Source organism: Enoplosus armatus, chromosome 16, assembly GCF_043641665.1.
Source record: "Enoplosus armatus isolate fEnoArm2 chromosome 16, fEnoArm2.hap1, whole genome shotgun sequence".
NCBI classification, from domain to species: domain Eukaryota; kingdom Metazoa; phylum Chordata; class Actinopteri; order Centrarchiformes; family Enoplosidae; genus Enoplosus; species Enoplosus armatus.
The window spans coordinates 14248679-14374881 of NC_092195.1; the positions used below are offsets into that span (position 1 = coordinate 14248679).

The 126203-nt window shown below is 42.4% G+C and overlaps 1 protein-coding gene across 1 annotated transcript; it reads left to right on the plus strand.

The window, feature by feature from the left end:
- Window positions 1-34300: 34300 nt before the first annotated feature.
- Window positions 34301-88249, plus strand: efna3a (ephrin-A3a). The gene is made up of 5 exons (XM_070921966.1): window positions 34301-34410; window positions 80265-80566; window positions 80820-80885; window positions 82536-82613; window positions 88131-88249. Exons 1-5 carry the CDS (start codon window positions 34301-34303, stop codon window positions 88247-88249), a joined length of 675 nt encoding a protein of 224 aa, XP_070778067.1.
- Window positions 88250-126203: the final 37954 nt, after the last annotated feature.

The following is a 126203-nucleotide window of genomic DNA, read 5'->3' on the forward strand; positions in this document are numbered from 1 at the left end:
TGTTTGTGTGCGAAAGGGAGAGACCGAGGCCATGAGGGAGACATGGAGAAAAAAATGGAAGTTTATTGGAAAGAATTTAAAGAGGAGAGGAAGATATGCAAAAATAAGCAGATTCAGAGAATGTTTTGAGAAAATAACAGTGACAGAAAGGAAAAAGAAAGTGACTCCGACCCGGGTCCAGAAACAAATGAGACCAGCTCAGCACGTTCTTCTTCATCCACCCCATTTAAGATGGTGGCATTATTCTAACCATAGCCCTGATCAATACTGGTGACTGCATATTGGTGATCAATCAAAGTGCCAGGACAGAATTGATCATGCTCAGTCAAATGTGACATAAACAAGGCCCCACGATCAATATGATGTTAGTGTATTCAGTCCAAGACAAACACTCTGTATCTCAATTAACTGCTCATTTTGCCTCCGTATACTTTGATAAAGAGTCATTTATGCACAACTAAAAAACAGCAGAGTGAAAGACAATGTGTTGGAGCAACTACGGCTGAAAAAGATTTAAGCAGTAAGTTGTATCTTTATTGTAAACATCGTTGAATTATATATATACCTTTATCCCTTTACCATACCCTTATTCAGATAAGAAAAAATGCTTATTGAGCTTTCCTTTTTATACGCTTTGTTTCTTCTTGTCATATGCACAGGGGGAAAAAGAAACAAGCATATTAAAGAATTACAAAACATATACACCAGAAGCATTTAAGTTAAAGCAAGTACCTTACTGAAGAGACAATCAGCAGAGAAACAGGAGCTGGGGAGTTTTTTTCCCCTGCAAAGTTAATAACACACCACAGCAAAACAATCAGATAGTGAAGAGCCACAAGAGGTGCCTTAATTATAGGTAGGAGCTAATTATGCTAGATTGGAGTTATGCTTGCCGCACAGATGTCACCATATAATGAGACAAAGTGGAGCGAGGGTCATGACGAAGGTGCATAAGGCAATGGACCGCACATCTTGATGCGGAGGTCGCACCAGATCAAGACGCAGATTTAAAATCTTCATTAAAGCTCTGATAATTGTGCAGCCTATTGGATGTAAATGAGGCTTGAAGATCGATACCCCAACGTTTGGTTCAGTCTAATGGAGAAGAGAGTGACGATGATACATGGTTATAACCACGCTGCTTCGCATTACGGATAACCCTTGCTAACCCTGTGTACCCGCTACACCTGCAATTAAACGATAATGCCTATGGGAGAGAGAGAGAGCGAGAGGCCCCTGCTGCTCAAAGCACAGATGCTTCTATCACAGCTAAATGATACTCTGTCTGACCTCGGGTGTAGCTAGCCATGGCGCATTGGGAGCTTGCGGAGCTGTAATGCACCATTATGATATCGAACGGCCGATAGCTTCCCCCTCCCCTTTCTCCAATCACCTCCAACACCAACTTCCACACAAACACACTGCTCCTCCTCTTCCAACCCATTCAATGCAGAGGCATCGAATGGGAGAGCGTTAGCGTGATTTCCAGGGGTTGAAAACCCTGAGGGGAAAACTGAATGGCTAAATTGACCAGATTACTGAGACTAATTGGTTCAATCCTGAAGAACTGGCTCATTAAGGTGTGTGAGGAGATAACAAAGCATGCTACTGGCTGCAGGAGAAATGTGTAACACACATGCAAACACCACGCAAAGTACACAGGCAGATAAACACACACACACTTGCACTACCTGTTTTCTGATAATTGAGATTGCTATTTACAGTATGGCATAGCATGTATTAATGAGGTCTTTGTTAAAGGGTCAGTTCACCCAAATTACAAAAATATATTTTCTCATTAACTCCTTGTAGTAGCTAGCCATGCAGACAATTTTGTTTGTCCAGGTTCTGAGATATCCGCCTCTGAGGTTTCTGCCGCCACCTGAATTTCTATGATTGTTTTCTATCAAAGCAATAATCCCTATGCAACCCTGTCTCCTGGAAAATATGTTTATATACAACTCATTTGCAACAGCAAAAATGTTTTGTCAGCAACGTAATGCCACCTTTTATCAACATAATTAGGAAATGTTATCCTACAATGTCCACTCCTAAAACACAATGTCCTCTCCCTGCAACTAAAGCATGATAAAACATTGTTTATGCTTATGTTTAGGAACTCACAGCACTTGGTTAAGGTTAGGGAAAGATTGTGGTTAAATATTGAAAAAGTCAACAGAGACTTGAGCCATGAGACACGATGTGTTTACCTTATTAACATTCAACTGAATGACAATCTTTTCCAAACTATAACCAAAGTTCTTTTATTGTCTAAACCTAACCAGCTTTGTACACCCTTCATCCACCCGGGCCACCTACCTGAGCCTCTGTCTTGTCTCGTGTAAGAATATAGCACTTTGTTCCCACCAAACTGGCAAGAATTACATTTCCCTCACTAGTAGTAATCATTTCTAGAAGACAGAGTAGCCCTATGATAACTGTTCACAGCAATTCCTGTGGATTATTGTTTCTGGTAAGTGTTTTCAGTGCTGTGACCATCACAACTTAAATTCCATTCACCTCCATAGAAGCAGAAATCTCAGAGACTCATATATCAAAACATGGACAAATAAAACCAAAACTATCTCTGTGGCTAGATACCACTAAAGGTAAGAGAGTTTATATTTGGGTGAACTGACCCTTTAATGTAACACAAAGTCAGCTGAGATGTTCTGAAGGTTGACATACACACAATAAATAATTAATCAGAAAGATGTTTAGGGGCAGCAGAAGATGGCAATAGAGGGAGGGGAGTGTGTGTTTCCACGTGCTGAAGGCCTCCATCGCTTCATCGCCCCTTCACTTGACAAGCCATCCCTCCATCACAGAGTGAGAGAGGGGAACGGACAGCGTTGCCTGGAGCCAACAGAGCAGTAGAGCGAGCAGCAGAGAGAGAGTAAGAGAGCGAAAGTGAGAAACACAAAACAAAGGCAGTTGGGGTATAGAGGAAGTGCAGAGACAGGTGTGGATGGGAGCAACACAGAAAGACTGAGCAAGAGAGCATGAGAGAGGCACAAGTGCTACCCGGAGAAGTTGTCCTCTCCTCTGGTTATCCTCCATCACCCTGCGTGTGTTTTCTCCATCCCTGTGACTCCCTTCATGGCCCTTTGGCTCCGTGACCCCTGTGTAGGCTGCCATTTCTCAGCCCGGCCCTGTCACTCTGGTCCCGGCTCACATGCAGCCCACACTGGAGGGTCGAGTGTCGTCAGCGGAGCTTGAACCTCACACCATTGTTGTAAGACAGAGCAGATCCTGTGACGGACTAAATGTGACAGTTGAGCTTCTGACCTTTGGTCCGGAGACGACAGACAGAACGCCCATGCACACATGGGTTCTCCATATATACAGAAACACAACCAAAGAAACACAAACACACACACACACACACACACACACACACACACACACACACACACACACACACTCTCAGTTGTAGCCTTGTTGATGTATGAATATGTGTACAATTCCCTTAAAATGTAGCATATGCTTTTGTAATAGATGGGTGATGGTGAGTGCACAAGGTATAACAATGCAGCGTGAAATGAATGTGTGTAGGAGCATACGATGTACTTGAATAATATTTCAAATTAAGACAATGTTAAAAACCTCCTCCCTTTGTTCTTCTAATTAGTGTTATAAAAGCAATAACGCCGCTGTGACTAAGCCAGTTTTAATTGTGCAGTGGTTCAAAACAGCTCAGGCTTTTGTGAGCAGAAAAGGAAATACACATAAAAATATATCACATAAATATCCGAGGCCCTTCTCAGTGAGGAAATTAGTACATGATTAAGAGCTATGAGAATAATCACAACGAAGTCCTGCACAAACTATGCATCTTAACAAGTCAAGTTTTTGAGTGTGGAAGCTTATTACTGCCACTGTGACCAAAAAAAAACACTTATCTGTATTAGTTCTGCATTCTACTATATGCTATTGTTCTGCTATTATTCTTTTTTTTTATTACTTTTCATCTAATGAGCTTTACTGAGCAGTAAAGTTGATATTTTGTTATAACAAAAAGGTTTCTTGTTAAAGTGAAATAAGAAAAAAAATCTGCATACAGTGAAAGTATCTCACGAGGGAGTTTTGTAATTGTAATGAGGAAATGAGCAGAGTTTTCTTCTTCTCATGGCGCCTGTAATACTTTCACAACAAGGATAACGCATAAGGTGTTTCTCTACTGACAAGTGAGCAAAAGCAATCTATTATCTGGCCTCATTGGCAGAACTTTAAAGGAACAGTTCAACATTTTGGGAAATGTATTAATTTGTTTTCTTGCCGAAAATCAGATGAGAAGATGTCTCATTTGTCTGCAAGTGTGGAGCTAGAGCCAGGAGGAGATTATCTTATTATAGCATAAAGACTGGAAGCAGGGCGAAACAGCTTGCCTGGCTCTGTCTGAAAGTTGAGAAATCTAAAGCTCAGTAATAAGCACGTTGTATCTTGTTTGTTTTATCTGTACAAAAACCAAAGTTGTGGTTTTATGGGTAGTTATTTGTCCGGGCTACATCTTGGCCAGATAACAGTGGAGACTCCAGGAAGTCATTGGTATCAATCTTCTCATCTAACTCTGCAAGAAAGCCAATAAGAATATTTCCCAATATGTTGAACTATTCCTTTAAATTGCCATACAATTACTTATAACACTCCGTAAATCCACACTTGTTGCCATTTTCTATTGCTACTTGAATGCATGAATGTTGGTAGCTAGCTAGCTAGCAATGAAGGAAGATGATGACCTTGTTCTTAATCCTGCCCACTAAACTCTGATTGGTCAATTGTTTCCCTAATTTAGAGGTCTGGAAAAAGGCCATAGTAATAAAAGCTGTTTTGGGATTTGGAAAAGTAAGCCGAACACATGCTTTATTTTCAAGACTTTTAGCATCATTTGAAATGTACATAAACTAGATTAATTGACGTACTTCATATGTTTTGAATTAACAATGAACCCATGTACACACAGAATACAATGTACATTAATAAACCATGTGCTGTGTATGAAACAAAGCAGTTCTTTATTTTATTAAATACATGCATTGTCTGTATCTGGGAGTGTTGAAGCCCAGAAAGCTGCACAGATAACACTTGCACAAAGAGACTCACGACATTAGAAAGAGATGTAAGCTCATACCTTAACTACAGCACTCTGCTAAACTACCATTTGTTTTTGTAAATGTCAGTTAGTTTAAATAGGTTGTATAATCCCTGTAGTCATGACACTGGCTGCTCACGTAACAGACCGTGCCAACACTGGCTGAAGTGAATATGGAAATTACAGGGATTGGAGGTAAAAGGTTTTTCTGTCACAGCAGTGTTATGTGAGTTAAGGCTGAAGCGGTCCCTGAGGCATTTTTTCCCCCTCCGGCAGTCATCGTTTCTGTTTCCACCGATTCACTCTCCTCAGTCACTTACTTTTTTCCCCTCTGTTTTGCCACCTTTTATACCATCCACATTTCACCTTCATTGCCTCCATTTTTTAAAATGCTCCACATCCGAGTCCCATTCTACGGGCTGGTTCCTAATCTGGCTCGTCATCTCTCATTTTTTGGTGATGCGCACCATCTACCTCACTTTCTTTACTCCTGTGTCTATCTCCTTAATGCCTGCCTCTCTTCTTCTTGCTTACTTAAAAAATTGCATCCACGCTCTTTGCTTTCTTCTTTTGCTTTCTTTCTCCCTTGGAGGGGTCTGGTCGCTGACTTTCTCCCCCTCCCTCCACCCCTCCTGCTCTCTTGCAGTGTTTATTTAAGCAGTTTCACAGTCACTGCACCCTGCTCTGACTGTGTCGGGTCCACCCTCCCTCTCCCCATCTCTCATGGACACACTTTGTATTTGTGTCTCTGTATCTCTGTATCTCTGTACTCCTCTCTCAATCCCTTTTTATTCTTGTACACTTCTCCTCTACTTTATCCCTCTCTCCCTTCACTCTTTCTCCTGGTGCTCCCTGCTTCTTTAGACATTCTGAGATTCAGAGTTGCTTTAAAGACTTCACAGCCCCCCTCTGTCGTTGGAGCTTTTTAGATCTGAGAGGAGCAGGCAGCCGAAAACTGGGCCAGATAGAAGTAGGCACAGGCAGGAGAAAATATATCTTTACACTTAGACTATCTCAGAGACATGTAATTGTTAAATAAAAGGAAGCTCTTTCCAGGCAGCTTGTAATTATCAGAGGAGATGGATGCCCTCAATGGGCAATTTAATAACCTGGAGAGGGCAGGGACTGTCGGATCTAGCTAATGTTTGAAAAGAGCAGCGTTAAGACGCTAATCCCATTCATCTCAAGTTCTATAGTCATTTTTCTTGTGTTAATAATAGCTGCACAAGGACACGCGAGTGCTTCAGTAGCCCCAATCTCTTTCATCTTTTTAGTTTTAAAATGAGTTTGTAATGAAATCATAGATATCATATCTCAAATACCTGCTGAGAGTATTAACAGTTAAAAGAAAATTCTACTAGAAAGTGTCGGCTGCAGCAAGACACTTTCATCAGCAGTTAACATGAAGGTGGACTCACAGGCAGTTTAACAATATACTGTATTATCCCACCATGTAAATTTAAACTACTCCCGGTCATATTAACACTAATGTGACACTCAAAGTCCGAGTGCAGTTTTAAAGGGGAGCTGTTCACAGGTGTAGCTTAGCTTAGCACAAAGAAGAGAAACAGGGGGAAACAGCTAGCATAGATCTGTCCCAGGATGACAAATGCTCACTAATTAACATGTTACATCTTGTTTGTTTAAAGAGTAAAAAGATGGTGTAAAAATTACACATTGTGGTTTTATGGGGTGTTATGCGCTGTCTTGTCTAGTAGCAGTAACTTCCCTTGTCTTGTCTTGTCAAGTTTGCCAAGCAACCAGCAGAGACCTCAGGAAGTTATTGCTCCTGACCAAGATGCAGTCTGGCACATACAGTGCATCCGGAAAGTATTCACAGCGCTTCACTTTTTCCACATTTTGTTATGTTGCAGCCTTTTACCAAAATGGATTAAATTAATTTTTTTCCCTCAAAATTCTACACACAACACCCCATAATGACAACGTGAAAAAAGTTTTTTTGAGATTTTTGCAAATTTATTAAAAATAAAAAACCTGAGAAATCACATGTACATAAGTATTCACAGCCTTTGCTCAATACTTTGTTGATGCACCTTTGGCAGCAATTACAGCCTCAAGTCTTTTTGAATATGATGCCACAAGCTTGGCACACCTATCTTTGGGCAGTTTCACCCATTCCTCTTTGCAGCACCTCTCAAGCTCCATCAGGTTGGATGGGAAGCGTCGGTGCACAGCCATTTTCAGATCTCTCCAGAGATGTTCAATCGGATTCAAGTCTGGGCTCTGGCTGGGCCACTCAAGGACATTCACAGAGTTGTCCTGAAGCCACTCCTTTGATATCTTGGCTGTGTGCTTAGGGTCGTTGTCCTGCTGAAAGATAAACCGTCGCCCCAGTCTGAGGTCAAGAGCGCTCTGGAGCAGGTTTTCATCCAGGATGTCTCTGTACTTTGCTGCATTCATCTTTCCCTCTATCCTGACTAGTCTCCCAGTTCCTGCCGCTGAAAAACATCCCCACAGCATGATGCTGCCACCACCATGCTTCACTGTAGGGATGGTATTGGCCTGGTGATGAGCGGTGCCTGGTTTCCTCCAAACGTGACGCCTGGCATTCACACCAAAGAGTTCAATCTTTGTCTCATCAGACCAGAGAATTTTGTTTCTCATGGTCTGAGAGTCCTTCAGGTGCCTTTTGGCAAACTCCAGGCGGGCTGCTATGTGCCTTTTACTAAGGAGTGGCTTCCGTCTGGCCACTCTACCATACAGGCCTGATTGGTGGATTGCTGCAGAGATGGTTGTCCTTCTGGAAGGTTCTCCTCTCTCCACAGAGGAACTCTGGAGCTCTGACAGAGTGACCATCGGGTTCTTGGTCACCTCCCTGACTAAGGCCCTTCTCCCCCGATTACTCAGTTTAGATGGCCGGCCAGCTCTAGGAAGAGTCCTGGTGGTTCCGAACTTCTTCCACTTACGGATGATGGAGGCCACTGTGCTCATTGGGACCTTCAAAGCAGCAGAAATTTTTCTGTAACCTTCCCCAGATTTGTGCCTCGAGACAATCCTGTCTCGGAGGTCTACAGACAATTCCTTTGACTTCATGCTTGGTTTGTGCTCTGACATGCACTGTCAACTGTGGGACCTTATATAGACAGGTGTGTGCCTTTCCAAATCATGTCCAATCAACTGAATTTACCACAGGTGGACTCCAATTAAGCTGCAGAAACATCTCAAGGATGATCAGTGGAAACAGGATGCACCTGAGCTCAATTTTGAGCTTCATGGCAAAGGCTGTGAATACTTATGTACATGTGATTTCTTAGTTTTTTATTTTTAATAAATTTGCAAAAATTTCAAAAAAACTTTTTTCACATTGTCATTATGGGGTGTTGTGTGTAGGATTTTGAGGAAAAAAATTAATTTAATCCATTTTGGAATAAGGGTGTAACATAACAAAATGTGGAAAAAGTGAAGCGCCGTGAATACTTTCCGGATGCACTGTAACCACCCTGTAAAACCACTATTTGTCATTTTTAAACTTATTCTTTTACAGATTAAACAAAAACATTTTCCAGCCTTTGTGCTAAACTAAGCTAACTGCGGCTGCAGACTCCCTTACACAGTACCCTGTAGTACCCTTATATTTAACGGACAGATATGATAGTGGTATTGATCTGCTTATCAAACTCAAGAAAGGGAATCCCAAAATGTCTAACTATTGCTTTAAGCTTTAGAAAAGCCCCATCGGAGCTTGTACAGATTCAAAGTTTTGCTCAAGGACTCTCCTCATGCTGTAGAAATGAAGCAGACACTCTTCAATGAAAGCTATTCAAATATTCAACCATTCATTCATCAATGACATCACACTTGTTACTGTAATTCAGTACTACGAGCCTCTACAGTATGTGGCTCTGCTGCACCACTACACACACCCACACACACCCACACACCCACACACACACATATACATGCTTACATCCCCTAAGCCCATCCCCTACATCATTCACAGCCCCATTGACAGCTAGAACACTTTGTAGTTCTATACAATCGGTTGTGTTCTGCGTTCTCCTCACTCTCAAGACTACTTTCTAGCCCTGTGAGTCTGGGGAACTGTGCCGTCGATGACAGTAATGTATTCTGGCCCTCCCCGCAGGCCTCCATGGACCTGGCTCCCTTCCTCTTCCTTTCCTCCTGGGACTTCCTTGATGTTGTGGGAGCTGAAGCCTGTTGACTACCCCCCCACCCATCCTTTTATAATGTGTTTCCTCCCCTGTTGATACTGTCTTCCTGCCTTTATTATGGGTTAATGTCTTCTCTCCTAGACCCGGAAAACGGGGATCGGAGAAACTGTAAGAGAGAAACCATGAGAAAGAGAGAGAGAGAGAGGATATAGTGCAATATAGTCTCATAACTGAAATGCAGATTATGTGCTGTGGATCCGAATAATGCCAAGATTACATTCCTGCTCCAAAAAATTGGATTATGTGACAATAACATGATTTGGATTATGAAAAAGTGGCACAAATTGGATGAGCCTTTTTTCATCAGTGTGTCACATAAAAAGCTGGATAAATGTTAAGTTTAAGCAAGAAAAACAACATTGATTAAGGTTAGTCGCAAGTTTAGGGAACTAAAATATGATTGGCCTCAGAAAACTACATAGAGAGAAATGAAAAACTCACTCTGTATAAAATCTTTGAAATTTCAGGAGACCAGGCGCTTTACAGTATGTAAATAATAGACTACAGTAGCTAAATACAGTTGTCACTCCTCAGGGTTGTACTAAATCCAGTTCACACATAGTTTGGACTACGAAAAGAGTGACAACTCCATTGTACCTGAAATGTTCAGGTAGTTACTGTCAAATCTGAGTGTCAACTTGGTTGTTATCTGCAGTGCGTATTAGATTTGTGCCAGACAGCCAGAAGTTGCAGATGCTGCTAACTTGGAGATCGAGATAAGAGAGATGTGACATTCTCACATTTTATACCTCTTCATTGTGGTTCCACCATATTTGTTGACTCACACACTTTACCTGGACACTTTACTTTATTCTGGTCACTGCACTGTTGTTATTTATCTTATCTTATTTTTATTTTTATTCTTATTCTTATTTTAGCTTTTATATTCTACTTATTTGTTATCAAAACAATAGCACCTTCAGACCACAGCAAATTCCTTGTAATGTATGTTACTTGGCAATAAACAGTTTCTGATTCTGATTCTGAAAATGACAAATTCATTGGACGAAAAAGTTCACACATAACACGTAACACATTTGTCACATAACCCGATGGTTGTTTGGCCGCTCAGGTGAGCTATAAATACTGTAGCTGCTGAAGTCACCATCTTTTGTTTGTACTAAACGTTGCTATGGTTACATACCTTAATCACAGCAAAGTCATTATTCATTGTTTAAGGGAGCTAACTGAGTTTACCTGTTCACACGCATAGTTCTCATTTCATGCTGCTCTGCTGTGCAGCACAAATTGAAATTCACTCTCGTTAGCGAATAGCTTGTCAATCTCAAAACACTGATGGCATGAATGTCGCCACAAACGCACAGCAGGGTGGGCCTGGGAGGAAAAACAAAACAGAAAACAAACATTGTAGAATGGTAGAGACTACAGAAAATCTATTTCATATTTTTGTCAGCCTGTCATAATGTTAGGCATGTCTGCTGAGACATGATCAGCTATCACTGCCAACAGTTTGTAATACTAGCATGCACAAGAGAGACCAGTGGCGTTCCTAGCTGCTCGCTGTAACACGCAAGCACCCAGATGGCCTGTGTGTACCTATGTTAAACAAAGAATAAATGTTTGCAGGGAAGAAGAGGCATCAGAAGAGTAATGGCGGTGTCTTTTTCTCTTCCTTTATTTCCTTCATATCTCTGTTTGTGCTGTCTGCTGTGTCCCCGTGTTTGTCCTCTAAATTGAATGATCACATTGACGCACAGATAAGTAACTGTACCTCCGATGCGAACGCACATACAGTACATACACACGCACACAGGCTGCACAGACACATGGGCATGCACACACTCATACTGTGTATTAATGAACTCATGACATGCACACTCATACACACTTACAGGGAAACTTTACTCAGCTCTCTGTATCTTGGGTAAACCTGGCAGAAGTTGAATTTGGCAGAGCAGTCCCTCCACTGCGAAATAACTCTGAAACTAATGAGTTCATCTCTTCCACTCCTCTTTTCTCTCCGTCTCCTTCTTGCTCCACATTTGCACTCTTGTTCTCTCTCTTTCTCTCCTCAGTCTTGCCCTCTGTCTCGATCTGTCTCTCTCATGCACACTCATCCTCTTCATTTCTACGCTAATCTTACTGTTTCTCTTTCTCTCCACTCCTCTGTCACCCCTCTTGGTCATCCTCTCTTTACCTGCACAGATGGTTTCCGTGACTCCTCAGAGTCTTAATTATTCCGTCAATTACTGTGGGAAAATGTGCAATTAAAGTGGACAGTTATTGTGCGCCGCGTGGCTCCATATTTATTAGGGTTACACCTGATTTCAGGGGCTCAGGAGTTTTTCGGTGCTCTGTGCCATCTTTTCTGTCGCCTCTGGGTATGTGTGAGGGACTTCTTGGGGGAATTAGCACATTTTATTTCCTAATCTTTTTCTCTGTAGGGATTCCCACTAATGGATGAAATAGTATTGTGAGCATATGGCCTATAAACAATTAGATGACACGCCACAGAATATCATATATCTTTCCGGATTGCTTTGCAGCCTAGTTCAGAGTTGAAATAAGAAACCATATCAACATGTGCACGTTCAGCTTTTCTTCTTTGTAATGGCATTGATCTGTTTTCTTGATGTGCCAATCTCACTCAGGCTCACAGTGCTCATTGCTGGCTTCGCAGCAACCCACAGAGAGTATTTCCCTGGGAATGAGTTTGTCGAATCACGAACTGTGGTGCAACCAAACACTTATGTGCTGCGTTAATCCATTGGAGTACTGTTCTAACCCAACCTTTGGGTCCGTGGCTCTCCCTCTGCTCTTCATTATGAGGCCTTAATCCTGACAGTGACACTCCACACACAGGGCAGCGAGGAGTCGGACAAACAACAGGAGACCTGCTTATTCGCCGCAAGCCCACAGCAAACATTGCAGCTGCTACGGGTGGGTGATGCTGACAACTAGATCAGTGTGTGGGGGCTAGAGAGAGTGATGTGATATATGTAGACCTATACACAAGTATGACAAGCAGTAGGGCAATCTAGATTAGTATCCAGTTTAATGACACCCACAGAGAGAGAGAGATACAGATACAGAAGAGAAAAGGGAAGATGTGAAGAGGATGTTTGGCTGACGAGAAGGGGGAAGAAGAGCGAGGAGAAAAGACTCAGAAGAAGAAGCTGAAGAGAACAGTGAGTAAAAAAAGAGAGAGAGAAGTGAGAGGAAGGGGAAGAAAGAGAAGGAATAAGAGTGAAAGATTGATAGGGAGAAGACAGAGATGGAGGATGGTGGTGGAGGAGAGTGAAGGGCCCGTGGCGCCACTCTAAGTCATCCTAACCAATGAGGACCTGGATGCTGAGAGGGCTCGTTCACAGCAGGCAGCTGCTAGCACATCATTTTGAAACCTCTCACACATCCCTCTTCCCCCCCCGTCTCTGCTCTTCTGCTTCCTTTTGCTTAGATTGCACTTATTATGAATTGTTTATTTTATTTATTTTAGTGTTGGTTTGTTAGTGGCTCAATATGAAGCTGCTGTCTTGGCGTGTAATTGAGATCCTAGATCATAGGGGGGAGTAACTTGGATAAAAAAAGGTTAATTAAAATAAAAAATAGCATGAAAAAAATCTCTCCTCCTCTTCTTTTTCTCTCCGTCTGCAGACTGGCAGTATACATACAGGGTGTAACTGGAAGCCTCCTCCTCCTCCTGCTCATTAATGAAAAGATGTGAGGGAAGCTGAGAATAACACAACATGACTTGTGAATACATTTCTCTGTATCTTGAGGGAATATCAAGTTTTAAGCCTTTAAAAGTTAATGTTAAGGAACATTAAGCTGCTGATGGAAAGCAAAATGGGCCTATCTGCATAGCGTGGCTGGTGCGTGTATTTACCATCTAACAGACATATTCTCAAGCCTTGGTGGTGCCAGCTTCAGTCACATCACATTGATTGACAGCTTGACGGGGGCCACATTGTGTCACTTCACTGCAGTGTCAAACATTAAGTCCATATTATCACTCCATTGAAGTTCAATAGTGAAGTACAGAGGGAAAAATGCATCACACACTGATAACTCACAGTTAATGGGAAGCAAGACGAACAACAGGGAACCTTATCAGCTGCGTGATGTAATGTTTACCGGCTTTTTAATTAATTATGAAAATTAGCCGAAGCGGTAGGCACACTGAGAAGTGAAATCAGATCTTTACGCTTATCGCAGCCTCGCAGCACTCACAGAGCGCTATTTGAATGACATCTCGCGCAGAACGCACAGTCCCACACACTGTCCCTCACAAGCCCACACACATACACTCACAAACATACCTTTGCACACAGAGACACGTTTAAAAGGCATCTACAAATACACACACACTTGCACATGGAAGCTTATAAAGTTCACAGATTGACATTAATGTAAGCAAACATTAAAAAACACACAACACCTCGGGAAAACAAAATGCTATTGATTGGATTTACAGTTTTCAAGGTCTGAATAAAACTTTGCCCTTTTTGCCCTCCTTAAATGATGACAGAGTGCTCTTCATTAAATTCATCTGTCCAAATGGACTACAAATGTGAGCTTGACTCATCTACATTTGTATGCATTGATCTGGAAAACAAAAATAGGTGAACCCACCTATGCTCAGAGTAACACAAACAAGCAATTACTCCAGTGGCTGACATTTCTGTTGTGTTAGTTTATTCAGAAAACATATTTTTCTCTGTGTCTCCAATCAGCAATCAGTTGCCTCAACGTTTTGTCTTCAGGGAGAGTCTTTCTTTTTTGTGCAGTGCAGAAAAACGTTCACAGACTGTTGAGAATATGTGGGCTGTACATGACAGTGTAGTAGTATCACTGCCGTAGTGTCATTGTTTCAGTTTGTAGTGTTTATCATTAACTGCGCAGTGCTGTAGCTGAGAATCTCCTCTCTGTTAGGCCTTGATTACTCATCACACAAAGTTGGTCCCTGCAGGATGGAGATGGGCAACAGGCAGTATCCAATATTCTTCCTTGAAAGACAACCTGCTCTGTTCCCCTCATCTGCAGCCGGATTAGGGAACAGGATATATTTGGAAATGAGAGAGAGAGGGAAGCTGCACTGCCAAATTTCCTCCTCCTCCTCCTCCGACTGGACTTGTGTGTGAAGAAGTACAAAAGACAAACGTGGACAAGACAGGAGGCTTTCTTTTCTCCTGCAACTTCAGATCAAAGGAGGGCAGCCAAGAGACACGAGGTGTCTGCGGGGATAGGCAGGATTAGCTGGATTAGCCCAAACGCACCAGTGATAGGACTGGGCTCTTCTGGACAGATAGGCCAACGCTGGCGGCTGGGCCTGTGTGCAGGGGGGGGCCAGATGAACGGGGGCCCAGCATTGTCTCAGCAAAACATTACTCAGGACCGGGTTCAGCACAGAGAAGCCTGCATCCACTATTTCCCTCCCTCCCTGTGTTTGTTTATCAATGATAAAATGGACAAGCTTTTGCTGTCAGGTGCAATGAATTCTAGTTTGGGTCCACAAGTAGGTCTTTCACCTCCTCTTCTTTAGAGAAATTCCTGTTTTCAGCTTCAGTGCTTTACAGGCTCTCGCTGATAAAGTGTTATGAATTTGCATTGCATAATCTGATTCTCAACTGGCGGTCCAGATATCGAGAAGAAACACTGCTATTAATCACTAAATTATTAGAAAGTTATGCAAGGATAAATAATAAATGAATAAATAAAGTAGGTGGCCTGAACATACACCAGTAATTTATTTGGTTGATTGGCCTTGTGAGACTGCATTAATGATACACTGTCATTGCACCCCATGCTCCTCTGATTTAACACAATGTTTCCTTCTTAGGACATTCAATTTCTCTCTTTTTTCTCTGTGCATTATGTATATTTCTTACACTGGCATTTGCAGTGCAGATGCTTTGTTGCAGGCATAATCCCCATAAGTCCTCTATGGCAGCATGTGTGCAGCACACTGTTCAACTTAAGTACTGCATATCTATATGCATCTTGTGTGATATGGCCCTGGTATTCATTTCTCTGCATGTTGCCTCAAGGGTTCCCCTGTGGAATACATTTCCTGTACTGTGTCTATGACAGAAATCACAGAAGAGGGAGAAAAAGAAAGAATAAAACAGAAAGCAGCGAGGAGGAAGCAAGAGAGCAAAAAGAGAAAGAGAGCAGTGAAAAGATTGGGAGGAGAGCAATTAAACGAGTGCAGCAGAGAGCCAAAGTGTGAATGTGAGAGATGTGGAGCTGTAAAGAAGGAGGGGGAATTGCATGTTATTAGCCATGTTGGTTTCACATTACAGCACAGCGGAGTTTGTAAAGTGGCGAGATAACTCTCACCTGAGGCCGTATGCCGCTGCCTTCACTCACAAGGACGGTCATGCAGCGAGACTAATGCTGCTGTGCCCTCTGTTACCATGCATGCATGTGTTTGTGTAGCTGTGCACATTGTGTGTTGCTGTGTGTGTATTCTTCTCTGTCTGAGTTGTTGACAATATGTGCACGTGAATGAATGTAGTGCATGTTGAGGAACAGAGCTACAAAGGAGCTGCTCCTGCAAGCAGGCCTCAGCTGGTCTGCAGGACTCGAGGAGCGACTGCTCCGCTCGTGATTAATTCTCCAGTCTACATGGTGTCCAAGGAGTCAAGCATGCACTGTTATTTATCTGCTCCCTGGTTAGTCCCCGGGAGGACTCCCCCCTGGTCTCTGGTGACACCCTGGGCTGCACGAGACGGCGGTCTTATTGTTGCTCACTGCTGTCTTATCTGCAGTCTTGTCAGGAAAGAGAGAGAGAGAGCTGGGGAAGAGAGGGAGGAGGTAGAGGGAGGGAAGGGGCAGTGAGGGGCAGAGCTTTACACGGATTGTCTTTACACCAGCTTTGCTATGAGAGATTGAAAGTAAAAGGATACTGCCTCATCCCCTCGGCTCAGATACTCCTGGTCAATGGGAGCTGTCATAAATTTGAATGTAGATTAAAAATTTCCTCTCGCCGTCTGAGTGTCTTGGATGACAACTCGATGAAACAGTATATCACACACTCCAGATGTAACAGCCTGCTGTACATGTGTCAGGGGTGGCGTATGTAGATTTCACACAGACACATTATTGAGATTTACTAGTGGAAGTGGGTGTTAATGCTGATCGTGCATACAATCCCACCCATGCCTTAAAGGTGTATTACATGATCTGTGTCTCATGTGTGCAGTATTTATGCATGTGTCTGTGTGTGTGTGTGTGTGTGTGTGTGTGTGTGTGTGTGTTTGAGGGAGACAAAGACAGAGTCACGGGGGAGGAGAAAAGAGACATACAGTACTAGAGAACGGCTGTTTGTTACAGTACATTAGAAAACATTATGGCTCGGGTAGCAGAGCCTCAATGATGAAAGAACAACAACAGCAAAAGACATGCACACATGCACACACGCACACACACACACACACACACACACACACACACACACACACTTAGTAATCACTATGTGCAATCACACAGCTAAAGGGTAATTGCACATAGTGGGAAAGTGCTGCAGCTCTCTACAGTATGTGGAGCACGTACTGATACAGGAAAAATGACCTCTACGTTTCATGTTCAGTCTCACCTTTTTTTGTCTTTACTCTGCCAACATTATCACCTACCTTTACTGTAGTAAAGGTGGGCTGTAACTGCTTGTGATTTTACACAGCGAGGCTCAGAGCACCCTGGAAGCTGCTGACAGTAAAAGGAAAGGATGGAATCACTCCCCCAGCAGGGTAAAACTACAGACCAATCACAGAATTACAGAGCCCTAGGGAGCGCGACCTGTTTTCTGCTTGCGTTTAAAGAAAAGCGATGAGTGGGAGCGTCCCTCGGTTTTCTTTCTCCATCTGCAAGTCTAAGATGTTCCACTTCTTCTTTTTTTTTTATTCCAAAGAAACCTCTGAGTCAGTTTTACTCTTTAAATTATAATGCCCAGCCTTTCCCAGTGTTCTCCTTCTCTGTGTCTCTTTACTGTAATAACCAACCTGATTCCAGTGATGCTGGTAAATGGTGGCCCAGTTTGTCCCCCCCTCCTCCTCCCTCAAGCTCCCGCTAGTGAAATTACCAGTTGGTTACTATAGAGACGTGTTTATAAATGCAGTTTATGACTCCCTTTCTGCCCTTTCTCTCACTGCATTTACCTCCTCGTTTTCTACACCTATCTTCCCTCTTCTGTAATAACATCCGTCTTTTTTCTTTCTTTCTTTTTCCTGTCTGTCTGTCTGTCTGTCTGTCTGTCTGTCTCACTGCTTTCTCCTTCATCTGTCCCTTCCATCAGGTTCTTTTGCCCTTTCTCTCCTTTCTCTTTGTCGAAAACTCATTATTTTGTTAATTTCGTCGCCAGCCGCTGTCAACGTGACAAGTCTCATTGCACAGAATTAATACCTAATTTGCCCCAATACTCAAATGGACTCCATTCAAACAGCTTCCCAATCTAGGTGTTTACAATACCACGGGGCTTCCATCTTTGTCTGTCTCGGGCCTCTAAACTCCTTTTCTCCCATGATAAGTAACTATCGGGCTCTTCTTTATGATAACACATTTGTGTAGGTATGTGCCATATATCATTGTTTGCTAAGTACCATTCTACCTTTGTGACCAGAGAGGTAACATAAAGGAAATGAAAGCTGTGGGTTGTCTTTCTGCTCCCTCATGAAAGTCTAATGGAGAGCTGATTCATGCTTGTATCTATCCAAGAAGACAATGGACGTATAGGCGTATTTATACCACTCAAAGCAAAGTGCTGCTGAGGCTACAGTTTTACTCCTACTGAGTTCAGGTGTGGAGGGGAGCTAATGCACAACAAAGGGTTAGGCTTTCTGTAATTATGTAATGACCAACCTGCCTCCGCCAGCTTCAAGTGAAACACTTACCTCCAGCTTGAGTTTTCCACAAATTCTTCTGTCTTGTTGTGTGTCAGCTATAGTGAAAGTCATAATGTGGATTTTCCAAAAACTGTATAAAATTCACCAAAAAAGGAAATTTGCCTAACTAAACTGAGAGGATAACCTTTCCATTTAGGGTGGACCCTCGATTATCTATAACCGTGTATGTTTCTGTGATTGACAGATTTTCCTGAGCGATATGGGCTATGATTTGGTCATTTCAGTAAAATGTCACTCTCCTCTGCAGCTTGGGGGGTTTGCAACAGAGACGATTTGGATGCCTCCTTCTGTTGCCTGTCTGTCCCACTGTAATACCACTTTCATTCTGGTAATATTACAGCATGCCAATCTGGGTCGACTGAAGGTAAAGCAAACTGAGCCTTGAGGATTTAGACTGTCACCTAATAACATCATCAAAAGAGGAAGAAGAAATGTGTGAAAAAATAAGTTCTTGAGTATTTACTTATATGGTAATGAAGGTTTTGATTTTTAATATGGTTCAAGAATTGTCTTTTGATGAAACATTGTAAATTACCTTAATGGGATATCTGCTTTCCTCCCACAAGCCTTCCTTCACGTCTGATTTATTTGATTGTATTTTTCTGTTTCTCAGTGAACTTGCCTGCATTTAGTGGCACATTTACCCTGAATCTTCTCCTCATGCTGTCTGTTTTAGAGGTATGTGTAGCCGGGGAAACCACTTGTGAAAAGTGAAACATGGTAACAGGAAAAGGGTGAATTCTTCCTCTCTGAAAAAGTCTCTCAATCAAACAGAACATTTTGTGTGACATTGTTATTCTGGTTTATTTATTATGGAAAAACTGTACTGTATTGTACTGTTTTTCTACACTGGATTTTCCCTGCATATCTGACAAAACATCACAATGGTGAATGTGTGAAAAAGTACCTTGCTGTCTGATTCTACAGAGCTGTCATCAAAACCTAATGAAGTTTGCCAAGTTTAAGTGAAATTTAAAACATTTCTGGCATGACAAACTTTATTGTAGCAGCACTGCAAATGATCTCAATGTGATTTTATACCAATTATGTCTGTAAATATAAGAAAAATATACCAACAAACTACATCATGAGCCTGGAATTTCTGGGAACCCATTCAACAGAGGCCCATAATTCAGTTTGAGATGGATATAACTGTATGTGTGTGGGTGGATATAAAGTGTATGTCTGATTATGTCTGTCTGTTTGTGCATCTGCCTGCATCATGTCCCTGATTTTGTCTGTCTTGTCATCGCACCTCCATTCCAACAAGCCGTGCTGGCATGGCAGAAAAAGCCTGTCTAACACCCGGGATGGTTAGATTATACCGTACAAGACAGCGGGACGCGATGCCATGACATCGATGACACGACGTGTGTCACCCCTCCGCTGTCTCTCTGCCATTTAGCGATGTGGCACTCTGTGTGGGGCCCTCACTGCATTTCTTGCCTTCTCTCCTTCTGGGGATGTGATGAGGAGCAGTAATATATAAGAAATGACTTGGTGGCAACTCATCTAATATGATTTGTGTAGGAGCTCATAAAACCTCGCCAAGCGTAACTTTAAAAGAATGGAATGGAAGGGCCGTGTTGATTCGGCTCCCTCTGTCGCATTGCAGGGATCATAAATGCGTTTTGGATCAGAATGTGGGATGAGGATTTTCCTTGAATTTCTATCAGTAATAATGACAACCATATCATTTGGTCATAAAATGTAGAAGTGCACAATGTGTGCCATCCAGCAGCCACTTTGATTACAAAGACCTCTACCTGGGTGACTCTCCTTCAGTCTGTGTCGTCCTGTAAGAAAGCAGTGAGGCGTCTGATTCCTCCCTGCAACGCCCCTGGAAATAAATAATAAACATATTTAATTAAAATGAAAATGCGCTGCATTTCTGCGTTAATCCTAATTTATTCGCCTTAATAGAGCTTCCATTTGCTTTGCCAGTGGTTGGCAGAAGTGTTAATAAATAAGCCATTGTCTAAATGCCATGAAGCATTTAGCTGAGCAAATCCTAATATACTGTAGCACTTCACCTGCCTAATCAGCAGGAAGAAAACTCCACAATGTCATAAACTTCAATGTGCAGCATCACCCACAAACACACGTGCTCATGCATACCTAACATATGCACATACACACACACCCCCTGCAATTTTTCTGCAATAATTACATCCTTTTCATATTGGAGACCCACCCCAACATTAATTATAACAGTATAATGCAATCATAGCAAACTGTGTGTTGTATAATGTGCTGTGATAATATTTCCTCACTCATTTATCTTTTTCCTCGCCCCAACATTCGGTCGGTGGTTGGACAATCGATCTATTTGTCCCTGTGTTTCTCAGCTCTCTGTGTTGCTTATTAGTGTCATTTGGTAAGAGGATATCTCTCTGATGGCAGCCGTTACTCCCATCTTTGCTCCTCATCTTTCCCACCTCGTCTCCCCACTTTGCTGTTTTTTTCCCCCTCCTCTAAATGAAAGCTAGCTTTCTTTCTCTCAGGGCTAGAATAATAATTTTTCCAAAGCAAGGATTTAATTGCAAGTTAAAAGTCCTCTTCTGAGTCTTTCACTGTTCTTGAACTATGCTCCTTTGTCTGTCACCAAACCAGCATGGAGGTAAACTCTCTCTCTCTCTCTCCTTCAGTGTCTCTCTTTCTCATTAGTGAAGTTTTCCCTTCATTACCCTAATGTCACAATTTTGTCTCTTTCTTCTTCTTTTCAGAAAATGTAATTGGGCCTTTGCGTGTTGGTGATTGTCTCTGTTTTTGCTGCATGTAAAATCACCAAGAGTGAAATTTCACCCTGGGCATATTTTCACCGTCTCTTAACCTCCCTCTTGGCTTCCTTGGACTCCTGTTGAGAGATGATGAATAATTTTGGGTGAGTGGTGAATTCAGAGAGCATGAAAGAAAAGGTTGAATATGAGCAAATTTCTATCACTCCCTTTCTCTGCCCCCTTCGCTGCCCCTCCAAATGTTTCTCAGTGTGATGCAGGCCAGCAAAATATTACACTTCATGCATTCAAAACAGTGTTTATTCAGAGCATCTTATTAGAGTCCATGTGTTTTTCTTGGGGCGTAGCAGATATCTGGTGTATATATATCAAGTGGCATGGTCCTGTTCCATGTGGCTCCAGGCGAAGCATCTGCACACATCTGCAGAGTGCAGAGTATCCCCTGTTGCCTCGTTATCTTCTCCAGAGCTGCTTAGTGATTTATTTACCTGCTCACCACATGCCGCTCAGGCAAAAAGGATGAGGGGAATAAAGGGAGAGAAAATGGTGAGAAAGAGGAAGAGGGGGAGGAGGGAGAGGGACTGGGTGAGGACAGGTGAAGAGAGACAGAGGAGAGGGGAGAGAAAGGAGGCAATGAGCGAGAAAGAGTGCTCAGGCGATGATAACATGCTGATGATGAGAGGAGCAGGTGGAAAGACACATTCAGTCGTCGTTTACAGACTGACAGAGCCAATGAAGGGCTGGGGCGAGAGAAGGGAGGAGAAAATGAAAACAACATGACTGAGATTCAGTAAACTCATTGTGCCGCGTGCGCAGCTCTCAATTCTAATCAGGAGATTTGGTTTGAAGGAAATAAAAATCCGTGCAAACCCCCAAGTATGCCACTTCACATTAGTCTGGACCCTGTCGCCCATAAGAAGACACCACTGAACAGCTGAGTGACACCAGGTGGTTGGAGAGGAAAAGTATTAGTCAATAAAAAGTGGCTGGTTTGTGTGAAGGATCTGAGCAATATTGAACATACACTGCAGTATTGTACACATAATTACATTTTACAGACAGTTCCCAGTATGAGTGGTTATTTAGAAAGAAATAACCATGGAAAGGTACAATCTGGGATCCAAATGTAAACATCACACCAAACATCCAAAGCTCAAGCAGTTTCAAATTGATTGACAGGTATTTTAATACAATAACACAATCTAAATTATGGCTGTTAAAGGTTCGTTTACATCAGTAGTGTTCGGAATGATTGGCGTTAAATTGTCCTACGTTTACAATGAGGATTTTTTTTCTCATCATTTAGAAAAACTCTTTCGTTATGCATCTGAAATTAGTTCAAATGCAAATGACAGAAAGAAAGAACTGAAGAACTGAGCCTTAAGAATTAAAGTTTATTGTTCAGGAGCAGTAAATACATGGTTGGTACTTAGAGCTCTGGGTGGGCAATCTTCAGTATTTCTCTATACCACGAAATACTCACGACTTAATAAGAAACAATCACAGTTAAAGTTAAGAAAAAAACATCTTTAGTTAACATTTATGAAGAGTTAAACACTCAAAAATTCAGCTAATCTCCTCCATCAGGACTGTGTGGGTGTAGTTTGACCAGACTTTATTGACAGTGACCAAACAACCCACCAACTGTCATCAGATTCTATTTCAGATGTTGCTGAATCCTGATTGGTGCATAGAATAATGCGATATCACCAACGTTTCCAACGGAGCCCCGCTCGCTACCAGACAAAACAAAAAGGTACATACAGCAAAGTGTTTAAAATATCACAGTTACATCGTTATACTTATAATTGGTTATTTTTCATGCTTTGCATATCATATTTACGTCCGCACATACACTACATTGCTTTATTGTTCATTCTGTACATGTCATTGATCAAGTCCCTTCAGCCACGCACATAATAAGAGGTACATAGAAAATTGAGCAGTGAATGCAATGTCAAAATGTCACTATTAAATCAGTATTGGTTTCCCTGTGTGCTGTGAGAATATCATTTTGATTTTGATCTATGAATTTGTTTGTGTCAGTCTGGTGCATACAACATTTTAAACAGATTGTCTAATGACAAACATGTAATAAGGTACCTCACTTACCACCCTAACCATTACATCTCTATAACAAGCAGATGGGTTGGCAGCGAGTGCAGGCTTGCCAAGGTCAACCCCGGGGTACTCAGAGATATCGGCGCCTGCGAGGCAGCACTTTTATCCACAGCCAAGACTCACGCTGCTCCCTGGAGCTCTGCCTCTCCTCCCCATGCCACCCTCTCTGTCCCCTCTGGATCTGCAGGCTTAGCTAACTCAACCGTGTAAGCACATCTCCCCCACCGCTGGAACCAGTCTCCGTGGGGGCCCTTGCTTGCTTTGCCACACAGCACGCACCAGGCACGCACCGCCAGTTTCACTGGAAGCCAGACAGACGTTCATGGAGAAATCCCCCCGCAACCACCCTCCTGTGCTCTCAGCCCTTTCCCAACTCAGCATGCTGGTTTTACCCCAGAGGTTCAGTGCCAGTCATGTCACAGCCAAGCCCTAAATCGTCTGGGGGTCTGAGATCTTGCTACCACATTCCACTGATTTCTGTCTGCTGCAGTTCGGGGGGAAAGGCCTTGTTCAGACCAATCAGGGTTTTCGGAGCTGGAGTGCTAAATGACCCTCTTAATGTCACTGGGGAGAAAAATGGGCAATCTCTCAATTTGGCATGAGCCGGTCCGTGGCAGCAAGGCAAGAACTTGATAGAGTGTGGAGGTTTTAAGCGGCAGGAAACCTGGTGACCTTTCCCTGTTTTCTGACGCGCTGACTCGATTGCCCTTTTGAAAATGCTAATACCAAATGGTTCTCTACAAAACAGGTCCTCCGAGAAGGCCCTTGGCGTGTCGAATAAAAGGGTGGAAGAAGACCACAAGCAGTGTGTGTTCAGAGGGCACTGTGTCAAGTTTTGAGGTTAAAGCCCTGTGTAATGTGAAACTAGCTGCATTCATTATAGACTGTGTTTGTTTTTTTTATTACAGAGCAACTTTTCGGCAGCATCTAAGTAAATTCAAACACCCAATTAAGTTCATGCACAAAACAAAACTGAATTGCTCTCTCGAAATTTCAACATCTGAAGGGCCAATTTTGAGTTTTTTGGAACTGTTATGAAATCACCATAAGCCTGCAGTTTATGATAAAGTCAGTCTTGTTTCTCCACTGAGAAAGTATTTTACTTCTCTCCTTGTAACACCTGCTCAACCTTGCACATGGCACATAGCTGCTTAGTTTCTTGAGCTCTGCAAAAAACACGCAAAGAGCAACTTAATTATTTGCGATTTTATTCATTCAATGGGCCACAGAGGTGTGCAAAAGGCAATGGAAAGCATAATTATCTTAATGGAAGACTGAGATGCATGCCCTTTGTAACACAAGCACCTCTTAACAGCCAAATCAATAGCGCACTACGGCTGTGCCCTCAGCCCTGGAGTGGATCACCTCCATCTCCACTATCGAGCACTGATGATCATAATAAGCTGCTTTGATGCGATTCACATCACCACAAATAATGAGGCATCTTCAATCGAGAGAGCGCTATTACCTTTTCCATCTCTCTCTCCCTCTCTAGCTCTCTCTCTCTCCGCAAAGTTCATCATTAATGTAGCTAAACAAGTTTCTCTTCCAACCTCTCCAGGGTTTTAAATCCCACTCAATCATTTACTTTCTGCCTTTCTCTTTCCTTCTCTTGAAGTTTGAGTGGCATTTTTCAAAAGATTAATTAACATTTGGAAAAAAAATACATCATGTCATGAGAAACTCGGCGTGGCAGCGTGATAAAGATGAAAATAGAACAATAGAATCTGATGGCCGTCTCCGCACAAGTGTCGGCCCTTGTTGATTATCGGCTCATCAGAGTGCACAGAAAAAGAAACAAGGAGGACATTTTCATCCAAGATGGCCGCCATACAAAATATACAAATATAAACAGATGTAGCTTCACTCAAAGTCCCTTATGAGGCTTGTGTGACTCCATATGCAGCCACGTCAGCTGTGTGTCACTGTGCAACTAACAAGTAACACTGATTGCTTGGCTCATTACTCCTCCTCACTGGACTACTGACTAACAATACTCCTCTGAGACATTGCACTTGGCCTTTTTACAAGTGCTTACAGCAGAGCGGTCTGCATGGCTTGCTGAAATAGCTCTCTGAGCATCAGCTGATCCCCCTGTGGCTCATACTGAAGAAAAGAAGGAGCCAGGGTGCTAGGGGACAAGCCAGAACAAGGGGATTTAAACAGAGGCAGATATTACATCGTGACTCTCAATTGGGAATGCTGTCAATAGGGCGGTCTGGGAGAGCTATCTTGACATGTGATCATCAGAACAAAAGGCGAGACCTCCTAACTTGGGGACGATGTGCGTGCTGTTGGTTGACCCAGCGGCTGATCTATGTGTTGTGCTCTCACAAGCGCCGCCGCCGTGACTGGTGTGGCATAGTTGAACTGAACATGTTTGTGGAAGCAGAGATGTTTGGGTTGTTCACGGTTGGCAATTGCCCCCTCCGACAGATTACGGTAGTCTGTGTGAATGTGAAAGTTACTCTGAAATGGGATATGATACAGACTTTGGGGAAAAAAAGCATTAATATACCGCTTCTGTCCAACCTCCACAGTGTGGCTAATTAAACCCAGCAGGGATTACTTGCTAGTTTATGATTCAAATCAAACTCTGTGATTTCTTGAATTGTAATCTTAAAGAAAGGCAACATTTAATACATATTGAAAACACGTCTTTTTAACAAAAAGGAGAATATCGGCTCACCATTAGCCCCAGGTTTGCTCAGTCTCGGGCAGTCGGCCCGGCAGTGGTTGGCTCAGAGTGTAAGTGAAACACAAGGATTGAATGGAGATTTATCAAAGTTGTCAGTGCATTGTTGGAGCAGCTGATAAATGTACAGAAGAGAAAAGACATCTAACCGTCTGTTAAAATGGTGCAACATTTTGATATAAAGTTGAAATTTTGTAGATTATAACCTTTATTTTAATGGCATTTGATGACTACAATTTCAACACGCAACAGGTTCTACAAGATCTCTTGGACAGAGTTCCTGGCAAAAGAGCTTAAAAAGTGAAATCCTTTACAGGTACATACATTACAGTGTTACACGTGGGTTAACAGCTGAGGTGTGACCGCAGTGATGGCAGCTTGTCTACTTTTGCCTACAACCTGGATTTGTCAACAGCAATGAATGAAAGGCACCGAAAATGTTTCATTTTAATCCAGCCACTGACCATCTGTTCTCACCGTCACTCTGTTACATAGACACTAGCATTAAAACACACACACACACACACATACACACACTAAGATACATCCAAATCAGCCACATGCCAGACAGTTCGGCAATTATTCAAACAGCTAATTAGGTCAGTCAGCTCCTTCGGCCCTGCAGGCGGACGGTTGTGCAAGATGGTCAGCCCTGACATACTGACCTCGGGACGGCTTGCCTGGGCATCACTTGCTGGGATTGGTCTAGAGCCAACGGGATGAGTGACCCCAGTGTCAGTTGGACTCATGATTGAAATCCTGAGCATCAAGTGAAGGCCTTCTGGGCATCCTGCCATGTGTCGCTGTGATACTGTACGGATATAAGACGACCGGGAGTAAAGTCCTTTTGAACAGTTGGACAGGGTTCATTTTTCATCCAGTACACAAACCCTTGAATCAACAATTGATCTGATTTTTGGGAGATAAACATAGACCATTCACATGCATCTGTGCAGGAAAAAGACTTGGTTAAATTGTAATTGCCAATATTTCCTAACATGCATGAAGTGCCAGATGCAGTTTGCAACATGGCACAATATGACAATGAGAGAAATAATTACAAAAAAAGGATACAGTGTGAATGTTTTCTCAGCAAAATGGAAAGTTTGAACATCTACATCTAAACGCCAGCAGAGCAAACTCCATCTGCTGATGAAGACTGTGTTGAAATGGTCAAAAGCTCAGGAACAAGAGAGTATGTGGACTTTTGGAGTTGAGATTGGTTTGTCAACAAACATTTTGTGAGGTTTAAATGTTTAAACAGGGAGGAAGTAGATCCCTATCTGCAATTAACTACAAAAGCTAATACAGAGGGGTAATTTCTGTGTTTACTTTCATTTGGACAAGTGTTTTAAATTTGCGCTCTGCTTATCCCGTTGTTTAGCTGGAGTCGCTTTTGCTGAATCTCTACGTCAAATGCGACAAGTGCAAAGTTAGCATGACCATCGTTAGTTATGAGAATAAGTCCCAGGTTGAAAAATGCTAAAATTTCTTTTTAATCTTCTCATGACACCTCAGATTTATCTTGCAATGATCTAAGATATATACAGATACAGGTTAATGAAAAAGTCTTTGGTGCAGTATTAAAGGATGCAGTTATAATAACGAGGCTGAGCTACAGTAACTTGTTGCATGCAGACCATTTGGTGAATGCAGCTGTCCACAGCACTGGCATGTTGTAATGGAGTAATAGCCTATAACAGCCTTGTATACTGCAAATGAAACTGCATTTTGTTCTCTGCCTGACAATATCTAAATAATTAGTTTGATCATCATCCTCCATAATCAGCTTGTCTTCCTCCTCATCTCATTCAAAATCTGTGTTCTCATTCCCTCATATGAAGCCATAATCCAGCGGCTGTGTTTTTTATTTTTCTTTCCAGAAAGCACACACTGGGAAAGGTTGATGTCCACGCCAGGCCTTGCTCCGGTAGTGATTGTGACATTTCTCCTTCTCCCTCAGGGCTTCGCTGCACCCCCTACTCCTCTGTACACCCTCTCATCCAAAATGCTCCAATTCCTCGGGAGCAATATCTTCTGCTCGCCGAGAAAAAGGTCACATGCTCCATTATTTCAAAGTGAACTTTCGACCTAACATTTACAGAGGAGGAAAAAAATAGCTGTCGATGTGAAGACGCAGCAGGTTTAGTATGGCTGTATATTTTTGGATGAAGGATAGATGGATAGGTAAGTGGAGGCAGCGTGGAAGGATTAGCATTGTTTGACAACACTGAGCTAAATCTCTATATAGAGACAAGGGATAACAAGGCTGAGAGGGCTAAGTGGTCACACATTGATCTGAGTGTTACAGCTGCATGTACTGTACAAGCTATCATGGCATATTGCGAGTCATTTATATGCTAATAATAACTGTGCACATTATGGAGCCTGTACACGCGGGATACAGCCAACCCCCAAGGCTGTGATGGCAATGACTAACACTGCCTTTTGACTCTGATTCACACTGCCAGTCAGCTCTCTCTGCCAGTGCAGTTCTACCTCCATAGCTTCTCATTAGAGCTGTGGGCAAGCACAGTGATGAGATGCAAAGTGAAATCTTTGCCATTTGGGGTGTGTCATTAAGCTAGCAAAAAGACGATGTGTTTACTGGTGACGCCCTCCTTCTAGCCAATTACTGATCATTAAAGGATTTCAGGGACACTACCTTTACTTACCTACAGACAGCAATGAGAACAGAAAAGAGAGGAAGAAAGAGGAAGAGAGGGTGACAAGAGAAACAATCCTTTATGAATACATTGAGATGCTTACTTAATTGCATCCTCAATCGATGCTCGTGCCTGTGGTCTGTCGAGGCTGCTGATTTGAGCCTGGTTATTGACTCAGCTGTTGTTTGCTTTGTCGTACAAAAACCAATCCTCTGAGCTTCACTAAGAACAGAAAAAAAACCTTTAAACAGATAGAAAATGTGTACAGCAAACATAACCTCCTGTCTTCCTGATTTTCCCTGCATTTTCGTTGCTGTCAGTGTGCTATCAGCTTTATCAACACTTGTTAAATGGTATTGCATGAGGCATCTGTTGGCATTTTACATGCTTGGTGTTCTATAACGATGTGCATCGCCGAATGTGAACAAAACACTTGGCAACAAGATTTTCTATCACTTGTATTGATTTGTAGGCAGACATGAAGATATCTATCTATCTATCTATCTATCTGAATTGTGCCCGTTTCTATGAATGAAAGATCAACAGTTTAATTCTCTTTTATGATCACGTGTCTTTCATTGAAGCCTCTCCTCCCACCTCTGTGTGCATAATTAGTTAATATGTTTTTGATGTTGTGAAAGCTCTATCCCATTTTTTACAGCTTCAACATTCCCGGTGCTACTACAACTTTTATTGTAAAAAGCCATTTCTTTTGGATTCTTGAGTTGCACTGAAAACACAACTGTTCTGTTTCAGCTGCCTGGAGCTTCTGTGCATTGGAAAATATCCCTCTTCCCTGTAACAGTCATGCTAATAATTTTCTCCTCTTTTTGTTTGCTCATCAGACACATGCTGCTCGGCTCTTGTTTTCGCTCTCCTCTCCTCAATATTTCATGCCATTGAAAGTGCATCTATTCTCGGCGTTCCCCATGCCCTACCACCTACTGACTGTCAAAACATAATTTTCTATCATTCGACACCCTTCCACCTTCTTAACTCTGTCGTTGCCTCTCGGTCTTCCAAGCAGAGGCCATCATGTGCACTAGGCTGACCTAAGGTGTACTAAATGAGCTTCTCTTTACCTTCTGAGACACATTTGGGTTCAATTAAGAGTTTAAGCTTGAAGCAAATCCTGTGGCCCAACACAAAACTGGACTTCTGTCAAAACAATGCAGAACATGGTGTGTTTGCTCCAGTTTCGAGTGAGCGTGCATCACTCACTCAGCATAGCAAAGGCCAAAAACTGTTTTACCTAATCTTGCCTAATTTCTGAATTTCTGTTCAGCACAGCAATTGGCCAGGTGTGTGAGGAAAGCAAGAAAGCAGGGTTTGAACGTCTCTCTCAAGCCCTCTTTTTTTATTCTTCACACTATTACTTCCGTCACTTTTTGTATCTACAGTGTATGCATGATGGCAGGCTTTTCACCCCCTCGTCATATGAACTATTTTGTACTATATACTTCCGCCTTAAACACTTAATAGAAGAAGATGTGGCAATTTTCCAACCCTTGCTTTACAGTTCCCAACCCAGCTCAAGCTCTATAAGAAAACAAGAAAAAAACCTGCTGCATTGTGGTTATTATTCTGCTTGTTTTCCAAGCCCTCGTATGATGACCATATTTTGAAGTATTGTGCCCTTAATCCATACCAATTTACTCGTAACATTATTTTGCTATTTCATTTCTATCAGTTCCCCTAAACAGATTGTCCTCACAGTTTATCTCCTTGCTCTTCCAACCCTCCGTCCTTTACGGCCATTTACCAACACATCACTCCCTTCCCCAAAGGCTCAGCCCTCATCCTAGCATCCATTTCCCCGTGCTCCCTTTTCATCACAGCCCGACGCTGAGGAACATTGTCCTTGATTGCTTGGCAGATGCCATTATCCTGGGCTTATATCTTCACAATCACATTAGCCATTTGCACAGCTGGGTACTTACTGAAGCGAGGCAGGTTAAGCACCACACTCGAGGGGACAAAACGATGGAGGCCCACCTGGAGCTCAGGCCAGGACTCTCCTCAGCACCATGCCATTACCAAAAACACTGTTGGCCTTTCTTCCATTTAGCTAATGCCTCCATGTCCCCCTCTCCACCTTCCCACTCTACACTCCTCAGCTTATACTCAAGTCTTCTTTAACCTTCTCTACGTCTCCCTTGATTCCTGCACTGTAATTTCTTCCTTCCTCCAACCTCAATCCATCCGAGCCCCCAGGCTTCCACTATTTCTTCCTCTCTTTCTCTCACACAACTTTTTTATCCCTCACTCTTTTTATCCATCCCTCACTTATACTGGAGCATACTGGAGTTAGGGGACTGCAAAATGCAGATTCATGCCAAATGAAAGAAGTAAGGAGAGGAGAATGAGGGAGGATGGCGAGGTGACTGTGTCAGCACAGTTTGCTGACACAATGCTGAGTACGGGCGGCAGGCCAGAGATACATTTTAACACACTCATACTTTCAGGCAGAGGTGTTTATTTGTCTGCATCTCCAAGTTCAAAAGACTTCTGGTGGTGTTGTTATTTTTGTCACAGTTACTTTATATTCAAAGTTTGACATTTCACTAGATTAACTCATTAATCAAATAAATCGTTGTTTACTGACACCGCCACTGGACATTAAACTCAATCAAGACAACCTCATTTTGATCCATTAACATTAAAGATGAGATTACTCCAAAATGAGACGTAGGGAGAAGAGGAACAGATGGGTGTAGGAAATTAGAGATAGCACAGTAGAAGCCAGGAGGAAGAATAAAGAAATCCCACTGAGGAAGAAAGCAGCACATTTTCTAACTGGAATATTGCTTACACCAGGAATGAAGTTGGTAGGAAATCAATATGAAGTCAACAAGGATATATGAAAGTGTTGAGGCTGATTGATGATTACAAATTATGTGAATAATCAATATGCCCATAGCTGCTGTTCATGAATTAATCACAAACAGAGTCAGAGTCAAGGTAACGAGCCATGGTTACTGTATAGACTACAGTCTGTATAGTATGATGCCTATAGCAAAATACAACCTGTGCAGCTGCAGAGGTTGCAGGGCACAATAAGCGTTCATAAACAGTGCATCACAAGTCGAAAGAGCAAATGTGTTCAATAACTTATGACACTAGGAAGCTTCACTCAGTCACATGTTCAAAGTACACACTCACACACACACAAAGCACATCATAAATATGCATCTGTGCCTCTGTTGGTTGAGACGGGTCCAGGAAACATATTAAATGTCACTCTCTACATTTCCATCTCCCTTTCACTGGTCGGTGCACGCAACAGGAAGCGAGAGATCATCAGTTTATGAAGAAATGGAGGAATATGCTCCTTATAGGCAGCACTTTCCACCTGAGTGCAAGGATGACAAAAGGATGACAAATGTTCGAGTGGATGGAGGCGAGTGATCCAGATAGGTGGTGGGACAGAGAGAGGGGGAGAGTTGGGAGGGGGAAAAAAGTGATGGTACTTGCTCTTTCATCCACCCCTTTACTCCAGTCGCCACGGCAACATGCCTGGAGGGCACTCAAGAGAGGCGTCATCACTGACAAAAACAACAGAGAGGCAGAGAGTGAGTGAGAGGAAATGAGAGCAAACTAGACAGACAGTGTGTATGAATGAGAGCTGAGAGAGGAAGTAGGCAGCCGATCTACAACTGACTCCGGCTACTTCTCCTCACTCTAAGAAGTGTGAGTTTGACCTTCAGGGACTCGGCTAAGAAGTGTAATGAACGTTCATTCATCATTGGAGGTCATTCAGATTAATGCTTGGATCGCTCAGCTAAAGTTTCACCAACAGCGTCTACGAGCACGTTTATGGGTGTGAATATCACTGATATCCCCTGCAAAAAGGACACTATTATGAGATATGAAATTGGCAGAGTTAATCAAACCGAGGCTAATGCTTAATATTTGGAATTAACTGAGCCATTAATATTGCGGGCTGCCGTTAGGCTAGATAGAGTGGTTAAACCACCACCGGCAAAATTAAACAGGTTAATTAAAGTCTCCAAATTTTCATGCACTCCCCCTCTGTCTGTCTGTGTATACACCCACATACACACACACACACACACACTTCATTACTCACACTTGTGTGTTATTACTATACTTGTGATGGCCTTCCACTGGCTGTATTAATTGTCTAATATTAATCTGAATCCTAATTGTAACCTTAGCCATTAACCCCTGTTGAATAGTGAATCCAAAATAACTCAAAAGTCCTTCCCTCTGAAGACCTAAATAATTAAACTCTTTCTTAAAAAAAAAAGCCAGTAAAGAAAAGAAATCAAACAAAAACACATACTTTTGTTTAGTACGTTACTAATATCTGGCATCCTGATTGAGCCTCTGACCAGTTTGAGCATCACATTTACAGAGGAGGCGTCAGGGGTGGGTTTATGGAGCTTAAGTCCTAAATGTTCTCAGCAAAAATCTTTTTGCATGGATTTGGTGGGCTGACTTGGTTTATGATCAAAAACTAGTGAGTTGAGTGCAACAACACATGACAAGCCAGCTAATATGACTTACTAGTCCAAGAGCAAGAAGGCCAGCTCACCGTCTTACTATTTCGCAAAGCTCTTGCCAACGACTAAAAGCCAGTCGGAGATTTACTCTTAAAAGCGTTACGCATTTCTGGCGGGAGATCGTACCCGCTTAACTCAAGTTACATGGTGCAAGAACAGGCATTCGCAGTGGGAATGAAAGAGGCACCATTCTCCCTTTCACACGTCAGAGTACCATCAAAACGATGTAGAAGCTGTTATCTTAAGGTAAAAGATAAAAACTGAACCTAACCTAAAGTCACAGATAAACACAGATCTGTGTTGTATGTTTAACATCTTTTGTGGTTTTACTGAAAGTTAATGTCCATTAACTAAACATCTACTCCTAAATCTCACCTTCACTTCAAACAAACCTTAAGTGCAATCTTTATCCAAACCTAAACCATAAAATATAATTGATCCTTTAAGAATTGTTTGCAGTCAAATAAACAAGCTATACGTTATATTAACGTACATCACCCCTGTCCCCCCTGCGTTACATTAACGCACCCACCCCCTACTGGACACTTTATCTGGACACTTTACTTTATTCTGGTCAAAACTGCACCGTTTGTTATCTGCACTGTTTGTTGTTTATCTTGTTTTATTTTTTATTTTTATTCTATTTTACTTTTTATATTCTACTTATTTGTTATCGAATCAATAGCACCTTCAGACCACAGCAAATTCCTTGTAATGTATGTTACTTGGCAATAAACAGTTTCTGATTCTGATTCTGATTCTGATTGTTTTTCTACTGTTTTAAATAAGGGGATTAAATTTCCTCATCGCAGTTACTGAAATACACGCGCACACTCACGCACACGCACGGTGCATGTTTGGAGGGGGCGGGGCGGCAGATAGATGGACATGTGAGCGCGTCTCTTCCATCAGAGGGCGGGCTTGTAGCGTTGTGTGCGCAGCGTGTGGCTGCTGCTGCTGCTGCTGGCGAGAGGAGCGGCAGGTACACAAACATTTCAACGGAGCTCCAGCGGTTCTAAAGCTGTGTAAAGACCTGCAAACACCGAGCTCAGCTGTCAGTTGTGAATGTGGTTGCCTTTCATGCCTTATCGCCACTTGTATTGTTCCTCTCTAATGAAAGCAGAATTGCCAAACAAATGAAGGAGTGACTTGAAAGTGCGCAGCGGGTACGAGAGAGAAGTCCAACATAGATCTGGCACAAGTGAAGATGTCCAAATGGGTGTCCTCGCGATGGGATTTGAGTTGAAGAACACGTAACCACTCAGAAGTCACCCTGATTCAACCCGTTGTTAAGGTAACTGGGAACTTGAAAAGGCGTTTTTTCACTGCTGGGATGTTGTGAACGACACGTCGCCTGGGACAGAAGGAAGAGAGGGGAACCAGGGCTGGACCAGCACCGGAGGGGATTATGGCTCTCGCAACGTTTGCTCTCAGCCTCATCACGCTGGCGCTCACAAACTCGCACCTGTCGGGAGCCAGCGACCGGCATGCGGTGTACTGGAACAGCTCAAACCTACTGTAAGTGGCTTTCTGCAGCCGTAACGCAGCCCTGTCCGTGTTAACAGCAAATTAACTTGTTCCTCTTTGTTGATGCGCACCTGTGCTGATAACTTGTTTACAAGACAGTGGCCATCCTCTGCAGCGACGCGTCTCTTTTGTTTACAGCATTAAGCCCTTGAAGTCCATTAAATACCAACAGGCCAATTATTTCCCCATTTTTAGGCACCAGGCTATCAACCTGATTGGCTGTTACAATCAACAACTATCTCATTAAATACTTGCTTCTTTTCATCTCTAAAATAGTTTTTACTCATTCTTTATCTTTCCCATTTAATCAGTAATGCATTTCCACAGGGAAACTGTTTCTACCATGTTCCTCCTTTCCCCCTGCATGCAGAGTGGTTGCCACATAAATATTTGATTTCTATCTCACATTTAGTCCATCTACTGCTTCACAGTAATGTCTCATTTAAGCAGTCTTCTTTTCATTTACCCTGCTTTCAGGTTTTTGTGTTGTCCATCACCCTACCTGCCCCCATGCAGCACACATACATCATCCACACACTCAAACCTCCTTAAATCTGCTTCAATATGTGGTACACTATAAATACTGTAACACACATTCATGTATTCACACATCTGAGCCTATCCTTGGACTTCCTCCTACAGCAGTAAGGTTGCTTACCTCAGGTATGCTTCCCCAGGCTCTCCTATCTCTCTCTACCTGTGAGCTATAAAGCCAGCTTGCTGTGGGGCAGAGATCGATGTGGATTCTACTGCCTTTGTCTTCTCATTAGTCAACAGTGAATCCATCTTTCTCACATTCTTTTATCTCCTCTCCTCACACAACCCCCCCCCCACTCCTCCTCCTCTTCCTCTTCATCCTCCTATCTGTGTTTCTCCTATGTCCATTTGTATTCACCTCAGACGCAGGTCTCTCCTATCGCCTCTCTCTATCTCATACTTGGTTATTTTCTTCCCTCTCTTATTTTCCTGCTGTGTCTCACCAGCCGGCTTGTCCCCCTCAATTCCCTTTTTTCTGCATCTCATTACCGCCCCCCCATCTGCTCCTGGTCCCTCATTCACCTCCCAGGCTCTCAGCCGAGAGTACACATACAGTAGATGATTAGAATTAGCAATTGTGTGAAAGCTATTTGATTGTATGTCGGTGTGGGATAATTCAAATATTTGAAGGTTTCCTCAAGTCAAACAGCGAGAAAACTGCTATGAAACCTGATGGAAACAGTCAAGGTGGTGCTGCAGCACTGCCTCTTCCTCATTAATGTTAATATATGAATGGCACAGTCACATTCAAAACTATTTTAGATTTATGACTGCAGTTAATCCCGTCAGTGTGACATGAATAGCGAAGGGGTGTATTAACTGAGACTTACTTGCATTTAAGCTCTGTAAAGGTGTCAGCTTTTTGAGTGTCATAATCAATGTTAGTCCTATCTATCAATTTTAATTAGTCCTTCGGCGTGTGCGCTGTTTAAAATGATTTTCACAGCATGGGTGAGGTGCTCAGTGTCGTCATTCGTTGCAGTGTTAGCACATTTTGTGGCTTTAAATTGTCATTTATGTGTTAAAATGACAAATATGTGCTCATATTAATGAATTCAGGATACTGTGTGTGACAGAGAGAGGCAGAGAGGTAGGGGAACAGAGAGAGAGACAAAGTGCAGGTGTGCGTCTACATGCCTGCGTGTGCAAAACCTCCACAGTGAGATACAAATCTCTAAAATAATGCAAAAATTGACCCAGTTTGCAGGTAGCAGACAAATCCTCAGAGGCTATGGCAAGAATACTGATGGCCATCAAGCTTTAAAAGGCCTTAGGCTCAGGGGCCCCTTCTCCACCACCCTGTCTACATGCATAGAGAACCAGTTGAAGGCCTCACTTATTCAATGATGCAGCTCCTTCCCTCATCCAGCTCTGGTTATAGTGGCAAGCTCAGGAGGGAGCAGTAAGAAATGAAGGCAGTGACAGACAGCCAGAAACCAGAGGCCTATGGGGCCAAACTCTGGTTGAGGCCTTAATGTTTTACCCTTGAGCGCAGCATTCAGCGCAGATGGTTACGGCACAGCTGCAAGAAATGGGATCACTTGGAAGCCAAGCTGTTTGTGCCAAACCCATGAAAATGGCTTTTTATGATAACGCTCAGCTAGAAATGTCTTGCTCTGGTGTATTGAAAGTCAAAAGGGGACTGTCACGCAGTTGATGTCCAGTAATACTGTGCTGTTTGATTCTTTTCAGCTTTTCTGAGGTAAACAACATCAGACGATTTATTATAGCTTTCTGCTCGGCCGCGGACAATTTGAAATGAGATGTCTCGATTATCATAACCCAAAGAAATAGCTCAGAGCCACTTTGATTACTGCCCAAGTCCGTCACGATCGCACTACCCCCCCATTAGAAAGTGTTGCTCTCAGCTTCCGCTCTCAGCAGTGCGCCTGGCCAACTCGTTACAGATGTCCCTGCTAATGGCTGACTGAGGCAGGAAAAAACACACACGCAGGCCATTAAATCATCTTGCATCTGAGGCCATCTGCCAATTAGAGGGGGGAGATGTGGAACATCTTGAGAGCACGCGGGAGCAGCGGTGCACTGCGGTAGCCTCGCCTACCCACAAGCAGCGTACCATGCTCCTGCCACCTCCTCCCATCAGGTGTTTGGCCTCACTGGTTAGACAGGCCGCATCACCATAATTGGGCACCCCATGTCAGCATGATCAAAACAACAGCGCAGCTTTCATTCACTCTCCCACTCCTTCCCTAAGTCACACATGTCTCTACTAATGCTTATAACTTAGCGGGACACCAGAGCAAAAAGTCTTGCCTGCACAGGCGTGGGAAGGAATAGCAGGGAATTGAGTTTGAAAATGTGCCACAGATTTCTTTGCTAAATTGTAGTTCCCTCGCGTGCTGAGCAAGATGGAAGTTTCCTTTTGCTGTTTGTGGCTGATCCTCAGTGAGTTACAGCTCTGCGTGTTTCATGCTACACATTATGACCCTGATTTGAACCTGAAATGGTGTCTGTCAGGCCCCTAGACCACATGAAGGAAAAACAACCCAGTCCCTGGCACACCATATCTGGTGCTACAAAATAAATTATCACCTTGACAAATAGCTTCCCCGATTGTGTTCGAGGTACAGAGGCCTGGTGATCAATGTTGAGGCGAGGTGCCGTCTTACTCAACAGGCTCATTAACCGCCAGGTCGGTCTGTGGGGGTGTGTGCAGACCCTGCTATAGTTGGAGGTGGTTCCCTGCAGGGCAGAGGAGAACCCTGACACCCTACAGGGAAAGGTTTGTGGATATTTAGTTGCTGTAAAGGAAATTGTAACTGAGAAACGAAGAAAAGAGAGAGTGAGTGATGGATAAGGAGAAATCAGAAAATAGATGTATGCAAAGTGTGAAGAATATTACTGTAGGGAAGAGAGGTGGGCGTAGTGGAGGGAGAACATACTGGAAAGGTGGAAAGTGGAGCAGTCTGTCAGGAGAAGAAAGCAAAGGGAAAGATTGATTGAGTTGGCCAAAAGTCAGGAAGGGTGAAAGAGAGCACGGGTTTTACCGGATATGGAAGTTAGGTTATTTGACCGAATGTGTTGTAGCTGTTGTTTTCTGAGGAGATGATACCCTCGGGAGTTGATCCGTGCTAATGTGGACACAGGCTGGGTCATTCATGTGGACCAATGCTCAGAGACAATAGCGCCCGCCATTTACTTGCCCCTCTGCCCTGCACAACACGGCGCAGGTGGAGCATACAGGAGACGAGCGGATTTGATACCTGATTACATGCACGTACGTCTGCCTGCAGCTCCGTCTCTGGGCTGTCTCGGCAATTTTGCATACAAATGCATCTTATTCACCGCATTCAGTTTATTCTTTCACATTCATCGTACCGCACAAGCGTTTCAAACAGCATTAGATAGCATGTCGTTTTTTCCCTGGTTGCAGTTGTGTTGAATGTGTGAATAAGGCTGATTGAAAAGTGACCTTTTATGCGTTTTTGAATTAAACATGTCTCTCCACCTCTAATTAAGTATTCCTCTCTCCCACTATTTAAGATGTTTGTGAACATTTGAATGCTTTATATTCTTTATCTCTCTTAGACATCCAGACGATTAGTTTGATGAATAGGGCTGTAAAATGTTGAGTTAACTTGGCATTATCACTTGGCTTGATTATGCTGTAGATCTGCAGTGGTGTCTCAAAGCTTATTGGTCTGCTAAGCGGTGTGCTGGCCATTTTTAGCTTGGTGAAATCTGCTATGAGTCACATAAATGGATGGAGAAACACTGAAAGGATGTTTAATGGTTTGTATGGATCCAAGAGTAGCTGCGCGGATCAATACATTTATATGGTATGGGAAGGTGAATGGACCCTGGCCGAAACAAAAACACAACAAGCTTGCTTTCTGAGCAGCAATCAATCTGGGTGCATCAGGTGATCAATGTCCAAATGCATTTTTAATTGGATTTCACGGTGTCAGTAAATTGCCATGAAGTATTCGGAGCTCAGCTCGGGAAGCTCAGATCAACTATTGCCTTGGAACAGCATGCTTGAGAATTGATTATTACAGGCTTGTCAGTCACTGCTCCGGGGTTCATGCTCCGTGGAGGATTAACTATGTCTACACTAAACAGGCCTTGGTATATTCGGAGAAGACAAAGGTTAAAAAAACACAAGGCTGAGCACAGATGAAAGATACGTCTGGTCTGTTAGACTTAAACATGCTGTAAGTTATTCCTCCAAGATAAAAATGAAAGGTTTAGATTCTGCCACGGATTCAAAGGTTAGGTGAGAACATCAGTATGTAGCATGTTTTTTGCGAAATGTCTCACTTCTCACCTGCTTTACACTTTAAAGCAAGCCAAGTAAAAAGAAAAAAGTGTATGCCATCACTGAAGATTTGTTGTCGATATTTGAGGTGCATTGTTATGAATTCTCCACACTTCCAGTCAAACTTGATGAAAAAATAATTGCAGAGACTAAATAAAAGAGCACAAACATATTATTGTTCATTCTGGGCTGGTTGCTCTCGGTAAACACTAATTGGACTCTACAGTGTAGTGAACGTGAGTTAAATTAAAAGGTGGGTGGGGATACAGATAAAACCTCAGGAGGAGGCACTTAATCAACCTGGAATTTAATAGATATGAACCGAAGGGAAATTGTGAAAACTTTGACTGTCACAATAAAGTCTCCCATCTCTGTCCCTTTAGAGGTCCGAGGCACCCCAAGCCTGCTCAGCTTCATTATTATGAGGAATTGGCAGGTTTGGTGGGCCATTGTAGCCTGTTCATGGGCTCTGATGGGAACATGCCATGGGACTCATTTGGAGCTACCCCAGGTGAGCAGGAGTGCTACTTTCTTAGGAGAAGCCCAAAGAAAAACATAGTTAGGCCCTCCATCAAAAGCCATTAGCATTCCTTATGCTCCAAGGTTATAAAAACTGCACTTAACTGGCAGTGGGAACCCACAGGAGATAGTTCTGATCCCAGACAGGTAGAACCAATTTCAGACTCAATGATTTGAATGCAAATGCTTTCCACAAAGAGGGCTTTCCAACTTCCGAATGGTAGCTCCACAGTACATTACACTGGGAGTCTGCACCGCAGTGCCCGTTACCCACTGGGAAATTACATTGCTGCTATGATGGAAATGGCTGCCATGTAGGAAAAAGATCAAAGCTGTTGATAGCTGGATGGCCACTGGCTGGAGTTTGATTATTTGGGAAATGGGCCTTGTTACGCTACATCGCCCGGAAAACGATATGGCAGCCACAGCAGTTGGTCAAAATAATTTGTTTTGTTATTGAAGCAGAAGGCCTCTTCTGAGGTATAGCAATTGAGGTGGTTTTTGCACCGACCAGCGCCCTCAGAGTTATCAGTGTCCCTTCATAAAAAAGGCAGCGAGTGAGGACACAGGTTTGTGCTCTGTCATATCTTGTTCTCTGTTCATTCCCTTCAGGTCTTGAGCCGTGACAGGTCTTCCCTCTAATGCTCTTGGGTGCTTAACAACAGCGGTGTACAAGAAGTGGAAACTGTCCTCACAGCTTAGTGGATGATACGGCTCTAGTTTTCCTTTCATGTGAGGGCAATTTCGAATATGGGCAGCGTAATAATTAGGTATTCTGTTATAATTGAGATTTTTCCTATTGAAGATGTAATTATATGAAGGTCTGAGACCCTTTGGCAGCCGTCATCTCTGTAATGAGAATATTTGAAGAAAATTGAAATCTCTCTCTAGTGCTCTGTGCATCCAGAATGACTAAAAGTAATTTGACCCTTCAGCAGCAGCAGCCACCACCTTCAGTGGCTTAATGTATCCCCCTTATATTGTTAGAGGGAACATTTAAATCAGTACATCTTCAAGCGAAACTGTTCTATTACAAATATGATAGCAAAGTCTTTAGAGCTTGAAAGTGTGATGTAAGTGGATTGGACGGGAAGCAACCTACTGGCAAAAAATGAAAGTTATATTCTTGTGAGGAAGCTGGAGGGCTGTGCTGCTCACATTTTACATTTGCAGATATTTAAATACTCTGCCTGGCAAGGTAGCTACGCAGAGTGGTGAAGTGAAACACTTTTTTGGAGAGAGCATGTAACTCTTGTAAACTGTACAGTATGACCTGTACACACACTAGCCGTCATCCAGTGTTTGAGCCAGGATTGTTGTCTGGATGGGGGTCAAATGGTCTATTAGTCTGGGGGGACAATAAACAATACTGTCAAACATCCGGCGAGTGCTACAAAATAACCTTAAAATTATAGTAATTATAGAGTTTTATTATGTATATTATATTGGACATATAACTAATCTCATTTTCGATTACATTAAAGAAATGAGACTTAAGTATTCCCCCCTTTTATCAGGACTTAACTGTGCCACTGACACATTTTATCAGTAATTTAAACTTCAATAGCGACATTACTGGGATACCTAAAATGACTTTTTATACTGATCATTACATTACTGGTAAGTCACGTCGATTGAAGTCAAGAGGATTAAAGCTGAAGATATCAAATATCTAAATTTATCCTGTTTCTTTGCTTTATTTGCAGTTTTCAATTTTGCAATGACTGTATATATTGAAAGGGCATACAAAACAATACAAAGAAGGTACAATACCAAGGGAAACACAAAGAGAACAAAACAGAAAGGCTGCCAGACAGTTAACAAGATTACATGAATAAATGTGTATTGAAGGTACCCATATTTTCTCAAATCTAAAATCTCCTTGAGACAATATGGACTGGTGGGCCAGGTCAAGAGAATAGGTTTCTTAGCAACCAACTGTCCTGAGGTCTCAATCGGCATGTCGTGCTGCAGCTAGAAAGTCTCTGCAGAGCATCCAAAGATGGCCAGGTCATGGTTGGGCTGAATGTCTCTGCAATAGGCTTTTGAGAGCCACTCAAAAAAAAGTTGTATAATGTAGGGCAAAACCAGAAAAGATGTGCTAGTGATCCTACAGTAGAGCCTGATGGGTTATGCATCACCTTGTATTGGATTAACCTGTAGAGTGAGTTGATAGAACAACAATGAACCCGGGACAGAGGTTTCTGAATTCAAGTCACTGGCCCAGGCTTCCCCAATAAGATCTGGAGAAACCAAAGTAGCAAAGCAATTCACACATTTTGATATAGCTGCTTGGAATCCAACAGATTCTCAAGAAAAGGAAGGTGGTGCGATGTGGGCACTTTTCCTTAGCGTAGTGCCTGATGACGTGGGAAAAAAAGTGAAAAAGTGAATTTGGAAGATTGAAGAGCAGTACTTAATTGAATAAATGATGCAAATTGGCCGTCTAGATTTAACAGCTCTCAGTCTCCCCTTATGATGCTGAGCTCGTCTTACATTAGCTAATGTTATATTTTCACAGACTGACGGAACAAGCTGCTGCTCAGCTCTGAATGTCCCGAGATCCCCATTAAGGTGATTGAAATATTAATGTGATGTATTTAAAGTATAACTGAGGGATTCTGACTATTGCTTACTATCCACTAGCATTAGCTGTCGGTCAGCGCTCGACTGCTGTGTAGCTACAACGTGCAGAGTTGGAAATTGACGTGCGCAGTTTATTGACTGACAGACTCATCACTCTGTTGGTCTTTGTGAACAGAAAAAATACACAATCCTTGCTAACATCTTAAATATCAAAACAAAACATAGTGGCATTTCACTGGCAACACTGGCTTGTGATGCATGTTTACCAGATAACACGTTTATACAGCTTATAAAATCTAAAAATGGGAAGCCTGCTAACATCTTTGATTCTGCCCTTGATTTCATGGGGGACAATTGGGCACAGGAAAGTTGTAATGATGGGACATTTTTTGTTGTAAAGGGGTCATTGTCTGTCTCAAACCCTGAACACCCCAAAGTCAGCGGATCAGAGTAAAACTCTACTCAGTGGCATCACACTCTTTACTTCTGTGTTTCCATATCTTCAACCTCATCATTTAATCAGGTCTCGTGTTGGTCTGCATCAAAAATCTATTTGGAATTCATTTGCCGCCTTGATGTGTAAATTCAGTTATGGTTTATACATGAGCTACGGCACACGCATAATCATGTCTCTCTACACACACACATGCATTTTTCTTTCCTTCCTGGTGTTCTCACCCATTGATTTATATTGACAATACGTGACTCATCTTGCACTACTGGCATCCTCCGTCAGTGTGTGTGTGTGTATGTGTGTGTGTGTGTGTATGTTTCCTTTCCTTCTCTCTCTGGTAGTGTTGGTAAGAGAAACATCTCTACAGTGCAGTCTGTTATTTGCATTTGTTACAACCGGGGGGTTATTTGAGGAGGGTTGAGAAGGGGTGGTGCCCTGCTTGTTATCACTAAATTTTGAATACCTCACTATTAATGAGCAGATTATAGAGGAATGTATAGCAGAGCCAGTAGTCTACCTGTTCACTTTACTCGCGTGTTAAAACTGTCCAAATTCTCCTCTGGCTATGAAACAATCTGCTGCAATGCTCTGTTTGTAAAGGTATTTATTTGGTTGGTTCAGCTGCTTTTCGGTAGCTTTGGGCTATGTACAGCAAGCATCTGTGTGTGGTGTTCTCATGACCGAAATAGTGTCAAAGCCACATTTCTTCCATGGCATGTACTTTGTGTGTACAGTATGTGTCGGAAAATGGCTTACATCATGTTTTTTTCTCAGGGTAGCAACCTGTGTAATTCTGCGTGGGACTGTGCCTAGACCAGCGTAGTGTGTAAAACTGGGAGACACACAGAGATGAGCCCAGATCCTCACCATGCTGTGTGTGGGTGTATGGAATATCAATGTCCTGCTGAGCTCTCTCACTCTGTGTGTGTGTGTGTGTGTGTCTGGCTGCTATTAGGTGGCATTTAAGGCGTTTTAATGTCTCATTGTCTGTCTGGGTTATTTGTGTGTGTGTGTGTGCACGCATACATGCTCGTTTGATTGATTGTCGGTGAAGGTAATGATTGTGTCTCCTTGTCTTGGCCCTCTCTGTCTCTTCTGGTCAGTCCCTCCCTCACGCCTGTGTTTCCTCTCTGTTCGTTGCAGAGCAGCAGCCCTCTCTGTCTTCCTGCCGTGTCGTTTGAAGTGTTTTTGCTCAGCCTTCTGTTCCTGCTCCGTTCTCACCTTGTGTGGAGTCAATGGGAAGTCCCCAAAGACCGCTTCGCTCAACCGCATTGCCGTGCGTGGGAGGAGAGTGGGCTCTACCGCCCATTTACCTCCCTTTAATTTATTGCTCTATTGCTATTGAGAGAGTGAATCACATATATTGTGTCATTATTTAGAAATCCTTTCGCCACCTGCATATGCATGTCTTTCTAGTTCAGTGTAAGTACACATGAGTTTTCTTTTTCTCTGCAGTCTGTGTGTTTGTGTGTGTAACTGTGTCTTTCAGTATAGCGTAAGATATACGTCCAGTAAGAGATAGATGGTTATGATAAATAGATTTGCTTTTATAGCACTTAAAGGGATTCTGTGCCACTTCCCAGGAGGAGGAGGAAGAAAAAGTGGTATAAAAGGTTACGACAAAAAATAACCAAAAGGAAGAGGAAGAAAGTAAGGTTGGCGGGGGGAAGCATGAAAAAAAAAAGGAGATGGAGGAGGGAGATATAAGGCAATGCAGAGATGTAAAGGCAGAGAGTGAAGTGGAAGTGGGGATAGGGGAGGGGGGGGGGGGGGTGTTCATATGTGGAGGAGAGGAAGACTCTGTATGGAGAATATTAATGGTGTGTCAGGAGGTGGAGTATCTTTAAAGACCTCAACCTTTTTTTTGGTGCTCATGCGTACTGTATCGGAACAAGCAGCTTGGAGGCACTGCTGTAAAACCAGGAAAAAGAGCAGAATGGGGAACTGCATCAGTGGCATAATTTTACCCACATACGTTCATTACAAGGAGTAGTCTTTGCAGGAAACAAATTGTTACAGCCGCGACAACTGGAAAGTAGATATAACTGAGAAAGCTTAACACCAACAATATCACATTTAGTGGACGCATTTATTTGGCTTAATAAAACATATTTATTAGAGGTGTTTTTCTCTCATTATCAAAATCAGTTTGCCTGGAGGTAGAGATCTGGCCCAAAACACCTGCTCCGAATTCACTCTCTTTCTCACAACCATCTAAATATCAGATGAATCTATCTACCTGTACCTCTCTTTTACTCTCTTCTCCGTCTTTCTCATTCACTCTATGCATCTTTCTTTCTGTATTATACGCACATACTCAAACACACTCACCGATTTTTGAGTTGCAGCTGTGTCAGGACTCTGAAATCCCTCCCAGCACCTGTCAACGGCGGCATCTAAAGCAAGAGGGAGAAGAGAGGAAGCTGCAGGTGTGTGTGTGTGTGTGCGTGTGTGTGTGTGCACATGCGTGAGAAGGAAAGGAATCGAAAAAGGAAGCAGAGAGAGAGGGAAGTGATGCTCATTTACCACATGATGCAAGGAAGAAACACGCTGTCTTTCATGGAAGCCTGTGTCACAGGTGACAGTCAATGACAGGGCCAAGAGCAGGCCTGTCAGAGAGGCAGCCACCAAAGAGAGGAGGAAGCACGGGAAATGAATATGGCATTGCTCATATAGCAAATGACAGGAGATGCAAAGGGAGTATAGGCATACAGTACGGTGGCAGGGAGAACAACAGCTGAGCACATTGTTAAGAGCTAAATGATGTAGTGAAGAGCATAACATATACAGCCTGAGGTCGTTGTTTATGACGGGAAAGGCAAGTGTGACACACGGCGACTGCAGAAGATGGATTCCTCATGTGGAAATTAGTCTAATACCAGGAGGTTTATTCCCTTGGAGCCCTGACTGCCGTTAAAAACATTATGTGATTGAAAAAAGAGAGAGACTGTAGATAATCAAATTCACATCTCTGGCAGTTATTTTTTTCATTTGATCTGGAGTGATGTAAATTGGAACATCAAGCTCTCTAGTTCTGGTCTCTGTCAACATAAATCCTGCCTGCTGAAAGAAAGTTTACTTGTAGAATTGTCACGATTTCCTAATTTCTCTAACAACTTCTGACTTGGCATTTGCAATTCATAAAACAGGCTGTAATCCCTAATTAGCAGGCTGTAATTTCCCTAACGGGAATGAACTTTTTGTCAAATTAGAGGTTCCATTAAGTTTTGATTCTAACCTCCAGCGCCTGCTGTATAGGGGTAAATTAGTGCCAGGGAAACCATATCTTTAGCTAATGTGCAGTGCCAGGAAGATAACAGCAGTTTCAAAAATGCCAGGGACATTAGCATTCCTGCATCGTGCTGCGTGTGCGAGGTCTCCGTTTTTAAATCTATAAAAAAAATAAATTGCTGTTCGTCAGCAAAAACCCTGCCTCCCCCACCTCCTCTGCCTCCTCTTCATTAGACAGTTCATCAGCAATCTATCATCAAATGTATTATTTATGAGCAGCTCATTCTAAACACACTGCACAGGTTTCTGTAGTTATTTAGGTTTCAGTTATATTTTCAAAGTAATGTCAGCCCTATTGTGTATACAGAGAGAGGGAGAGAGCTCTCTAAGCTTCAGGAAATTATGCTTTTCTGCTTAATGAGGACTCGTTCCCTCCCAGCGTTGCCACCTCCACCCGAGCAGAGAGCCAGGGTTTGCTGCTCTGCCAGCCCTTGCTCAGTGCCTTGTATGCAAATACCCATTTTTCAATCAACCTTGTGGTTCATTCTGAGGCATTCGATATAGTTCTGGCCTTCTGCAAGGTAATTTACCCAGAATTCCTTTGACCTCCAGGGTCACCTGGTGGAATTACACCTTTAATCACTAACCTCCACTCAGTTTTTACGGCCTCAGAAGAGACGGAGGAGGTCACTAAAAGTAAATAGGCTGTGAGTTTTGTATTTAGAGAAGCTACTGATGGTGTAATGGCACTGACTGAGTCATGTTAGCACCACTGAATGCTGGGCAATAATTAAACATTAGGAGCCAGAGTTTTGGTACTTACTGAAGAGGTAATTTTGCATTATAATAACATAAGCCCCGACCTAAAGTTGTTGTTGATTGACTCACCAGGTACCTTCTTTCCACAAGCAGGAAAAACTTACCCATGTGTCACAGAAACAATCTCAGGTCAGACAACATTTCACTGAAACTAAGTAAGAGCACACATTGTAATATACAAGATAACAACTGTCCAGATTGGCAGCAGCACTAATGAGGCAATTAAAATGAGCAGGGTTAACTTAAAGTAAATAATGCCACAATAAAAAGTAGCATTGTCAACAGAATTAAGTTTAATATTTAACAAACTCTGACATTGTAAAACTATTTTGAACAAATATAACAAATTTGGATATTTTGGGGATCCCTTTTCTGCTTTATCATTCAAAACAGTAGTTTCTGAGACAATTGGCAATTACAAATTTGTGACTCCAGAAACTCTCACATGAGATTTTTCATCCCTTTAAAAAAAAACAACCCAATGATTCTTTTGTTAAAAAAGAACAAACATAATGAATTCAAGGTAATAAAATTGGTACAGGTGCAAAAACTCTTTAAACAATAACCAACCCTATTAGTAGGACGTGTGAGTGTGTTTGACTTTTGTGCAGAAGACTAGTTTCTAGTCCTGTCACAGACCTGCAATTAATGTTCACATTTTATTAAGTGTTTTTGTAGTCTAATCCTGTCCATACCAGAACCATAGTTTGTTTGCCATAACCACAATCTGTGCCTGACCTTAATTATTACGTACTTGCCATGTGAGATATTGTAGAAAGTGAAAAAATGTTGGCATTGGAAGTGAAAAAACTTTTAACATAATTTTGGAGAATAGTCCAACACAGATGTTCTTATCTAGCGATAGAGTTGAAATTGCTGGTTGTGAGCCACTGAAAGAGACACACTTGACCCTTTTTCAACAGTCAAGGTGCCCTTGAACAAGGCAGTAAACTTTTAATTGTCCAAATAAAGCTGTTAAATGGTGGTACAGGACTGGTTTTACTGTGTGTGTAAGCCTCCTCCCTTGTGACTTTAGGCCAATGCTGTAAAGAGTGGGGTCTGTGTAAACATACCAAAGAGTTAAAAAAAATCTTGTGTTTCACCCAGCAGCCTACATGATAGGTCTGAAACTGAAGGGAGGAATTACACCTGAATACACTCCTTCTCTGAGATGCTTCCCTCACACACACTCACCCATCCAGTTACAACCACTGAGCAGTTTATATGGAGATGTAGCATCAGTCTCTGTGCAGTGAGACACCTCACACTTCAACAGACAAACCCAAACGCCAGATCTTCTGCTTTTCTTCCATAAGCCCTGCGATTTCTTCCAAGATACAGTGTAAATCCGCTTGAAGATTCTTTATATCTTCTGTGCACGAAAACAGACACGTGCGCGCACACACACACACACACACACACACACACACACACACACACACACACAGACGCACAGTATGGTTCGACTCCGCTAGATTCTTAATCGAGGAATAATTGTGAAATTGTATTGACTATTGAGAAATTATGCAAATGTTCTTGTTCCGCCCTTTTTTTCCCCAAATACATGTAGAGTAATCATGACAGATTGATTAAAGTTTTGATTGGGGGAGACTTTTTGAATGCTGTTGAGTTATCAGTGATGTGCTTTTATGAAACAGCTAATCAACCAAAGAAAGTCTTTGTACGACCTGAGTAACACAATGTCTAACTAATCAAGGAAGAAAGGGCTACACACCACTCACACACATGCACATGTACAGGCAGGAAAGCCGGTAACTCTGATTCCTCTCTGTAAAGCCCTGCAGGTGTGGTCCACTCCTCCTGCGCTGGCTATTAGCACAGCCTATCATTGGTATTCATTTCCCGCTCCTAATTCCCCCACAGTATTTTTTTCCCCTCTCACTTGACAGAGGACCGTGGGTTAAACGCCGGGGGGAGTGCTCCATCACGACTAGATCTGATCCAATTAAATACAGATTTAATCAGCCCTGCAGTCGGTGTGTGAATACGCAAGCAGGCCGGTGGTAACTGGAGGCCCGGCAGCGTGGGCGCTGGTTTCCATCCACAGGCCGGAGGATCGGCTCAGCGGGTTAGGAGACACCGCGATCCTATCTGACCTGTCAATTGAGAACATCCACGTTATCTTCAGATAAGTGTGGTTTTCACTTTTTTTAAACTGGTGGCATGTTGAGGCTCTCCCCTACTTCTCTGCAGTGTCCACAAACCCTTGCTCTGATGACCCCTTAACCCACTGATTTAGTGTTGCGAGATGCTGAGGAGGCGGCAGAGGCGACTGTGGAAGATCCGCGAGATTTACTGTTGATGCAAACACTCAATTAGTTAATGATTTAGGGACTGGATTATGTCTGTGGCAGGCGGGAACGATCTGGAGGAGGTTAATCTTTCGTTTGCTGGCAGAGAAGCAGAGCCTGTCTACCAGTGGCCGCGTAGAAAGCCGGGAGAAAACACCTCCGCCTGCCAGAGAAGGAAGATTTTCCCTCCTTCCTCCCAAATGGCTGCAGCTGCTGATTGTTGAAACCTTTTACTCTGCAGAAGAAGCAGTCCTGTGATATGAAGTACAGCTCCCCAGTGCCCCATCAAAGTCCACTGTAACTGCTGTGTCACCTTCAGAGTTCCAAGGGAGGATCGTACATGGGGAGCTGCTGCAGAGCCTACTAATGAGAAGTCTTTGGGAAATGGGTTGCTTTTTAACATAGCCCGATGTCCAGGGTCATTTCAGTTACGACCCGAGACTTAATTACAAATCCTGCTGTTTAGTGCATGGCTGTGTGTGTGTGTGTGACTAGATATTGTCGTGAAAAATACAGATTCTGGCTGTCATTCAAATGTCCAACTGTAAATAAGTAATGCCTGCCTTAGTTAGCCACATCCCACACATTGCAAACATAACACACCATGGCATTAAGTGCACTGTTTAGCGTCTGAACCAAATCCAACCTGGCAAGCAGATCGCTGTGGCTGGCGAATTTAACAAGCTGGGGGTTTGTACTTCATCCAGCATGCCAGTCATTTATGTTAATGCAAACAAGTTCCCTCGTTTTCTGTCTCTTTAATGTTTACAGTGATGAATTATGTGCTATCAGATCGTAGCCTCATATCCTGTGTGTCATTGGCATTCAAGACCTTCCTGCAACCTTTATTGAAAAACCTGAGGAGAGATGATATGAATTCTTTGCATTATTTAGGAAAGCTTATCTCTGCTTATTGTATGGAAAACCCAGCAATTACTACAAAAATTACTCTAGGAGATCTAGTGTTTCCCAGTGAAAGGTCTAAAGAGGTATAATTTGTGAAATGATTCCAATTTTTATTGTCAGCATTTCAGCCACATTGCCCCACACCATGCCCCTGGGATGGACATTGTTCTTCCTTCTTCCACCTCAGATCAGTAGTCTTTAATTGCCTCTTATGTTTGGAGGAAGACCCACCTCACTTGTTATTTCCAGGTGTAAATGAGATGAGGAGAGAAAGGTTACCCTGATCCCCACAAGACTGTGCAATCCTTCAGGGTGGTCTCAGCTCACCCCTGCCGTAGTCTGATATCTCAAACATAGCTGTGTTTGAAGTGCTCGGTTGGGTGCCTCCGCTTTCTGCACTCAGGCAAGAGTCGTGGTGCTTGTTCAACTCTGGCAGCCACTCTGTAAGTTCCTTCTTTTGTATTTGCATACCGAACAAACAGGAAATTGTGTTCATTTGTATGCAAATGTGTTTGTCCCCAAGGCTGGGATTTTGAATTAAAAGTTTTACCGTCCCATTAATTCCAAATTACACACAGGCACTGACATGGGCTCCTCCGCCCGGCAGGGGGGTATCCGACTTGCCATCCGAACGCATCTCTGTCAGTTTAGGCTGTTTAGTTTGCCATCTGCGAAACGGAGTCGGAATTTGGATTTAATCTGGTCCACTGATTTGTAGATTGATCGTCTGCGCCACGTTGCAATCTCCTCTTAATTATCTCACGAAAATATGCAAAGATTTCGGTGTGATTGATATTCGAGGATACTACGAGAGACAGACGTGAGGAGGCCTTGGAGTGGTTGACTGACAGGTTGTGAGGCACATGGTGAATGAGAGGGAGTGGTGAAGGCCGTCCACCGTGCCGATGTAGCACACCTCATCAGCCCTGCTCATTAAAATACATGTACAACCTTATGAAAAATGCATGACCCCATCAATGACGTGTGGCATGTATGGCCTGATGCTGACAGTCAAGGTAATGTGAAAAATTAGCACCTACACATCAGCTTCAGAAAAGGGATTTTTCACAATGGGCCTTGTCTTTGTCATAATGTTGCCGATCAAGCACTAACACTGTACTAATTCAGCTGTTCAAAGTATTGATTATAGCAATTGAACACCTGGTTGTAATAGTGAGTAGTAGATAGAATCCTGCCTGTATTTATTTGAAAAAATACAGTGAAAAAAGGTTACAGTTTATTTTTGCAATTTGAAACTACTCAAGGGCAGCCGAAGCAGCTAGTGGCACTGAAAGTAATGAATGAGAAAGTCTACGCTCAAGAAAATATTAATTAATCAGAGAAACCGATGGATCGATAGATGTTCTGATCTAAATTACGCCCTCTCCAGCCCTCGTGTTTTCACCAGTGCCAATCTTGAGAGTGGGAAAAAAGCCACCAATGTACCATGGTTCCAGCTTTAATATCTGGGCTTTTTATTGTTTCAGCCTGGACCTATGCAAATACCATAACAAAGGAGTGATAAAGGCATTTTATTGGAAGTATTACAGTATAACGTGACAGGCCTGCTGTTACTGTGGCGGTGTTCCTTTGTTCTTGTGTTCTTTAGTTTTACTGCCGCGGCTATTAATTATTTATCATGATTTGTCCACAAATAATTCAAGTCTTGTACTTTTAAGCTTGTACTTGTTCATCAGTTGTACTTGTACTTTGAATACATTGAAAAATATTTGCAATACAAATTCAGAAAAATACAAATCGAACCTGGTTTTCAAAAAAGGCGTTGCGGCTGCTGGATGAACATCACCATGTATGAATGTGTAAAAATGACTAATTTTTGCACACAGAGGAACAAACACATACACACAGTGCTGTTCACAAATTAATAATGCATGGAGCACATCTTGTACACATGCAGAGTTTTGGCAGGCATCTGATGTCTCTGTGTGATGAGCCAAGGGGGACACATCATTTTTGACTCTCCAGTCAGAGAGTGATGGTGGCTGAGTGCTCAGTTGCCAGGTTTTGCTAATGAAAGGGCTTCGGCTTTGGCTTTGTGTCTTTTCAAATACTTTAAAACGGGTTGTGTTCTTTGGAGGTGGTATAGTATCTAACCTGGAAGGAGCCGATGCCTGACAGGCTAAAGAAATGACTTTGACAACAAAACAGACTTACAATCAGTAATGTCAAAGGGGAATTCTCCTGTTTGCTAGAAAACATTTAGAAATAAACATTATGGCTTACACTTATGGTCATAAGAAGCCAGGGCAACTAGATATTAAATATTTTATCAGCGATATGCCTAAATCTTTCTGTTTTACTAAAAGAAAAAAACAAGTTCCCTTTTAAAATAAAATAAAGAAATGAACTGTATATTTAATGAAAAACAATAGACCTTCAGCTTTCATACTGTGTATAACCTGTATTGATTTTGAGTGCAGCTGCTAAATACTACATTTAGTTATTCTGGCAATACTTTAGCTCAATAATAAAACAATATTCAGAACATCTATTCAAAGAAATTGGTTTTGCACATTTCATGCAGTTGTTTATTATTTGTTACTGGAAAAATCAATGTGAAATGTATGAAGAACAGATGGAATCAGGATTGCTTTGCACCTGAACAAAACCATTTTTCAACACTCGGAGAAAACACCAGGCAGATTTCTGTTTTCATTAGCAGAACTGGCAACCACGCTCCCTGCTCAGCTCAGCTCCCATCACTCTGATTGCCAAAAGGATGCAAGATCCCTCATCGCTGTTTGTTGTCATGTCAGGCATCCTCCTGAAATCTGTATGTGTAAAAGATATCTCATGTAGAATTTAAATATTAACTGCACTGAGTTGCTGCTTTTTCTTTTTTTTCTGGATGAAATCGCAGATTGGATTTTGCTTTCACACATGTTCTACACAGTCAGAAATGCTCAGAAAGGTTGCAGAATAAAAGGTCTCATTATGATAAATACTGGAGTCCATGTCCTAGTTGCTGGTCATTTTTGTAACAACTGTGGGACTGGAATAGATATGCAATGGATTTGGATTCAGGTAATTGGAGCGAATATTGAATGTAGATATGATTGCTTAGTGATGTTACATGCTACACCGTCCTTTCTCACTATTTCAGAGGGCCCGCTGCCTTTGAACCATGTGTGACAGAACGAACTGCTTTCTAATGAGGGTTGTTGATATGTCTCAGCACCAGTGCCACTGAGACAAATTAGAGTCTATTTATTGTGCTTAGCGTACAAGGTGAATCTGTGAGTGTGAGAGGGAAATGTAGAGAAAATATCAGGATGAGCTGGCAGGCTATGTACCTAACATTGGAGCTACTAATTACTAAGTTATAATGCAAAACAATGATGTAGATGTGCTTTTTTGATGGAATGTAGAATAAAGGGCCTCTATTTCTAACTGATACATATTTAAGGAAATCCATGCAGGAAATAAGGAGCAGCTTTAATCAATCACAAGACAAAGCAAGTGACAGCTGATTAATATTCGTCAGAAGAAAAACCTCAACTGTGCTTCAAAATCCATTGGTAATTATTGAATACGTTGGCTGCTTGTGTGCCCCTCTGCTGTTTCAATTCCCTCACTATTGTTCTGTCCTTGAATGAACTGTCACAGAGCACAATGTAGTCAGTGGTGTACATTTCCTATGATGGAGAAGGTTGTCACAATTGCCACAAGTCATTCTCTTGTGAGTGATACAAAGAAAAGTGAACAGAGACTTGGACCAGAGGAAGCCTGCAGTCTGTGGGAGGCTGCAGGAAAATAATTGGTAAAAGAGGACGCAAGGTTAAAGGAGGTGGCAGAAGAACGTGGCACAAAATGTGCCAGCGCCATTATCACAGCCCTCAACTTGGACACCCTATCCACCTGTTATTAGCGCTGAATTGGGAGAATTGAATTTGACTGACTTGTCTTTTAAGGCTCCTAGAATCTAGCTGCCAAAGCCTTTCTGCCTTTCTGCCCGAGAGCCAGCAAGGGTCAGCGGGAGCACGTGAGTGGGCAACGACCGGCAGTCACAGCCACTCAGAGACACCCTGGAGGGGGGGGAGAGGAGAGAGCCGACCACAGCTTGGCAGCTCCACTGGAGTCTGATAAGCTTTAATGGCACCGCCACAATGATTCACACCATGTGAGACATACACACACACACACACACAGGCATGCACACACACACTTCTAGCAGGCTTGTGAGGAATGATTTCTGGACCCTGGATAAATTTGCAGTTGCAGGGAGTCTCTATTTACCAGTAATTGCATTTCTCTGCCCTCTTTCAGCCCTGCCTTCAAAAATGTTCTGTGCCTGAGGAAGTTGAAGGTGGCCGGGGAAAAGCAACAGAACATGTTGTCGGCCTGACACGGCACTCTGCCACAAGTTGACAGCTTATAGGCCAATCTGTACCATACATGAATACAAGCTGTGTGTGGTACATAACCTGTCAGACAGACATGTTGCATCATCTGCATTTCCTGAAAGCCTGCTCAACCGAAAAAAAAGTGTGTGTGCATGTGTGTGTACTCACTTTACAATGACATAATTGATCCATTTACTCACCATCACAGACGTAGCAGAACTACATTCCAGCAAATGAAGATGTTCAAACACAACTGTTGGTGAAAATTATGATAAATGATCCGGGTATTTGGTAAATTTTTAATGGTGGAAGGGGCTCAGGCTTGCCTGTTGGCATCTGGAATTAAGGGAATAAAATAAAACAGCTCAGTATCCCTAGGAATTATGCTTATATTGGATGATTCTGAAGGGCACAACTTGCGTCCAATGCCAACGTTCAGTGCCAGTGCAGGAAGGATGGATAAGAGACAGTCATGAGGGTGGATGGGTGGGCAGTACAGCTGACTTTCATACTGGAGATCTGAGTTTACATCCTGTCACAGATGTTCACAATCTTTCCCTAACCTTGAAAGGGTATTTCAGTGACGTGAGAGAAAGATTTTAAAAAGACAAAATCAAAGCTGCTGAGGCCTTCTACATTTTCTGTAATGCAACTGAACAGCATCTTCCAGTAGACCCCCTCTACCTGGTTAACATCCATGTCCTTTAAGCACTATGACAAAATTCTTTGCAATTTACAGAATTTGAATGCCGTACTTAATAAGAGAGTCTGTTATGACACTGTCATACAGCAAAGTAGTTCCTGCTAGTTTATATCCCTACACTTCCTGAGAAGTGCTGCTAAATTACTTCATGGCCACATAGTTGTAGCCATATCTGTGAGTATAGATATACCCAATATAGTACTGCAATATCATCATCATCATCTTAATCTCCTAAAACCACCAGACCCTACATTTCCCATAATGCAACATGATAGCATGTTTCATTAGACCAACCTGGTAAATGTTATAGATTTGTAGTGTCCAAGCCCAATCCGAGGTACATCTGGGAAAAATAACCCTAATGACATCGCTATGACATCATCAGGACTATTTTTCTCAGATTTTACAAACCTCCCCCAGAGCCACAGAGGACATAATACAAATGTTTTCACAGGCTAATAAAACATTAAACCAGACAAGGTGAGCAAAATGGTGCAGTGTTCCTTTAACCATCCTGTAGTTGCCACGCACACACCGCATTAGGCGGAAGACAGGGCTGGCCATTAATCATAAGGGTTGGCGGCTTGATCCCCAGCTCCTCCTGTCTATATGTTGAAGTGTCCTTGAGCAGGACACTGAACCCCAAAATTGCCTCTAATGTGTGCAAGGAAGAAAACTGTAGGTTTCTTTTGACAAAAGCATGTGAATGTAATGTAAAAAAAAAAATCAATTTAATTTATTGACAGTGAATGTAATCTGGCACTCTGCAGAGTTGTCTTATGATTAATGCTCTGTGTGGCAATAAGGATAAATAAAACATCAATACGGAGAAAATGCACCTGCCTCGACATATGTATCCTTATTGAGTGTCTCTCGACTGATCAAAGGGATTGTATGGAAACTGTTGGGTGTGTGAATGGTTTGGTATGAAGATATATACGCATGCTGAAGAGATATAAGAGTTGCAAACATGAGTGATGGAGTGGAGTACCACCACAGAGCAGTGCCTCCACTTAATCTCCACCAAGTTGGAGACACACTGGGAAACACCACATGGACAAGAAAAAAAATCAATAGTCTAAAACACTTAAATAAAAATAAAATACCCACCTCTGTCCAGCTCACTGTAGTTTTTGAAGCTTCAGCCCCCCTAGTCTCAGAAAAGATCGGCTCCTTGTTAGTGCGAAGTCACTACAATGCAATAATGTACTTAGCAGCTTTGTCTGCAGAGATTGACTGCTGTGCAGGCTGCTAGCAAGTGGAACAGATTGCAGTATTGCATATGAGTCAAAATGTCCATCTGCCCCCATTATGTGTGCAGTGTCTTTCCCCCTCTTTTTATTTTTGCTGCTTTCAGCATTATGCTCAAAGTGTGCTCACACATCTCTCTGTGCTTCTGGGAGTTCTGGGGTTTTTTTGCATGCAGGGGGACGTACTTAAACACACACACACAGACAGCCACGGTACAACAGGTAATTATTTGCAAAGAATGGAGCGAGTGCGTGGGGTGCAAATTGCATTGCGGGATGGCTCTGCGGGACAGAAAGATGTCAATTGAAGAGCCTGCCATTTCTATGTACACCTCATCCATTGTTCTCCGTGGTGAATTGCAGGGGGCAATGTCACTGTATTTACATGTACCTCTTAGGTAGTGGGTGTATTTGTTTGTCTCTGTCAGAGAGGACGATTTGCCCCTCGCTGGAGAACACTAGCTGTGCACAAACTGCCGGTAAATGGGAACATGAGTTTAGCAATAATTCTGAACCCCTCTTGAGAGCGACACCGAGGTGTGCAGAAAGCCTGTCGCCACCTGCCATAACCCTCAAAACAGCAGGTAGGGCAGGAAAAAAACCACCTGCCTGTCAAAACTCTCTAATTGTTCTACGCACATTCACAGGATTACTGGTTTAATTCTGCTTTATAATCACTGCTCATTGTTCCCACTTATTGTTTCCTTGCTCAATTTGTTTGTTTGTGTTCACACTTTGGCAACACAAATGTTCTTTTGTCATGCCAACCAAGCGATTTGTGTGCAAGGCAATTGAATTTAATTCAATTTAAGGAGAGAATAGAGGAAGAGCAGGAGAAAGGGATGGGGAAATGAAGAGGCACCTGCAGATGGTGGGGAAACACATAAAGCAAAGTAGGATATGCAAAATTAAGACTGCTTTAGTAATTATTTCAGGCTACATGGACAGTGTTTTAACCAACATACAGACAGAAAATGATGGATTATTCTTTTAAAAGGACGCAATTACCATATAAAGTAGGCCGGTTTTTAATTCATGAATCAGGCAGCTATATGCGATGCCTATTCCACTGGAGATACAATACTGTAAGAACAAAGCAGCCCTATCACTTTAGGCTGCCTGTGCTTATGCTGTAAGAGATGTGTTTGATAATCCCAGGTCGATGCTATACACTTATCTATTGAGATTAAGCTTCAGGTTCCAGTAATTCTTGATAGGATCTGCTATCCATTACAACTACTACGGCTAAGATTATGTTACAGTATTTTTCCAGTTTAAAACAGAAGATGTATTACTTATTTTGTCAGCCAAAAACATTTAATTACTTGATATATTACGGTGGAAAAAGGCAATTTGAAACTGCAGGATTACTAAAATATATAATGCCACTAACTGATAAAAGGATACGACTGCTGCTGTAGTAATACAAGAACATCACTACTATTAGAGCTGTTAGTGCTGCTAGAAGCATGTATGGCATACTGTATGATGAAAAAACAAACAGGCTAGTTTGATTTCCAACGATCCAGTTTCAACAGTACAGGTTATCGCCTGGTGTTTGTCCGGTCTAGTAGAGGTCGGTACCTGTTGTCTGAAGTGTGACGTTCTACAGACTGGAACGTGTCCAGCTCGTTCTCAGCTGTGGAGTTGGGTGGTTCAAGGCCCCCTTTGCTCAGCACGTAGTGGTACCGAGGGGCAGCGAGAGAGGAGACTGATCGAACTGGTTTTACACTGGGGTTGTCAGAGGTCTCCTAACTTCCTCACAAATCAATATGGGCCTCAAACTGCAGCCAACCGGCTGAAACTGGCTGCAATTTCCTCCCGACTCGGGCTCTGTCCACGTTGACTGAGCAGTTTGAATTGAGCCAAACGCCCTTGTGGGCCAGAGAACACTGACTCATGTTGTTCGCACACATTAATAATGCATTATAGCATGTAACACAGGATAATTAACTCTGCTGCTAAATACAAGCTCAGTGCCATTCTGCCAGGGTGCTGTTTGCCGAGAGTGAGAAAGCGTAGGGTGATGACTAAGCCATCCATCTTTGTTGTGAATGATTATAGGCTTTACACTTGGCTTTTTTTTTTGTTTGCTTTGCATTTTGTTTCATCATTATGTCAACAAGAAGTGGTACAATTAGATGGATATTAATCAGCTCAGTTTTAAGCCGGACAGAACTTTCTTTATTTGTTGTGTGTTGTCTGTGTGTACGATTACAACACCTCCTCTGCTCAAGGCTGGGTGTCATTTTAAATTTCTATCTACAGGTGCCAATATGACACCTAATGAAGTTTCAGTACTGACACTATTGGTTGATTAATCAATTGACTAATCAGTCAAAAGTAATTAGCAACTATTTTTATAATTGATTAATCCTTGAAGTCATTTTTGAAGCAAAAATTACAGATATTCTGCGGTTCTAACTCCTCAAATGCGATGCGATGTGATGATTTGATAAAAATACTCATTAGTTGCAGCCCTATGTGAAAGTTTAATCTCTGGACCTTAGAAATAGTAGTTTCATAAAGAAAATCATAACTCGACATCTACTTAATAGCTTTTACTAGAGCTTTCAACTGGATCTTACAGTCTACCCCAAAAGCCCAAGACTGTGAGATGTGCTTGAAAGCTCCAGAAAAAGCTATTAATGGGCCTTGGGTCAAGATTTTTATTTTGTCAAGATGCTCTTTTCATTGTCTTAATTTGTAGAGTGTAGAAAAAAACTCTTTCTTTGCATGTACAAATATGCCAAATTTCTCAAATGCATCAGTTTCATGTTGTTTTAACACAAGCAGCCATCCAAGAACTTTGCCTGAAATATTTTAGATCAGGAAATGTCTGATCAAACTATAAATAAGACTAAGAATGCTACCAACAATTTGGTGCTGACTTTTATGACGTGACAGCTTTTGATACTCGATGCTACAAACACATTTTGGTCAATACTTAAAAAGTATTTGATATGCAGCACCACCTCTATACCATAGTGTGGCTTAGAGTGACTCAGTTGTTTTTGTACTTCACAGCTCTTTTAGTGTCGTTTCCTTGTACTGAATGTGAAATCCTGTCTCTTTCACTTCCTCCTGCTTTTTTCTAGTTAAGACAATCCACGTTACATTGGCTGCACATTACAAATAGACTGATTCTGATTGAGATTTGCATTCTGCCCGCCCTAATCTAACCAATGTAACAATCTAATTGATCATTTAAGTGTAATTGGAAACGCTTGAAGCTTTATGCTCCAATCCGTGTTAGCCATGCTTCAATCCCCTCTTACACTGCTTTTTTTTTTTTCACCCTCCTTCCCCATCTCTTCCCTCTCGCTCGCTCTCTCTCTCTCTCTATCCCAAGTGGTTCTGGTCCACTGCTCTCCCTCCATCTCCCTTGCTCTTTATTGACTGTCGAGTGTAAGGCGGTGTTAAACTAGCATCGATGTAATAGTGGGCATTAGCCCTTTGAACTGCCCTTAATCTAACTGTAATAAACTCACATTTATTTTGGTGGCAGAAGCTTTTTTTTTTTTCACACACACATAAATATTTGTGGATAGATATCTAAAGTGTGTGAGGGAGAGAGCTGGTCCCTGCATAAATGGCCATTGTTATGGGTGTAGCACACCCAGTGCAAAGCCTGTCAAAAGCTCTTCTGCGGCGCGGTGTACTAGAGCCGTGCTTGAGACTCGCCTTTAATTGGAATGTAATTGGAGAAGCACCATTGATCATGAATCACATTCAGCTCCAGCTCCCTCCTCCCTGAACTCAGGGCTGCTCCGCTCTCCCCTGACTGACTCTCTCTCTCTCTCTCTCTCTCTCTCTCTCTCTCTCTCTCTCTCTCTTCTATCCCTCCTGCTTTATACCTCCTCCTCCTCCTTTTCCTCCCGTAAGGAGAACGTCAGTCATGTGCAGTGGAGCGACGCAGAGGAACAAGGCCCCCTACTGGGTCCAGAGCGTGTGGGTCAATGTGTGTCTGGGGCACAAACCACAAGAAACAGGGAAAAAAAAGGAGGAGAGGGGGAGAATGGAGGAGAGAGATTAAGAGGAAAAGAGGGTGGGAGCGATGAGATGGAGCGCACGAGTGGAATCATTTGTAATAGCCTGCGCGCTCTATTGCGCCATTTCATCCAGCATTTAGTTAAGCGAGATTTGTTTTGTTTTGCCTTTGTTGTTGGGAATGCTCGGAGAAGTCAATTTGTTGGCTCATTTGTCAAACGCTGGACTGCGTCAGTGGCATCTCAGCGGTGTCATGGAGCGGAGAAAAGCTCTCTCACTCAGCTGGAGTGTAGATGGGAATCAGGCTTGTGGAGATTGCCTGTGTACCATTTTAAATGTGGACTGGAAAACAATGAAAAGTAAGGGCACTGGCAGTGCACCTCTGTCCCAAATTGATTCTTAAGTGGAATGGGGCAGCATGAGCGAAGAGGTGGGAGGGAGGTAAAGAGAGAAACGAAAGATTGGAAGACACTGTAGGTAGGGAGCACAGCTGAACCATTTTTTGCCATCGAAATTGCAGTTTGAGTGTTTTTTAGATTTTTAAATTGCGAACGGCGCAATTTAAATTATAACCTCACATAAGTAAAAGTGTCTTAACAAGCTGTAGGAGGTGGAACTTTTACTTGGCAACCATTGATTTCCCAAAGTATAATGACAACTGTTGAAGGCTAATTTTCAGACATCCTTGGCTGTTGTCTGGTTATTATGCTCTGTGCATGCTGGTGTTCAAAGATGGTTTTGTCAAGGAAGAAACACCACACTGTTTAATTTCGATTTTGGGAAAAAACTGAATTGGCTGCAACTTCCTGTAGATAAACAATCTCACTGATCGCCTTGTGTCAGTTTCAGATAGGAAGCTAGCTGTGAGCTCGTTAGTTAACGAGTGTAAAGAGTTGTGGAATCTGCCATTCATATATCTTATTATTATCTATTTATAGGCCTTTTACAGAGAAGACATTGCGACACGTCACAGAAGAAAAAGCACAGGTGTAAATAATACATTTAATGTTGGCTGAATTCCATTTTACTTCTTCAGTTTCAGGGTCCTGGTATTGTGCATGTTGGCTCACTGTCACACCCCCATGGCTTACTGGAACACTTGAATACAACGCAGCCATCGTTAATGTTATTAGTAACACCTGTGCTTTTCCTGCTGTGACAAGTCAAAATGTCTGCTGTGAAAAGGCTTGTTGGAATAAATAATGTGTCCAGGACAGTCGCAAGGATAATAACAAAATATGTTTTGCATACATACCCCACATTTGGAGTAAATTAAGTTAATTTAGGAATTATTTTTGTACTTTGATTTAACATTTTTGGCACACAGTTGAAATATTTTTATTAATCTCTGGAACTTAAGAGGCATTTATTTATGCAGTATATATGGGTTTTAAAGTTTGTGCTTGATCCAAAAGGTTATTCCAGTCTCTTTCATTGTAGCAGTCTCCAGATAATTTATGTTGTATGAGAGCTTTTTTTCATAATCAAGGCAGTTATTGTTAGTGGTACAGTGAAAGCACATCATACCATCATTTTAAGATGACCCCCATTCAGACTGTGAAGCAGCTCATCCTCTCGGTCTCTGAAGCTAACATTAACTCAAGCAGCGGCAGTGCAGAGCTGTCAAGAGTACCGTTAGGAGTTGTCAGTCGGATACCAAAACATTATCAGACACAACTTAGGAGCAGCTTGGCATTATTTCCATAACTATGTAGCTATAATAAAAGATTTTGAATTTTATGATTATTTGATTATTTATTGATGTCAAGTGTACATTTTTCTTAATAAATGTGGGCTAAATTGGTCATTTTTCATAGAAAACCTACTTACTTAGAAGATTTGGAGCATGGTTAATGCTCGACCAGTATATGTAACAAAAGAAGGTCCACTTACTAGTTTTCTGAGTTTTCAACTGCATGTGACTTTGGCTCTGTTCATGTAGTGATATGTTTGTATACACTACATACAAAATGCAGTATGTTTTGTGATTCTGCTTGATACAAATGTACCCAAAATACAGGCATGGTGAGTAGCATATAGAAAATAATTAATTTACATTTCAATATGGCTGTATGCATTGCAATTAGATATTTTCTTCAAAGTATTCAGCTCTTGTAAGGAAAAGGAACAAGGAGAATAGAGAAGCTTATTGTGCTAGAAACTAGAGCAGGGTCAGGGATTCTTATTGGATATTTATGAGACATAAAGAGTGACATGAAAATGTGATCAAATGGATGAGACGGAGCGAGAGATGAATGTATTAAAAGAGCAACGATTACTGATGAAGGTCTGAGGACTGATGTCGGGTTGCAGTATTAGAGAGATCAAGAGCAAACAACAAACCAACGCTGAGCAATCCAGCAGACAAACAAAAACGGCGATGAATAAGGAGCAGCAAATGAAAATGAACGTGGAATGAGCAAATGAAGTGTGTGTGTGTGTGTGTGGGGGGGGGGGGGGTGATGTGAGGAGGCTCAGAGAGAGGCCAGGAGGGAGGTTGAGAGTCAGGGTGAAAAGAGATGGAGGGAAGGATGGAGAGGGAGAGGGAAAAGCGAGCAGGCAAAGGGGGGAGGTTGTTGTTTTAAGATCAGTACGGATGAGTGCGTTTCCCCTCTCTGGGGAGGGGGACCATCGGCTCTCTATGTCTGTCACTCCACTCATTTGTGACTCGCTCCAAGAGGGAGGTAAAGGGTGCTGAGTCGTTGGTGTGTGTGTGTGCATGTGTGTTTGAGGTGTCTCATGTGAGAATGGGGGCGATTTGGAGAATGAGTGTAATGCTCTTTTCATCACAGAATGAGTCACCCTCCACCATCCTTTTTTCTCTTCACCGTCTCGTCTCTCCTGCCTTGTTCTTCCCTGCCAAATACAGGTTCAGCTGTTCTTCCGGCTTTGCTGTCGTCTTATATTCTTAAGAATATACACTTTAATATCCTGTTGTTTGGTGACAGGTTTTGAGGTTTGAATGACCTGTGGTTTGGTTTGAGGGTGCATTATTTTAATTATCTATTAAGCTGTTGATGTTTTTTTTTCAATTGATCGATAAAAAAGGTAAGAAAATAGTGAAAAATGCCCATCACTGTTATGCAGAACCCAAAGTGAAGTCTTCAAATAGCTTTTTTGGACAAACCACAATCCAAACCCCCAAAATATTCAATTTACAATGAGACAAGAAAAGTATCAAATGTATCCTCACATTTGAGAAGCTGGAACCACTAAAACATTCACTGGTTCCAGCTTCTCATGCTTTTTGCTTGATAAACTACTTTGATTATCACAATTATTTTCAATTAATTTTCTGTCACTCCACTAATTAATTAATCAACGTTTGTTTCAGCACTAGTTTGGCTGCTGTCTTGAAAACCACAATAACTATTGATGTTGAAACACTCTCTACACAGGGAAAATAAACAGCCTATATTTAATTAAAGGATGTCAATGTCATTGCACTTTTATTATGTTAGATTTAAAAGTAGTGCATAAAGTTGAACTAATTCAGGAGTTTTGTCATTTTAATTAAATCAGTTGATAGTCGATATTTTGTGCAGATAATTACCTCTTTTATTCATTCATTCATTCATTTATTTATGTATTCATTCATGTATTCCAATGTCATGCTGTTTCAGTGATTTAGACCCTAATATGCTTCTTTAACTTAATGAAAAGAGGGGGAAAGAGTTCAAAAAGTTACACTCAAGTGAATTATTATTGGTTTTTAAAAATACAGTTGTGCAAAAAGTGACCTTGTTGCACTAATGATGGTAATTTCAATTAGTCACTTTCTACCCCTGCTGCTAACTTTAAAATCACTGACTAATGAAATTAATTTAGAATTGGCAGGACTCCACATGCTCATGCAAAGGCCTAGAAAAGTCTGGGATACATTACTGCTTTTAAATAAAGAATTAATTCACAAAAACATATTGAACAAGTAAATGAATGAATAAAAAATGAAAATTGAATAAATGTCATTGCTGGTTTTATGGTCTGTTTTTAAGTATGTTGAAGGAGGAGACCCCATTACTTTATTTTATAACACTGACTGGCTGACATCTGATATTTAATTAAAGGCCAGTATCAGTCAAATATATTAGCAGGCTGATTTATCTGTCTAACCCAAGCAATAAGTAATATCCGCCCTGTCATGAAATTAACACTAAAATTCGACTCTGTTTCAACGCGATAACGTTCATTTGGCTCGAATTACAACGTGTCAAATGCTCCATTTTTGGTGCTAATAATTGTATCAGTATTGTAACTAACTGGCAGCAGCCTCAAAAGCCCTCCCAGACAAAGTTATCATTGTTTTTGCAGGTAGGCAGACCTGCCACCCGGAGTGTGTTTAGCCCAGTTGCCATGAAGGTTATCAGGCCAGCGCACAAACTAGACTAGAGGTGGAGGGGAGGCGGGGCGGGCTCCCCACAGGTTAGGAGGCATAAGTATGCAGCACCAGTTAGGTGCTTATTTTTACTTGCGTGTGTGTTTACAGAGCTGTCCATCCATGTGTCTGTTTATCTGTCTCTTTGTGTGTTCACGTACTTGTGTGTGTGTGTGTGTGTGTGTGAGTGTGTGTGTGTGTGTGTGAGTGTGTGTGTGTGTGTGTGTCTCGCAGCAGGAGCAGCCAAAGTGCGTTCCTCTAATGTCATCCTGTGGCCGTCCTCCAGCTAAAAGCCAGCGGCTTGCTCTCCTCTACACTCCTCCCCCAATGTCACCTTTCCTCTCTCCACGTTTTACTTTCTCCTCCTCTAACGCCTCTTCTTCCTCCTCCTCCTCCTCCTCCTCCTCCTCTCCTCTATTCCCCTCACTCCCTTACTCTCTCTGTCTCTCTCTCTCTCTCTCTCTCTCTCTCTCTCTGTTTGTCATTTTTCATCATCTGTCCGTGTTTGCTAATCTCCGTCCTTTCTCTGCTCTCCGTCTCAATTCATCATCTCTACTTGGGTCTTGTGCTGAAGGTTACTGAATCGCTGATAGAGAGAAGACGAGGAATAGACGATCATAAAGACTGACAGGGAGGGAGGGAGGGGAGGGGGTTATCCTCTTATCTCTTTCTCCTTTCCCCTCTGTCTTTCTTTCTCTGTGTTCTCCATCTCTGCATCCCTTTTTCTCTCTCTCTCTCTTCTTTCTTTCTCTCACTCTCCCCCTCTCTGTTCCCCCTCTCCTGATCTCTGCCCCCTCCATCTGCTCCGTCCTGTCACTTCTACCCTGACACCGCTCACCTCTCCCTCCCTCTCCTCCTCCTGCTGATCCCGTCATACTGACAGCCGTCAATTTCAGACGGACAGACACACATCACAGAAACAGCATGTGAAGTGAGTGCAGTTGTCTGTTTGTGCTTAATATGATGTGAAGCCTGAGTTCAACACTTAACCCTGTGTTTGCTTTGCCGCTCTGAGCAGCACGTGTTTACAGTTTCATCCGTGCACGTTAAATTACGGTCAGATCACCTTCAGCGCAAATGAATGCAAAGCTACACACACACACACACACAGCTCAGTACATTAGGCTGTTAGAGTATTCTATCTTTACGCACATAAGGTCACATTCAGAGCTCCTGTATGCCTCGCTACACAGGCCAGTTGCATTAGGCCCAGGAATCATGGCAAAGCGGCCTGCCTGTCTCTATCTGAAATTCTAATCACCACTCGCAGACATTACTATTCAGTCTGTGCTCCCGCTGGCTGCCTGCACAACGGCTAAGCTTTGCACTAAAGTTTTGGTTAAACCGTGAAGGCCAAAGCCCATTTCATAACACCCACATTTGTATTACATATTGATAAACACAATCTGCCCGCCACTTTCTTCCCCCAATCTGCCGTCTCCTTCCCTCCCTCCCCCCTCGGTCGGTCTCCCTTCACCTTGGCCTCCACCGGTCCCCGCACCCAACTTCAAAACAATGTGTTTTTTACCCACATTCACAGCGCATTCAGCGGATCCATTCCCTTTGTCACAACTTATTTATGCATTACACATCTTTTCTTAATAATCTCTCCTCTCATCTTTCAATTTTCCCTCCTTTGCCGCCCTCCGTCTCTGCATCCCTTTCTTCTGCCTCGCTTAAAGCGTTTCACCTCTCCACTATCTCCATGCCTGGGCACACTTCCCCCATTCGACTCAATTCTTATCTTCCCCTTTATATTCCTTCATCTCTTCTTTTCCTATCCTTCTTCTCTATCTTTCTGCCCAGCTACCTCTCACATCCTCCCTCTCTGTGCCCTCTATCCCCACCCTCTCTGTCCTCCTGCCCCCCCCCCCCCCCCCGCAACTGAAATGAAACCCCGTTGGCGTGAGGCTGGCCCGACCACGTCTCCCACCCAGGCTCAGCTACACGGACTCAAGAAACAGACCTTGAAAAACAAGATAAAGTACATCAAAACTGCAATGGGTTCACCGCTCCATGGGCAGTGTATATTTTTGGATACCATTTCACATTTTTACACTCTCCCCGCCCTGCTCCACCCAGTCTGTCTGTGTCTCTCCCCCTCCGTCTGTTTTGCTCCGTCTCTCTTTCCCTTCCCTTCCCTCGCTCCTCAGACAGACATTGTCGCAGTCTTGACAGTGAGGCGAGTCTGCAGTGATTAACATTGATTAAAGTGGCTAACGAGTCTCCTTTTTATTCTGTTGGTGTGAGGCTGTGTGTGTGGTGAGAGTGTGTATTTAATGTATGTGTTTCTGTGAGTGTGTTTTTGTGTTCAGAGCGTGTTCATAAAGCTGTCACTCATCTGGGCTGAGTGTGTGAGAAAAGAAAAGCCCAGCTGTGAGTGCTTAGCTGTTGAGGTGTCTGTGTGTTTAATGGGATTGTACGCAGGCAAATATGTGTGTTCATTTGTGTGTATGTAGTATACCAACGCACATGACACACACTCATTCAGCTGACTCCCATCCTTTGTTTTCCTGCCACATGGAACATTTTACCCACAGATCTGCACAGCGAGAACCAAACGACCTGCAGCTTAATTCAGCCTCCAATCAAGTGACCAATCAAATCTGTCCTTTTACCTCAAGAACAAATCAAGTGTGTCATGTTTTTTCATTATTTGAAAAAGTGTGTGCACGGATGTGTTGCATGCACATTTTTAGGTTTTTTTCTTTCAAATCTCAGATAATATTTTAAATTTCTCTTAGCAACTGGCATTGATGGATTTGGAGGCCAGAATAAAGGCAGGTATTGTTAGATAAGTTGGCCAGGGTTGGGTTATATTTAAAACTGTTCTAATCAATGAATGAATGAAACTATAATGTTAAAGGGGTCTCTTGAAGTGACGAACGCACAGAGAATTATCACCTGACTCTGCAGTTCCCCTCAGATCTACGGAGGATTTTAGCATTTTAGCATATTGTTTTGGTTTGGCAACTTTTGTTCACTCTCACCAGTCTCATTGTCGCATTGTTTCCAGCAGCTTAAAGGCTCTAACAAACCTACTGTACACTACCTAACCAGCACTGAATGGAAGACAAAGTTAGCGACTAGCTGGTAAAACAGTGGAGCATTTAGCAGCTAAAGAAAGTGCAGTGAATATGAGTGAATATTGAATTCACCAGGTTGCCAGAAACACAACTTCAAATGATTGCTAATGTTGCTCTGTATCTGCTCAATAAGCCACTGTGTTAACACGCTTGTCACAACAATTTAAAAGGTGATGTCATTGCTGTGCTTACAGCTTGTTACGCTGCCCCCAAGTGACCAAAAAATTAGTTAATGATGGTTTATGGATATTTACCAATCAAATACATCATATCATATCACAATATGGCAAATGCACACAAAGTCCAAAATAATATAGTAAAACTGAGGTTTAATCGTTAAACTCTCTCATGTGTAAAATAACTTCACTAACTACTATTTTTAGTTTTTAATCACAACCTGCTCAGAATCATAATAAAACAAATTCACAAATTTGTAGAACAATAAGACTATACAATCATATAATCACAATACGATTCTACTGGAGATTGATAAATGATGATATAGAATTTTTGCCCAGCTGTATTTTTGGCTGCATAAAAGCATACCGAATAGACTTTCAAAAACGGTGGTGTAGTCTGTAGAGGTTTAAAAAAAAAAAAAAGAAAAAAAAAAAGGATTTGCGTATGTGCTGTATGACCCAGGTGTGATTGAGCGTGTTGATTTAGTGTTGTATGGTACCTGAGCACAGTAGCTCGAGCACTAACCCTCCTGGCTGAGGCGGTGTAGGCCGAGTGAGCCTTTGGTGCACAGATTCACATCCGACATGGCTGCCTGAGCCATAAGAACAACTCCATGAATTATGAAAGGGCACAGGCCCATCGCTGGGCTGCTCTGGAGATGGAGAGAGAGATAACTACACATCGTAGATAGATAGAAAGATAGTGTAGAGTGAAGTAAAGTGGAAAAAATGAGGGAGAGAAAGATGCACTGGCGCAATAAGAGAGGGAGATAAAGCGTGCATGTGTAGTGGAGTGAAGGGGTGTTTGTTTTGGAGAAAGGAAGAAAGTGTGTGTGCTCGTCTTTGTGTGAATCTTCTGTGTATGTCAGTGAGATCGACGCTGCATCGTTCTCAAATCTAACCAGCTGCGTAACTACGCCATTGGATTTAGGCTCATCACTGGGCCCACAAAGGCAACATTTTCACACAGACATAACATACTCCACACAGGCTTTGTTCCAGCCTCTTCAAACGGTTTTCACTGCGGAGGTGTGACAGCACGCCAGGCGGGGGTCTGCTGCCCACCAATTCCAAGCCCCTGCAGAAAACAGAGGAGAGACAGAGACGGGGAATGTTTTTTTGCACCAATTATCTAATGTGTGATCTTGAGGCCTGGCTGCCTGTCATGCGCAGCCTCTGGTTTATTCTGTCTTTTAATCTTTCTAGTAATCTTTTTGGCACTGCTGAGCCAGTGTCACAGCAGTGAACTCCAAGACAAGGCAATTCCATTAGGAGATGGCATGAGGCGGCATTCATTAATGGCCCCAGCCAGATGCTGCGCCGCATATTGAAGGGAGGCAGGGGGGCGTTTGAATATGATTTGATTCCTCGGGATAATGTATTGTGCCTCATCACAAAGTTGTTCCAGAAAGGGGGTTTCCATATTCAGAAAGAGGCATTGTGGCTACTGAGAGAGCAGGTGGTTTTCCTTGAGTATCACTGGCCGTGTTTCCATTCGATTGTCAAGCGAGTGTAAAAGCTTTGTTGCAGAATTGAAGAAGTTTTATCAAATTTTGCTGTTTCGAAACAGCTTTCCTACTTCAAAATCCACTGAAAGATACGTGTATGGAAACACTGCTAGTGTGTGGTGTAACAACCCCCCCTCCCACCCCTTGACAACCCTCACTCTGTTCCAGGTCTATCTCCGCGAAGCCTCACCTGAGCCTGCTCAGTATTCAGGGCTCTCAACTGTCCACTCACATCTTCTCTCAAGCCATTGGAGGTGTTTAAACAGAAAACAGCACAGACACGTAGCATCTCAGCTTCCTGCACCAAGTCCTCCCAGTTTTCCCTCTCCCTTCACTGACTGCATGCATTACCAAACAGCAGCTGTGGTGTTAGAAATTGTCCTGAAGAAGTAAACATGCTGAAAGATGCCTCGCCTCTCCAAGGATGTCTCACGTCGAATGCTTTCAGAATGCTCCCCTCTTTATCTCCTTGGTTACATAAGTGCCTATATGTACCGGCAACCTTCACAATTCACAGCCTTGGGAGACGGAGAGTGATGGAAGGCAGAGGAAAGATAGAGCAAGAGGCGAAGAAAGTATAAAAGAAAACACAAAAGACAGAGAGACGGGAAGTAGAGGTGGAAAAAAGAACAATAGGAGGAGAGGAACTGCGCAGGTGACGCAGAGGAGATAGAGAAGAACGGAGGGGAGAAAACGTGGGCTGCGGCCAGTCAATTATTCAGAAGAGAGAGGTCCGTCGTACCTTGGGAGCTGCTTTGAACATGCCTGCCTGGCATCACCTGCTAATGGGCCGCAGATTGACATGCTACCTGAGCAGACTCCCCTCACCCACACCCCCAGTAGCTCTTTCTCTCCTCCTATACGGGCTCTTATCAGTGCTCTCTGGTGGATCGTGTAAATAATTACTCCATGACCACTCTGCTGTGCGAGCTGGAGGGTTGTTTGCACAAAGAAAAGAGGGTATATTTTAAAAGGGCGATGGGTTATTTTAAGAAAATGGGTGAATTATTTATGGAGGCCTGCTAGGAAGTGTTTGTGCTTCTGTATGTTGGGTGTATTTGGGGATATCACGAGCTTGAAATGACGTAATGTGAGGGTGTTTATTTGTTAATTGCAGTATGTAAGTTGATTGTATTTAGCCTCAGTTGTCAGGGAGTGTGTTCATTTTGCTTTGTAGTTTCTTTTATAGTTTTGAAAGTGCATGAGTGTGTGTGTTTGTATGTGTTTGGTGGTCTTTAGGGGGGCTGCGTACCTACATGAAACCCTGCAGTTGCCATGGCTCAGAGATAAAAGACCAGATTATTCTACTTGGCAACCATTAGGTTGGCGCTGCCTGAATATCGTCCAGTCTAAATCTGACCCAGAACTACTTTCCTTCATCTTTCTTTCTTCTTTTCTACCTCTCCCCCCTCTCCCCCCTCTCTCCTGTCTTTGTTCTCTTTCCTCTCGTTCGTTCTCACTGAGAGAGGGATGGTGTGTGCCAGCCCAGAGTAGGGGCTTAAAGACTCAGGTTTTTGAAAGTGAACACCCTACTGTGGTTGACTTCCTGTGAGAGCAGCCGAGCCCCTCACACACTGCACTTCAAAGCATGCATACCGCACTTTATAAAGATAATAGAAGTAGCCTCATGGCCCATGAGCCTCTCTGTGGATTTACTTTCATGTATATTTCACTTATATCGTTGCATATTGTGGTTATTTTGTGTTCAGTTTTACCTGCACGCTGGTTCCGATGCTTAATTTGTCAGTTTATTCTTTCAATGTATGAATACTAAGTTGATGTGTGAACCTGTGAACCCTCTTAGTGTTTTTCTTAAGTGTGTCCTCTGCTCTGTCAGTGGCCAGACGGTTGGAGATGGGCGAGATAAGCACTTTGTTTTTGGACATGGCCACGGCGGGCTAGCAAGAGCTGCCTGGCACCCTCGCTGAGGCCGTGCACTGTGGAGAATTTGTCTTGATGAGAGCTTCTTTTGTGTGTCACAGCCCCTCTGCTATCTCGCTTTCTGCCTCCCTGCCTGTCTGTCTTACTCGCTCTCTCTAAGGCCAGCACCCTTTACATTTAAGCGGCAGTACACGACACACAAAATAGAAAATGGTTTGTTTTCACAGGTAGTATGTCAGGTGTGCCCACACCTCCAGTAGGAACTTGAATTTTCCAGCAGTGTCATTTCCACTTTGGGTAGATGGACCGGTTTGTAGCACCAAGATGAATTCCAGGTGAAAAGATATTGATTTTTAATGTTGATTGAACAGCTTCAGTGTCATTCAAGAATGTGTTGTAGCAGATTCATCTGTGTGAGACGGAGCAGGCTGTGTCCTTGATTAAGGTTGTGTAGTTTTTTGTTTTTTTTTACACATTTTAAATGTTCACCTTTTTTATTTAAAGTATGACATTATTTTATTGTCTAATTTGCACATGATTCATCATTTTCTGAATTTAGACTTAAACAGTTTCACCATATGGCCATGAGGTCCATTAGGTGAAGGTACTTAACAGATGTTTAGCCGAATAGCAAACAGAATATACGTACATAATGTATCAAACACGGCGAATTACATTTCTCTTCTGTTTTGAAAGAAATTATACTGATTAAATTATTTTTTGAAGGATCATTGCTTTGTCAAAGTGATGGATTTTGTTCTGAAAAACTGTTTTATTTAATGAAGAGCACTTATTTTGGAAGATTGCAAAAAAAGAAAAGAAGGCCAAACATTGCCTTCATGCACACGTCCAACTCATACATAGGCGACTCCTCATGTTTCATGTCTCTATCCTGTTTGATTTAGGGAACATTAGTAATTCACCATTTAAAAAGCAGCAGCAGGTCAGTTCATTTTCTTCTTCCTGTATCCTGTAAATTCATGTCACTCATAGATAGTCTTGTCTTTGTTTTAGATTTCACCCAGCGCCACAGTCAACGACCTGAGTACACATCAAATTCAATCTTGTTTGGAGTATACTGCACCCTGACCTGAACATGCATATGCGCGCGCACACACACACACACACACACACACACACACATTTTCCACGAGGGCTGGTTGCGGTCCATTATCCATTTATGAATGTGGGACCTTTTGCGGGAGAACGGTCTGCGTTGGCTGAAGGGAAGAGGGGAATGAGTGGTGCTTTTCATGATCAGACGACATCATTCGGCAAAGCGGATGAACGGTGAATGAGAGGCAGGAGTGTGAGACAGCAAATGAGAAGTGAGCTCGCGGAGAGAGCGAGAGAGCAGTTGTGGGCGATCAAGCCTTTGGTAGTGTGGTGCAATTAGAGCCTCACCTTGAGAGAGATGGACCCTTGTTATCGCGGCTTGTCGCAGGATATAATCACACCACGAACTCAGCGGGATGGATGACTTTTCAAGACTGGCCGTGACCGCGGTCTGACATCACCTCGTGATACCTCTGAAGGTTTTCTGTTTCCTGCCGTTACCTTTTTCAAGGTGTCCATCAGCCATTACAGAGACTATAGCACTGATATTCTAGCCATTCAAAATCCCCGTTTCATCAAACTAAATCAAAGTCAGTAAAATAGAGAATTTATTGTTGGATTTGAGTGCTCACTAAAGTGTAAGCCATATTCCTGCCAATCTGAGTCGCCACACCAATGCAAAGCCCAAAGCACAGGGGCCAATTATAGCCAGAAAACCATTCCCAAGTGGTCCTTGGAAACATTTCACTGTAATAAAAAGGGGAAAAAAAGACTCTATTACATTTATTTTATGCAACGAATCTAGTTGGAGGAGAGCCACAGTTTAATATTCAACTGTGTCATCCATATTTCTGTTTGATATTTAAACTTCCTCTGTGGACGTCCAGAAAGTAAAGAGCAGCTTAAGCCACATAGATTAATCAATGAAATTTATGCCCGTTCATATTTCCTCTCAACGAGCTGGCAGCAACCCACAATGCTTTGCAAGTGATTTAATCACAGCTTGGAGCTGTGGAAATGGCGTTATTATGTTGATCATGATCAGTTTTGTTTCCCTCACTGCCACAATTCAAATAAGGATGCCCCTCAAGCCAACAAGCAAACACGACATGCCCTTTGCGTTAGGCCGGTGTAACCCAACCTTTTTGATTCACGACTCCTTAAAAAAGAACTATGTCCTCCTGCGCCCCTGTTTAAAACGTTGCATATGTATACAAGTTGTGAGCCGTTCCACCAAAGGAGGGGTTTCACCTCTTATCTTGTTTTGTCTGAATGAGTTTTAAAGGCTTGAAGAGGTAAAACTATCAAGTATTTCACAAGAAAAAAGCTGAAAGACACATTTGAGCATACATAAATTACAAATATAATTGTGTGTATCACATAGTAGTGAAACAATTAGTCGATAAACTGAGAAAAAATGTTAGTTAATTGTTAAATAATTTGTTGTTAAAGGCCGTTATCAGGCACAAATGCTAAACCTTTGCTGCCTCCAGCTTCTCGAGGGAGGATTTGCTGTTTTTCTCTCGTGTCATTATAAATTGACTATATTTGGGTTTTGGACTGTTGGTCGGACAAAGCAAGCAATTTAAAGACTTTTCTTGGGCTGTGAGAAATTGTGATAGGGATTTCTCACCATTTTCTAATGTTTTATAGACAAAAGGATGCATTCATTGATTAAAAAAAAAGAATAACAGACAGAAGCCCTTGTATCAGACATTTTGAATGTTTTTCTAAATTGCTATCATGTTTATCCTCTTGTGACCTCTTTGGAGGGTCCCACACCCCCAGCTTGTGCGTATTTGTGGTCTATGTTGTTAAATCATCCACTGAGGCTGGAGTCCTGACTCATCTCCGCATCATCTCCTCCTCCAGCTTCGACCATAAATCCAATTCTGTGTTCCTTAATATGTGACACTGCATGCCCCCTCTCATAGGTGCATTTGCCTCTGTTAAGTTGGCTAATACTTTACATTTCTGAACGGGTCCCTTGAGCCGCCCCTACCCCACCCACCCACTTTATTAAAGGCACGCCTTGAGCAAGGCTGGGGGAGACGGAGACACCAAGCAACTGAACTGCAGGGTCCTTTAACTGAAAGATCCATTTCTATCGGCCCCACAAGCTGCTGGATGCTGTTCTGTAGCTGAGGCTGCACCGTGACGTCATAGATCAATAAAACATCACTTTGAAAGCAAAAATCCATAACTTTCTGCATGTTCAAGCTACAGCAGCAATTGGGCTTTTAATGTTGCGCTTATGAAGTTGTTTCACCTCATTGTTGTTGGCATGCAGTGTAAATGTCATGGCCAGGCAACATCAACATAAATGTATTAATTACTGAAGTGATTAATTCATTTGAAAGCTTTGGCATTTCTCAGTAGCAGAGAGTATCCACGCAGTGGAGAACACTGGGGATATGATATTCATTTTTTAGTTTTTAACTTTAAGGCTTTGTATGCCTCAGCCTCTGACTCATGCAGTCTGCCATACCATATAGGAAACAGTAGAAAACATGAACAAAAAGGCTGACCTGTGATTGGCTCAGACTGATAAACAGCTGTTAAGGTGATCGGCTTGAACAGGTAATTGCCGTCAAGGTGTCCTTGAGCAAGACTTGTAATTTCTTCAGCAGAACTATGTACCGTAGGTGATGATGGACACAGCAGCTTTACGGGATATCTCCGAGGTGCGGATGTCTGTAAATGTTAAAAAACGGTATTGCAAAGCTTATTGCAAAGAAATGTGCCGGAGCTTTTCGAATGAGGGAAGCAAAGGTCGAAGGCCGGGGAATAAGCCGTTGGGAGGTTTATACAGGAATGGGTAAATATGAAAAGGTAATGTTCCTCCATTTCTCTGAGGCCAGAGTGGACAGAGGTTGTGCAGGAAGCTGGTGGATGACTCCCAGTGGTCTAATAGTGATAGAAGAGAGTTGCAGCGTTTGCCTCTTCTCACCGACTGGCTCAGCACTTGTTTCTCCCCCAATCCTCCATTTTGGATCGAAACATTGTAAACCGGGCCGTTAATTGCGGCGTTAACTCAATCAGTGACGACTCACAGGAGATACTGTGTGTGTGTGTGTGTGTGTGTGTGTGTGTGTGTGTGTGTGTGTGTGTGCGCCAGCATGCATGTCTGATGGTTGTCTGTGCCTTTTGTGCGCATGTGTGCGTGCACGAGTAATGAGTTTTGGTGCTGAGGTACGGAGAAAAACAGCAGAGTCGAGCTTGTCCCTGCCAGGGGACTCGATCGGAGGAGTCTTGTCGGTGGTAAACAGGCGATTGGTGAATGGCATTTAAGTCACGCCATTTCACGCATCGGTAGTTTATCCTCCTGATGAGGCTGATGTTGATTACCCCAGAGAGAGTGCTTTTAAGGTCATCAATGACAATGCCATGCTGACCTCGTCTTTACTGAGAGAAGCGCCTACAACTCTGAAAACACGCGCAGCTAGACAGTGACACTGTGGAAGTACAATATTTTACATAATTGCTTTAATAAAAAGTTTAATGAACTAAATTTCCATGGCAGCCGTCTTGGAAAGCAATAATGACAAACAATGCAGACACCAAAAAACAACCTTGTACTGTTAATTAGACATAGACTACTTACTGTTGGTGCAGAGAGTGTGATGGTCTATGCAACGACAAGAGCATTTATGCAAAAGTCGATTCTTAAAATTGAATCATCCTGACTCCATGGTGCTATTTCTTACACAAAAAAACTCTGTTCCTAATTGCTTTGTAGATGCACAGGCAGATAAAGCAAGTTGGAGAACAAATCTTTGGATATATTTGCGGGAAAACTAAATCAGGAAGGAAAATCTGGACAAATAAAGCAAGGTTTTGAAAACTTGTAAGTATGGGAAGTAATAAAAGCACATTGCTTTAAAACAGTTATTTGGCTTTCATGTGACATTTTCATTTTCCAGTGTGCCCCTGTGCTGTTATTCCAGTTGCTGATATGTGCATTTGAAAGGATATTCTCTACAGTACCTATTAGCATTAATACCTATGAAGAGTTTAAACCCACAAGTGCTTTTTTTTTCCACAGTCAGAAACTATTACTATATTTTCTACTGCAAGGTTGGACTACGTTTGTCAAAAGCAACAACTTGTCTCTTCCAGCTGTTTTTAATGGATTTTTGAAAACAGTTGGAGCCTCTGGCAGTAATGTAGGACGAACCTGCAGCAGAACAAACAGCACTAACTTCAGACTGTGAAGAATACCTTGGTGGGTTTAGACTTTTCATATCCATTCATGTCAGTAGAAAAAAAAAAAACCCAAAACAAATACAATTGCACTGGTATTATTTTCCTTGAAAGCCAGCAGCACTCGTGCGTCTGCTCTCACTTTGATGCAATCTGGCAAAATTATTATACAGAAAACTGACAGAGGACATGGAGTTGTTTTTAGTTTGAAGTTCAGTGAAGGAAAATGAAAAAATGATTGACATCACTCATGGGGAAAGTGAGGGAATTATTTCTCCTCATTTTTGTTACTTACAAATGATTCTTTATGATGTCTGCCTGTTTTACTTTTTACTACAGGAATTATAGATTTTCTGTGGCTGTGGGAGATGCTCTGTTTCTGTCCACTGTATGTTTGTAAGTGTCTTTAGCTGTAGCGCTACCCCACCATTGTTATTTATTGATACTGGGAGTATTCTCCAAAGATTCTTTTTAGCGCAGATGTGAAAGGTGCAGTGGTGCTATCTTTGTCTCAGCCCCCCCCCCCCGCCCCTCCCCTGCTATCTGCCTCCCCTGGCAGTCTTCACCAGCTTGTGCAGCCTTTACTAACTAGCTGCGCACTCCCACTCATAGGAAAATGATGATGAGACAGCAAAACCACCACAGAGACAATGCACAGTGGAAAGAGAAGAGGAGAGTTGGAGAGGGGGAACGGGCTGCAGGAAAAGAGAGACAACGAGAGAATGAGAGCCATCAGTCTTTTTTATGCACTTTTACCACATATATGTTCATCCCCGGGGAGCACTATGTCTCTGTCTAGGCCTCTGCCTCCCTTTCTGCGCCTTTCTCTTTGTTGTCATCATTCAGTGCATTTTCCTCCCTCACCCATCCCCCTCCTCCCACTACCGTAAGTTATTAAATCTCCTCTCACCCCCTTCTTCTGTTTCTCCTCTCCTCTCCCCCCTCCACTCCTCTCTGCCCTGCAACCTTTCTGTCTTGTGCCACTAAGTGGACTGCTTATATAACAGCGTACACCTAGAGGGACTCCTCTCACCCAGCCAGCCTGTTCTTCTCACTCCACCCTTTTAGTCTCCTTCCCCCCTGTTTTTCCCTTCTGCACCACCTTACCTTCTCTTCTTCCTCCAGAGTCATTTTTCTCCTCCTCCTCTTCCTTTCTTCTCCTGATTCTTCTATTGCTGACTTTAGGTAGGTGTAGGTCCATCTAGTGAGGCTAAGTAACAACCAAAACAGTAAAGTAACAGGGTTGCATGTTCATATAGTGCTGAAACAATTAGTGAAACTAATCGTTGCAGCCCTAGATTCATCCCCCAGCATATACACTCAAGACACTTGGATGCACCAACGAAGTAATTATTGCCATTTCAGTAGCTTCTCATGTACACATATCGCTGGTGAGTTTGCTGCATTTGCTGTGCATGTCTCAGTATTACCCTGCAGCCTTTCATCCATAAATACTATTGAGCGCTCAAACACAGACACACACACTCTTCCTCCTGCTCTTGCATCCAGCTCCTCTCACACGCCGCCGTCCTCTCACCTATTTCTTAATGACTGCATCACTCTCCGACTTTTTTTACACGCTGCTCGCATCCAGGATTCTCCTCATGGCATGTTTTTCATTCAACACACCCTCTTTCTCCCACTTTCATCTTATGTCTATCTACTTGCTATTCTCTCTATCCCACACCCACTGTACCTCTTTATCTATCTCTACCCCTCTGCCCCCCCACCTCTCAAACTTCACCCCCCTTCCTCCACCACCAACCCCCTCTCTAAATATAGTCCCTTTGAAGCATAGCTGTGTTGTCTCTTCCCGCAACACTGCAAGACAAAAGTCTGTCATCTGACATCTGAGCAGCGGGGATAGAAAGCACAGATAAGATTGATGGCCCAAAAAGAAACACCGGTTAAGAGAATTGATATTCATCAGCTACAGCATGTGTGTAAACGAAGAGAAGGGGTGGAGATGAAAGGGAGGATGGGAGTGGAGGAGTGGATCCAGAAAAAAAGGAACAGTTGTAACGCCACAGCCAGAAAGATGGCGAGACAGAAGGAGAGAGAGGGAGAGAGGTGCTATGACATTTCTGAATCACATTTTGTAATTGAATAATAATCTCTCTGGAGGCCTGACCTAGTAACGTATGCACATGTTTGTGAGAGTGTGCCCACAGCTTTGTGTGTGTGTAGGCACAATGTATACACAGTGAGGGATGGTTGTGAGTGTGTGTGTGTAAGTGTGTGCTCCTTTTGTATGCGTGTAACAGAAAATGTGTAAGAAAGAGGAGACAACCAGGAGGGGAAAAAATGAGTACGGAGGAAACCTAATACAGCACAATACCTCCACCTAGTGGTGAAAATGAGTAATTACAGCTGCATTTGGTGCAGGTTACACATCAATGCAGACAAGGACAATTCCCATCTCATCAGCTCACCTGCAGGAGCCCTTCTAATGACTTCTACTTTGTCTAATTACAGATTGTGTAATTTACATAATAAGTATACTTAGTATTACAAACAGCGAAGATCACAGCGTGGCAGCTGAATGCGAAATCATATCACATCATCGTCTCAGTTCAGTGAGGAGTCTTAAATCAACTGAGGGGTTACTGTATCTTCATGTAAAACACACACACATGCTCAACCTTAGAGTGGCCGCCTTCCTTACCTTCTAACAGCCTACTCGTCCATCATCAGCGGTTGCCAGGGGAGCTTGGGCCATCATACGTAGCGTGTGCAGGCCGGTTCCCCTGCGGCCGGAGCATACATCGCCAACGACAGGATCTCCTTCCGCCTCAGTGACCCGGCCTGTAGCTGGCTCAGGGGGAGAGACAGGAGTGCAGATTATCATTCTCAGCACCGTTCTCAGCACTTGCCATAGGGCATTCAGTGATAAAATGTGTGTTTTTATATGCAGAGGGGCGAGAAAGGTGTAATACTTTCTCACTTGAACAAAATGTACGCTGAGAGAAAAATCTATAGCTCTCCGGCCTCTTTGTGTTGCTTTTATGATTACTCTAGTGCTGAAAAGGTTAGTCGATTAATCAATTAGTCAATAGGCAGAGAAGTAATTTACAATGATTTTGATATTTGATTAATAATTAGGTAATTTATTAAGTAGAAATCTTAAATATTTTTATATATATTGCTTCTAGTTTCGAGTTGTATTTTCTGCTTTTCTCTGTTTTACTTCATAGTGAATTAAATATCTTTAGTTTCTGTTTGTTCGAAGATGAACGTGTGATGGGCGGTTTTCATTATTATTAGCATAGCTTAGCATAAACACTGGAAACAGCTAGCCTGGCTCTGTCCAAAGGTAAAAATATTCCACCTTAGGCAGCTCTAAAGCTCAATAATTAACATGTTATATCTTGTTTGTTTATAAAGTGTAAAGTTTCTGTTTTATGGGGGGTTATTTCTTGGCTTGAAGAAGTCTGGTTGCCTGGCAACCTCACACTGACGACAAGGCTCCAAATGTCGAGTTATTCCTTTAACAGATAATAAAACGATGAATTATTTGCAGCGTTAGTTTCTTATCCACATTTCTGTCTTTCTTTCTTCCGCTTCTCCTTTCTCTCTCTTCCTCCTCTGGTCTGTTTTTTTAATTCAGGCTACGAAGGGAGGGATTCACGGTGCAGGTCAGCGTCAATGACTACCTGGACATCTACTGCCCGCACTATAACACCAGTCAGCGGGGGACGCTAGAGCGCACCGTGGCCGAGCAGTACATCCTCTACATGGTCAGCTACCGTGGCTACCGCACCTGCGACCCCCAGATGGGCTTCAAACGCTGGGAGTGCAACCGGCCCCATGCGCCTCACGCTCCCATCAAGTTCTCTGAGAAGTTCCAGCGGTTCAGCGCCTTCTCGCTGGGCTACGAGTTCAACGTGGGCCAGGAGTACTACTACATCTGTGAGTCAGGCCAGTAAACAGCAGCACTGGTTTATTGTGATGGATAGAAAAAGCACATCCAATGTTTTAATATCTTCCCTTCAGCTGCTGTCACCCACATGTATTGACAGCGTGTGGGTGTTGATAATAGATTCTGGAAGTTCAGCTGAGGACAGGCGGTTGCTCGGCACTGCAGTTTGCACAGCCGATTGTTGAGGGTGGTGTGGCCTGCAGAGGGCACAAGGGTGACGTGTGTGTTTGCTCTCTGTTTCAGCCACGCCCACCCACCACCACGGCCACAGCTGCCTGAGACTGAGGGTCTACGTCTGCTGCTCCACCGGTGAGACCCAGCAACTCTGTCTCTTACCACCATAGCCCTCTCCTCATTTTATACCATTTCCTCTCTTTCTGTGTCACTTAATCTCCACTTCCCTCTCTTCTCCTGTCTCTTTGTATCTCCCAAACACACAAACACACAGAGAAAGCAGAGACAAAGAGGCAGAGAGAAACCGACAGAGAGAGAGAAAAACTAAGATCTGACAGTCTTGTCTCAGAGAGAGGCTTTTCTGCCGCGCGCTGTCTTGGCGAGGTTTTGATGATGGCGTCTTTTCCCTCGAAGCAGCGCTTTGAGAGTGATGGCTTAATGTTATTCTCTGTCTCAGAGCTATTACAGTAATGCTCCATCTCTCTCTGTGAATGACATGCTCTCGTGAAGCTGTACAAAATATGTAAAAGGAAAAAAAAACTGTTGCAGCTGCGAGATCCAGCTCTCTCTCTCTGTCACTCTCCATCCCTCTCCCTCCCAGCTCTCTTGACCACCCCCTCTCCTCTTCCTCCCTCTCCCTCGCTGTCCATCTCTTCTTCTCTCTTTCTCGCTCTCTGATGCCTGCTGCTCTGTATAGTGTGTGTGTTATTTTTACCCTGGTAGCCTGCTCTCTCCCCTGCAGGCCTTTGATCAGGGAGCCCAGTGCTGAAAGCCTCCCCCTCTCCTCTAACCTTGTCAGCACTAATACATCCCACACTCAGGCCAGTGTCAGCCCCTGTGTACACATCACCTTAACACCCACCCCCCCCCGTCCCAGTGTCACGGCTAATCTATTGATGTGTCTACCACGCCTCCATTTGCCTCTGTGTGTGTTTGTGTGCATCGCTGTGTGTGTTGGAGGTGCAGGAGTTTGAGCGTGTGTGTGTGTGTGTGTGTGTGTGTGTCTGTGTCTGCGTATGGTTGTATGTCAGCCGTAAATCTTTTTAACGTGTGTGTGTGTGTGTGTGTGTGTGCATGAATGGCTATGTGTGCACTGGCGCATTTAGTCAGTTTACAATCCACAACCTTTACTCAGCAAGGTCATTTTAACAGCTTGCTATCAGAAAAGCTGTTGATTTCAGCTGCCTCCAGACCGTTTTCATTTTCTCTGCGTGTCTTCCGCCTAACTTTAAGACTTTAAGATAAGAAAGAGATGTGAATATTCATGGCATATGCTTTACATCTGCGAAGAGCTACAGATTGATTGCTACCAGCTTCTCTGTAAATGCTATTTCATCCTCCTAACTGTGCAACAGAATCACAGGCTCACACAGACACATGCACATAGATGTGTACACATGCACACCAACAAACCCACACATCATTCATTCATGGATAATTTGGCAATGCAGGCCAAATGTAATTCTGTGTCTAGACGAACAGTAAATGTGAAAATGATTTCTGTCCATGGTTCCAAATGCTTTTAATCATCAGATGGATGTCTGGATTCTCAGTCCAGGATTTCTTCATGCTTTCTCGGTGGCAGAGACACACAGGCTCCATTTTCTGCGATATGTGTATGTACTTAAGTGGTTGCTAAAATGTGTTGTCATTTTAATGGTGTGTTTTCTTTCCTCGTCTCTCCTCCCTCTCTCCATCTTTGTTTCTCTCCTCTGCTTTTGATTTCTCCCTCTTCTTTCTTCTTTCTCTTTGTCTGTGTGTGTGTATATGTGGTGTGTTTCTCAGTCTCCCAGGCAGATGATGACTCCAGTCAGACGTCTCCCGACTACACAGTCAGGCCAAACATCAAAATACACAACATTGGTGAGTGACTCTGAGTTGCTGAAAATGAACAGCAGCCAATTGCCAGATGCTGGTCAATATTTGGCTGTGGCTACAGGGCTTGATTTGTGTACCAATCATTGTGGAAAGGAACCAACCATTTGTTAGGGTTTTTATTCTATGGATGGCAAAAGAGAATCCACAGGCCATAGCTGGTTGATGAGTAAAACCTTTATTTTCTGCTCTTGAGAGTTGTGCAATATGGGAAAGACCATGACACACTGCAACGTGATTCAGCAGTAGTGACATATACAGTCTTATACATACTGTATACTGTATTTACAGGCATCTGTGTGAGAAAGCAAATATGTTTGTAGACAAATGAACCCAACATGACCCTCTATTGTGCAACATTACAGGATAATTCCAGTTTATTACAATTTGGGTCTTATTTTTGCAGTTTTGGTCATCATTTCTATTAGTTATGATAACCTAATAATCACCAAAGTATTAAAAGAGAAGCACCGAGCCCCTGACCTTATCATACACTTCATTTGTCAGTGTCATTATTAAATTCATCGTTTCCTTAGTCACAGTTTTTCTGTATTAGTATTGTAGAAAGAAATATTTTAATGAGCTGCACACATACAGATTACAAATTTGGGAAGCGCTGAAAGACACTAGCATGAGTACTGGATTGATTCGATACTCAACATAGCAGATACTATTGTTATATCTGGCAACACAGCAGTCAGACAATCAGGTAAATGAGACAACGGTTTAGCCAAACTATCGAAACGACTTTACTTGGAAGCAAAGAGCGCTCCCAAAATGTCAGTAAAAATCCCTCATTGAACAGGAAAACTGCTCACAACTATGCCGATCTGTAAACTATGATGGATGCGAGCAACGGACAGTTAATTCGTTCATTCTCTCCCAGATAAGTTTGGCTACCCTGGGGGTTTGTTTAAAACCTCTATCCAACGCCTTTGTGTTACCCTGTCAGACTTCTTTTTAGCCGTGATCTCAGCTGGGGAAAATAAGACCCAAGTAATATTAAACCACAATAATCTATATATATAAAAACATAACCTCCTACAGTGTACCACACACACACACACACAGGTAACACCGTCCTTTTTCCTCTGCACAAGATCCACAAGGTCAGTAGAGGTCTTGTAAGAAATGAAAGGTCCATGTTTACCAAAGGAGAAAGCATGTCAGCAAGTGAGTCAATTGCCCAGCTGAGTGGTTACATAAACCCTCTATTTTTCTCTCTCTTTCTCCATCCTCATCTCAAACAAAAGCCCTCTTGCCGGGAATCATTTAGTATGCTTGTTTCTGGGAGCTGTGGGCAGTCTGTGACGAGGGCTTAGTGAGTGTGACCTGCCCGAGATGGAAACTGAAACCAGCAGAGACAGAGTGAAGAGAGCTCTTGAGCCATCAGCAATGAGTACCTTCAGAGAGAGAGAGAGAGAGACAGAGAGAGAGAGAGAGAGAGAGAGAGAGAGGTTTAGAAGAGAGACACAGGGAGGCTGGGAAGAGGGAGAGACAAAGTGAGAGAGAGTGAAAGTCAGAGTGATAAAAAGACAGGAAGGAGGCAGTGAAAGAGAAATGCAGCCTGACAGAAAGGAGAACAGATAAGGCAGAGAGAGAGAAACAGGCAGAAAAAAGAGATAAAAACCAGAGTGGGGGCAGAGAAAGGGGGGGGGGGGGTACAGAGGGAAGGGGCAGAAGAAGAAAGAAAGGCTCGGTGGTGGGCGAATTGCTCAGCAGTAACTCCGGCTCGAGCTTACGTAGAATTTAATATAAAAAAACACACACTGGCAGGGAATCATAAAAAATCATAGCCTCTAGCGTTGTGATGCATTTTGCTGAATACATTTGGAGGAATAACAAAATCAGGACACACAGATTTATGCACACAAACACACACACACTTAAAACCAACCCATACCCCTGATGGCCCTGCTGACCGCTGGACACCCACTCTCTGACTCACCCTCAGGACCAGACCAGCCCACAGACTGGCTTAGCATCAACAAATCTCTGCCTCTCTCCGCATATGTTTGGACTTGCTGTCATCCTCGTTACTTTATTATTAGCTCTGCTTCTGCGTCACATTTTCCTTATTTGACATGGAGTTTTAAGGATAATTCTGGTCTATTACTACTTGGGTCTTATTTTTGTAGTTTTGGCCATCATTTATGTGGGTAATAATAAGAATGTTCTCACCAAGTTAATTGCTGAGATGTGGAAACGTGGTGACATTGCCAAAGTCACGCAGGGCCAGAAACATGAGCAGTCAAATGATCATAAAGGTTTCAAACAAATCCCCAGGTCAGCCAGACCTTTGTGAAGGCCAACAATAACAATATTAACCAATCTGTCTGCTGTAAACACTCATCAGAGGTTATCATTTGTGACAGAAGATGCTGCATTTGCAATCTGTGTGTAAGAAGTGCTTGCAAACCACCTTTGTGAAATGGGACGCTGTTGGCTACAACCTGCCTGATCATCTGACTCACTCGTCTTTCTTGCCACTTCATAACATAAACTACAAAAAAAAGACCCAAGTTGTAACTTGTAAGAGTGGATATAACTGGATTTACCTTTTTTATGATTTTTTATTTTCTACACCCCATGCGACAACCTCGGTTCTGCCTGCAGCTATTATCAACATTTATTATGAATAGCAGAGATTAGTTATGGTAGGGCATCTTATAGCAAACGGCTTTTGCCACAAATGTGCTACAAGAATTCAGCATCGGTCTTGCTGCCTACTGCTTGAATTAATCATAACTTTATGGTTTCCTGCAGCAAAGCTTAGTGCGCTTATATGTGCATTCCTCTATCTGTGACATACTTGCCCTTAAACACTTTCCTCCTATATTGAATGTCGGCAGCGGTAGTAGAGGGCTAAAGGCTGCCACATAAATTAAGTGGTGGACCAGAAAATGCAACTGTAAACGTATAATTTCAAGATGGATCGATAGACACTGGCACCCTTTGTGTTGCACCAATCAAACCAAAAGACTTCGTCTAATATGTGCAGTCTGTTCCAGAAGAATTGAAACCTCAGTTCAGAAACATGATGGACGACCTTTTGTTAGTAGCAACTTATCAACATGCAGCCTCCAGCTGATAATCAGACCGAAATGACATGTATCGTTTCACTTCATCCATTCAACGTGACATTGCGTTCATGTTTGCCATTTTCTTGTTGAGGTGGGGGGGTTATTTTGTTTTGTTCTAACCAATAGCAACAGTAGCGAGTGATGTATCTATCCCACTGACGACATTTTCAATTGACACAGAAGCTGTGATAGCGGTGCCAGGAACTATTAAGTTTAGGTTTCTCACAATAATCGAAGACATTTGCAGATTAATGACTTAATTTGGCTTGTTGTCTTACAAGAACTCACAGCTGCTTCAATCTCATTCACACTTGTTGACAATTTTCTGCCATTTTTCTGCTGCTGAACCAAGCTAGCTAGTCTCCCAGTGTTAAAGCTAGCATTGTCATTGGTTAGTTTTAAGAGCACAAAGACATCAGTACTTTTACAATTGCTTGATGAGTAGATGCCCCTTTTTGGATACATTCATTCTATTTGTTTTATTGGGAACAATATGAGTGGATGAGTGACCGAGATCATCTTATCTCAGTACCCATTCCTCGGTCATGAATGCATGAACATACTGCGACGTTAAGGTATGCTCTGGCTTTAAGGCATCAATCTACAAGTATTAATAGGCAGAGTCTAAGCCAGTTGAATGCCCTCCACACTATTACACCTCCCCCACTGACCTGTAGAGCTGTAACCATACATGATGGGTCCATCACCTCATGTTCTTTATGCATCACTGAAAGTCTACCATCGCTGTGGCGTAGTTGGCACAAGGATTTATCAGACCAGACAACCTTTTTCCACTCATCGACAGTCTAGAGCTGATGTTTCTTATCTCACTGTAAATGCCTTGGGCGGTTTACCGCGGACAGGAGAGCTACTCTGCAAGCTCGTCTGTTGTTATACCCTATACAGACAAGACTGCGCCAGATTGTGTTCTTGGAAATTGATTGCTGTATCCCACAATTGTACTGTGATGTTAGATATGGCACTGTGGACCTTTTGATAACTTGTTATGGCCTGAGGCACCCGACGTCCCCCACACTCATCTTCCAAGGGCGGCCTCCCTAAATAGATGGGGTTTTGAAGAGATGCATATTGTGCAGCTTTGTGATTGTCAAAGCTCCTGGCACCCACAAACAAGTCTGTAAGATCACACGAAATGAATCAGTTCACATGCAAAGCAACTGTGGAAATGGAGCTGTGGCTGCATGTACTTGTTTATTTAAAGGTAAGGGAGAGCTCTCTTTATCTGCAGTGACAGGGTGTCTCTTCTTCTGGTCACTGAGTGTACATTTTACTTCGGAGCCTCTCTGATGAAACCTTTTGGAGAGACAAACCGGATGGTGTGAATGCCCACGGTGACCTGTGGGCCCTACCTGAGGCAATACTGGTTTATATTCTCCCTCCTGCCTTGCTTGCCTGTTTTCTGTTTGAGTTCATCCCGCTGCACTACAGTGTGAATGTCAGTGTCATGTGTCATCGCCACAGACAGATGCCTTGTGTTCCTTAAGAACAACTCTGACGTGGGCAACTGTCACACACAACCAGGACAAACCAGAGTGGTCGGATGGTTTCTCTCTCAGAAAGGCAGCAAAAACAAAATTCCCAACATTCATCAACCATCAGTTGTCATGTGGTTGTTGTCTTTATTATCTCTTATCACCTCTCAAGGCTCCTCCATCACCCCTCCTCTTCACCTACATCTCTCTTTTATGTCTGATGTGGGCTAATGTGACTTACATCAGTAACAAATGTCAGATTACTTGATAGAAAAACAGGTTTTTCTAACATCACAAGGCTGCTAACCCAGGTCGTCCTTAAACTTGCGATGGATGTGTAAGTAACAGAGCTCTGTTTGGTTGATTTTGCTTTATTTTGGCATGTAATAACCTTCTACATATAATGGGAAACATTATGTCGAGACAGAGCATAATGACTCAGTGTAATCCACTGTTTACCGAATATTACAAAATGTGTTCTTCCAGCTCTTTCTCCATCTTTCCCCTCCAGCGAATGTTCTGTTGTGTCTAATCAATGGCAAGGCCATAGTAATTTGGTTTGATTGAAATCCCTCTAGGATAAAAACATCATTAGTGTGAAAAGAGGAATACATGAAAAAAAAAAAAAAAAAACAGATCGGAAACAAAAGTGTTTTTAATTTTCCATCCCACAGGGGAAATGGCCATATGTAGCAGTGCTGATGATAATTGGTGGTTTGTTGATAATTGCATCATGTCTCTTTCTCTGCATATGTTAAAGTACAATTAGCATGCATCACACATTGCCTTTAGATTGATGAATTAATAATGTAGTAATGGTTCGTTTCCTTCTGTCTGGCACACACACTCTCTCTCTCTCGCTCTCTCACACTCACGTTCTTCTCTTTTCTCACTTTCTTTTTTTTTTCGTTCTGTGTCTTTCTCTCCAGATGAATTTAACCCTGAAGTTCCCAAACTGGAGAAAAGCGTCAGTGGCAGCAGCCCATCACGTGACCGCCTTCTTCTCACCGTGGCGATGCTGCTTGTGTCTGCCGTCCTTTTGTCCTAGCGACTGTCCCCCGCGAGTGACACCTCATGCATAGCTGGACCACCTTGTCCAAAGGGCTTTGTATCCACCAAGTTGTTGATGTGAAAAGTTGGCAGAAACACTGAAGAGAATCAAGTAGAGGTGAAAAAGAACCACAATCAAAAGGACACAGAAAAAAAAATCTTGAACTTAACTGGACATGAAAAAAGGAGAGGCCTTTTTGCTGTCATATTTACACCAGTGTATTTTGACACTCCATGTGTTGTTGGACATTGCTGTCATATGAATACCACAGCATTTCATGCAGGTGTGTTTGCCACAACATGGAGACCACAACCAACATTCAGAATCAGACTTGCGCTGTGCTGCTGTCATGCCTGACACCCAACAGGCGAGTGAGATAGTGTACTTGTAAAGAGTTGGATGTAGACTACACACTCTTATTGTAGCATGGATATCAAATCACCTGAAGAATTTAAGCTGCACTGTCTTCAGCTGATGGAAAGGAAGGTTTTCATATCTGTAAGTTTTGAAGAAGGTGGCAAAACGTAGACTTTGCAGCGGATTTTTAGGCCTTGGACCACCAGATGACCAGGTGTGCTGATGGATAAAACTCAACTTAGATGTAGTAAAGAGCACGCTGGACTCTGGAACTGTACTGATCTTACCTGGATATTTATATAATCAGTCAGTGATGAGAACTGCTGCCATTGTCCTGGACATTGAGGAATGTTTTCACACTGGTGTGAGGGAGCTGCTGGTAATAAGAACACAAGGTGTTCCTTAAGAAAAGCGAAAGACTTTGTGAGGATATCCGCGGGCCTTTCAAGAATCCATTTTCTCCAGACATCCAAAATACCCCTGGCTTTGTGATAGGTACAGATGCAAAGCCTGCGTTTCTTAGATGATAGCGAGTGCCCTCTTAGAACTAGTCCTTTGTCTGCGTTTCCTGCCTTCACACTGTAACAACCCTAGAAAAATACAGACCCGGGACTAGTAATTTGACGGCACTTTGACTTTGTAGATGTGTGTTTTGTTCCGATGCATTTACCATCAGCACTTCGCGTAGATTTTCCGGATGTCAAACCTTTCTCCTCGCAGCAATCAGCAGAGTCATTCAGAATACCACTAATTTACAATTCTTAAAAACCTTTCTCAGCAGCAAGTTTCTTTTTTAATCCCAGACAACCCCGTCTAGTCCTTTTCCACTTCAGAGGTTCCCAGCCAATCAGTGCTGATGGCCATTACAGCAGTCACAGTCACCATGGAAACAACCCCATACAGTCGCCAGAGTGCGACAGGTGCCTGAGGAGAAATTGTGCTTTGAGTCTCAAAGTAACGCTGCCGCCATTTTGTTAAAAAACAAAACAAACAAAAAAACACGTGTGAATGTGCAAATAAAGAGAAGTTCACTTTTTTTATATTGTAATACAGGACAACGTAGGCTGGCATTAATCAAATTACAATGTTGTGCTTTTTTTATTTATTTACTTTTCAAATGTATTTATTTTAACATTAAAGTATATTATTTATCTACCTAATTTATTAGTGTGCATTTGTAGGCCTTTGCTCAATAAGCTATTGTGCCATTTTTTAATTCTTTTTTTTAAACGGTGGAATTTTTACTGCAGCATTTTGCTTGTGTAGATAAATAGTCAGATGTAATTCAGCCTGACAAACAGAGAGGGTTATTGGTTATGACTAATCAGTAGGGATGCACACTCAGTAACCCTACTCTCATGTAAGAGATACTGCTAACCAGATTATGTGGCTGAAGAGCATGTCATAAACCAACTGAATGCACAGACGGAGCGATGTTGATGGAGGGGCAGCATTCCTCAAGTGCTGCACTTGCGAAACAAAGGAGTCTGCATTGTAATGTATATTTATAATACATGCCGGTTATGGAATGTGCGTGCGTGTGCACAAACATGTATGAGTGTGTGTGTGTGTGTGGCTTTATCTGCCTGCTTTCCTGCGTGTGTGTGTGCCTCTGAGTGTGTGTGGAATGCGAGCAAGAGGAAAAAAAACATATGTGTGCACATTTGTGTGCGTATGTATGTAGAATGTGTTTGTCCGCGCTTTTCGAGTATGTGGCATTTAGAAATTTCGTACCCGTTAAGGAGTCGTTTGTAGGATCTGAATATGCAAGTGTGTATGAGAGAATGTGCTCTTCTGTAATGTTAGTTTACGTTACGGGATTTAGGGAAGCGGGCGAAAAGCATTTACTGATGTTGAAGACAACCACAAGACATGTGTTTACCTTTGACAAGAATGAATAAAAAAAAAACTGTAAATTGATTCAAGAATGATTAAAACAATGCCAATTAAAATCTTTTTGCAGATTTACTTTTGTGTGTTTATTTGTGCATGACAAACTAACTGTAATGTTCCCTTCGCCTGCCCTTTCTTTATCTTAACAGTGACTCCTTCACCTTCACTTGCCTGCACTCACTGTTTGTTTTTCTTGAGGACTACTTGAACACTCCCTCTTTCTCTCACACTCCACTTTTAGACATGTTGGTTGTGAGCAGACATGTTAACAGACAGCACTCCTGCTGCACGTACTCTTGGTGTAAAACTATCACCCTTTCTCACATGGCCCATCCTTACAGCACCTCGCTTTGGTTTCACAAACACTTCTTCTGCCATAAAACATAATGACAGCGTGGGGAGAAAGTCACGGCTCCACGTCTCCCACTCTATCCATCTCTTCTTCGCAGACAAAAAAAAAGAAAAAAGAGAAGAAAAAAAAACACCTGCAAGCCATTCATGTCTCCACAAATCTGTATCCCTCCGTCTCACCACGTCGCTCTCCTTTCCCTTTGCCCCTGTCAGCTTCTTTCTAATCTTCGTACGCAGAACAGAAAGAAGCTGACAATGGGGAGGGACACGTGTCTCAGATGCACTAATGTCCATGTCAGAAGGGACAGAGGGGGCAGATAAGATTTTGTCTTTGATGCTACATATCAGGCCTGACATCACATGAGACAGAAAGAAGTAGAGCAGATTCTGCTGTCGGCTGTCAGCTTGTGCTTCTCACTTCCAGACGTGGGTCAAAGTGTGTTTGTGTACAGTGCATCCGGAAAGTATTCACAGCGCTTCACTTTTTCCACATTTTGTTATGTTGCAGCCTTTTACCAAAATGGATTAAATTAATTTTTTTCCCTCAAAATTCTACACACAACACCCCATAATGACAACGTGAAAAAAGTTTTTTTGAGATTTTTGCAAATTTATTAAAAATAAAAAACCTGAGAAATCACATGTACATAAGTATTCACAGCCTTTGCTCAATACTTTGTTGATGCACCTTTGGCAGCAATTACAGCCTCAAGTCTTTTTGAATATGATGCCACAAGCTTGGCACACCTATCTTTGGGCAGTTTCACCCATTCCTCTTTGCAGCACCTCTCAAGCTCCATCAGGTTGGATGGGAAGCGTCGGTGCACAGCCATTTTCAGATCTCTCCAGAGATGTTCAATCGGATTCAAGTCTGGGCTCTGGCTGGGCCACTCAAGGACATTCACAGAGTTGTCCTGAAGCCACTCCTTTGATATCTTGGCTGTGTGCTTAGGGTCGTTGTCCTGCTGAAAGATAAACCGTCGCCCCAGTCTGAGGTCAAGAGCGCTCTGGAGCAGGTTTTCATCCAGGATGTCTCTGTACTTTGCTGCATTCATCTTTCCCTCTATCCTGACTAGTCTCCCAGTTCCTGCCGCTGAAAAACATCCCCACAGCATGATGCTGCCACCACCATGCTTCACTGTAGGGATGGTATTGGCCTGGTGATGAGCGGTGCCTGGTTTCCTCCAAACGTGACGCCTGGCATTCACACCAAAGAGTTCAATCTTTGTCTCATCAGACCAGAGAATTTTGTTTCTCATGGTCTGAGAGTCCTTCAGGTGCCTTTTGGCAAACTCCAGGCGGGCTGCTATGTGCCTTTTACTAAGGAGTGGCTTCCGTCTGGCCACTCTACCATACAGGCCTGATTGGTGGATTGCTGCAGAGATGGTTGTCCTTCTGGAAGGTTCTCCTCTCTCCACAGAGGAACTCTGGAGCTCTGACAGAGTGACCATCGGGTTCTTGGTCACCTCCCTGACTAAGGCCCTTCTCCCCCGATTACTCAGTTTAGATGGCCGGCCAGCTCTAGGAAGAGTCCTGGTGGTTCCGAACTTCTTCCACTTACGGATGATGGAGGCCACTGTGCTCATTGGGACCTTCAAAGCAGCAGAAATTTTTCTGTAACCTTCCCCAGATTTGTGCCTCGAGACAATCCTGTCTCGGAGGTCTACAGACAATTCCTTTGACTTCATGCTTGGTTTGTGCTCTGACATGCACTGTCAACTGTGGGACCTTATATAGACAGGTGTGTGCCTTTCCAAATCATGTCCAATCAACTGAATTTACCACAGGTGGACTCCAATTAAGCTGCAGAAACATCTCAAGGATGATCAGTGGAAACAGGATGCACCTGAGCTCAATTTTGAGCTTCATGGCAAAGGCTGTGAATACTTATGTACATGTGATTTCTTAGTTTTTTATTTTTAATAAATTTGCAAAAATTTCAAAAAAACTTTTTTCACATTGTCATTATGGGGTGTTGTGTGTAGGATTTTGAGGAAAAAAATTAATTTAATCCATTTTGGAATAAGGGTGTAACATAACAAAATGTGGAAAAAGTGAAGCGCCGTGAATACTTTCCGGATGCACTGTATGTGTGTGTATGTGTGTGTGTGTGTGTAGAGGGCCTGTGCCAAGAAATTTTCAAAGCTAATTTAATATATTTTATGTGATTGACGATTTACTTGACAAAATGTGAGTCACACTTAACTGAGCAGGTTATAATGAAGCGATCGCGTCTATTAATATCTGTTTCACAGCTGTTTGACTCTGCTGTGAGGGAGCAGCTTCTGATTCTGTTTGACATTTGTGCATTTAGCTGACAGACTGATAATTGTTGAATATTACAGTAGGTCTTGGCTTACAGTCACTTGCCTACTTATAGGTTTGGACTTGCACATAAATGTTTCAGTGTTTTGACACCGTGGGGAACAGGGGAAGGGTTTTAGCGTCTGCTCCAGGGCCTGACTTGACAACTTAAACCGTACTTTCGTAGGAAATCAGCCTGCTTCATTTTTTGGCATCGAGGCTGCCTCTAGTTTGTTATGTAAGGGAATTAACACTGTCATATTTACACCTTAAATTCATGTCTGGAAAAGCTTATGCTTTGCTGGTGTCTAAATGAAACATTAATTGATCTGCTTACTATTCAAATGCGAGGATCAGGAGTGTTGCCAGTGGATTAAAAATACCTACCTTTCCCTCAGCAGAGGAGCCCCACGTTTCCACCGTGAAACAGATATCTAACAAGTGCTCTGTCCAGACTCTAACTAAGGAAGACATTCCATTAGCAAAAGGAGATGACCTCTTCTCCGTTTGGAGGCATATTATCGTTTTCTGAATCATTTACTGTGAGATAAGCCATCTGTAGCATGGGCAGGCCCGTGCCGTTGAGAAGAATTCCCCTGACAAGCTGCACCGTCTGGCCCAAACAATGAAACAGATGCCTCCTCCTCAGAGAACTTGTTATAGCTCAGGGCCCTGTTCTTCTTCAAACATGGCTTAACTCATTCCGGCTAACTCAACATGCTGTTATCAGGTTATAATAATCCTGTTCATTCTCATCCAGCTAATTTGGTTCTTTGAAGGCAGTTTTAGGATTGATTTGTTCATTCTAGATTTAGTCATCTTGAGTAACATTGTGCACTTATTTTGAAATGAAGCCTCAATGAGTTGCACCCATGATCAGCGTTCATATGGTTGGTTGACTGCTGATCATGTGATTGCAGTTACACAAGGTAGGTGTGTTGGGGACCCTCCCAGCATGCACTGGGGCAATGGTTTCATCCATAAGTCTCATTTTACTAAATTCTCTTCTGAAAAGCAGCTTTAATTGCATTGACAATTTTAAGAAAAGTTAGTTCTGCAGTTAATCATTTAATACATTTTAGAGTTCAAATGACAATTTTTAATTTCAAATTAAATGTTCTGGCTCCAATGATCCTTTAACAGTCAGAATATTTTAGGCGAGTTTATTTCTTTTAGTTTACAGTATCTCAATCTAAATTTGGATTGGTTCTTTTTTTTAATGTACAAACTTTTATTTTGTTGTATATTTGATCATGTATCGTATAGGTGACTCTTCATTGTGAAAATGACATCAACAGATTATAATGATTTCTCAATAACCTGCATGTTGTCTTTTTAAATCATTATTATATCAAAGCTATTTCATTATAAATCTAAGAAAGTGTTTTTGAAATGTTTGGGATGTTTGGGGTTCAACCTAAAACATCTTGGTCATGGTCCTGCTAACCGTTGATAAGCCTGCACCTTTGCAGGTTTAAGGACTTGTTGCCCTGACAACAGTTCCAGATGAATTTTAAACCAGTTTTGAAGAAGCAAAACATCCAGACGCAAATCGTTAACGTGGTAATCTGGATAACTCGGTTATCCACATAAGAAGATCAGGGCCCAGGACATCGCTGAGACTAGTGCTGCCTTCAAGTGCTTCTTGGAAACTCCTGTTTCAAGGTTGGGAGTCATTCAAATGCCTCTGGCCTGATAATTATGTAATTGACAAAATCTTTTTTTTTTATACGTTTTATTTTTGGATAATCATGTAGCACAAGAAAGAGATCTGGCCGCTTTTATCCAGAATTTCCCCCACACATATATACAGTACACGCATCAAGGGTTTCTAAATTGTCAATAGCAGGAGGTGGGAATTGAACACCAACTCTTTGATTCATGACCAACCTGAGCAACCACCTGAGCTACTGCTGCCCAGAAAATGTATAATGCATGTGGGCATAATGATTTTTTTTTTGTGCCACATGTATGACACACTACACATTGAATAGAGCACATGAAAACATATATCAATGCCAGCTATTTACACAAAATGTTACTCACTTCACAGTCTACTTCCTTTGCTGTTCAGCTTGTATTTGTGATATTTATTTTAATTGAAATGATTTGCAGTAGCTGCCAAGCTTCTTTCTGTGTTCCTTATGCCATTCAGTGCCAGTATGCCTGTGGACATATTAAATATATCACATTTTTTCACTTTTCTGCATTCAATGGTTCCCCTCCTTTTTCCTTTGAGTTATCTCTGACCTGTGTGGGAAGCCTTTTTGCCAGTTTCTTGTGGATTCCTGATAGTTGTTTCTGACAGTACTTTGAGGTGGCACACGCGCAGTTTATACGCAACCACGCATTTATTTTATGTATGTATAACAAGGTTTCCGTTTCATGTGCTCTCTTTCGTCAGACGTACTCACAGGTTTTCTAGCTCCACTTTCAAGACAGAAACACGATGGCATGGAAAACATCTCTACCAGATAGACGGCAGATATCATGAGAATATTAAATCAGTGTAACCACTTAGTCTACTTTCCACCTATAGGTGTCGCCAAAGCTTTCTTTCATTGTGTGTTTCTGCTGGGGGAACTGGCAGTGAAATGAATACAGGACATCTGAAAAACATTATGCAACAGATTTACTGTAAGTATGTTTGAGATAAGATAAAAATTAAATTCATGATGACTGAGTTGGTTTATGTATTACGTGGCCTGTGTACCCTAAATAGATTTTACTTTATTCATCTAAGGAGGCCTGAATACAGGTTAAGCTGCTGAAGTTCAGTAGGACTTAAATTTAATATCTCCCCAAACTCGTTAGTGAGCTATCATTGTGGCCCATGTTTGATTCATGTTTAATGGAGCCAGCGAGGCTGCTCGAGGGCATCCAGTGTTAACAACTTGATGAATCAGGGGAGAAAGTTAAGAAAAAGAAATCAGGTTTTGTTAAGGCCATCAAAGGCTCGTAGAATATTGTTTCTTATGTAACTGTTGAAAGGATTAGCTGACCTACAGTACTAACTATTTTTCTCAACCCTTCAGGATTATATTAGTTCGGCAGTGAGTCATCACAGATTAGAACAAGAATAAACTTAGATTTCCATGTAAAACAGCTTTCCTGTATTATAATGTAAACTATTTCTGTTTTACATGGAAGTTTATTCTTGTCTTAATCTGTGCATAGTCGGGGCAGATTTGTTGATTTTTTTTGCTCTTTTAATATTGGGCATAGACAGAATATTCAGACAGTAATTCTGTCTGTACAATAAAGTACAGTACACCGGGCTGTACCTACTATTGAAGACACATTGGTCACATCCTCAGTATTCCTTCTGAAGATTTGGGGTTTTAGCAACCTGGGGGAGTTTACGTTCGACACTTAAAAAGTAACACTTGCATATTTCATAAGCTGATTCTAGTATATTTTAGACATTATATAATTTCTTTACTTTTAGGCAAACCAGTGAATACATCCATAAATACTTCAATATTTTCCCATCACATTTTCCCTCCTGGCAGTGTGGAAGAGTACCTCACTGTAAAATAAGCTGTTCGTACTTTCTTTCCAAGAGTTAGATGAGACTGATACCACTCTCATATATGTCTATATGGCATTATGAATGTTAAATATGAATATTGTTAGCTTAGCTTAGCAAAAAGACTGGAAACAGCAGGAAACTGCTAGCCTGGCTCTGTCCAATATCCACCCACTAGCACCTCTAAAGCTTACCAATTAACACTAATTAACACGTTTAAATATAAAAAGCAAGTTGCAGTTTTAAGGGCGGGGGGGTTAGACTCCAGAAAGTCACTGCATTCGGTCTGGCACATAATCACCTGTAAAACTGCAGCTTGTCATCTTAACACTTCTTTGTACAGATTAAACAAAGAAGATATAAAGTGGTAATCAGTGAGCTTTAGTGTGCTGGTAGGCAGATAATTTTACCTTTAAACAGAATGGGGGCTACCTTTTTCCCTTGTTTCCAGTGTTTATGATAAGCTAAGCTAACTGGCTGCGTAGCTACACATATAGCAAACAAACAATCTTCTCGTCTAACTCTCAGCAAGAAAGCAAACAAGTATTTCTCAAAACTCAAAACTAAATGTACTGAGTTACATTCCATCATTGCACGTTTCCCCTTAATCAAATTTCTCCAGTCCTGAATTCAAACCTGCAACAATCCAACAATGTTGATTCTCAGATTAACTGGTTTAGAGAAAGCAAAAATCCTCCTGTACTGTGACTGTCATAGCACAGAGTGAACCCTAATGATCTCGGTTCTGCAGCTGCAGTACGTATGTACCTGTTCACCTGGTTGCAGGTGGTATCTCACATGCATGTCCTCTGGTCTGAAAGAATCCTAATGGGACCTCTTCAAATCTCCCCAGGATTTTGGATTTGACTTGACACTCCTCCAGCTTCAGGTCACTGTGACTCAACTCTCTTGCTCTGCAGACAGAAACTGACCCAGGTGGCGGATTTGAGCTGAGATGAGGTGAGGAGACGTTTTGGGATCCAAAATGACATCATTTAATCCCCAGGGAAATATGATGCCAGCTCCTGCAACAAAGATACTTGGCAGGATAGGGGAGGATGACGTGACAGTGCACTGGTGACGTAAGCAAGATATCAAGGCAGGTACCAAGTGTGATATGTCAGTGTTCCCTTCATTAGGTTTCACAGCTGCAGGTCTGACACGTGCAGCACTCAGGGTGACAGGGATCTGTGGGGTCTGCACCCAATCTCATTAACAGTCCCTTTTGAGCTGATAATTGGCCCTCAACAACAAGAGTCATGTTAAAATGTAAATGTGAAATCTGAAAGCAAGAACAATGTAGCTTCCTTGAAACAGGCAAAAACTTGCATTTATTGAATAGTCATAATGGGCCTAAATTAAATCAAAACTTCAAATTTTACAATGACAGCCCACTAATTTAAGGTTTTATGAGACAGACGTTCTTCGACTTGTTAAGAGAGGCAGGAAAATGTGAATGTGCATCTTAATTAGAATTGCGTTAAGCTTCCTAGAGGGCTTTGCTTTTGCGCACATTAATTTGGGCTCTTGCCAATCCTCTCCAGATCAGTTGACTAATGTGTTGACAAGTGGAGGAAAGTTATCGCAGAATATCAAACAGACCACATTTGCCGTCTGCGGCAGCCTCTGGTACTAGCAGCAACAGCGTGTGTGTGAAAATGTTTTGAATATTAAAGAGGGCAGGATGTGACTGTAACCCTGGGCTAGAAGAAATAGAGGTAGATATCAGGCCGCAGAAGGAAGAAGATTGTATTCCCCTAGTTGAGGTCGGCAATATGTATTTACATTTATAAACATATCAGTAAAGTCAGACTCATCTTTTTTCTAATGTAAACCATTTCTATTTAAGAGGCTAAAGCTTCTTATGAATTATAGAAATCATATTTGAACTCTTCTGAAATCAGCACTGTTCCTTTGCAGAAACTCTGTTCACAAAAACATCCCGGCTGTCTCCCATGTGTGAGTATATTCATGGACGTGAGACTTAAGGCTGAGGCTTTAACGGCAGCTTCTTCTTGCCTGCATTAACGCAGCCTTCTCTGCAGATTGTGGAGAACGTTGAGGAAATCAATGAATTTGTAATCAAGTGAAAAAGACAGACTGTGCTACAGCCTCGCAAATTCCCGCCATGGGATAGTTTTTCTTTTTAACAGCAGTCTTTTTTCATCCCTCCAGCTTTCACTTGTTAAAAAAGATCTGCCTCTCATCTCTTCTTCCTTCCTGTGTTCTTTTTGCTTTCTCTCATTTTCTGGAATTTACTCTACATCCCGCCCCACGCTCTGCCTGTGGCCTCTCATCATTTGTGTCTAATCTTTCTATCATCAGGTGGCATTTCCTCTAACCCCTCTTAACCCTTGTCTTCATTTTAGTCGTACCTTCCCTCCAGTCTCCACACTGTTCCCCTAATCACCCGCACCCTCTTCCTCTTCCTCTCTCCCTCCAGATTTAGCTGTAATCCCTCATTTCTGGTCGCTACATCTGCACAGCACTCAACAGCTGGGGACCTACTCACACACACAAACAGCCATAGGCCTTGTGCAGTGTGTGTGTGTGTGTGTGTGTGTGTGTGTGTGCGCGCAGACATGTACATGTGCCCACACTTTGGGCATCTGGTCAAAACTTAAACCCAGGAATAGCTAATGCTTGTCTCCTAAAAAAGATGTGACAGAATATTTAAGTCAGGCTGAACGATTCAGGATGTTGCAGACTGACACAAATAAGTATCAAAGGAAATAGATAATACAGTTTAAAATTTACAGAAAGCTGCAAAGAGAGTGTGTCTTGTCTGGTTTGTAAACAAATCTTAAAAAGGAAACCCGATCTAAAGATGAGACTTTTGATTTGTGTCTTTAAACTGCTCTCTTTCAGAGTTCAAAACAGAAGACGTCACGTTCTTAACGCCTTCAAAAGGCTTTTGAATTTTTGAGCTTCTTCACTCACAGACAACGAGAGACCTTCTTTATAGTTTAAATGCAGGTTTCCAAATGGTTTAATGTCGATATGTTCTTAAATGTTGTCAGATTTTTACTAAACTGATGCCAGCATACTCATTCAACTCATCTGGCTTGAAAGGTAAACAAGAGTCTACAGCCATGCTAGCACGTATAAAGTTTACTTCATGTTCATCATCTATTTTAGCGTGTTAGCATGCTAACATTTGCTAATTAGCACTAAACACAAAGTACATCGGAGGCTGATGAATGTCATTAGTTTTGCAGGTATTTGGTCTTAAAAAGAGTATTGGACAAATTAAAACGTTGACCTGATGATGGTGGTAGATGACGAGTCAGGGAATCACCAGTCAAGTCAGTAGGCTTCATCCTCTGGGCTGTCTGAATGTCTGTACCAAATTTCATGGCAATCCATCCGTCAGTTCAGATATTTCAGTCTTGACCAAAGTGGTGGACCGACCAACAGACCAACATTGCCATCCATAGATTCTCGCTGCTAGCATGGCTGAAAATCAGGGGATTACTAAAGTCATCAGTATTCATCCTCTGGGCACCATGGATAGTTATTCCAGACATTTCACTAAATCACAAAAGTGTCAACATCATGGTGGCGCTACAGGAAAAGTCAGGGGATCGTCACAGTCAGTTGGCTTCATACTCTGGGGACCAGGAATGTACAAAATATCATGCTAATGATAGGTGTTGAGATAATCCCTTCTGAAACAAAGTGATGGACCAACTAACATTATCATATCTAGAGTCATGCCCCTAGCATGGTAGGAAAAAAAGTCCAGTCTGATGTCTGATACAAGCATAATGTTTTGTAATGTACACATATGAATTACATTGCATGCAATCATGTAGCGTGAATATTTTATAATCAAACCCCTGCCTTTATATCTGTGAGTTTCAGTTTGGTTGGATGACACATCAGTTTTGTCAGCACCATTTTTGGACATTTCGTCCGCTAAACTCCTCAGTCTGATGACGAATCACTGATACGAAGGGGCATTTTATTAAAAGGTAAAGCGTGTTGCACTTCATAACTATATTTTGTACCTTGTGTGAGCATGTGTCAAATCCACTTACTTCAACTGACTGCTGCGGATGTCACAAGGTATCTTGACTCACCTCCCACGGGGAACATTTTCCCAAATGTCATATTGACAACCTAATTTTGCAAATGCCTTTCAGTTTTGTTTTTTTTTTTAGTTTTTTTTTTCAGCCTTTGATGCAAACTTAGACCGACATGTTGTGTGACTTCAAAAAAACATATTCAAAAGGAAACAGAAATATGGAAACCGATTTCATGAAAACATTCATGATTTCACAAACAATCTGTGTTTATAAGTTGTCAGTGTTCTTTTCATTGACAGCTATGCATTGGCTTAAACAGAAAACTATTTCTTATTCTGGAGCATAAATAATCTTTGAGGCTGGAGCAAATACCCGTTCACAGCACATAAGACTCGTGTGAGCGCCACATTGCACCAGCAGGCTGCTGCAGTGTTAATGGCCACAATGATGGATGAGATGTTAACACAGACTGGTGAAGCATTCAAAGGAAGTGAAAAAACAGAGTGACATCTCGTTGCAAGAACTTGAAAGTGTTGGAAATGCACACATTGAAAGTTTTTTTTTATTTATCAACCATATAATCAAAAAGTAAACGCCTCTTCATAAGTAGGGATAGTTTTTTACAGTAAGTTTAACTGGCAGCATGTAGTGTTTGCAGAGTTTGCAGTGTGTTGCATGACCGTATAAATTAATGTTTTTCCCTAACGCAGCATGTTGGTTGGAAGCCAGCAGATGTCCAGCCTTTAACAAGCAGCACACCTCTGCCTAATCAAACCCCTGCTTTTATATCCGTGAGTTTCAGTAAACACTGAGGGAGGCTGGGAGTGAAATGAAGAACGACACCACATGTAAAACTGTGGCACATGTGGTATGTTTCATATGGCGCAACCCCTCCAAACTCAGCCACTGTGTACTGTACCAGGAGGTTTCATATAATACAATTAACCAATAAAATCAATGCAAACATTTAACACTCACTCACCTCGAACCAACTCCTGATATCCCACTGATTTGCACTTTTGAAAGATGGAACCACTCCAACATCTTCTTTCAGCAGGAAATTTAACAAACTAAAGGAGATAGAAAGGGTTGATGTGTTGAACAGTGAATCAATAATGACAAAGTTATTGATGGTCTGTCGAGTCGGGGTGTGTGCGGATGGGAGGGTCCTTCTGTAGGCTACTAATCCCTTCTGCAGCCATCCATCTTAAATGTAATTTCATTGTGAATGGAAGCAAAGCTACCGCTGACCAGCCTGCAGTCTGAAAGGCTGTTCAGACTAACTTTTTCCCTCAACACTAAAAGGGTCAATAATATAACATCAGAAGTGTGTGTGTGTGTGTGTGTGTGTGTGTGTGTGTGTGTGTGTGTGTGTGACACTGTGATTTTCACTGATGCATGGAAAATATAGAGACACATGAAGGTTATTAATGTCATGAGCAACATCCCAGCAGGTGACTTTATGGCCTTTAGATTTTCTGGAACGAGCTGTGAACACAATGCTGACGTATCATCTATCTTAAAATCCATGAATTTCCCCTTTACTCTGGAGTCTTATTTTTAGCTCTGTTTTTGGTCTCCACCAACACCTGAGGGAAATAAGTGGAGCTCCGTAGGGCTGAGGGGAAGTGCAGAGTTGGGTCATAATTCTCCATGGGTTAAAAGTATTGCATTAAAAGTGTTGTGATGCTTTGTTAATGTGAAAGTATTGATTATTGCCACTTCAAAGTAAATGTGCAAACTGTATATGTATCTTGCTGGCAGTTTTACCTGGGTTTTATGGTGTAGATTAATGCCACAAGTCACACTGTGCGTTCTTTGGACAGTAAGTGTTCATTAATGAACATTAAATGCTACACACACACTCACACACACAGCAGCTTATCAGTAAAATCAGCAGGAAAGCCCTGATGAGTAAAACCTGACGTTGGCTATCCCAGCCTGGCTTGCTTCTCCGCAGGTTCGGAGCATGTTTTAGTGTCATATCCATATTAATAACCACATAAATGGACTCATGGAGCATTAATACAGCTATCAGTTTTTTTGTTCTGATTGGCTATTACTTTCGTTTCTCCTTTTGCGTATCCACCTGTTAGAAATGCTGCATTGTGACTGACCTCTCAAAAGAATGTGTACATGTAACCCTAACCCTAAGTGGAGGCAGCAATTTAGAGTGATGGAATAATAGAGGAATTTACGCCATAACTCATGTGGAATAATGTTACTGAGAACCTAATTTCTTTACCTGTAAAAAGTAATTTGACATGTATTTTTTAACCCTTCAAAGGTTCAATCTTACATTCACTCAGTGGAACTTTCTACTACCTCATTCAATAACATCAACATGTCAAACCTGTGAAATTAATTGAGACGCCTTCATATAATTAGACAGATTAGATCACGGAAGAGATGATTAACAGCCTGTATATTACATAAGAGGTCAAAATTAAGGCAACACTTCCCATAAACGCCTTTGTTTCCTGTCACAAAGGATGTCGCCACTTGTGCATGTTTGTTTTCTTTCCTTTTCACTTCACGGTAGACAATTGAGATTTTGGAACATTTTTTTCTTCACTTGTTCTACCAGCAGCCATCGTGAGAAACTTTGAAGGCATTAGCAACTTTTATGCTGAAAAACTGTGATCTCAAAAGCAATTCTAAAGATTAATTGATGGTAAAATGCTGCTTCGCACTTTTGGCAATCTCTGGCTGGCAATCTCTAATGGATCCAACTTCTTTTCCTATCCTAACATCTTATTTCACTTTTATGAAGGATGATAATGATTTTCAAGTATTTCTTATCCATTACATTTCTATGCAATTTAAATAAAAGAGACTGTTAACAGAGAGCAGAGGACTTCCTAGTTCATTTCCCCTTAAATGACCCAGAACAAACCTCACTCCCACTGTGGCATCGAGGTCCCAGAATGGGCACAAGACTCAGTACTGACAGACTCTGATGACTGCAGGCACAGCCTCAGTTTAACCCCACACCGCTAATGCTGCTATCCCCAACTACACCCTATTAATAAGAGTTTGAGAGCAGTTTTTTAAAATGAAAAACCTAGATGTGAAGAGAGAGTGATTAAAAGAGCTTTATCCATAATCAACTAGCCTATATGATGGTGAAGTCCGCAGTCATGACCTCTGCCCAGACATGCATGGGGCTAAGCCCTCTTAGGCCATCACAATGTGTTATGAAATAACGTTGATTTCACTGAGTGGGATCAAATGGAGGTAAAACTTACACACACATCTGCGGCATCGTGTTGTGCTTTAAATCTATAAATGGATATTGAAAGAGCAAATGAAGTAGATGAAGGATGAGTAAAAAAGAACGACATGTGAGATGAGTCTGTGTCAGTGGGGGCTCGTTTGAGTGAGCTGAGTGCAAATTTGGATGTGCATAAGTGTGTGTGTGTGTGTGTGTGGATACATGCTCAAGGCTGTACTTATTCAACAGAATGAAAACAAGTCAGAACATGGTTACATGGTTCACCTGTCCTGGCAGAGCTGTTATACAATCCCTGCTCAGTTAAAGACACATCACAGTGAAACAGAATAAAAACGACGCAGGCTTTCTGTTGATGTTTTCTCCAAGTTATTATTCATATCATATCATTTTCACTTAATTATGGTCACCATTGGCAGTGGTAAATTTGAATTTCGTGTTATCTTTACTTAACAAATACCCATTTTTGCTATGTACTCTGTCGTAGATTAGTCTTTTTGAGGTGAATTTTTCATACTTTTGCCCCCGCCCACAGAGGGAGCAGATATGCCTTCAAGTACGGCTGTGTTTGTTGTGTTTATACGAAGACTTACCTACATTTGAACGACTCACTAACGTGGTATTCTCAATTTCCTAAGTGGATAGCTCCAAGTTTAGTAGTTGTGACATACACAAGTGTTGTTATCCACTTGTTTGTTGTTCCTAAACTTTATTATAAAAAGCAAGGAACACCAAATCATTTACATAGAAATAAAATCCCATGTCAAAAATACAATCTCAAGTTCACTTTGAAGGCAGCAAGACTACAGGTTTAGCTACAAAACAACATTCCCAACAGTTGGTAGAAGTTCAATGACCTTTATTATCATTATTACTTGAACCCAGGTGCTGTGGTTCAGTGTCCTTAGAACATTTATAACTGTTTCCCCGTTTCCAGTTTTTATGATAAGCTAAGCTAACTGGCTAACTGGATGGCGGTAGCTTTATATTCATCGTACAGATATGAGAGTGGTACGATCTTCTCATCTGACTCTCAGCAAGAAAGCGATAAAGTAAATTCCCCCAAAATGTCAAACTATTCCTTTAACTTTGGTGAACATTCACACATGATTTTGTGCTAGCTGACAACTGCAAAACTTCTCTTTACTACCGATCTTATAGCGAGAATTGAAGAGTCCAAAATGAAAGTAGCTTCCATATTAGCTGTGTCCCATGGGCCACTTTCAGGTGTTACTTGGCACTCTGCTCTCCACACGCCTTTTGCCTGCTGCTCCAGACAACAGGCTCTGCTGCAGTGAGATCGCCAATCCATTAATAGCAAATCACCAGCAATGAAGGTCTGTCAAAGCTTCATAGTACCCACTACCCCACTGGCCAAAAATGGACACAATTAATCCTTCACTAATACGATTTTTCGCTGGAACAGTGAAATTTGCCAATAGCAATGGGATGATTTAGAGCACCAGACTGGGCTGAGCCCTTCATATCTCCTGAGATGAACATAGCTTACTGTACATGCACTAATGCCTCCTTGAAGCCCATTGGTGGATATCCAAATGAGGCCACATCATCCCAGATAGCATCCATATGTATCAGCATACCAAGAGGTCCAGGAAAGGCTGCAAACAGACCATCCAGCTGTTGTGCCAGTTGTGTGGTAAACACAGCAAGGATTAGCCCCTGCTCTTAAGCTCAGAGATAATGATTCGAAATGGCCTGGGGTCAGAGGTCGATTGCATGTGTCCTGTTGTGGGCGGCATAATATGCTCCCTGTATCCTGTCTGCATTCAGAAATAGAAAGACCTCTGGTCCGGGTCGGCGCCTAAGCATCCGCCGTCACACCACAACTGCCATGGACATTTTGCAAAATACAGAAATGATAAACTAATACATATGGTGCAGTTCACATGCACAAGCAAGCAGGCACACACACTAAATTCACATATACAGTATGTACAATATACAGCACATAATCTGCACTTTTCTACCTCTTTTGATGACAGAGAAAGGCCGAGAGTGACCTTACAAGCACTCTAAACCTCTGGATAAAATGTATAATTCACATCAGGTCATAAGAGGTTTTTACTGGCATAATGGACATTAATGAATGTTCAAATGTGTGAGAACTATTAAGGTCAGCTGATGAATATGACCTTAACTCCCATTAAAGATTAAATACTATTGCACAATATCAATAGACTGGAAGGAATAATCTCTCCCTGCACAAGCAGCAGCAACTGTAGTTATTTGATATATTCATAGTCAAATTCCTCTGGTCCAGAGCTCTGAGAAATTCATACAGGGCTTTAATGTACATTTGGAGTTCAAAGCTGTGAAAAGCTGCAGCAATTGTTGATGGTTGAAAGTATAATTTTTACCCAGAATAAGACATCAGTCCTGCTTCAATGACATACCTTCTTTCATAATAGCATCTATGCACACAATGAAATCATGTTAGAGGTTTAAAAGGAGATTCACAAACCGATGCCACTGTTAAATGACCACATCTTGATAGTATAACGATAGTATCTGCAGTTCTCTGCAGTCTATCTATCTTGGCTGCCTGTCAAGACCTAACTTCATCTCATCATTCTGTGCCTTGGAATGGGCTGTCTGTTGAATTTCTGTTTTTCAGTTTATTGCAAAACTAGGCCCACATAAGCCCCACTTTAGCTCAGCAACCACCTGTGATTGTTTCTGTGAATTTATCCACCTGTAATGTTTGTTACCGGTGAGGTGCATCAATGCAGAAAGCTACTGATTCACTATGCACTCGGTTCAGCTTGAGGATTCAGTGACTCATTTGTTTATGTACTGAACACCACTAGAATGCTAAGAAGGGTCAATTGTCTCTTCCCGAAACTAAAACAATCCCAGCTCAAGGTCTACGTACTACCTTTTTCTTTTTTTATCTGTGGATGGAGTGTCCCTGGTTGTCATAGAGATGGATCTGTTGACATGCTAGCTCAGTGGTTCATTAATATCGCTTTGTCCATGTTGGCTTAAAAGTCAAATATCAAATTTAATTTTTGACCCAAATCCATGTGCAATGGTTTAAAACTCTGGAGAGAAAAAATAGTACTCATACAGCCTCAGTTTTACTTTGATTATGGTGATAATTAGCTAATGTTGACATGTTAACATGCTAAACTAAGATGGTGAACATAGTACACATTATTCCTGCTTGACATCAGCATGTTAGCATTGTTATTGTGACCATGTTAGCAAACCGACATTAGCATTTAGCTCAAAGCTCTGTTGTACATACATACGGCCTCACAGAGCCGCTAGCAATGTTTTTGACTCTTAATCTTGTTCAGTCACTTTTGTTTGTCTCTTACTGTGTTTTTACTACATTTTACATTGCTCTCTCTCTCTCTCTCTCTCTCTCTCTATCTCTCTCTCTCAGACCTTTATTCTGAGTTATGTTTAGCGACCTCAGGAGGATTAGCAGAATTTATTGTTAATCCTATATACAATTAAGGAGTTATTCACTTGTCAAATTCAGGACATGTTTGTTTCCAAAAGGTGCAAAACATATGGAGTACAACTCTTAGAAGGCGATGACAAGGAACAGATGAGCTCTTTGTCAACTCTGTCATGTCCAGTCACTTTCTACTGAAAAACCTGTTCAACAAACAGGACTTGTCTCGCACTCCTCTCACACAAACAGCTTTCCCTGCACAAACATGTTTCTTTTTAAAGAGTCTCCCATTCCCCGGAGGAGACAGTAAGTGAGCATGCATATTCATGATGGGTGCATGTATTGTCATGTCACAACGAAAGACAGGAAAGCATGTTCCCACTAACCCTTCCCTCGCTAAGGGCTTCTACACGCTAACAAACACAAATGCAAAATGTATAGTGGTGAGGATGCACAGGAGGCCATGCAGAAAGATAGATTTCGACAATAATGGATGCGTAGTGCCAGCAGCAGAATGCAGCCTGTTTAAGAATGATAGCTGAAAGCCAAGCCATTTTAGGGGGGCAGAGCCATAATGCAGAAATCCCAAGGGGCAGCACCTGCCTGCTTAATACAGGCAAGAACACACACGTTTCTTTCCCCAGCACACAAACACACACTCACACACACACACAGCATGCAAGGCCAGTAGAGGCTGTTGCTGCGGTGGTGTGAGGTGCAGAGTGGGGCCCCTCGTGGGCAGAGGGTCTTTGTTCCTCTTTCATGGGCTCTGCTTCCCTCTGATGATGGGCCCATTGTCCGTGCTTCCAGTGGACCTGCACCATTCAGGCCTGCTGATAAAGCCCCCTTTCACAAAACCGAAGCAGGGGAACAAGGAGGGAAAGAGGGAGAAAGGGGAGAGAAAGGCAGTGATGGAAGTGTGGAAAGGCAAAGGAGATGGGAAGGAGAAATGCAGGGAAGAAGCAGAGAGGGTTAAAGGCAGGAAAGAAAGGGTTGTGATGGAAGAGAGCGTTCTGGAAGGGTGAGCAAGACTGGTGAGATTTTTAGAAGCTGGACTAAAAAAACATCAGAGAAAAGAACAAAAGAATAACTGGATTGGTGGAGTATTTCAAAGTGGATGGAAATATAAAAGGTTTCAGTCGCTTCCCTCATCTGCTGATCTGAGATTAGCCATCAGGCGAACAGAAGCTCTTGTCTCTCCAGTTGTTTCCAGCCTGTTAGATCACACACTGCTCAGTCAAAACCAGCACATATCCACAGTGCATTGCATGACCCTGAATGTTTTTCCATCACTGCATTTTTTTCCTGAACTTTGAGGAGAGCTTTGTGCCACCCTTAATGAGAGCTAACATCAGCGCTTGACTCGCAATACTCTTGGCTGCAGTTCAGCAAAACACCGCTTACGTAATTATTCAGATTTATTTATTTATTGTGTGTAACCATGCGACTGAACCAAACATGCCCTTTTTTCTTTTTTCTTTTTCACTTGGAAAAGCGGGGAAGGATGAGGAAGAGGAGGAGGAAGAGAAGGCAAAAAAGTGACCGCTGTCGCTGTCATGCGGAGCCGGAGGGGTTGCTGCTGAGAATGTCACACAGCGTTCGGTCATACCAGCAGGGCTTGGCCTTGAGGCAGCCTCTCCCCTTTTCTCCTCCACAGGATTAGAGGGGTGAGTGGTGAGCACTCATCATGGTCATGCGTTTTTTCACCAAGCTCGCTACACAAGTGAACACAGGGAGAACGCACAAGCAGAAAGCAGTCAGAGCTTGTAAACAGTAGCCAAGTACCACAGGAAGACACGGATTGGGGCCACAGGCCACAGAAGGACAAGGATAGAGTGAGGCAGCTGGTCACTTCAGATGGTTAATGATCCAGTCGCCTTTCACTCTCACTAAAACGCAAGAGGCCAGAAATAACAGACTTGAGCTGAGAGAGATATTAAAGCAGATTTGCCCCTAACATTTAATAAGATCTTTCACCCATCGAATGTCTTTCTACCAAGAAGTCCATTAATCTGAAAAGTAATAATCTAAAAATAGCTGCTCTAATGATGAGAATGTGTCAAGCAGATTCTGTGTACTATTTTTGGATGAAGCCGCGTGACGTGATGCATTGCAGTGGAGGTGGTCATCATAACATAATCTGTACTGAGCCCGTCCAGACAGTTTGCATGTCAAAGTGCAATAGCTTGAACTGAGGCATCACACATTAATGCTTATGTCTGGCTATAGAAACACACTCTTTACGTAAAAATGCAAAATAGGAAAAATGGAAGAGTCGTTTGAGAGCAAGCTGGTCTGTGTCAACACATGAGATGAAGATGCCCTTCCAGATGCTGTATAAAATAAATCAAAGCTGGTGACTCAGTTTGACAACTTGAGCACTCTCATTTGGACTTTTTAAAGCTTAAATGTTAACCACATCTGTGAGAGAAAACTAACAAATTGCTTTGCACATCCTGATCAGAGGGAGCTCAAAGCAGCCTGGTACGTCATGGCATTTGAGGTCAAAATAAAAAAATGAACTTTCTGAAACGTTAAAAATATTCAGTGATGATTACAAAGCACTGCCAAAAGCCTCCGAGGGTGCATTAGTGTGCCAAAGCAATGAGCAATTTCAGAGGCGCAGTGTCCGTAGAGTTTGAATTTTCATACTGTCATTTTAATCCAGTGACTGCACCCGTTACATGTGTGATATCTGGCAGACTCAGTGTGTGTGTGCAGGGTCGTTCAGAGGGCCGGAATAGATTTAACAGGTATCAGAAATAGAGCTGAGCAATTATGTAAAGAAAGAGATCCACTAAATGAGCATTTGCATAAATCCTTACCCAAATAGACATCATCTGAAAAAATGAAAACCTCTGTCACTCATACTATAAAAATACCCATTTTGTGAATGGAGGGGGGGGGGGTTGCAGATCCATAGGTTACGATGGTAATTACAGGCGGGTAAGAGGGGGAGACAGGAAGCTCTGAAACTGAGTGGCGAGTAAAGCCACAGGGAGGATATGTTTTTAGAGGAGACGTGGATGTGTTCAGGACTTCCATCCGCACAGCAACAGGCACTGAGACAAAACAACAAGAAGAGAAAACAAGAAATGTGGAGGGAGGAGAGGAAAAAGGCAAAATAGAGTGTGAGAAAGAAAAGAGAGAAGACAGAGAGGAGCATGGAAGAAATCATGTGTCTTGTGACTTCAATGTCATCTTCACAGGCACTGTGTGCTACTTAGATTTAACTCAAATCATATTCAACAAGTAAGATCAATTCAAAGTATAGTATGTATGTAAGTATATTTTATAAGTAGAATCAAGAATGCAACGTTTAGAGACAGAAAGATTAATGTCATTTGAGCAAGGGAGGTATAGAGAGATGGGGGAAGTTAAGGAAGGAGGGAGAGGGACGGAGCAGGAGGGGTAGGTTAAGTACAAATTTGGAACCACACAAGCCAACCACACGCTGAAAGACTGTAATTTGGATTTTCCCAGAATAGCCAGTAAACGAGGGAGAGAGGAGGGACGGAATAACATAAACTCTTTAGCAGCACGCAACACGCACAACAACAACACACTCCCCAGGATAGTCATCATATCTCACACACACATACATGTCATGTATACAGAGGCATACATATAGGGAATGCACACTCCACTGCACTTAAACATACACATACAAAACACCCACATGGGTAACGATTACAAAGTCACATGAACATGTGCAGAAGCAAAACAGTGTATTAGTAGATGGGGAAACTCTCCTCTCTATGTTGAAAATATTAAAGGGATATTTTTACATTTTGAGAAATGTGTTTATTCGCTTTCTTGCAGAGAGTTAGAAGAAGATTGATACCACTCTCATGTCTGTATGGTAAATGTGAAGCTACAGCCAGAAGCCAGTTAGCTTAGCTTAGAACAAAGACCATAAACTAGGAAACAGCTAGCCTGGCTCTGTCAACAACTGAATCCGCCTACCAGCACCTCTAAAGCTCACTAATTTAAACAGAAAATGACATGTTTTACGGGGGGCTATTTATTGGCCGGTCAGTGACTTGACTCTTGGAAGTCAGCACAACACATTTTCATATTTGGATTTCTTTACAGACCAAACAGATAACATATAATGAGTTTTAGAGGTGCTGGTGGGCAGATTTTATTATGTTTGGACAGAGCATAGCTAGCTGTTTCCCCGTTTCCAGTCTTTATGCTAAGCTAAGCTAACTGGCCTCAGGGTTGGCTGTGGCTTTGTACTTAGTGTGCAGACATGAGAGTGGTCTTTTCATCTTTTCATCTAACTGTTGCCACAAAAGCAAATAAGTATATTTCCCAAAATGTGAAATGATTCCTTTAATGTAGGTGATTTTTCTTTTCTGTTTCAAACTTCAATCAGGAGTTGGATCAAACCAAACAATATACTTGATGCACAACATGTTGTTGAGATGTGGGAGGTGTATGTGTCGACCTCTGTATTACACCCTTCACTTCATAGACCCACAAAGACGTTTACGTTTATCGTCAGGGAACCATAATTCCAGCCTTAGACTTTCCAATGCTGGTTGCTCTAAAGCTAACAACACAATTCACTCTTCAATTCTTCATTTTTTTTCCTCCTGCTTTCATTGTTTTTTCTTGCTGTGGTCATTGTTGTTCTTTGCTGACATAAATGTCTCTGTAACAGATCACGCCACTTCTACAAGTAACTAATACTTCTGGTACTTCCTAAAACAGCTGAAACCAATTCTCATCAGCAGCAGCAGTAGTGTCATGGCTGATTTATGGCTTTGCGTTTAACACTTCTACACAGGCCTGCAAAGCACCGCACACAGTGAGCTCTAGATATCCTTCTCTGTGGAGGTTATGTCCTCGTCAAGACACTTTTCAGCTGCATGTCAGTTATGCAGACAATGCACAGACGTGTGTGGATTCCAGCAGCTGTCTATCAAACCTATAGTTTTAAATATGGATGCATTCAGCATAACTGGACACAGATGTTGTGAAAAACTCAACGGGATCTGACGTGCTGACTAACAGCGTGGATTGCAGAGAAGTATAAACAAAGTGTCATTCATCACACAGCCGTGAAAAAAGTTGAAAAATCAGCTCTAATATGTCAAGTCTTTCCATCTCTGTTTTACATGCAGCTTTACTTCATTATCATGTAGGGAGTGGATGTTATAATAGCACGATTCTGACTGGAAGATTGCTGGTTTCAATTCTGGCCCTGCTGGGAAACTCCTAATGGGGGAGAATAAAAACCGATAAAAACTGCTCACTCTAATTTCAGTTACTGCTGCTAAAGTGCCCTTGAGCAAGGTATTATTGGTTAACAGTGGTATGTTGTAGGTTAATGAGGCAGCTGTGTACTTAAAGCAAGGCAGCAAAACAGTGGCAAGCTTTGCTCCGACTGACAAGTAAAACAAGTATAATTTTCTTCATGACTGCTTCGGGGTTTGACTCTGCAGTGTGAATACTTTTAGACTTCTAGACTTTTCTTTATTCCATGAGGTTTATGGACATGAAAAACAGAAGAATCAAAAGTATAGTAAGTAGAAAGCAACACTTGTAGCTCAGTAATGGGCAAATACAATAAAGAAGAACATGATAAGTAAATAAATGAATAATCAGATACAAATGAGGAAAAAGGACACTGTGGTATTCAGTAGTTAATGCAACATTATGCAACTATTTTATCTTAAAATAACAGCTTCAAAGTCATTTAGTGACATATACACATATACACTCTCCCTATTACACTGACTTGTAATAGGGAGAATGGTGCCTCTTTCGAGAAGTGCGTAACGCTTTACCTCACTATGTCACACATGGGTTTAGCTCAGTATTCTCAGTACGGACATCATGACGGAGGTAAAGAGACCGAAGAGGACGTTGACGGAGGAAGCTAGAAAAAGCGAGAGCTTTGCGGAATAAAAGGCTGCAAGACAGACTACTAAGTAATATTAGCTGGCTTGCTATGTCTTGTGTCGTTGCACTTGCTTGATGTTTGGCTGTGTTAGCAAAGTTGTCGACTCGCTAGCTTTTGAACATAAGCCAAGTCTGCACGCCAAATAAAAATCCTTCAGCTTGTCAACAAATGCACGTGTACAGCTGTCCATGAGGGTGAAATGCACTCACTCATGAAATACAAATTTTTGCATAGTGTTGCTTTAAAAAGACATATTTTTCCAAAACAAAATCAGTCTTAGACAACCTGTAGTCACTGTAACTGAAAAACTTCATCATGACATCTTTGAGTTAACCTGAAATTGAATGTATTCTTGATTGAAATCTCCACATTCATGCCTTAAATGTGATACTATTAATTAAGATGCTATGCAGCTTGCTTATCTGTTTTCAGTGTGTGTTGGCTTCACATACTGGCAGAAATATTTCCACTGCCGCGCTCTCTCGGGAGCGCAACCTTTTGTTTTTTTTCACCTTGTCTGACTTATTGTGCATTAACATCTATTCACTGGTTTAGACGGAGAATGAAAACAGTGAACAAAGCTCACTGCGACTGTGGCAATGCCATCAGCCCTCCGCACATCGTTCTGTTACAGCAGGTCAAGCGGAAGAAGTAGGTCAGCTGTTGATTGAAACTGGGTCACGTTGGCCTATTGCTGATGGCCCTCGGGCGAGCCAATGTGGGTATTAAGTGTGCGCTGCCCTCATTAACAAACAATCATTTTCACTCCAGGATTATCACCCTATGATCCTACTTGATGACTTAACCTAAGTGTCATTTTGACTGTTAAAACTAAAGACTTGCTCGAGGATGGAGAGAGATTAAGGTTCATTTACATTTTTAGATTTTAGGCAGCAGAAGCTCTAAAGTGCATCACTGGAATAAGCTTCAATTCCTAAATCAGCAAAATTATATGCAGCCAATTGTATTTCCTCATAATATTGTTGTATGACTTGGCTGGGTTATACTGTGTTTACAGCAGTTTTTTTTTTAGCAGGGATCGTATGAATGATGTGTCTAAAAAAAAATCTTTAATATGCGTCCCAACATTTCAAGTTTTCTTTTTAATAAATATACATCAGTTTAGGAAGTTTCATCAGTGAATTTACATCTTGCCTGACACTACTATATTGTCCTGGCATACTAAATATCTTTCATCCTGAAAATAGGTTAAAGATATAGTTTGAAATCTTGTTTATTCTCTAAGTGTTAGATAAATATGAAGCTACAGCCAGCACTCAGTTAGCTTAGCTTAGCACAAAGACTGGAAAGAGGAGGAAACGGCTGGCATGGCTCTATCCAAAGGTAACAACTATGTTTTTGTACAGATAGCTTCATATTTACTGTATAGGAACAAAAGTGGTATCAATCTTCTCATCTAACTCTCGCCAAGAAAGAAAATAAGCTTATTTCCCTAAATGTCACACTATGTCTTTAAATGCTAAAGGAATATTTTAAATTATTATCTGGACAGTGTCTGCTCTGATCAGTTTGGCTAACAGTTCAGTATTTTCTCTGCAGTTCAGGTTGTTGCTCAGATGTCCTACTTCATTAATCAGTGATTTCAACCACCGATGAAAGGCTTCCTTCCTGTGGGATAGTATTCACTTGCTTAAACATATTTGTGATTTTATTGGCTCAGACTGTGTGTTATTACCACAATGTTCTTCTTCTCTATGGTTTCTGAAAAAGCAGCCTGGAGAGCTTGTCACTGCTGAGATGAGTCAGCCCATCAGAGAAAACCAGTTTCACCACCAGCCATGTGTCATTATGTATTCCCTAAACTTCCCTGCGTATGTCCTTCATGGTGCTTCCAGATTTTGAAAGACATTCAACACATCTGTGATTTTCATCCTTCATTAGGTAAAGCAAATAACCTAAAGGTAGAGCATCAGGGCTAAACCACAAAGATGAGCCAGATACGGATTCGCTTGTTTTGTTTGATTTGATGTAAGATTGAATTTCTTACCAGCAGTAAACAAGCTGGAGGGCACACTTGGCATCGGGGGGGAGGGAAAAACCCTTGGTTGTCATGACAAGTCATGGAGATGGGTTTGATGGCACTGTTTTGCACAATGCGTGGGGCATCATCAGCCAAAATGTTGGCAAGAAAACCTTTTTTTTTTCTGTCTTCCGTTCATTTCTGTGATGATTGCTCTTTTGCCATGATGCCAAAATCGGTGAGAGGGTGCAGTGGCTAAGCTAGATCATATTGGCTTTCTGTTAGTCATTTAGGCAACATTGTACAGTTAATAGGGGTGACATCTACCCTAATTGTTGCTGAGGACACTTTGTTTCCATGTGGGACATCATTCTCTTCATGTAGATTTGACCACATCATTTTGCTGTCGGTGAATGCAGTGACATTTTGTACTCCAGCTAATACAAGCACCACATACACAACCAATTATTTCAGCTCCCAAGGTCATTTCATTGTTCAATCCAGAAATAAAGACATTTTTGGCAAGCCCTGAACCACGCTTGGACGGGAATAAATCATTCTAATAGTGCACACTGACAATCAGGATCTTTTAGTGGCTTTCATGCAGCTTTGAGCCAAACGTCCAGGCTAATTATATTTGATCCAGAGATCTCCTCATCACACGTTTCTCTGCTCTTTTGAAAGAAAGAAAGTGAATAGGCCTTGATGAAAGATTGTTATCACCAAGCTGAATGTGCTCAGGTGTTGTTTGTTCTGCCTGCAAAGGTGCTGCAGGCCATTAACACGCCCATCAAACCTGCACACATGCAGACAAAACAACATTTAATCACACGAAATGTGCACACATGTTCATACACATGCCTGTATGCACACACACACACGCACACATTACATAGAGACACATGATTTATTATCAGTCCCTTTTTAAAAAACACTTATGATTATATCAATGAATATGCTTTTCAGTTTCGAGTATCACTTTTGCCACAAACTGTTTAGCTGGTTGGATTTCAAAACCGTCACAAAGAAAGAGATCATTTTTAGCAAAGGAACAAAACTCCCCTGATTTTTCCACAAACACATACCAATGCATCACTTCCAAACTGTGCTCAAAGGTCCTGTCTTTTGCTGGTGTCCTGGTCCAGTCCTGCTGCATGCAACTGTTGGCTACACTCAAACCCAAACACAAAATCAAAATCGACAGATGAATTGAACCGTTTTTTGGAGCACTCATTTCCATCTATTTTTCTTAGGCTGACTCCCTGCCACAGGCGGTGCTGAGTACTTTTAATCTGATTAGTACATTCTCTGTCATGTCAATAAAGTTTTTAAAAGGTTTAAAGAATAAATCACGTCCAGGCAGGCCTGGGGGATTCTCTGTGCAAAAACAACAAGAGATACTAGGAAATACTTGGCTATTAATTGATGCCTCATCCATAAAATATGTGCAGAAATTTCTCTGGGCGATTGTTCCTCTAAAAGCAAAACACTGACCTGTTTTCTAAGAAGGCTGAAAATGGACTCTCCACTGATATTCCAGGAGTTTGTGTTTTGTCTCCTAGTGACACCCCCATGTCTTTGTTGTTGAAGATAAACCAAGCCGTTTTGTCCTGACCCATGACTGTATTTAGATAAGTTGGTTTTCAGTGTTTTGTGGTCTTTTGTGTTTGGTATCACACAGCGAGTGTTTTGTTTTAGCATTTGTAATGTGGTCAGCACTCACACGAGAGACATGTCCGGTAGAGGGTGGATTGGTGATGTTTGCGACCGTGTGAACTAAGCCGGCTACAACTATACAACTTGCAAATACAGACTGAATGGAAATATCTGCATTTTTGCGTTTAGGTTTGTCCAAAATGTATGTGTCTCTGCATTTCTAAATGCATGTGTCTCTGCAGTTCTAGGAAGTCTTTCTCTTACTGTCCCTTAAATTTCCATCTGCATGTGTTTGTATATTTGCATTGGGAGAAACCTGGGAAGGGCCCGCGTCTGGACAAAACCGGGCAGACAGACGGATGAACATGCCAAAATGTGACCAAGAGAGAGGAAGGCAACGTTAAAAACAAGGGAGGACAAGAGGAGGAAAAGGCAGAGAAACTTGGACGGTGGTGAAAGTGGAGAGAGACGGGGCCCCTGACCTGACCACACTGACACACTCGGGTCCCTCTCTCCTTGCCAGCTGTGCGTTGTGGTCGATTCAGAGAGGACACACTCGCACACACATATACTTATCTACGCATGCTGGCGATGAGGACATACTTGGCCTGTATGCGTGTGTGTGTGTGTTTGAGTGTGTGTTTGGATGTGACAGCCTATCCATGCGTTCTAAAGAGAGTGCGGACGCTACCAAAAATCCTACCGTCTGTGTTTGTTTTCCTTCCAGCCTTTGTGCCTTTGTGTCCATGCCCCTGAACCTGTATGCACATCTGTGTGTGTATACGTATATTTACACGTCTGCCGGAGTGTGCTGGTGCTCATTTCCATCTGTTTTTCTTGCTCAGCAGCTTGAGCGGGCAGGATATTGGTGTGTAGAGTGTCCCCATGTACCACTCCATCATCTCAGCCTCTTCTCTGCGTCTCCACATGTGTGTCACGTCTGCGAACCATTAGCAATGTTGAGCACAAACGGAGTAATTAGGAATAAGTGCTCAAAGGTGCAACAGTTAGACCCCGCAACCCCCCAAATATCCCTTCCCACAATCCTTTGCCGCATTCTGAGGCAGCCGTTCCCACCACTGGAGCCTGACTGTTACCCAACGCGCACATCTCCGCAAATAGAAATGGTGCTGCTAACAGGCAATGTGGGCACCCTGTGTTTTCAGAGCGGGGCCCCGGCGAGTGCTGACTGGCCCTCGCAGGGGTTTATTTTTACCGTGTGTGGAGTTTTGTTGGACTGGCAGGAGAGTGAGGTGCAGGAAATGCAACATGGTCAAAGAGTCAAGGAGGGGAAAGTTCCCTCAACACAGCAGTTTGTCATGTCTGTGTATCTTTCTGAGTGTGCATGCGCACATGCTTATGTTTATGTGTTTATGTGGGTGCGTGTGTGTACATTACACTGTAACCAAATGCGGGTGGGCTTTTACAGTATGTGCACACTGTGTTTAGGCAAGGAGAACAGTGTGTTTGTTTGTGCGAGTGTTGTGTGTGTTTGTCTCCCCATTTCTAGGAAACAGGCTTTCCTTGGCAAAGCAAATCTGCTGTAACCTCTGTAACCCCCACCCACCACCGCCACCACCACCACCTCCACCCTTCCTCGCCCTCCAGGAGAGAAGCTGGGAATCGATACTCCGCAATCTGAGGGAGTGAGCGTGCCAGCATCCGTAAGCTGAGGTTTTGGGCATGGAACATCAGTCAGATTTGCGCGCACGTGAGCATCCAAACAATTACACGTAAACACACACGATCATGCATGCGCACACACTGCGCACACATGTTAATGTTTTGCGTGGACGTGGGGACTTCCCACATGGGCTTATGACATCTTAATTCAGCAGCAAAGTGCAAAGTGGTACATAGTGGAGGGGAAAACGGAATGGAAAAACTGCATTGCTCCAGCTGAGGTCAGTTTTGGAGACAAACCCCTTGTTGAATGAGCACAGCAAAAAACCTGAAATATGTGCCTTAATCGCTGTCCTCACTCTGCCCTCCAGCGATACGTGCTCCTGCCTGAGTCAAACAAAGGACGAAGAGGGAAATCAGCACAAACATATTTGCATATGCTCACAGTTTACTCCTGAGTGAGTGCAAATGTTGTGTGGAAAATGGATCCAAATAATCGTAGGTGCAGTCTAATTAAGATAACGCTTTTTTCCATTGGTTCCAATCAGTTACACATAGAAACAGATCTGCTTGCTATGCATAGATTTTATGGATAAACACACCAACTCACACACACAAACGTAAACACACTGAGGCCACCATAAATTACAGTCGTCCCATCTGGGAGCATTAAGAAGCTGTTAATGAATAGGGTGCTGGAACAGCAGCCACAAGTGGAGCAAGGCAGCTGGAGGAGGGAGGTGTGGTGGAGGCAAGGAGGCGGGGGGGGGGGGGGGGGGGCTGGGTAGCATCTGGGCAGCAGATATGTGTGTAGTCATGTAAAAGAGGTTGCGGTAACAGTGCACGTCTTGGGGGAAGAGAGGAATCAAAAGATCTGTTTTGAAGCCAGTGCTCTGTGTGACCTGCCTGGTAGAAAATGCAGGCTTTGACTGCAGCAAACGCAAATAATACCCATAATCATAATAATGTTTCTTTGTAAAAGAATATTCTGTGGAAGGTCAAACGTGACTGCTCACATTTTAAACTCAAACATTTAACATTGTATTAACAAGATCAAAAAAGCAGATAAACTCAGTAACCCTGCACACTCCCCATACTCCTGAATGGGCTCACACAGAAATGGGGCTGCAGCAAAAGGGCAGCTCAGCTCTAGACTAATGACTCCACCTTATCTAAGGGAGGTGTTGGAGGAGGTGTGGCAACAGAAGGGCCAGTTATCTTAAGTGACCTTTTAATACCCTCGGCCCCTTCACAATACCTCCGCTGGCGGGCGTTCAAAGTGGACACATGGGCAATATACAGAGCAGAAGTGTGCCTCAGAAGGAGACAAAAGACACCACCTGTATGCTAATGCATCATGAGGCTTTCAGAGAGGGCAGGGCTGCAGAAGCAGAGGGATGAAGTGTGCCGCTGCTTTGGAGAAGGCCCGGGGCTGTAAAACGGAGGCAGGGGCCAAAAATTGATTTTGGCCCCTCTTTTTTTAACAAGTAGAAAGAGAAGAAACAAGAAAAATCTGAAGTGTGCCACTTTATGGGGGAGAAGGTGCTGTAAAATTGATTTTCTCCTTCTTTAAGGCTGCAAAGGAGAGAGACAATAAGAGCAATGTGGATGAGTAACTATAGGATGGTGCTGAGGAGAGAAGAAAGGGCATGGGCAGTAAAATTCATTTCCAATCTTTGTGTTAAGTAATGAGAAAGAGGGAGAGTGGCGGAGTGTGCCACTTCAGAAGGGAGGCAGTGGGGTGTCTGAGGAGACAGATAGGACCAAAGGCTGTAAAATTCATTTTCCCGTCGTCTCTTTAAGTAATAGGAGAGCAGAAGTCGCTGAGAGTGTGTGTGGTGCCTTTGTCAATAAGCAGAGGGAGGGTAAATGGGGCAATAAAATTCATTTCCTCGCTCAGTATTCCGTATTTTCTTAAGAAAGAGAGAGGTTTGGCTAGTGGAGTGTGCCGTGGCAGAGGGACGGCTGTTCATATGGAAAAAAGGAAGCGAGGTCAGAGGCTGTAAAAGTCTTTCACTTGTTTCCTCAAGTAATAAGCCAGAGTGGTAGCATGTGCCTGTTTGAATGGAGGGTGGAGTAATTGCTATTAAGCAGATTTTTAGCATGGCACACTTGCACAGAGACAGTTTCTTCTTTTAGAGCCCTGGACCACATAAGCATTCTCTTTGCTCATTCATAAACAGACTTATGTAAACACATCTTCAGCATGCACACAGGCACAGCATTCGCGTCAGTTGGATTTACCGCTATCTCCGTGCTCCTCCAGACTTTGGAGCAGCAGCTTTTTTCTTCTTTTTTTTTCACACTATCTTGTTTCAGCTGAAAAGCCCAGAGCCATCTATTTACCACACTGTCTCTCAGTGTGTATACATCCAGACTTCTGCACTGCATATTTTTCACACCATCTACTGCTATGTTTCAGCTGCAAAGCCCCAAACCATCTTCAATTATATAATGCTCTATCAATGCATGTTTTTTTTTTCCACTATCAGCAAAACGAGTTGAAAAAAGCAGCCTCAAAGTTGGAAAGTTGCATCAATACCACTTTCCATCTGTCAGCAGGAGTCAGAAGCAATGCCACTGTAGCTGTTGAGCAAACGTGCATGTAAAGTATAACCTCTTGTTAGGAATGGTGTCACTTGCTGTTGCTGTCAGAGTGACAGTCAGGATGGCACTATTCTGGGCATGCCAACTGCCAATGTCTCTTCTCTCCCTCAAGGCTCCCCAGGGCCTATCAGTGCAGGGAAGGTCTGGGCACTTTGGACAGATCGCTGCTCTTCGGGGGAAGGCAGAGCATGTCACTTTCATTTCAACATATTTCAGGGGGTAATGAGCAAAACGTGGACGGCCTCAGCATCATTGGGAGTGACAGCATGGGAACATGCTGTTCTCTCTCAAATCTGGTTATGTTGACTTTTCTCTGGGATCAGGTGCATCTTGCCTACAGCTCATTCCCTAAAAAAAACACGGTTCTGCAAACCTTGTCATTACTATTCAGCTTCCCTTCTACCTATTTCCTCTGGAGAAAGGTGCTCAGCTGGCCCCTGAGAGATTGTTAGAGCTTTCTGTTTAAAATCCCCATTGTAGAAGTGAGATGTGGTGCTGGGTTGTTTACCAAGTGATATGATTTAGGTTTCCCTTTCACTCCAGTCTTGTATGTGTTGTAATGATGTAATTGTGCTTTGGTGTACCGTTGTAATTTAGTGGGCAGGTTATTCACGCTGAGCCTCCCATACGCTGCCAGGCTGTTGTGTTGTGTCAAGGAGAGGCAGGGGATGGTAAACAGAGCCTCTGGGTGGTCCCCTTTCTCTGGACTCAGACTCCCTGGACACACTCTAAAGTCCGCTGACAGGAGAAGAGCTCTTTCTTTTCAACACAACCTGCGTTACCGCTCTCCTCTCCTCTGTGTTCTGTCGCTTGTTTGTGGCTGCCGGAGTCTATGGAACTGCCCTCATACATATTGAAGGGGCTTTTGAGGAATCCACCAGTGTGCGGCTTTTTCATCCAGTCTACCCTCCTTCTCCCTATTTACATTTGTGTGTCAGTCTCTCCCTCTTTTTCTCTCTGCGTCTGTCTGTATCTCTCTAAAAAGTACTTTTGCATTCCACTATTCAATTTCACTTTTTTCTCACTCTCTTCCACCTGCCCACTTCGATACAGCCCCCCCCCCCCCCCCCCCCCCTGCTTTCTCACGCCACTTAGCTCCAAATTTTTCTCTGCCTAAATCTTTTTTGTGCATCTCTCAAAGCTTCCCTCCCTTAACTCACACTCCTCTCCATCTTTTTTTCCCCCTCTCTCCCCTCTCCAAATGTTTATTTCAGTATAACTCTGTCATTCTCACTGTCTCCTTAAAAGTCTTGCTTGGAAAAAGTTTACCTTTTATGCATCTTTCAAACCCTTTCTTTCTGATCTCTCAGCTAGACTGCCTCTCCTCTGCTCCAAATTTCCTCCGGTAAATACAGTAATAATCTATTTCTGCTTTTCTAAATCAAACTCATACTTCTCCTCACTTCCTCTTTATTATTTCCTTCCATCTTTCCAGCCTCACTCTCATATCAGCTGCTTCCCTATCTTTGTGTTGGTATGTTATGCCTCATCTGAACATCTTATTACATCTACAGCCTCTCCTCTCTCCCTCTGTCCTTCTTGTTTGTTTCCTGTCTATTTCTATCTTTCTCACTCTCTCACCGGCCCCCTCTTATTCATTTGGCATCCGTCCGTCCTTCCGCTTCTCCTCTGCACTCACTTTCGCCTCAAGTATATTTATGTTTACACATTAAGTGTCTTTTCACCTTTATTTTAAACCGTCCTCCTTCATATCTACTCCTCATTATTAAACTTCCTGTAGATTTCTGTCTGACATGTTTTGAATCTTTGATGTTTTTGCTTGAAACTGTAAGGGATGGATGAGCAGTTTGTTGCTGCTATCCAGCCTTTTCCAAAATGACTCTGCATTTCCCAAGAGAGGGCACTGCATTGTTCATTTGTTTGTCTGTGAGTCACCTGCAATATCTCAGACACCACTTACTAGATTTTGACAGTCTTAGGGAAATGATGCATCGCACCTCTAAAATTTCAATTTGCCTTAGGGAGGGAGCCATAATTACAGGTCAGTAAAGGCTACATGTTTGCTAATTACTGGCCCAAAGGTTTCCCTGCATCATTTATCGGTGAAAACATGTTTATTGTTGCCTTATGGTATATCCCTCCTTTGCTCTATTCCTCCTGCATCTTTTTACTTTGCATATTGTCCCTCTTAAGTACATCTTTTTTAAGCTCTTCACTCTCATCTCACACGCCTCCTCACTTTTGCTTTCATTCTTGGTCTTACACTCTCGTTATCTAACATTGTGTTTGCATTTCTCCTCAATCCTCCTCCTCCTCATCCGCCTCCTTCTCAGCTGCTCTTTGTCTCTCAGTTTGGCTTGTATGGTGGGTATGCAGGCGTACACATTTGTGTGTCTGTGTGTGTGGGTGCGTCTGAGTGTGTGTGCTTTCCTGAATGTCTACACACAGCGACTGCCCGGCTATCAGCAAGGCCACTTACTCAGATGTCATCTAATAGTCTTACCTGACCTCCAATCTCTCAGCCGACACACTGATCATTGGATATGGCTACGCATAATCAACCACCTCTTTGTTTACCTCTTGATAATTAACCACAGCTAATTAAGAACCGCCACTTACCACTTCATCTCCTTGCTGTAATGCAAGGGTTACTCACTGATTATCTTTGTTTTGCTTTAAAATTGCTCCACCTAATCATGAACTTTGCTTTCTATTGCCTCAGGAAAGTCGAAGGAAAATCAACATTTGTGCCAGAGACGGGAAAAACAAGACCATGAACAAACTTGTTCTTCTCAGGCAAACTATTGAGAAAGGGATGGCTATGCCATCTTTACAGAGTCCCTATTTCATAAGAGGAGGTAGACCTGTGCAATGCTAATTACAGGAAACACTTCACTTCCATTGTTTGCAAAGAAAGAGCTCATAGGTTCAGGAATAACTCCTGCAGAGGAGATGCATTGACTAACAATGGAAGACACAAACCAAGGAGGCCAATGAAATGAGACACACACTGGACCAAGCACTGCTGGGCTGCTCCACAGTTCATACCAGCATTCGCTTATGTAAATAGCTGGTGGAGTGTTGTTTGGGTATGGGAACATGATGACAGTCGGTCATTAAACGTCTCATTTGTATTCACGGCGAAGGGACCGAACACTTCTCCTTTAATGGCCATGCTGAAGAGCAAGAAGGAAGAAAGTGGCAACAAGCTTTTGCAGAGGACAGGAAGGAAGCTAACTGCACTGCACATCTGTTAAAATCTGCTCAGGTCATCAAGCTGCACTGGAAGAGCACACACAGCAGATTAAACATGGTCTGAGAACACGCTGAATACAGTTAAAATCATGCAGCAGGTTATAAGAGCTTCCCCAAACATGTCATGTAGGTTGATCCCGTGCAGAGGTTGATATTTATTATCATTTTCATACATTTTAGAGGACAAAATCCCCCATGTTTTCATTTATCTTTTCAGGATCACAGAAAGTGCAACTCCATGACATCATCTAATTACTCTGGTTGAAATGGTTGAAAAAAACAAATTATGGACAGTCAAGTTCCCATGCCTACATGAAACGGTTTTCCCTATCATTTTCCTATATCTTATTTTCATGCCGCAGAACAGGCTCAGTGCAAATTCTGTCAGGACTTGAGGTGAATAGGGTTGTGTTTATGTGTGTACGTGCGTCTGTGTTTGTGTCTATGTGGGCGTGCAAGCCTGCAGAGATCCATGTGTGTGTTTTTGTGTGTCTGTCTGTCTGCTGTAAAAAATATATATATATCAGGGCTGAGCTGCAGTTCTGTTCCACTTCATCGTTCTATTTACTCATTCAGTATTTCAGGATGGTATGAAATTAAAGGTCTACTCATTTGGCTCCTGATAGAGTTTTGACATAAATGTCTGCAGCGTGCTGAAAGCTTTTTCCACAACAATTTTCGATTGCAATGCAAATGACAATTATGCTGGCAGTCCCTCTCACCCTCTTATCTTCCCACCGAGCCAGAAAAAACAATTGGACTCTAAAAAATTGATCCACCGGGATGAGCACTCTTCATGAATACAAAACACATTATTTCGGACGACCTGCTTGACACTGAATAGCACACAATTACCATGTATATGTGCCTTTCTGCATTTGCACAGTGAGATCTGAAAAGGTTTGTCAGTTTGGACAGAATTTCTAAATGCAGATTGTATGAACTGTGAATACTCAGAAGCACTGAACACAGAATACATGATTCCTCTTGAGACTGGATCTTTTTCTGCATAAAGTAAATAATAAAAATAAAGGCTTTATGTAAACCGCTTGACGAAATAGAGTGGGTGCCTCATAGAGGTGATTATTCAAAGATGAGGACAACACAGCACAGAGTCGGAACTGAGTTAACAGGAGATGCAAATAGATATTAGTAGTTGCTTTAATCTGCTTGGAGCACCAGATGAGTGGGATGTAAGTGCACTGTGACAATTAAACTGTCAGATAAATTGTTGATTTGCATTCAACAGTCTACCTGACAGTTTAATTATCTTGTGAAACTGTCGGGCCTACAGTGACAGCCGCAACCTTCTGAAATTTCATGTACTGTCTCCTGTGGCCAACCCAGTCTAGATGAGATGAATTTAAGAAAAGAAATCTTAAAGGCTCCATCTCAGGGCTGCATAGAGCCTCGTGTACTGTAAGAATGCCCAATTTATTTCATTTATTTTACTGTGAAAAAGGATACCTTTCAGATTAAGTGTTACATTCTGGTTACATCAGGAGTGTATCCCGCGCTCTCTGCATTCTCACTGCTTTCTTAAATATGGGCCAAATCCCTGCGGAGTTTATCTGATCACATCCCTGAATCTTATCTATGTCCTGAAATGGAGTCAGTCCTCCAAACTCTGTGCAATTAACTGTTTGGATGTATTATCTGGAATGGGTGCCCCTCTTTTTACTTACTTTTGGTTTTTGTTGTTTGCTGTGATACCTTTTGAAAGCTGTTATTCTGCTACGCAAGCATAGCAAATGAAGTGCCATGTCAAGCAGAAGCAGGCTTGAGAACCCCCTCTGGAAATATGGCTCACTAGGCTGAACAAGCAGCTTGCGGTCC

Excerpts from the sequence above, each read along its gene's own strand:
- efna3a (XM_070921966.1), top strand. The coding sequence starts at position 34,301 with ATGGCTCTCGCAACGTTTGCTCTCAGCCTCATCACGCTGGCGCTCACA. Across the intron at positions 80,886-82,535 it reads CTACGTCTGCTGCTCCACCG|TCTCCCAGGCAGATGATGAC; the intron begins GTGAGACCCAGC and ends TGTGTTTCTCAG. Across the intron at positions 82,614-88,130 it reads CATCAAAATACACAACATTG|ATGAATTTAACCCTGAAGTT; the intron begins GTGAGTGACTCT and ends CTTTCTCTCCAG.